This window comes from Mauremys mutica, chromosome 10 (assembly GCF_020497125.1).
Source record: "Mauremys mutica isolate MM-2020 ecotype Southern chromosome 10, ASM2049712v1, whole genome shotgun sequence".
Taxonomy (NCBI): domain Eukaryota; kingdom Metazoa; phylum Chordata; order Testudines; family Geoemydidae; genus Mauremys; species Mauremys mutica.
Window position 1 is genome coordinate 23,549,590 of NC_059081.1, and position 144,179 is coordinate 23,693,768.

The 144,179-nt window shown below is 39.7% G+C and overlaps 1 long non-coding RNA gene across 2 annotated transcripts; it reads left to right on the forward strand.

Annotated features, from left to right (window-relative positions):
* The first annotated feature begins 4,708 nt into the window (after positions 1 to 4,708).
* On the forward strand, positions 4,709 to 68,031 carry LOC123378669. Of its 2 annotated transcripts, none has more exons than XR_006582699.1 (4): positions 4,709 to 4,784; positions 41,262 to 41,330; positions 57,058 to 57,161; positions 67,258 to 68,031. It is a non-coding gene; the product is annotated as an uncharacterized LOC123378669 (long non-coding RNA). The 2 variants fall into 2 exon arrangements; XR_006582698.1 differs by lacking the exon at positions 4,709 to 4,784 and adding an exon at positions 40,755 to 40,890.
* Positions 68,032 to 144,179: the final 76,148 nt, after the last annotated feature.

Here is a 144,179-nt window from a genome sequence, read left to right on the forward strand (position 1 = left end):
AAATTACACAATCACATACTGGCATTCAGATAGAGTTCACCTTATTGTGCATCAATATTGGCTAGAAGAGCACTTGAAACAAGTATCTGACTGGTGCACTTACAGGTGAAATCTTTCCTCTCTTTTAACCGCTGGTAGATGGGTATAATCTATTCTTGTTTGAGGCATCAGCCGCTATAAAGGTGTTGCTGTTGTGAATGTTACCTCAGTCAGGGAGATAATGATGGGGGAAAATACTTCTTGTGCTTTTGACATTTTTAATAAATACAGTTATATACACAGAATCTCCATTTTATTTCTGTTGTGCTACACATAAATACACGTCAGATGTGTGGTAAACCAGAATGCTCCCAGGGGCTCGTCCTGAAAGAGGAAAGACAATGATTTAGAGTCTGCATCTGCAACTCTTGCAGCTGCTTCAGTTTCTACTGTTGGAGGAGAATTTGTTGCATCAACATCCTCTTGACAGTCCTGATGCAGAAGTATAAGGGAATTTAGTGGTATGGCTATCCTATAGGAAAGTAAAATAAAGCCACTCTTCAGTTGCAAGACATATAATTGCTTCTGCCACCAGCTGCCGCTCTGTGTTTTAGATATCTTGCTCCTGATCACTCAACTCTCAGTTTTCCTCAGTAGATGGGAGAGAATTCAAGACTAGATTCATCAATCCCCTAAAAAAGGGTAGCATTAAGATGGTGGAATATATCCATGTTTTATGAAGTGTGTCTTAAGCTTCAGAGACTTCCCAGATGAAATCCCAGACGAGCCCCTACTTGTAACTGTGACAGACCCAGGTCATCAGGTGGGATTGAACCTGGGACGTCGGGAGCTTAGTGCATGAGCCTCTACTGCATGAGCTAAAATCCAATAGCCTCGTAGCTAAGGCTGTAGAGATGACTCAATATCTCTAAGTGGTCTCAGTGCCGCTAGATGGGACAGAGCACCACACCCAGCAGGTGTGTGGGTTACACTGGCTTCAGTGACTAAAATGAATTTTTACTACTTTTTACTTCTTCTAACACAGCAGGGCTAACAGAGAGGGTACGTGCTCTAGTGGTTAGGGTACTAGCCTAGTACTTTGGAGACTGGAGTTTAATTCCTTGATTTTCCCTCCCACATACACAGATTTCCTGTGTGACCTTGGGCAAGTCATTTAGTCTCTCTGTGCTTCTGTTCCCCCACTGTAGAAAGGAAAGAATAGTTCTTTCCTACCTCACAGAGGTTTAAAATTGTGAGACACTCTGATTCTACAACAGTAGAACAATACAAGTCCTTCAGAGAGTGAGCTGTTTGTGAATCATCAGAATTATTTATTACGTTCCAGTTCAAGGTGCAATCAGTGACATCTTTGAAAATTTGTTGGAGGCAAAGAGATTGAACACCAAAGTTATAACCAAGCTCATAGTTTGTCGTCTTGAACTCGTATTACTAGTGATGATCTGTGAGAACGAGAGAACCCAGCTTGATTTTCAGAAAACAGACTGGATACATTTTCCCTTGTAAATTGAGTCTTTCCCACTCTCAGCATCTCAGCTTTCTGTGTGGAACTTATAGCCAGTATAAATGAATGATTCCACATTCCCTCAGGATAACATTTGCTCATGCAGAGCTCAAAATTAGAGGGAATACGAAGTGTTCTATTAATTGCATGAATGTTGATTGTTAAAATCATGTGCTAATTGGTAATATATGTGTGCAGTAGGTTCCCTCAATATGTGCTAGGTTACATTTACTATCTTTGTGTCTAAGATATCAGAAGTTAAGCTTTTGGTAGAATGGGTTTTAAATGTTGTGTAAATTGCTTCTATCGATTATCAATACAGAAAAATTACTAAAAGAAGGTATACAGGCTGTACAAAAAAGTGACCAGAGCTAGAGGTATAGAGATTAGTGCTGATCTATAAAAATGTACCTATACTCTTTTTTTCCAGAGTAATTTTCCCCCCAAATATTCATTAGGATAGTTTTTCTGATGCTGGTCTTCTGGTAATTCCATTGGGTTAGATAATAGTGAGTCATCACAAATAGGGCTAGCATGCTGCTTAAATAAGAATTCCCCAATATGTTTATTTGTTTTTCTTTAGCTAGGCCTTTCCATTTTTCTGTTTCCCCCAAGCTCCTGTCTAAGGGCCTCATCCCAGGCCTATTCAAGTTTAGTGAAAAAGTCCTTTGATAATGTTTCTAATTTTGCTCTGTCAGATCCTGTTTAGGTTCTTATCCCTCACCCATCAGCATGGCATTTGAGCACTGTGGTATTTAGCAATGTAATGCACATCCATCCCAGGTGGACTCTTCTCCATTCCTAGTCCCATGGGGAAATTGCATATGGATCTCGTTTGTTGTTTGTTGTTTGTTGTTTTTATTTTATGAAGTGCCACAAGCTTTTATTAGCAATGGCAAGGTTGAAGTAACTAGCCTTGTACTTGGAACAGAATGTGGTGAGGTCTGAAGTGGCTCTTAGAACCCGAAGTGCTGAGTTCCACCCTCTTGGACCAGTCCTCTGCATGAATGAGCTTTATCCTAGTGACAAACATTTCCATTGTGTGGAGATGACTCAGAGCGCTAGACAGTCTTTTAGGTATTAGGTTTGATAGGTGTGACAATCAGAGGCCAGACATCCAAAAAGGAAAGCAGGAGATCTGAATCCCAAAGAGTAAGCAATTGAATCAACTGGTTGTATACAATGTAATTGTGTATAAAATGCATTTGAGTAAGGACTTTTATGAAAGCTTGTAATGTTCTGAACTTGATAGTCATTATGAGCTATATATGGTTAGGAATCTATATATTTACATGTATCAAATTGTATTCTTATGACCTGAACTACAATTTCAAATATACCTCACAGCAGGGAGAGGCTCCTCCCAAATTAGATGTTTACACAGCATCAGACAGTTCATGGTACAACTCAGGAAAAGACAAATGATGGCCTTTTAGAGTTATTAGGAAGATACTGAGATGCCCCTGCTATCAAATTGAGAGGGAATTTTTCCCCTGCTCAGAATAATCATGAATAACTGTAGTATGAGAGAGAGGGGGAAAAATCTGGTTACAAGGGAAGGGGTTTGAAGTGAAAGGTGTTCAGAACTGAGAGACAGTCTCAAAGGCAGGGGGCTGTCTGTGAATGCTGGATCTCTTTTAGCGCTAGGAGGCATGATAGGAAATTGTTCAGAAGTAATAGGTAACTTGTATTAGAAAAGGGAATTTATCTAATAGAGCAGTGTAAAGCCTGAAGTTGCATCTTTATTTATTTTCTGTGTAACCTGTATGTGTTTGCTTGTCCTTACTATTTCATCTTCAAATATGTGACTTTTCTATTAAATACACTTTTTTGCTTATTTGTCCTCCAAGCAGATGTGCAAACTGTGTAGAGTGTGCCAAAGTGAACTGATAACTGGGTGCCGTTGTGTCACCATCAGGGTTGATGAACTAGAGGGGAAAAGTCCAAGCATCTAGTACTTAAGAACTCCGGGAGAACAGGTTTGGGGAGACTTAGGACTGAAAGATCTGTTGGTGTCACACTGCAAGAAGTAACTAGGCTGGTGGAAGCCAGGGTGAGACCTTTATGTATGTGGGCTGGCTACTGGTGTATGGGCTCAGAGCCATAACAGCATAGCATTAAGGCATCCAAAGTTACAGGGCAGGTGGTGACAGAACTCCATACTGCTCTGGGCGATCCCTGAAATGTCACAGTGGCTTAGTCATTGCAGGAGCTACACCTCGATATTGGTGAACTGAGGTTCACTCTCCAAACATTTGCATAGCAGACTTTACTGGATTCAAAAGTGAGGGTGCAAAGTACAAGCTGTGACACTAAGCATCCCTGCATTCATACCCTGCATGCTACTATAATAATTTTTGTACAAAATATGCCTCATGAGGTATTATTTGGAAATAAATAACTCACTAATCATTAATATTCTTGTGTGATGCATGAGAGTAGTAAGTATTAAGAGCTATGGACATATGCTCAAATGATAACTAAAATGTGTTCAAGCCAGGCATGTTGAGGGAGTCAGTAAACAGGTCTGCATAGACAAAGGAATGTTTGAATTTCTGACCAGCCCAATCTTCAGGCATAGACAATGAAGGTCCATTTTTACATACGAGGCAAACAAAACTATTAAGCTAACAAATGTGGGAAGAAAGCACAGAGCTTCCTTCATCACCAGATTTCATGTTGCCTTCCTCACAGCTTGAATAAACTTTACTTTGAGGGCTAAACCTCAGAAGAATCTGTTTCAAAGGTTTACTGGTCTATAAAGACAAGGGATCTGAACCACAAGGGATAAGCAATTGAATCAACTGATTGTGTTCAATATTACTGTATTATAAGGGTGTGCAAAGTGAGGTTCTTTTCTGAAAGCTAATGACACACTGGTGATTAATATCCTTGTGAAATGTATGTATTAACAATATATATGGAATTAGGGATACTTATTGATATTAGGCTGTAGAGTACAGTCTGCCCAGACAGAAGGGAATGTCACAGCTATCTACCTGTCTCCTAAGTAAATTAAGAAGGGTGGAATCAGAAACAATGGAAGCCCCATTTACACAGAAATCATACAGGGGGATGGGAAGCCTACAGGAAGGAAACAACAACATGAGGTCACCCTGCTCATGAAACAAGTTCATTGAACTTTGGGAGATATAAGCAAGGACAGAAGCCATCTTTAGACAGGCATCGCTAGACAGGCAGAAAAGAGAACAGAGCTGTTGTGAGCTGAGAAAATGGGGCCTTCACTCCAGGGGGGATTGAAGTCTCTGGGAACTGAATATAGGTGAGAAATTTGTTTATGTAAGGACTGTACTTTGTTGGATTAAGTTTTAAACTTTTAGAAGCATATTTTGTTTTGTTTTACATGTACCCCTCTATATACTTGAACTCACTTAGTCCGATGTATATTTTGTTAGTACATTTATTTCATTTTTACCATAAACAAACTCAGTGCTGTGTTTAAAGGGGAGGGTGTCTTTACCTCTAGTTAAGTTAATAAGCTATGATGTGTTTTTTTACAGAGCAGTTTACCTTCTTATTTCTCTAAGCTGTCGAGAAGAGGGCCGGACACTTCAGGGCACATAGTTTTGGGGAAATTCAGAACTGGGTTAGTGTCACCTTGCTGGTTGTAACCAAGGGTAGTGGAAGCCAGAGTGTGACTGGTGCGTTGCTGGCAGCCTGCTGGGGTCAGAACCACAGCTATACACAGGAACTCAGGGTGTGACCTGCAGGCTAGAAGGCTGGGTGTGAGCAGCCCAGGTTGGGAGCTACAAAAGCAAAGGATTATGATGAACCCAAGATTACAAGGCAGGCAGTGACACAATCCCTCACTGATCTGAATTTGCACCTCGAACTTCAAAGGGACTGTGACAGAAACTTATGGTTTATTATTTTCTGTTTGTTTCCTTTGGGTAAAGGAAATAGAACAAATTAAAACATAAGATGAATAAAGTAGCAGAAAAGGCAAATTAAGCAAAGAAGCTCACCAAGAAGCAGTTAGAAGAGCTGTATGCAGTGAGGTCTGTCAGCTGCTGATCAGAAGAAATCTGAGCTGGTGGCCATGATGCATTCATATGCTATGAGGCAGGATGGGGCACCCGCTCCGGACCGGAGGGTAAAAGGATATGGATGCTAGTCTATGATTTTCTTTGTTTGTTTGTTTCTTAGCTAAAAATCTCATACAGGCACTCACATTTATCCAAGTGGGACACACTAAGCTTCTCCTCCCTGACACCCACACTGCTCCCTAGAGTCCTTACAAAATGCTGCAGCTAAAATAATTTTCCTTGCCTATAATTCTAACCAGGTTACTCCTCTTCCTTCCTCACTTTGAATCCCTTCATTGACACTCCTTTCTCCAGTCAATCAATTTCAAACTTCTAGTCCCTGCACAAGTTAAAAGTCCCTGCTCATTTCTTATTGCATCAGTCCTGCCCACTCTGCTCAGCCAACAATACTGGCCTCAGCACACTTTGTTCACTTCTCCCGGGACCATCTCCATGTTTTCTCCCATGCTGCCCTTCCACGTGGAATGTGGTCCCTAAGTTCTCTGCTTCTTCAAACTTCTATTGAAGGACCATTTCTACTGCAGAGATGATATCAGAGATAGTTGATATTTATTTCATGACCAAACCATTTTACATCCAGCCTCTAAAACAACTTATTTATATAGAAGTGAAATAAGGAGCCCACCTTTACTACTCTGTGCAGGCTAGCTGGACCTTTGATCCAGGTGTGCAGTGCTGAGAGATGTTGTGTTCCTGTTTACTACTCACCCCAGAAAAAGTGAGGGGAGGAGCAGAGAGTGGATGGATGTAGGCGCCTCCCAAGGCACCAGCCAACAGAGATGAGCCAGCATACTGTGGCTGGAAATGTATTGTAGGCATAGGTCAATGATAAAATCTATCTCCCTGGAGCAAGGAGATAAAATAGAAGAGATTTTTGTCTCTCTAACCCACAATTCCTTCCTTGCATTGTTCCATTGGCTATGATTGGATCGGCTAGGCACAATGAATTTAGCATGTAGATCGTAAATTCTTTGGGGTAGGGACTTTTCTTCTACTACTTGAGCAATGTGTAGCACTTTCAGGTGCTCCCATAATACAAATAAGAAATAATAACCTTTAGAGAGTCAAATCCTACAGTCCTTATTCATGTAAAACTCATACTGAAGCCTGTGTCTGAGTAATGCCTGCAGAGAGTAGCCTATTTTTATTTTGGGAGAAGGAAGCAGTGGAACTTTACTTATGGCAAAATTAAGAAAAGGAAGAGAAGGTGAAAGAAAATAACAACAAAGAAACAGATTTCCAGGTTTGCAAAAGAGCCACTTAATATATTTTATGAATTACAGATGCAATTTTAAAATAAAATCGTTGTAAATGTAAGTAGCATAAGTTAATTCACTTTACTTAGAAGCAGTTTGATAATGAAGCAATGGATTAAAAGAGAATATTGTGAGGGCCAGTGGATGGATTTTTGTTATGTACAGAAGTGTTGAAAGTGCTTGAGCATAAATTTCAGGAGATTGTATTATCAAGGCTACTATTCTGCTATCTATTTATTTACTGATCTCAAAACAGCCAAATACCTTGGGTTAAAGAGCATAAGGTTTAGGAAATTGTTATGGAATTTAGAGAATCCAGCAGACTTCATCAATTGTCCCGAGAAATGCAACAGATCTAACAGGAAATCAGTTTTAGCCAGCATCCCAAATGTTGATTCTGAATCAAACAGTGCATAAACTATACTCACAGTTTAATTAAAAGAAAACCTGATAAATTACTAAGTTTCTGGTGTTCACAAGACGGTTATCTGTTATAGGAATTATTTTTTTAACGTGCTAGCTCTCACACATGAAATGGTCTCTGGATTTATTTTATCATAAATGGAAATGATGACATACATACTTAATCTTATTTCTTTAAAAAAATGTTTCCCCTTTCTCACCAGACAAACTAACTCAGATTCATTAAATGATGCATTAAACAGGGTGAACAAGTTTAGCAAATGCAGTGACCACTGGAAATATGTTGGAAAATTAACAATTAAAAAAATTAACCAGAAGGAAATTGCTTACTAATTTTTAAGAGACAAAGGTTAATCTAAAATGACTACCAGCCCTCAAAAGGTTAACTGTCAAATTAAATAACAGGGAGATACAGTGGTCATTGGCTACCTGGGGGAATAAACTGTTAAATTACTTACTTCAATTCACATAATTTACAAAGAGATTAGCTCCTCTGTCTCTTGCTAGCTTTTGCTAAGAAGGCCTTGCATTCCATAGAAGGTTTTTTAACCTAGCAAGCATGAGGTCCTGATTGGTCATGGGAGAATCTAGGCTAAATGGTATACATTTCCGATGATGTAAAAGTAAATGAGAGAACAGGGCAAGTTATTACACCAGAGAATGTGGGACTATAGGGAATAATAAAAATCAGGTTACTCTAATTTCCTTTGAACAACTAAATATATACAGGTCATTATTTCCTGTAATCCACAGGCCTCCCACTGCAGGTCCCAGCTCTGAATTAAAGCCTCTGAGACAAAAACAACAGAATACAGTGTAGAGAGCAGTGAAAGAGGCCATGAGTCTATTTAAATAATAGTGTAAGTGTAGTTTATAAATTCAGCATTCCTGTTCTCATTGGAATGCTAAATTTGATCATCTTAGTAAAGAAAATTGAGATTTATAAGAGCTATTTGCCAGTAGTACTGTGCAGAATTTTATCTTGTTTTGTGAAGAAGCTTTGAGGCCTGTTGCATCCGAGACCTGATTACCCTTTACCCACTATCTATACCAAGCATAAGACAAAAGGGCATTCAATTTATCCTGGTCAGTGGCTAATGGCACTAGCATTTTTATTGTGTTTTTTCTGTAGCAACAGTTTCTTCTTTCCATTTTTTGAAAATAAAATACACAGTTCTCAATTATTCACCATCTAGTCAAGAAGTGGCTTCTATCTGTGCCAGTAGACAATCTTTGCTCTTTGAGGGCCTGTAACTTGATCTACAGATTATGTATTAATTATATTGATTACTTAAGAATTTCCAGTTATCACTTTGAGGGTTGACAAGTCCTTGTCCCAACATCAGTGTTATTAAAATTACTATATAGTTGGGAATCCCGATGTGCACAGTTGAAGTACCCACAATATAGGAACTCTTCTATTTACAAAGAGTTGATTAATACATTTAGCAAAGTCACAAACACTCTAACTCAGTAAGGTAGATAGAGAGACTATGGAATGTATATTTGAACATCCATATATTCACACCATCTCTTGCAGGACAACCTGAAATGTTAGCCATTATCTTCCACATCACCATCACCTTCCTTCTCATCACAAGTAGCCATCATTCTGGCACCTCCCAAGGGCTATATCTCTCTCATCTACTGCCCATAGGCTAGGATGCAATTTTTATAATATGTTACACTGACGCCTATATATCTAATGCATATTCTGTAGGGGTTTTTCCCCTTTTCTTTATTTGTACTTCCTTATCCTACTAATGTTGAGGTCTCCTTCTTCTATAGGTTAGTATATTGATATGTGTAACTACCATTTCAGCTCATAATCATATCTGTCACTTCTTGCTTAAGCAGAGTGGCAGTTATTACTTCCATGTTCTTTGCGGTAGCACTTACTGGAACATTCTAACTCCTACAATTAAGCAAGTTCTCCTTAGTTTCTAAAAGCTAAAGGTAACCATTTCTATGCCAAGGGTTACAGCCTACACAACCACACTTCAGCTAACGTCTTACAGGATATAGGATTAATCATAGCTTATTGCTGCTGGAAGGGACCTGAGGAGGTCATCTAGTCCAACCCCCTGCTCAAACAAGGACCAATCCCCAACTAAATCATCCCAGCCAGGGCTTTGTCAAGTCTGACCTTAAAAAACCTCTAGGAGGGAGATTCCACCGCCTCCCTAGGTAACCCACTCCTGTGCTTCACCACCCTCCTATTGAAAAAGTTTTTCCTAATATTCACCCTAAACCTCCCCCACTGCAACTTGAGACCATTACTCCTTGTTCTGTCATCTGGTACCACTGAGAACAGTGTAGATCCATCCTCTTTGGGGCCCCCTTTCAGGTAGTTTAAAGCAGCTATCAAATCCCCCTTCATTCTTCTCTTCTGCAGACTAAATAATCCCAGTTCCCTCAGCCTCTCCTCATAAATCATGTGCTCCAGCCCCCTAATCATTTTTGTTGCCCTCTGCTGGACTCTTTCCAGTATTTTCACATCCTTCTTGTAGTGTGGGGCCCATAACTGGACACAGTACTCCAGATGAGGGCTCACCAGGGCCGAATAGAGGGGAATGATCACGTCCCTGACTCTGCTGGCAACGCTCCTACTTATACAGCCCAAAATGCCATTAGCCTTCTTGGCAACAAGGGCACACTGTCGACTCATATCCAGCTTCTCGTCCACTGTAACCCCTAGGTCCTTTTCTGCAGAACTGCTGCCTACCCATTCAGTCCCCAGTCTGCAGCAGTGCATGGGATTCTTCCATCATAAGTGCGGAACTCTGCACTTGTCCTTGTTGAACATCATCAGATGCTGTAGGTTTATTGCATTATGGCTGAATATAATGAAGGCAAGGTAGTGATATAGTAAAGGCAAGCTAGCCCTATGGGCTACAGGCCTGATCTAAAGTCAATTGAAGTCAGTGGAAAGGCTTCCATTGACTTCAGTGGGCTGTGGTTCAGGCCCCTGAAATGGGAGGAGGCAATAGTTTACACATTTAGCCTCTGGTCAATTCTTGTAAATGTTGTTTCCCAAAGCAACACCATTTAATCATAAGGGTATGTCTACACTTGCAGCTGTACAGCGCTTTGGGTTAAACCAGCCTTCGTACAGCTGAGTAGGGAAAGTGCTGCAGTCTGCCCACACTGACAGCTGACAGAGCACTGTCGTGGCCACATTTGCAGCATTTGCTGTGCATTGGGAGCGGTGCATTATGGGCAGCTATCCCAGCGTTCAAGTGGCTGCAACGTGCTTTTCAAAAGGGGATGGGGTGGGGTGGGGAGGAGTGTGACAGGGAGCGTGGGGGAGAGAGAGTGGATTTTTGGAGCCGACACTGTGTCAGCAGCTGCCTTGTAAGTTCCGACCCCCCCCCACCTCTCTCACTCACTGAAAGTAAACAGCAGCTGTTTGGTTTTTTCCTCACAGACTAGATAAGCAGCCACTCCCCAAAACGGACCCTTTCCCTCGCTCCCATGCGCTGGGCTGCTTCTCTCTTCAAGCAAACATTAGCTGTGGGCATTCCAAAGTGATCCCCCCTGCCTCTGCTCATTCACAGCAAACAGGAGCTGTGTTTGTTTTTTTGATAAGCAGCTCCCGGAGCCCGGAGTTCACAACAAAACAAAGAGAGGCATCACAACAAAACAAAGACAGTAATCTTTACTTAAAAGGATTATGGGAAGCTTCCGGAGGTCAGTCACTGCATACTAAGATTACTCCCCGTTTACACTGGCGCTGCAGTGCAGCAGCAGCAGCACTATACTCTCAGGGAGGTGGAGTACAAGCAGCGCTGTAGCCACGGAGATAAGGCGCTGTATGTGCCTTACCAGTGTGGACGGGGAGTGAGTTACAGTGCTGTGGGCAGCTTTATTGCACTGCAACTCTCAAGTGTAGCCAAGGCCCCAGACTTCCAAAGACCTCTTTGATTTGGAGAATTGGTATTGGGAGGAATGTATGCTTAGTTTGATAGTGACATTTCTGTGCAGTTAAAAAGATGGTAATAAATTACTAAGTAAAGCAAGTGTGCCCCTGTTAGCAAAAAAACCCAAATATCTATGGGCTAGCAGATTGCATCTTGTGATTACTGAATCCCCTGGCTCTGAGATATCACAGAGATGGGGGCTATATAAATACCTACATAGACAATCAGACAGGATCTCTTTAAAGTGTCATCTCCAGGATGCACTATTTTTACCAGAACAGAGTTACCTTCCACTACTTATTCTAGTGTAAATCTGGGAAATCAGTGAAGTAACACAAGTGTAAATTAGCTTTTGAATATATGATCCCAAAAGTCAGCTTCCCATTTCTTCCAGCTCTGGACTATATGTAGTACTCAAATGAGTTTATAATGCCCATTGCTGTCAATAGGAGTTCTTGTGCAGATCGAGGACTGAGTATGGCCAAGACTGTCAGAGCATGTGTTATGTCACTTCCAATTTAAATGCACATCTCCTGTGTAAAAGTGCTTTGCACTACCTGCCAGGTCATTAGATTGGCCAAAAATGTTCTCCCCCCCCCACCACCACCACTTAAGAGCTATACTCTTCCAAAGCATAATAAAAGCTAATCCAAAGCATAATAAAACTTAAATGTATATTGTGAATAATGCTAAGCTTACTTAAGCAAGATAGTTGCCTGTAATAATATGCTATAAAACAATCTAAAATGTTTATTGTATGCTCAAGAACTGCAGTTTTATTCCTTTCTAGAAGTTTTTGAATCTACAGAAGTCTTCCTCCTCCCTAACAGACCTGAATTTTCAGATTTTTTCCCCTATATATAATAACCTTGTTGTTTTATCAGTAATAGATTCTGCCACCAATAAATATATCTTCAGAATTCTTAGTTTCCGATGTCAGTAGAAAACTGATCATGTAAATCAATAGAAAGCCTTAATACAAAATGTTTTTAAAAGGCAGTCTGACAGCAACAAGTACAAATAGCACAGAGCAGAACCTCCTTCTTGACTGAAATCTCATATCAAAGAAGTTTGGGGGTGGCAAGAATGTTGCTGCAGGATATGGCTCCAAAGTCACAATGTGTATTTTATTGCCATGAATAAACTGTATCCAGGGAACGGAGCTAATGAAAACGTAAGGATAGAAGATATCTTATTTTTGTTGTTTGTTTCTAAAATGTCCACCCCCACATAGGTCACTTGGAATTCATTTGTCTACATCCTGGACTGCACGTAGAGGGGAAAAAATGCCTGGGATCTGAAAAAAGGAATGCGATAGGGCATGGGAATCACAGCATCACGGTGGTCACCAGAGCATATTTTGGCTTGTCTTAAAACAAGCAAGCACCGTTGGACCTCTGTAATACTAGCAAATTGGTCTAGCTATCAGGCTACCTATCAGAGACTGAATGCTTGAGAAAAAGTGTGTGGGTTTTAGACTGAGCCTGAGGCGTTGGAGGGCCCTCTGAGCTGCTGCTTGCCTCTTGACTTCCAGTACTATTCAGTGACCTCAGCAACAATCCAGTGTACGGTTACAGTTCATTTCAATAATTAAACAGTTCAGGGATGGCAGGGCTTTCTTGTTGTCAGTAGAAAATCAGTGCTGAAGATTTTTTTCTCCCCTGCACTGAAATCAGGAGTGGTTTTTTGTTTTTAATTATATTAGCTAGTGACTATTAATTAATTTCCCAATCAGAACAAGAAATGTTTGTAAGAGGAGCTGGCAACTGGTAAATGCAATTATTATTGCATCACCTTTTCAAGGAAAGATCCCAGCTCCAGCAAAGTCATATGTCTAAAATTTCAGTCATGTAATTCAGGCTCAAATGGCAGATTTACTCTGCAAAAAAAGAGAACTGCTCTCCCATCTGGAGCTACATGGACCCATTTGATACTAGCTGGAAAAAGCCCATCAGCCTTGTGATGCCAGCAACCCCCCCTCCAAAAAACCAAAACCCTGCTGTCTGTGAGCTGCTCCAAGTAATGGGTTGACATGCTGCTTTAAACTGCTATAAATATTGATGATTAGTACCAGCCGAAGTGTATTTTTGTACAACTGTCTCCACCCTTCGCCCCAAAATAGTCAGTGAAAATAGCGAGATTTACATTTTTGCTAAAATAGCAAATGATTCAACTTTCTGTCTGAGATGTTTTGAAAAAATTGCTTCAATTAATACATTTGTTTAGGAGCGTATTGTGCCCCTTTCATTACCCATCTGGCTCCTTCCCAGCTGTTCTGATGCTGATTCTGGTGCTGTTCTGCTGGTATAGTAGTCAGGTAGCCGCTGCCAATCTTACCTCTGCATGTTGCTATCTCTGCTGGTTCATAGAAGCTTAAGGCCACATTCTGCTCTTAGTTACACCGTTGCGAATGCTCAGGACCTCCGCTGATTTCAACTGAGTTGCTCCATACTTATACCGGTGTAACTGAGAACAAAAATTGACCTAAACAATTTAGGGGTGAAATAGCCAATTTAGGTCCTTTAAAGCTCAGTCTTGCCCAGCACTCTCAACAGCAATGCCTATACCCTTGCCAATTCTCAACATTTTTATTTCGACCACCACAGTGTTACATTCCTCATGTGATACAATTTTCACCTTGTCCACTTCCTACCCGGTGTTGTTTATATAAGAATTTGAAACCAAACTGCTTTCTCAAAGCCAGCATATGTCACCCCCTTCACAGTGAGCAGTACCTCATTGTTCAAATAGCCCCATTAATTTCAATGGGGTTTCTTGGACAGTAAAGTGCTACTCATTGTGAGTAAGGATATCAGTCCGGCCCGTATCGTTTACACTTCAAAGCACAAGAGTGTGATGTACCTCTCATGTAATAAACTGAAATGTTGTGGGGTGGAGAAAAATGGTAAAAAATACCCCCCTAAAAACATATGAAAGAAAGCCTCCCATAATATATGTCATCATCCATAAGGGGGTCAGGTTCTGATCTCATTTCTACTGCTGTAAATCCAGAGTAGCCACTCTGAAGTCAGCTGAGTTGCTGTAGATTTATACTGGTGTCAGGATGATCGAAATCTTGCCCTTTGACTATATTTCTAATCCAAAAGTTCTCCCCTGCTTGTCCTCTTTTTGCGGGGGAAGAGAAGCTTGCAAACTCAAAATGAAATATTGGAGTCTCTCATTCTTTCCAGGTGTATGCATGCCAAATCTCGCAATGATGTTGGCAAGCTCCCAAAGTTGCAAAATAATGAAGAAAATGTTGAGTTTAGGACTCTATGCCCATTTTAGGAACATTCCTTGTAACTGCAATTAAAGCTGCCACTGTCTTGACCCCAGGGAAAACAATGGGGTCAAGATGCAATGCAGAGATTAAAATAATGTAGAAAGTTTGCTGAAGCATCTGTATATACCTATAGCTCTGCTCTTAGAAAACTCTAAATAAGGAAGGTTTGAATAAAAAAAAAACTTTCTTGATGTTCAGACCCTGAGCCGAAGCTCTGGATAAGGATTATCCCTGTGTGCAAAGGGACATTTGAGCCACTAGGAAACTCTGCACTAGTCTGGTCCTTTGGTACAAATTAAAGCCGCCTGTTAACTGCTCTAACTTACACCAAACATAAAAGGCCCCCAGGGGTCCTTGTGGTAATCAGGCACCATTATAATACAGGGCCACCTCCATCCTTCCCTCTTTCTTCTGGTCACAACTCCTGCACCAGCCACAGCCAGTGGGAGCAGAATAGGAACCATTACCTCAGCTCTACAGCACCAATTTATTATTATTTATTATTTGTATTACTGTAGTGCCTAAGAGGACTAGTTATGGATCAGGACCCCATTGTGCTAGGCACTGTACAAATACTGAACAAAATGATGGTCCAAGACCCACAGGGCTTACAATCTAAGTAAAGATCCCCTTACTCTGAGATTATCAGCCACAGGAAGATAAGGTGGCGTTAAGACAGCTTCACACCAGTGTAGCAGTGCAGAAAGAGCTGCCCTAATGCAGGGGAAGACATTGGCCCACAGTCTTCTCCTAGAACTATGGCTGGGGGGATAGTATAATCATGTAGGGAGGCAGAAGAGTAGTGGCAGGTCACCTAAGAGTATGGTTATTCTAGAAATGATATAATGGCATAGCGGTAGTGCTATGGTGCTGTAGTGTAGACCCTTACAACAGCCACTGAAGGGGTTCTTCCATTGCTTTAGTAGATCCACCTTTGCAAGAGGCAGTAGCTAGGTCAACAGAAGAATTCTTCCATCAACCTATCACTGTCTACACTGAGAGTTAGGTCAGTTTAACTAACTCTCTGAGGGTGTGAATATTCACACATCCCAGCAACACAGCTAAATTAACCTAACTTTCTAGAGTAACTCAACCCTAAGTCCAGGTGTCACTTATTATTATCATTAGTAATGTATACTATTATTTTAAAAAGATGCCTCTGTTTATAAAACCACTTTTGTTGTGGGGTTTTTTGCCTGCTTTACTGTGTTTTTGCAAAAATTACAGATGACAGATACAATTATGCTGCCTCTGAAACTGGTGAAAATAAAACTGTTTATTCCCAAAGTTTCTGAAAAGGAAATAACTGAAAATTGTGCTCTTTCTCCAGCAAGACAAAACCAAACTGCCTGAGTTATTAATCTCAAGGATTCTACAAAATAAGAGACGCAGGCAGACTCAGAAAACAAGGTGTCATAGCTATCCTAAGGTGACAGCTCTGGCTTCCTGCACCTCACTCTGGGTGGAACCAAGCAGCTCAACCACTCTCAGACTAGATCTCTGGGCTCAGTCACCTGATTCCCAACTGTATTAATGACATGGGTCCAACTTGGTTTTGGTTCCTCTAATAGTTTCCCTTTGGGACCCTGTGACTGTATAAGTTTGCACTGGCACAGAAAGTGTCTCCAGAACAATTCTTTATTCATTCCTCACAGGTACAAGGTACAGAGAGCAAAACCCATAAAAAGCCTGCAAGCATAGTGCTTCCTTACACCTCAGCCTTTCCTTGACAGCTTTGGTAAGTTCCCCTCAGCCCAGCTAACTCCATTTCTGGCAGAGAAAAGCAGCAAGTCCTGCTGCAGCAGCTCCATGTCTCGGTCAGTCAGTCAGCTTTCACTGACATACTTTGGTTAGCCTCCAGCCACTCAACCCCTCCTTCCTTTTCTAACATCTCTTGGGGTCCCCTTTGAACTAATCTTGACTCAGCCTTGGGAAGGGTAAACCATTCAAGCCTGGATGCAGCTAGATGGGGGTATTCACCAGTCGGCAGCTCCACCCATTGTTATCTTTGCCATTGTTTTGTTTCCTGTGGATTTCCCTCTTTTCAGCCCCCTTTGATTTAATTTCTGCCATTCAGGCAGGTTAATATCAAACACATAACTTGAGGGGTATAAGATGTTTATCAAAAACACTAAACATAACTCCCTCATTTACCACACAAAGTAGAAGCTCTAGTGTTCAACACTGAGGCTTTCTGACCATGGGAATAAATGCAGCTGCATTATAAAGGCCTCCGGCAGATTGATTCCTTACCCTGATTCCTTGCAACACACAGAGCAAAGGAAGAGGTTTGCTCTTATGCCCTCATAGGCGACAGAATAAATAAAAATTTTAAAAGCCCTCTAAAAAGTTGATAATATATCAGCAGACAACACATATTCTGTCCATGCTGTTTTCTTATAAAAGATCACTCTGTGTTCCAGTGCTGTCCGTGGGACTGAGAATATCTCTTTGACCATCTGTTACATAAAATCCATTGCCTAGAAGTTCAGCCGCCTTATAAAATGCAATGGACATAGGGACTAAACCTATTCTCACTAGCTTCCAGAGGGAATAGGATCACACCCAGGAAGCTCTAATTACTCACCTTAAATTGATAGAGAGAGAACAGGGCTGAGAAATCTGAAACTATAGTTGGGTGATTACTACTTTTGGAGCCACAAATTAAAATCCTAGTAGCATGGTTACAGTACTGAAAAGTGATCTGAAATATTAAAATGGAGCATATTTACCAGGAGGACAGTTTTGTTTTGTTTTGTTGTAGAGTTAAGAAAATTAGGATATGCGGTTACAGTGTTTTTAACACATGACAATCGTTTAAGTATGTGAAGATTTTCAAACCGAGTGACTCATGACAGCAACAATTTAATTGTTTAGTTAAGCACCTCAGCAGATATGCACTGAAATGCTGGGGAAGATGTGGGATGCTACTCATTAATCAGAAATTTTAACTTTTCAGTGTTTCAGATTCATTGATGTTTTCCAGATTTTCAACTCTCCAGGCTGCTCCAACAAGCAGCATTCTTCCCACTCCCTCGCCCCTGCTCCCCCCACCAAGTGCTAGTAGGAAAGCAATGTGCTCAGTAAGGGTAAGGGAGCCAGATTTGATGGAACAATTACCTTCCAAAATGTGAATCCAAACCAAGGTTCACAAACATTTAGGTAACTTTTTCTTCCCGTTATTTTTCATTTTAACAAATTGCTGCCCTTTCGGCTTCTGGCGAGAATCAGGACCAGAATGCCTGGTTCTGACTCTAATCCTGAAGTATCTGTCTGGACAAAATATTCACTGATATCAAGGGGGCCTATGCCTGAATTAAGACAGAATGAAATAAGGAGCTCTGTTGTCCCTTCTGTTAAGGTAGCCACTTGAGTCTGTGTCCCTGTGACAGGGATATCAACCTTTGGAAACCTTGACCCATATCCGGCCAGATGCCAACAATAAAAAGAACAGTCTCATCCCAATAGTCCTGGGTGCCACACCTTCATTAACTTTCTACTTCTATAGGCAGAAGGGGTGAGAATTGGCAGAGCTAACAGGTGCAGCATGGTAAAAAGACTGAGTGCTATTTTCACAATAATGCCCCAGCTTGCATCCATTCATCCTTTGCACTGATCCAGCGGAAGGTCTTTTATGGGGGCTTGGAAGAGATCTGACCCCATGCTGTGGAATGAAGTGGCCCAGGGCATTTTATCTGCCCCCTTCCCAAAATCCAAGTGAGTTAAAGCTGATACTCAGTCAACTAATTTAATAGCTTTCCACCTCTGTGCTTTGGAATCTCTCATGATGTTCTGGGGGCATTGGGAAGCCCCCTACAGTACTACTTCTATAAAAACCATGGTGCAAGCTAGAGGCAAAAGTGGAGGCACATAATCTCTATGAATCCCCTGGCTCAAAGGCCAAAGGAAGGTAAAAAATTTGGAAAAGAGAAAAGATATTGGGGCAAATATTCTTCTGAGATAACTCCATTCACCTCAGTGGAGTTACACGAGCAGAGAATTCAGACTATTTTTTCATAATGGCATTGAATATTTGCTAATGAAACCATCTTCCAGATGCTTATTGCTCATGGTTTTCCTAGCCCCTAGGGGATCAGTTATGGTTCCTGAGAGCCTGAGCTTTGTTTGAGTATGGCAGGAATATTTTCCAACTAAGAGGAAAGATTAGTTAAATTGATTCTCAAAAAGTTAGTCTAAAAGTCACATGTTCAGTTGGTGAAAATGGGCATAGCCATGCTAATTTATGCCAGTTGAGGATTTGGCTTGTTCTGTCTCATTTGGTAGCTTTTTATGCTCACTTTGCACAGATTTAAATGACTAGAAGAAGTGAAAGTCAGTGGAGAATCAGTTCCAAAGGGCCTGATGCTGATCTCTCCCCAGTTTTACTTCAGTGTGACTATCAAATTCATTGGAGTCACTCTTGATTTACACTTGTGTAAATGAGATCAGCATCAGGTCCATAAAATTGACTGCAAATAGAGAAGCCAATAATAGTCACAGCTGATACTCCTCATTCTGCAGAAACACTAACTAGACAGGGGCAGTCTGCCTTTGATAAAGTTAAGATGCCTTTTTATTAATTGAGAGCTGGCTTTGAGTAGCATTAGAGAACATTGCTATTCAGTACCTTATGCCTGGACTTAATTACTGTCCCATACCACCAAGTGTTTACTCTCACCTCACCTTCTCAGCTGCCTAACGGGAATCACAAAACCTTTCCTGATTGAGTTTTTGTTTTATGCTTGTAACTTAATATTCAGATGCTAAGCCAGAAAGTGGAGGCATTGTTAGTGACAACTAGAGTATTAATTTCTTCCCATGGCTGCCAATGGGGAATCCTAGCAGGCCATGCACTTGATTACACTTGTGGGTATACTGCACGAACAGCAGTAACATATACAGTACTATACATGGCCTTTTGCTGTAGGGGGTAGGCCATCTCCACCAGATGATTTAATCCGTAGAGGGTTTAATGTGAATTTCAAGTCCTCATGTTTTCCTTCTTCTATTTCTGATCTTCCTGCCTTTCACTTATGTTTATCATATTAAAAATATTTCTTCTTCAGCAAGGAAAGTCAGTGTCTTCCCAGATAAGTTAAAACTCCCTGAGAACTATTGGTCTGCAGGAGAGGGAAAACACTGAAAGGAACCCCTTATGGATTTTTGCCAGAATTCTCCCTTCAAGAGTGGAGGTGGCAGAGCAGGTAGTATGGGTGCTAGGGAAATCTCCAACATCTAGGCCATTTGTGTAGAAGCTCTCTGTCTCTCTGTTAGCTCTGAGGACTTCTGCTCTCTTTATGGCTCTGGCTAAATGACAGCACAACTTTGTACTCTTTCCCATTGGGATCTCTGGAACTGCTAAAGGGACAGGGATCTCATTCAGCTGAACTCTTTTCTCCTATGAGTAGTCTTCTGTGGATCCAGATTTCTCACTCTCCCTTCACCAGGGCTGAAGAGGCTATTGCAGCTCTGGGCTTCAGTACTTTGGCAGAATGCTGAAGAGGACAAGTCTCTCTGACAACAAATAGACTTTCCCATCATTAAGAGGCCTTAGAACAATTGCTGCAGAATTAGACCCATTACATTCCCATTGTCTTTTTTGATGGATGTTCTGGGGACATAGATGATGTGTGAGTCCTACTGGTCCCACCCAGTTCATACCATCCTGAACCTGACCTGGTCCCTCCCCGAAGGCGGATTATAGATTGCACAGAGAGTTATCTTCAGAGTCTGGGAAAATGGGAGCCAGATCTAAGGTACAAACTGATTTTTTCTCTATAAAGAGTCCCTCTGTGTGCTGGGAAATATTGGGGGAATGATCAATCAGAGCCCAAAATTTGTTTTCCTGCTTTTTGTGATTTGTTTATAATTTTAAAATGGAAACATATTTGTCATGGAGCAGTATAGAATTTGCTACAGAATTTAGGTACTGAACAATCCCCAGTCCATATTCTTGAAAGTTAATATAGATCAAGTTGTCCACTGGAGTCTGATACCTGTGAAAAGTCTTATATGTGTATTTCGACCCCTGGATCTAGTTATTTACTGATAAGTCTCAGAAATGTCTGCTTTGTATGATTTTAGAAAGACAAAGAAAATCTTGGACGAAATTCTGTGATCTGTATTATACAGGAGGACAGATTAGATAATCTACTGCTTCTTGCCCTAAAAGCTCTGGAGGGTATCGGACACCAGGTTTCTGTCGAGAGACCAAAAACAGAAGTGTGTGTGGGAAGATCAACTGTGAAAATTACAACACTTCAGTTGTTGCAGATAATTTAAGTAAAAATGTAGTAATAAAGTTTAGTAAACTTAATGGCTTTCTTAAACATGAATTTACCTGGATCAAAGCATTAGGCATGGGCATTCATTACGAGCTGCAAGCTCATAAAAGATAGCAGGCATATGGCACTAATAATTATCTTGCTATACAAAGTTAAATTCATAGTAATAACGTCTGTGCCAAGTTTAGAGTCCAACAACTCGAGTAAGGTCAATATAGTGATGCAGATGCAAAGATTCTTGATATTCTCTAAATCTTAAATGACAAATGAAGAAGGTGTAAAAGAAACAACCAACTGTATTCTAGATTCTAATGGAAGACGAGCAACTTGAGGAGTGAATGTGAGTGCTCAGAAAACCTGTATTATGAAGAGAAGCATCATAGTCTAATGGATAGAGTCCTGGGCTGAGCGTGAGGAGAAATGGGTTCTATTCTTGAGTCTATCATGAAATTGCTGTGTGACCTTGGCAGGTAGTTTCATCTCTTGCTGAGGTTTTCAAGTTTTACCCCTCACACCTTTACAATCTAGATGGGTAAAACTCATCAGGGCAGGATTTGTCTCCGACTACACATTTGTACAGTACCCAGAACAATAGCATCATGATCTCAGCTGGGACTTCTAGGTGCTACTATAATGCACAAAATTAATAAGTATGTAGTGCACTTTGGAAGAGAATGTAAAAAAATAAAGTGGAAGGCCAGCAGCAGAAGTACTCCACTCAAACCAACTGCTTAAGAAAGTCATATAGAATCATAGAAGATTAGAGTTGGAAGAGACCTCAGGAGATCATCTAGTCCAATCCCCTGCTTAAAGCAGGACCATTCCCAACTAAATCATCCCAGCCAGGGCTTTGTCAAGCTGGCCTTAAAAACCTCTAAGGAAGGAGATTCCACTACCTCCCTAGGTAACCCATTCCAGTGCTTCACCACCCTCCTAGTGAAATAGTTTTCTCTAATATCCAACCTAGACCTCCCCCACTGCAACTTGAGACCACTGCTCCTTGTTCTGTCATCTGCCACCACTGAGAACAGCCGAGCTCCATCCTCTTTAGAACTCCCTTTCAGCTAGTTGAAGGCTGCTGTCAAATCCTCCCCTCACTCTTCTCTTCTTCAGACTAAATAAGCCCAGTTCCCTCAGCCTCTCCTCATAAGTCATGTACCCCAGCCCCCCAATCGTTTTCGTTGCCCTCTGCTGGACCATCTCCAATTTGTCCACATCCTTTCTGTAGTGGGGGGCCCAAAACTGCACGCAGTACTCTAGATGTGGCCTCATCAATGCCAAATAGAGGGGAATAACCACTTCCCTCAATCTGCTGGCAATGCTTCTACCAATGCAGCCCAATATGCCATTAGCCTTCTTGGCAACAAGGGCACACTGTTGACTCATATCCAGCTTCTCGTCCACTGTAATCCCCAGGTTCTTTTCTGCAGAACTGCTGCTTAGCCAGTCAGTCCCTAGCCTATAGCAGTGCATGAGATTCTTCTGTCGTAAGTGCAGGACTCTGCACTTATGATTGTTGAAGCTCATCAGATTTCTTTTGGCCCAATCCTCCAATTTGTCTAGGTCACTCTGAACCCTATCCCTACCCTCCAGCGTATCTACCTCTCCCCACAGCTTAGTGTCATCTGCAAACTTGCTGAGGGTGCAGTCCCTCCCATCATCCAGATCATTAATGAAGATGTTGAACAAAACCAGCCCCAGGACCGACCCCTGGGGCACTCTGCTTGATACCAGCTGCCAATTAGACATCGAGCCATTGATCACTGCCCATTGAGCCCAATGATCTAGCCAGCTTTCTATCCATATAGTGCATTCATCCAATCCATATTTTTTTTAACTTGCTGGCAAGAAAACTGTGGGATACTGTATCAAAAACTTTACTAAAGTCAAGATATATCATGTCCACTGCTTTCCCCATATCCAGAGCCAGTTATCTCATCATAGAAGGCAATCAGGTTAGTCGGGCATGACTTGCCCTTGGTGAATCCATGTTGACTGTTCCTTCCTCTCTCTCAAGTACTTCAAAATGCATTAGTTGAGAACCTGCCCCATGATTTTTCCAGGGACTGAGGTGAGTCTGTAGTTCAGCAGATTCTCCTTCTTCCCCTTTTTAAAGGTGAGCACTATATTTGCCTTTTTCCAACCATCCGGGACCTCCCCCAATTGCCACGAATTTTCAAAGATTATGGCCAATGGCTCTGCAATCACATCAGCCAATTCCCTCAGCACTCTCAGATGCATTAGATCTGGACCCACAGACTTGTGCACGTTCAGATTTTCTAAATAGTCCTTAACCTGTTCTTTCACCACTGAGGGCTGCTCACCTCCTTCCCATACTGTGCTGCCCAGTGCAGCAGTGTGGGAGCTCAGCTTGTCTGTGAGGACTGAGGCAAAAAGAAGCATTGAGTACTTCATCTTTTCTACATCATCTGTCACTAGGTTGCCTCCCCCATTCAATAAGGGTCCCACAATTTCCCTGATCATCTTCTTGTTGCTAACATACCTGTAGAAACCTTTCTTGTTACCCTTCACATCCCTTGCTAGCTGCAACTCCAATTGTGCTTTTGCCTTCCTGATTACACCCCTGCATGCTCAAGCAATATTTTTATACTCCTCCCTAGTCATCTGTCCAAGTTTCTACTTCTTGTAAGCTTCCTTTTTGTGTTTAAGCTCACCAAAGATTTCTCAGTTATGCCAAGCTGGTCACCTGCCATATTTGCTATTCTTTCTGCACATCGGGATGGTTTGTTCCTGTGCCCTCAATAAGACTTCTTTAAAATACAGCCAGCTCTCTTGTACTCCTTTCCCCCTCATATTAGCCTCCCACAGGATCCTGCCCATCAGTTCCCTGAGGGAGTCATAGTCTGCTCTTCTGAAGTTCCGGGTCCATATTTTGCTGCTTTCCTTTCTTCCTTGTGTCAGGATCCTGAACTCGACCATCTCGTGGTCACTACTTCCCAGGTTGGCACCCATTTCTACTTCCCCTACCAATTCTTCCCTGTTTGTGAGCAGGAGTTCAAGAGGAGCAGGGCCCCTAGTTGATTCCTCCAGCACTTGCACCAGGTAGTGCCCCCAACACTCTCCATAAACTTCCTGGATTGTCTGTGCACTGCTGTATTGCTCTCCCAGAAGATGTCAGGGTGATTGAAGTCCCCCATGAGAATCAGGGCCTGTGATCTGGAAACTTCTGTTAGTTGTTCAAAGAAAGCCTTGTCTACCTCATCCTCCTGGTCTGGTGGTCTATAGCAGATGCCCACCACGACATCACTCTTGTTGCTCTTGCCTATAAACTTAACCCAAAGACTCTCAACAGGCTTTTCTCGTTTCATACATGCACCCAGGGACACTAGAGTATCTTTCCAGTGACTTCAATGGGCTTTGGATCAAGTGCGTAACTCCCTTATTCAGTTGTTTTCCTCTTTATTGCTCACCTTCCCCACCCCTGAACATTATTCTGTAAACTCTTTCAGGCAAAGACCTTGCCTTCACATCTGTCTGTAAAGCTGCTAGTTGGGGCTATACTACTAGCAGCTCAGTCCAACCATCACTTCTTGCTTCAGGAATACCGTCCCCAACAGTCTCTCAGGCATATGTACAAATTTCTCTAGGACTTGCATCTCAGGATCAAGCATTTTTAAAGTGAGATGTCACTTTTCTACTTGTTCTAAACTGTGTGAGATCTTTTATTAATACAAATGGTTTTAAATGCTGCCTTCTGCAGAAATCAGAGAGGCAGCTTAAAGTCACATGAGCAGCTGTGAGTGATGCCATCAGTTATAACCATCCATGGCAGGTAAATATTTGGTGTAAAAGGCAGTTTTGAGTGAACTTGCGCTGATTTATGGCTTTGTGTTGAAGCCACGGGAAACTCACGGTTCTGACATGAATGATGGTGAAATTCAGCAGTTTGACAGGTGGAGTGGCACCAAACTGCAAATGAATCTAAGAGCTTGCAAACCCATATTACTTGAAAATGAAGAAAATATTCTCATGTAGTCCTGTTAGCTTAAATCTCTGAATTGTGCACAGTCCTACTGAGAAGCAGCCCTGCAGTCACTATCTACGATTGCAGGCTTCCATTTGGAACCTTTATTTAGTGTTTTGGTAAGTATGACCTCTCTGAAAGCAAGAGAGCCACTCCTCTTCCAGAAATGAGACATCTAGATATTGCTCTCCTACATTCTTGTGTTTTCCTGCCTTTTAAATGTTCCATGTGAATCTCTGGGGTTACTGCTCACACCTTTCACTATGATGCACATCTTTCAAGATTGCTGATGGAAAAAGTTTGTGAAACTGCACCACAGGATATAAAAGAGAGAACATTTTTCTGCTCATTTGTGAAATTTGAGACAAGGCAACTTGTGCTTGTTTTTACTCATGCAGTTAGGAAAACATGTGAATGAAGTGTGAACCATAAATTATTCTGAAAACAGACAAGAACAGCAATATTAAAAGAAAAGGGGCATTAGGGGACATTCAAATCCAGGACTCAACTGAGAGACAGCACAGAAAGCTGGGAGTAACAACAACAAATGAACAGGGAAAGGGTGTTATTTCAAAGGGAATAATCAATGAAAAATAGACCTAAACCATTTTTTTCAGTTCTGCAGAGCTAATTTGAAGTAAGACTTGAAGTTAAAGTATCACACCATTATTTTAAGCATGTTACAGAGCTATTTCTCAGTGGCCGAATTCTGCCTTCATATGTGTGTACCATGCATCCTGTTTGCTGACATCATTGCATGTGCAGCCAATAGCAGAATCTAGCTCTAAAACATTATATGCAGTAGCAGGAATAAGACTTTAGAGATGACCTCCTAAGGCAGGAAAAGCTAAGCAAGCCAAACTTATTCTACTGGCCAAAAATAAAACCTTTATGTGAACAATGGAAGCACAGTACTGAATGTCTTTAAACCAACGTATTTATCAACATCATTATTCCTGATGTTATCCTGTGGGGAAAGTATTTAAATTCTAAGGAGACACTAAATTGATGAGCCAGTGCAATGGTCCTTTAGATAGAAATGAGAATTTAGATTCACCTAGAATTAAATCCAGCTCAGGTAAAAATACAGAATAAAATTGATACGTAACCCACTTACATATCAGTGACTACATCCAGGCATGGTACCTAGCACTTGTGAGGTTGAGGTGCAATCTTTCAGACGAGATGTAAAATGAAGGCTCTTACAACTTATGACTAACAGAAATCCCAAGATATTTTTCATCAGAGTAGAGTTGTTTAATCATATTCTAACTTGAAATCGTAGTGTTCATCTTCACTACCTGCGCTAAATTGGGTAGTTTTTCCAAGAGCTGTTAATCAGTTTTTTTGCCTCAAAGGGGATGAATTTCAGCAGCAAATAAAGTTCTGCTTATATTTTTTGCCCATTCCATGAGTGGTTGTGAGGCTTACTTAGTTAATGTTTGGAAAATGCTTTTAAGGATCTCAAATAAAATGTGTCATAGTAAGTACAATGTATTAATGAACTGATCCTTTAATATGGTTCTCTGTGATTTCTTTCTCCATTGCTAATAAAAATATTTCTGCCAATGAAATTAGGTATCTCTTTAAAGCCTCCCTATCTTTTACTCAAGGGTTTTTTTTTTAACTGATATTTTTAAGGGAGTGAAACTAAATACCACATATAGGGCCAAATCTTAGCCCTGCAGTTATGCATGGTACAGAAATTCTTAGAGTTAGCTTTCTGATGAAGTCTAGCAACTGGAAATGGGAATCTTCCCTCCTGTGTCATTCCCTCCTCCGCCCCCAAGGACGTTGATTGCAGCAGTTCCATGGGGGCCAGTCTTCTTCCCTTGCCCAGGGAGCAGGACTTATGTCTCTACCTAGCACCTTAGGGATGTTGTTGAGGAAGTTCTGTGTGGGTGGGTGCGTGTATACATAGCCACCTTGACTCTGCACAGGGGAAGCTGGGTTATAATGACTAGCTGTCAGCAATGGAGGAAGATAAAGGCTCTGTGCATCCCAAAAAGTATTATCTGTAGTGCTCTGACAGTTCCCTGTCACATCAGGGCTTTAAAATCAAAGCAGCAGTACCAGCACTCCAAAACTACCTATTGTTTCTTCCCATGTGTCAACTTTCACAATTCATTTGTGGCTGCAACGCTTTATGGGATATGGCAAGTTATGGAATGATTTGGTGTCTGGGATCCAAAAGTTTAAGAACAAACCTTACATTTATTTTATTTTATTTTATTTTACTTTAAAATAGAAACCTGTTATGTGTTGGTGAGAAAAACACAAGCACTTTCCTGAGGCTGCCACCAGCTCCTAACACATGCCTTTATTTCTTTGAACAACTTAAGGACCCTATCCTGGTTCTCCTTTCTTTCCCTCTGGAATTCTTCAAGGTTATTGAAGGCCCTGGGCTGCAGCAGCCTTGGCAGGCTATGTGTGGGAGTCTGAGGTCAAGGATCCAGGGAGAGTTACTTATACTAGAGAGGAGCTCTACCTCTCCACCATTTCCTGCTGTTGAGCAGTTCCACGGATCCCAACATGGAGAGAGAAAATAGCCTGATAGCCTCTAGTCAGCATTACTGAGTGCACAAGAGAGTCTCTTCCAGAAGTTTGGTGGTTTGACATGGAGTGTTGAGAGTGAAAGTGAGACAAGGCAGGGTTGTGAATCATCAGAACTATGGCAGACAAAAAGGACCCCTGGGGGTGCTTTCTCTGTTTAATCGGATTTTTTTTCTTTGTTATTTCTGACAAGTAAATAAAATGTTCCAAATTTTGTATATTTAATAGACCATATAGTAAAAACTCAATGTCCTTTTCAGAAGAAGAATTCCTGGTTTCCATGCTATTCAAGAACAAACAAACAAACACTGAAACACACGTATATTGCCTTGAGCAGCATGGAAAACAGGCCTATTTTTCATTGCCGAATCCAACTCATAAGTTCTTTTGTTGCATGGTGAGTGAAAACTTGCTGTAACTAGAGCTTTATTCAACTATGAATCCTTGATCCAATAGAGTGTAATAACTCATAATAACTCCCTCTGGAAAAAGGGGTAAACAGTGAGGTGGCAAAATTTGGAAATCTCTCAGAACTGGGTGACTAGGTAACAAAATGTCAGATGAAGTTCAATGTTGATAAATGCAAAGTAATGCACACTGGAAAACATAATCCCAACTATACCTATAAAATGATGGGCTCTAAATTAGCTGTTACTGCTCAAGAAAGAGATCTTGGAGACATTGTGGATAGTTCGCTGAAAACATCCACTCAATGTTCAGCACAGTGAAAAAAGCAAACAGAATATTGGGAACCATTAAGAAAGGGATAGATAATAAGACAGAAAATATCTTATTGCCATATCATATGCCCACATTTTGAATACTGCATGCAGATGTGGTCACTCCATCTCAAAAAAGATATATTGGACTTGGAAAAGGTCCGGAAAAGGCCAACAAAAATTATTAGGGGTAAGGACTGGCTGCTGCATGAGGAGAGATTAATAAGACTGGGACTTTTTAGCTTGGAAAAGAGATGACTAAGGAGGGGATATGATAGAGGTCTATACAATCATGACTGGTGGGGAGAAAGTAAATAAGGAAGTGTTATTTACTCCTTCTCATAACACAAGAACTAGGGGCCACCAAATGAAATTAATAGGCAGCAGGTTTAAAACAAACAAAATGAAGTATTTTTTCACACAACGCACAGTCAACCTGTGGAACTCCTTGCCAGAGGATGTTGTGAAGGCCAAGATTATAACAGGGTTCAAAAAAGAATTAGATACATTTATGGAGGATAGATCCATCAATGGCTATTAGCCAGGATAGGCAGGGATGGTGTGCCTAGCCTCTGTTTGCCAGAAGCTGGGAATGGGTGACAGGGGATGGATCACTTGATGATTACCTGTTCTGTTCATTCCCTCGGGGGCACCTGGCATTGACCACTGTCGGTAGACAGGATACTGGGCTAGATGGACCTTTGGTCTGACCCAGTATGGACGTTCTTATCTTCTTCTTATGTTCTTTTATTTCACATAAGACCTATTTAATTATTTCACCATTGGCCCAATGATTCCTATTGTGACTTCTAGGCTATTAAGTCAGTGCAGGGTCATGTATAATCCACTTGTAAATCATTTATGACACTTTTGACCCCCAAACTATTATGCAGTCTGCAGCCTCTAAAATAAAACATATTGTGTTATTGTAATTAAAAATTAATCTACTGAAAACAATTATTAACTGACATGGTGGAAGAATGACTAGCAAGTTGCTATTTTTATAAATAAAGTCGGTTTTGAATTATCTGTAAACAAAATTCTCACATCTTTAAAAGCAACAGTTATTGATTTACAACCTTATAAATATGGCTATACAACCTTATACCTTAGAATGATAGATATATTTTTAATATATATATATTTGTTCCTGAGCTTAGTCCAGGCATGGCAGTAGTCAGCAGAGAAGGCCATTTTACGGAGGCATATAAACTGCAGAAAATAGGAATTTAGATTAGAAAGGCAAAGAAACCCTAGAACTATGTACTACCAAAACAATGCAGCTATAATTAAGGAATTACCCATTCCTGCCTCTAGTCTTTGAATTAAGCCTTCACTTATTTTAATTTGCTAGAATATAGAAAGCATATTCCCTAGAACAGGAATAGTCCTACAACGCATTCCCAGTAAAATAATGTTACAGTTCTACAGTACATTGAAGAAAAAAAGAAAAGTACCATTGAAAGTGTTATCCAATGGGCAGATGTTAACTTAAAGTGCACATTGTTTGGAAAAGGAGTTAATTAACAACTTATTAATTGGATAGAAAGTCTGAAACTGTTGTACTTCTAGCAAATACATAATTTTCTTCAAGTATTATTAAAGCATTTTTGTTGTACCTATTAAAGATTCTTGTCTCTAAGTTAATTTCATTATGCTAATAAGCTATCATCGTTACAGAACCTAAGCTTTGATCCATGTTAATTGTCGTGATCTTCAAAGACAAAGTCACCACTTACTTTAAATGAATTTTACATCTTTTTAAAGAATCACACGGAAATTAGGGGAAGTAATTAATTTTTTATTATGTGTCTCAATATTTTTAAGGGAGGAAGTCAATGGTATTGGCTAGAATTCATTTTAACATTTAACTAGGAAAAACAGCATGAGGCAAAAAAACGTTCAGATGCAAAAGATTAAAGAAAATTTGAAACTGGGACCTAATTTGTCTTGATAAACTTTGGTGTTTAATATGCTTCTTTTGTTCTCAGTGTGAAACTGCAGGGTTTTGATTTGTAAAAACTTTTTGAAGAATTAATTCTTTCTAATATTTATTCCTTTCTTTGCCTTTCCTTTACAGTAAGACAGAGAAGCTGACCTTCAAACCATAACACTTTTAACTATCTATGAACATACAAGGTTAAATCTATTAGTGGTCTGAGTTTATCTATTATACACTTACAAAGAGTGTATTTTCCGCAGCAAATTTAGCTTTTAGTACATGGTAACAAGCTTATATCAACCTCAAGAGTTCTAAACAAATAACAGCATATGTTTTATTAAAAATGTTTCATCCCTCTTCCCCTTGAGTGTTGGCTATATTAACCCTTTGATATCACTCAGAACTCTGTTCTGTATCAACAGAAAATATTGCTTTTTGGAATTTAGGGGACATTGTAACAATCCGTTGCAAACTCTGATCTGTACTGAAATTCTTCATAGTCTTCTTCAGATCTTTGTTGTCAAATACAACAGAACATCCTTTAAAAGGATTTTACCTCCAAAATGCAGAACTCCAAAAGGCTGTTTTCACGGCAGGTTGGAGCTGGTTGCCTGTCCTATAATAGAAACACAAGTATCTTGTTTATATTAGTGTTGCAGGGGAAAAGAATGCCTTAAAAAAGAAGAAAAAGACAGCACTTAGAGGAATTTAAGGATATTAGTAGTAACTGAAATAAAAAGCCAGATTACCTACTTCATTCTTCCTGTTTAGCAGCATGTAAGTACTGTAAACCCAAGTAAACATCAGGTTTAAACGGAACCTATACAAGTAGGATTTCTGCAACTCAGTAGACAGGTGGCGAGCTCATTGCAAGGATTTCTCAGTATTAATGCTGTACTCATTTAGACTAACACCAGGCTTGAGTGACCCTCATCTGGATTTAACCCATGACCTGTCAATCCAGAGACATACTTTGCAAACCACTGCACCATCATTTTTTTAAAGGAATTGATTACTTTAATCATTAAGCAGCTTTCATAACTGTAGCCTATATATGTAGTATACAGTGCTCTGTGTTTTGTAATCTAGATTTCTGTACATATAATCCAAAGGGTCTCAATGAGTTCATTTGAAGTTCTGAGTTCTTTGATTCTACATGTAGTGACTGGACATAGGACTGCACTGCTTATCTGTTTAGCTTCCCAAATATTTTTTAGTTCATTTTTTTAAAAATGCATAAGCATTATGTGATTTTTCCCACAGAGAAGTCTAGCAGCACTATATGCATACAGTTTGAAAACAAAATCTCACTTATGGCATTCTACCATCATCCAGGTGATCATATGGATTTGAGACAGTTATGAAAAGCCATTCCTTTCAAATGGAAACTGTGCACATATTCAAAGTTGGAATTTATAGCATGCAAGACTTTAACTGAAAGTTAGGCTCCTATATCTATATTTAGGCATCACAATAAAATAAAATAGAAATGGCCTGATTCTCTCAATCACTCAGAAATTGGGTGAAAGAAAGTTTCCTGTTCTGTTAGGGCTGAAATTCACTACTATGCAGATGGCTTGCAAAGCTCTGTTCATCACAGTGGCCTTCAAAATAGGGTTTAAGTGAGACTTAAGTGGTCCTCTGGAGGCTTATGGTCCTCTGGACAGCAATGAATGCTGTCCTTCAGTGCCTAATTTTGGCATCCAAGTCTGAGAATTTTGGTCCTAAAGATTTTCAAAGGAACGCCAGGGAATTAGTCCCCACATGCCGGCCTAACAATTTAGTAACTGCCCTTTGTGAGATCTCCCTGAGCAACAAAATAATGGCACGGGAGACAAGAACTTCTTGTTTTACACAATAGCTGCTCCCCAAACAGAGGTTTCACTGGGACCAATTGTGGGAATGTTATCTGACAACTATTAAAGTGCTAGCGAATGCTGGGAAGCAACAGTTTCCAGAAAAAAATTAATTAAAGCCTGGTTTTACCAGATTTCTTCTTGCAAGAGCGTTACCAGAATAATAAAACAAAGTCATTTGTCAGGTTTTCCTTCAGTGATTTGATCATCACCAATTCGATGTATTATTATTATTTAAAATGATTGTCATTGTAACAATAGAAGAGGTCCTCAGAACTAGAGCTGGCCAGCAAACAAGAAGGCTGTTTCACAAAAAGTGTTGAGGTTTTGTTTTCATTACACAGTGCCTCAGGCAGAGTAGGGGCTTGAACCTGTGTCCCCTCTATCCTGAGTGAGTTGAAGGACCCGACCACAAAACTATTGGCCATTCTTAAGTGAGGCTCTCTCTCTTTCTCTCCTTTTGACCAGAAATTCCATTATGACCTGGAAAAACCTCCTCAATGAAAATTTCAACAAATAATATGTTGAAAATTTTTTGGCATTTTCCAACAAAAACAAGATGGGTCAAAAATTTGTTACTCATCACTGTAGTACTTGGGAAATAAAGCTTCCAGAAATCTGACTAAATGATCACATGATATCTGAAATGTCCTCAAATCATCCATCCTCACCTGGCAATCTTTCCAAAGCCCCTTTTATTCTTTACTGTAAATGTGCTCATATAGAGACAAATGGAAAAGAAGGGGAAAAGGACATGGGACCAAAATTCCACTCCCACTCACTTAATTACAATCTCAGTAACTGTAGTCAAGTGATACAGATGTAAGAGACAGAAGGATACGTCATGTAGTGTGATTAAAAAAAAAGAGACAAGCATATGAGAACCAGGAAGCTCTTCTGTCATAACTAAAGACATTGAGGGTAAAATTTGCCCCTAACACAAGGCTGCAGAGCATAAGTGGTGACTGGCCTCATATCAGCTCTCTACATGACATTGACTGTCACCCTGTAAGAACAGGCAATGTATAGGGGATACTGTTTTGTTAAGGTCTTAAAAGACGGTGTGATAGGTGGAGAACTTTCTATGAATCTAGGATGAAACAAAAGTTAACCACGAGGTTGCTGTGAAAAATACCTTATTTTTCATATTTGTATGTAGGTGGCTCTCACACCCTTCTGTAGTCTGAAAGTGCTAAACTACTCTGAGTAGGAGACTATAAAATGTTGGGGTTAACGGTCAGATGTTTTACTCTTCTAAAGACCTTTGCTTTATAACTAAATGCTTGCTTATCTTTCTAATTTAACATAGCCCCACATTCTTCTTTGTAGTAATTTTGGGCTATCTGATAACATATAATGGAAAACATGTTTATGTCTTCCACCAGTTCTTGTTGCATATTTCAAATGCTTAGAACAACAATTTTCAGAAGCTTTCATTAAGGTTAATTTAAAAACTACATTAAATACAAACAGATTTTCCCACAAACAAAATGCAATGTGTACTTAACAGACTTCTGTATGTTATATTTGATAAAGTACCTCATATAAATGCAAATTTTGACTTTCTGCCAGAACCAGGTGGTATGGAAAATATTTCTATTAAACAAATAATGCTGGGAGAGCAAACTTCACGTTACATACGCTACATTAAAAAAGAGGATGCTTTCCCTGAGGTTAGAGGTATAGATTTTCTTTCAGGTAACCCTTTACTTTTACAAAATGAAATACACGGCAGAAGACACAATAATCCTCAGTGTGAAAAGACATTGAGATGCATGTATGTAAGGACAGTTCTGCTGTTTTAGTGACTCAAGCTGAAATACCCTCTAATGTTACACATGGTTCTTACAGACACCATTCTGTTTTGCTGCGTAACTGCCCGCACAAATTGCAATCTAAGAGCTAAGCTGAGAGACTGATTCAAAAGGGGCAAGAGAATGAAGGCCAACCCCCATTTTTTGTACCATAGGGTTTGATATGAACACAGATTTTCATTTGCTTTGTGTTGGGTGTCATCTTATCTTGATGGATGTAGAATTATATGCACACAACTCCTATTAATTCTTATGGAAGTTGTGATCATACGTCTTAGCTCATCAAAATGAGAATATATAGTGCACCTTTATGATGATATGGGTATATCTGTATGATTATTTTTGATTATTTTGACAATGATTATTGTCTCTGTAAATGTATAATGCACACACATGAAATTTTGTGAGGTACAACAGAAGTGAAAAAATGTGCCAGTGTGTTCCAAGATGCACCACTTCACAGCAACAGAACAGCAGTAGGATCATTCAGCCTCCCTGTGCTGGTGAGTAAGGGTAGTATATCAGTAGTAGAGTCCAGCCTGCACACAGTTTCAGGAAACTGGGCGTGACTAAAAGAAATGAAGGTGTATACAGGGGGAAGAGTCCATATGCTGCGACTCACAATGGGCATTTGGAAAAGGAAGGTGAAAATTCAAGCTGCCAGAGGCACCTCAGAAATGCATATTTTGGGAATAAATTACTTTACTACCTCTATTGCTAACATTATTGGTGGAATTTGGGATACCAGAAAGAGCCACTGCATACTGCTGTCCCTGTGTCTGGTGTGCATAGTTCAGTAGCTGGAAGCTAGATCTGCATTATTGCTCTGTCTTGATGGGAAGGCGATTCAGGTAGTCTGGTTTTGCTTCTCTATGGATTCTTCCAGTTTGTGTTACACATTGTCAGTAACAACAAGTCCTACTGCTTCACCATAATTCTGGTGTTGTCTTGCTTACACAGAGCTGTGGCGCGGTCTGTTTCCTGACATGGCCACTAACAGGATTGCTACGCTGTGAGCCTGTTGGGACAGTTCCTTAACATCCACTCTCCCTCATGAATGATGGGTATGGGTTTTCCCTGACTAAACTTTGCCAAGCAACAATCAGCTTCTCTGTTTCCCAGGACAGTTTCTGCCTTCAGCTGGTCTGTTATTGCCTTTGATTCAGTCATAGAAATAACTACATTCCTTTCTATGCACGTGATGTGCTCTGTGGAACTCCACACAATCCTGGACATGCATCAGTTATATGACAGGCTTTTCAGGGTGAGAATCGTGCTATTCACCTCCTCTTTTTCGGGAGTAATTTTGTACACAGCTTTTGTCTGTGCATTTTTCTGCAAGCACTGGTGTGATTGGGCCACTAGATAGAGCGATCCCTTCAACCACCATCAAATTGCAGCCATGCCTGGGGCAGAACACAGCAGTTCTTTGACAGTGCCATCAATACTATGCATATGACAGAGACAGAGATAATGAAAATTAATTAATCAGGCCTTGATTAGAAAAAGGGGAGCGGGGAGAATCCTACGGCTGTTATTCTACTATAAAATATATGAAACTGGTAAGATTTTAATTTGCTGTTACTTCTCAAAGATATTCCAGCACATTGACTGAGACATTTATAATCCACAACACTGGGAAGCCAGTGATTAGGTTAGCCACCCAAATCCACTGTTTGCAGGTTACAATGGATGTTTGGAACTTAAGGCACAGATTCTGCAGAATTAACTGTGCTTATCTTTAGGCAGTGTGAGGCTGATCCAAAACCCAGTGAAGTCATTGTAAAAGTTCCTTTACTTCAATGGCCTTTAGGTCAGAACTTGTATGCAGTCTCATCTAGCACTGGGACCTCAATGACCCTGAGGCACAATCCACCGACCCCAATCTTCCAAAGGGGCAATGCAGCTCTGTGCTCCCCACCCAAAAAACATAGCTATTGACTAAAATTGTCCCTTATGATAGGAACATGAACTACACAGTGTCAACATCTGGCCAGAATTACATCTTTTACAAGTATCTAAGTAGACTTGTATCATAACATCCTTGACGTTGGGCATAGCCATTTTCTATGGGGCATTGGAAGTACAATGAACTTTATAAAGATGATGGGGTTTAGGTTGAAATCAATAGTTGCAATATTAGCTGGGTAAGTGACGTTTTCTTAATTCTTTTTATTCTCCAAAAATGCAGTTTTGATGTGTATACAAATCCAAGGGCTGCCCAAATGCTAACATCCCATGAAACATTCTGTATAAGCTATGTTGAACTGGGCTAGATTTTAGTATTCCTGGAAGTAGACAGCGTAAAGAATTTCAGTTTTGGAGGTAAGAGCTGCCTAGTTGGATAATTAAATATCAATAAGTTCAAATTTAATACAATTATATTAAAAACTGTTTTCAATTTTAGAAAGAATAACACTGCTCTCCTGGGCAAATTTCAAATATGGGCCAAGTATGGAATTTTATGGATAGAGATTACATAATACAGGGACACAGGGTGTTTTGCATTATGTTGAAGAAACAGAGCATTGGATTTCATAGAAGAAAAAGTAGAACTGCCACATTGTTAGGTTTTGCAGTGGTTTGGTTGAGTTGGAAACCCTCAGTTCCAACTCACAAAATTACATTTCTTTTTTGCACCTCAGTGCTCAGAACACTCAAATTAGCACTTTTAGGCAGGCAAAAGCAATTCTTTCTTTCCTCCTTACCAAACTTTAAACCTACAAATTGCTTCTTACTCAACTTTAACTACAGTCCTCTGGGGAGGTGCAGAGAAAAGAAAAATGCAGAAGCATCCAAGACAGGTGTTCCCAGCTCAGTCATAGAGTTTATCTGTAATTACTTTGGGAAAACCTTCTAAAATACAGTTCTCATAAATGAATCCTACTCGGAGCATCTGTTAAAGCTGCAGCATCCCTTTAAAGACCATTCAGTGTAATCATTTTCCTGTACATAGACAGGTTCTCCAAAGGAAAGTACTCAATGTTTCTATTAATGATCAACACATGTTTGGTCTTCTGATTTTGGGGGTTTGGGTATAAATTAGGAGAATCAGGGGTATGTAATTTTAAAAGTGTGAATGGAAACTGATAGAACAGAATATCCAGTATCTTCTTCTCAAAGGAAAATAAATATGCTTTGGATTGCATCACAGATTTCACAATTGAATTTTTAGAGGTCATTACAGTGAGCCAGTTTCCTGAACAAGAGGTGGAGGATGTTGAAAAATGCCTCTATTCTCTCTAGTGCACATGTGAATGAGAAAGTCACAATGTAGCTTTGACTGGAATGAGAGTGCAAAGGACAGGGCTAGTGCTGTCCAGGGTGGGAAAATCCCCACCACGCCCAGTCAAAGGACAGAAAGTTCTGAGGGAGTACAGGGTAAGTCTTACTAAGGGCTAGATTGAGAGCTGAGTATGGAAGGTTGTAGCTCTGTGCTCCCCTCTGATCCTCCCTTCCCTTTTGAAGAGGCTAGTGCTCAGTGGAGCGCAGGGGCTGCTTTTGTGTCCAGACCCTGTTCAGGAACTTTATGGGACTACTTCCTTGTGACCCACAGTTTCGGATCCTAAAGAAATAACAATCTCTGCTCCTCCAGTGCCTCCATTTTCTGCTGAAGCACTAGAGGTGTTCCCCCTCACCTCACCCCACCCCACCAGTCAAGAGAGTCACTAGGTCAAAGCTCAGCCCTATAAATCATATTAGCTACATTCATTGCAGCAAGAACACAGGACATGCAATACTTTTATTAGGACCACTGCAAGGAGTGGAACTAATCGCAAATGCAGGAAAAGAAGTGGTTCATCTTTACGTTGATTACAAGATACAGTATGCCATCTGGACAGCCAGGCATTGGGTGATGGCAGCTGGGTTTCGTTATGCTGCAGTTATGTTAGTGGCCTAGGTATTTTGGTGGGGAGGAGGGGTGAATTGGGGGGCAGGATGTGAGCTTGCTATACTAAAATGAATGGCATTAAGCTGTCAGACTTAAAGCAGCTTCTTCACAAGAGCTTAGAACTATATTGCATTGGGCACTTCAGTACAACTCTTGCAGTTTGAAACATATATGTATTTTAACAGTGTACAATTTCCACACAACCCCTTCTACCTCTAAACAAAATATAGTACCTGAAGGGGCCCAATTAAAAAATATTATCAGCCAGCACAGCTTCTTCTAAACAATGAAGCTCACACATTTATATCAACTCCCAGTCATAGCCTCAGTACCTTGGCTTCAAATACTGCACAGTAGGCCACAGTAGTAACCAGATTCTGATGTGTAAAATATATCTGTGGTGTCAGCATCTGGCTTGACATAGAGTTTCAGTGGTACCTGGTGTAGTTGATATGGAGTAATACCTAAGATTTATACAGTATGTGATTAGATTTCATGGAGTTGCTTAAATTCCTGTGGTTGCCTTTTCCCTTTAAATAGCTTTCATTCTGAATCAGTTATGGACTTTTGCATATTTACAACCATTTTCTTACATTTCATTTGCTTATTGTTTCAGGCATTTGGGGGGAAGGGATAGCTCAGTGGTTTGAGTATGGGTTGCTAAACCCAGAGTTATGAGTTCAATCCTTAAGGGTCCACTTAGAGATCTGGGGCAAAAATCAGTACTTGGTTCTGCTAGTGAAGGCAGCAGACTGGACTCAATGACCTTTCAGAGTCTCTTCCAGCTCTATGAGATAGGTATATATTAATTTCAAACTATGGCATATGAATTGCAACCCCAGTACTATTCAGATTTCCAATCCATGCAGTGTTTTCATGCATTTTATTTGCAATGACCAGGCCTCTGTATAGCAAATTATTTCTTGTTTTCAGATTTCCCAGGATTAAACAGTATCAGAGTTCTGAAAGGATAATCCTCTGCAATCTGTGGTTGGTGTCTACCAATTATCACAAATTTTCTGTGTTATACACAGCTTTGTGGATCTAATTAATACACTGAAAAACCTTCAGCATGTGATGCAATGAAAAACAAACCATGACTTTTAATGAAATAATTTCCTTTATGCAACTAGATGGGAAATTCTAAAGTTGGAAACATTTGGACAATTTGAACAATTATTAGTGTATTTATTATTAAAGTGGTATTTTGCCACTTTGGTGTTGTATTCATATTTCTACTATTAAAACCTTATTTTCAGGGGATTGTGCCCTACTCTGGGATGAAACATGGCACCCAAGATCTGAGCATGAAAGAGATTTTAGTTTTATCAATTTAGTTGGCTAAAACTTGAAAAATAAGAGTCAGGATTGGATACTTTAACTTATACTGAGTTGGAACTTATCCTGTGCATAGTCCTATTGAGATACCCTAACTATCAATAAGTAATGTCTATGGAATAGACTATGATTTTGTGACTTCAGTGTGAGTATCAATGTATGGATCAGATGATAGTGTTCTTGTGTACAGAGATGACCGATGTAGTGCAGGAGATGTACAACGCAAAGCGGAGACGGGTGGGTCATGTAGTCTGCAAGCAAGACAATAGGTGGACAACCCGCATCAGTGACTGGATCCCCAGAGACCACAAGTGACCACTGGGCAGACCGAAAATGTGCTGGGATGATCCCAGGACAAAATTCTTTGACCAGAAATGGAAAGAATGTGCTCACAACAAAATGGACTGTGTGGCGTTGACTTGTGTTCGTGGAGGGACGGATGAGGACGAGTTGGCAAAGGTAACAATAATAATGATGATACTGCTAAATGCTAAAGATGGCTGGAAAATTGAAATTCCTTCCCACAAAAAAAATTTACCCCTTAAAAAAAATTGATCCAAAAGTGGGATGAAATATCAGAAAACATGAAATTTTTGATTGGAAGTTATTTCCAGAAAAATTCTGCTTCAGGGAGAATCAAAATGGAATTTTGCCTGTGGATTCACAGCTGGATCTCCCCCATCCCAGATAAGTGCCCTAAAAACTGGGCTAAAGTTTATAAAGGGGGATGGAATGACACACACACACACAGTTTGGTGACAAGTTGCAAACAGAACCAAACCAAATATTTGTTCTGATTTTTTGGTTTGCAGGCCAAATAAAAAAAATCAGTTATTTACCAACCTCTACTCAGAACTGACATATGCTCATCAGAGGAGGTCCCCCAATGCCAGTGAGGCACAAATGTCCATGGAAGCCCTCTGTGACTGTCCCACTGGCTTCTACCTAGAGCTGGCTGAAACATTTTTGATGGAACAGATTCACAGGAATGTACCTATTTCAACAGTAGTGGATTTCTTCCATAGTTTTCTGAAGTAATGACAAATCTTTGTTTCCCATTTGGCATATCCGCTCAGTAAATCAGCAAATAAAGAAAGATTTGCACTATGGACAATTGGTCTTCAAAGCTGCTACAGACTGTTGGGACAAAAGGAATTGCCATATCAGAAGAAAATAGTCAGTCTAGTTTGCTTTCCTCTCTATACTAGAGTTTTCAGAAAAAGGAAATTAGAAACTAATAATAATTAATACATCTGATCAAATGTGTGATACAATACTATCAATGTTGGGGACAGGGAGACATGAGGGAAGATTTCTTCATGACCTAAGATGATAATCAGTTAATGGATGAAAGTGAAACATGAGATGCAGGATTGAGCATTCTTGTAATTTTCCTTACTGTAACAGGAAATGCTATTCTGCTTCATGGGTCTCAGACCTCTCTCTGACTAAATTTGCTGCTATCCTGCAGCAGTGGGTTCCACAAGTTTATTATATGCTGCATAATGAAGGCGCAATATGGTTGACGGGGAAAATAATATTCACACCCAAATAAACATTGTTAAATAGAACATATTACTTAACTACATACATGATGCATAATGTTCTAGTCTAATTAATAAATTCACTGTTTAAAAGAAGCCAAAATTCATTGGCCAAACTCTGCCTCTAAATGCATGCATAACGTCCATGGAAGTAAGTGCATCTGAGAGCAGAATTTAGTCCGTTGTGTTTAATTCATTCTAATCATTATTATTAATTCATTATTACTATTTCCATTCAATTAGTTCTGCATTAGTCAAATTCCACTCTATGTAATTCATTTTGATCATTCAAAATTACAATTTCAGTATATTTTATACCGCTCAGTATTTGAAGATAGTCAAAGGGAAATTGCACTGTGAAAGAAGAGTTATTATAGAGTTATATATTGTCTGCATATATTACATGCCCCTATCAGTGATTAATACAAAAGATTATCTGTGGAAATTCTGTTCTCAGGGCAGTAACTGGAAGCCATTGGTTTGCACCTGAAGGCATCATTTGAATACTACCAGGTAATGTGGCCAAATAAGACTTTCCACAGCCGCACAATTGATCAGAATTGGGAATTCATTTATTCAAAGGGGTACAATGCTAGTGCAGTGCTGACTGCATTAGATGATACAGAGTCTCAGTTTGTACTATGACTAGAGCTGAGTAGAGGAGGCTGAGTTTAGAGTTTGGTTTGGCAAAATGTTGTTATGTCAAAAGCAGTTCAAATCTGCATCCCATTTTATCCAAACCAGCACATTTCAGGAGAGTGATTTCAAACAAGGGGTTTGAAGTCTTTGGCCCACCACCAATACAAATGCTGCAGAATAGTTGGTATTCTTGTATAGGACAAATATGGAAGACAGCCATAGTCATAGCCTTAATATTATTCCAGGTTGTTCAGCGTGGGACCTGATCCTGAAAGTTGCCGAGCACCTACCTCTGACAGTGGGAGATCAACGTGGTAAGTTGAGCATTTTGCAGAGTCAGACCCACAGTGATGAGACTTACGCTCACATGCCAAGAAGGAGAGACCCCATAATGTGTGTGAATTGACGATATTTGAATAGTTTTATTGAATTAGGTGTATAGTCTTCTAATTCAGCAGGCCCGTCCCAAAATTGTATATAGCTATAGAAAATCATTACAACCAAATCCCACATATTTTCCATATGCAGAGCTTTTATGAACTTCAACAAGAGTTATGTCTAGAAAAGGGCTGTAGATTAGAGCCCAAGAATGCTAAATGACATGTTTACAGCAAAATAAAGTGCTGTGAAGTATATAGACCTTAACATGTCCCTGATTTCTTCTGGAACAATATGAAAAATAATATATTTAGAAAACACTTTGGCTGCATGTTGCCTCCCTTTCAGAACTCTCCCCCCTTAAACTACATCTGCTCCCACTGCTTTCTTTCAACTTGAGGAAACAGGGACAATAACATCACCATACTCGTCTAATTAATGGGTAGCCTCATCTGAGTAAGAGTTATAGACTAGGGCCCCATACTTTACAAATACAAGTGGTAATTTCAGGTCAGCATATTTAATAAGGATTTCTGTTTGGTTATTTTCTTTATCATTATATTAAACCTAATGTTAGCTGAAACCAACACTAACAATAACACTGGAAGTTAAAGTCCATTGAGAGTCATGTAAGAGTCATAGGATTATTACATCTTCTGAAGATATTCATCCATCCTGTCTCCCTCTCCATTATGTTGCTTTCAGTACATCCCGTTAACTATTACCACCTTAACATTTTATTTCCGGTTTGGTCTATGTAATAATATCTATAGATATTGACAATTTCTAAATGTCAGGGGGAAAATACTGATAATTAAACTATTGGCTTAGAGGAATCTCAGTTGCTTTTGCACAGCACAGGGCTGTTTTACAGTTAGCTTGCTTATGCTGACTTCATAAAGCTTTTATAGAATTAAAACAACATGCTTGGTACCAAGATGCCTTCACTTCCTGTGCCTTAATGTTAAATCCTATAGTACTGTGGATCTTATAAATGACTGAGTTATTTTTAAACCACTGGATGTCTTCCAGTCACTCTATTTCACACTGGATTAATTATGTAAGAATACTGACTTGTTCATCACTAATGTTACAACTTTTAAAAACAACATGCTGTTTAAATTCAGGTTTGGCAACTGTTGCCTAAATCCCCTCAAATTTATGGCACCACACCCATAGCATAATAAAATCTTTAGTGGTCCTTTGTCTTTTAGCCTGCCTTCTATTTTTTCTCAAGGGTGTTTTATGCTGGAAGATGCATACAAAAGTTGTCCAGATGTTATTTGTATCAGAGCAGGGATTTCAGTCCAGCTATCTGTGGTTGCAAATGTTTATTTTAATGGGTTATTGTGCAATCCTTGCTGTGTGGACCTTAGTGGCCTTATATGTATGTTCTCAGCAATGCCAGTACATTGTTTTGAGATATATTATTTTAGTCCAATAGAACTGTTACTGGTCACTTGGGGAGCAAAAAATGTAACACCTGTAGTAACACAGAAAATATTTTTGCTAGTGTCCGCATGTTGACTTTGTACAAAATGCTTGATTACAAAACGGCAGCCAATCAGCTCTAGGTAAGAGTAAGGAAGGTGTGGCTAAAGCCCTAGCAACAGTCACAGTCCTCTGAGACAAAGTTACACTGTTGCAGTAAACATACCAAGGGTGATGAAAAAAAGTCCAGCTGCTGCACAATGTATTTTGATGGGCTAAAACAAAGAGCTTAACTCGGTCACCACAGTATGTGCTGGAAGTTTATTTTACCATTGCTATTGTAACAAACAGAGGGGTGGCTTTATTGTACATATTTGGAATTCTAATAAAATCTTAACTGATGTTTCCTTGATACTGAAGTAAATTGTTTACCCTGTATCTAAAAACACATAACATGTACACCAATTAGGAATGCGAATTTCAGCTCATTAAAATACATTTTAAATGTGTTTCATTTGGTGCAGTAAGGACTTTGAACAATTATAGGAAGAACAAAAATCAGCGGAGTTTGGAGTCACTATCCTATCCTGTTAATTGCACCAATAAAAAAGTACATATTTAGGTTAGATTTGAAGGGTCTGTTCTACCTTCTCAGGCCCCAACTCAGCAAAACAATTATGCATGGTGGTCAGCAATGCACTGACTTCAACAGTGTTGTGCTGAATTGGGGCCTTCATTAAGCATATTCTTCTCTGGAAATTAGATAAAGTCCTATAAAGCTGGATCCCCCATTAGTGTAAATTAGCATAGTTCCATTTAAATCAATGGAACTACACTGATTTAACTGTGCTCAGAAGCTAGGCATTCCCTCTGTTTTTGGGCACTTTCTATGGAATGTAATAGAAAATTAGATCATTGGTATATAATACTAGAGGGTAGTTAATAGAAGTTAATATACTTGCTGTTGGTATTTTAGAATAATTTCATAGATACATGCACATAATACACATTGCCAACCTCAAGTGTTCAAAAATCATGAGTCAAGCCTATCAAAAACCAAGCAAACAAAAACAACACCACCACAACATGAGATTGTCTTAAACATCATAAGATTTATTTTAAAATACATGTTGACTTCTTATTTTCCTTTCTGTTTTCAAGGTTTAGAGTCATCGTTTTATACTTTTCTCCCCAACAGTGAGGTCTAGAAACTTGCTTTTTTCTTTAAGTGAAAGCTGAGATTCTCAAGTTATCATAAGATTCCAGGGGCTGGAGCTTCAAGTAAACAACAACAACAACCAGGAGACTCTCAATAAAATCGCAACACTGTCACAACACTGTCACAACACTATTACATTTCTACAGACCCCAACTGGCTTTGCCATTGTTCAGTTCCAGAGGGCTTTTCCTTAAGGAAATCAACCTAGATAAAAATCTTATCTTCAAATTGAAGGTATCCTGTCAGTCATAAGTGACATCAATCCTGCACTGGAGATAGTTTAATTGGAAAATAGTGAAAGCAGTTAACAGATGGCCTTTTATAAATCTGGAGCAGGGATGGGCATTAAATATTTGTGTTCACGAGATCATGAGGGTTGAGGGATATATATGGTACCCTTTATACTGAAATTCCATAGGTCATACTTGCAATGTAGCTGTGCCTCCTACCCATGATCAAAGAAATCTCAATGGTGAGCTCAATAAATGTTTTAGATAAATATGGGTAAGTACAAAAATCCAGATAATTAGCACTATTAAAGGTAAAGTGAAAGGCTTTAATAATAAATACACTGTTTAAGAGTCCAAATCAATAGCTTAGCATAAGTGTAGCCCTAACTATTATGGCACAGGTACTCAGTCCGGCTGCATTGTCTTTGTACCAGCAGACTGGTACAAAGGAGTTTTAAAACCAATTCAGCTGGGAATTCACGCCTACAGGGGAAATCCTGGGTGGTTTGTAGCAACTTTATTCCTCATTCCTCTTGGCCCAGAGTGTAGAAAGCATGGCTCTAAAATTTGGGCCGGTTGGAGCCCCATTGCACTCCAACAATCCCTGTCTGACAGAATAGCCCCTTGGGACAATGCAATTTAATTAGATGCAATTTAGAGCATCCCTAAGACCCACCCCCCCACCTTACTTCAGAATCAGGGAGCCACAAAGATATAAAACTACCTTTGTCCTGTGCTGTCATATCCTGAAGTCTGATTGATCAGACTGGAGGATCCAGGTAAAATGCACTTTTAAAAAATAAAGCATATGAAACTCATTTTACCCTTTACATAGCTGCCAGGATCTGTGTTTATAATTTGTTGTCACTCATTCAGGGAGTAGCTGATAATATAGTGTCCACCTGAAACATCTCTCTCTCTCTGCAACAATGGTTGGGAAAAAATGAACCTTGAATGCTGGTCTTGGCAGACAACTAAAAGAGACATTGTTTTTCACTTATTTTCTTTAAAACGTAAATGTATTTGCAAATTTTAAAGCTGCTGCTGCCTTTCAGTCATAAGCTGCTTTGCTTTACAAAACCTTTGCAGTTTGGTTTTTATATTATGAAGTTTCACATGTATCCAACCTTCTCCACGTTTCAGGGACAATGTGTCTAGTTGCCTCTGTGACATATGGTAATGCTTAATGTGTGCTACATGGTCTGCAGCCATACCACTGCAGTCTGTATTTTCCTCAGCCCTCACAAGCTAAGCAGAATCAGGCCTAGTCAGTAGATAATGAGAGATTGCCACAAACAGAAGTATTGTCACTCCTTCTGAGCAATACTGAAATAGTGCTCCAATGTGGTACTAGATTGACACTGTGCTGTTGAAGGTACAATCTGTGGATGAGACAGATTATAAAACTTAGTCCCTGAGCACAAATATCCTATAAAAGATCTCATAGCACTTATACACAGGAGAACTGATAATCCCGTTTAAAAAGTCAGCCAAAAGTGGTGGTGTGGAACTGTGCCACCCTGAGAAGAACACCAGGAGTCTCCCCAGTAAACAGGAGGAGTTTTCCTGCTAGCAGCTGGTCCTGAAGATAATCCCTGACTTTAGCAAAGCTTTTGAAATGGGATGGATTTGCACCCTCAGCAAGTTCACGGATGACACTAACCTTGGGGGAGAGGTAGATATGCTGGAGGATAGGGATAGGGTCCAGAGTGACCTAGACAAATTGGAGGATTGGGCCAAAAGTCATCTGATAAGCTTCAACAAGGACAAGTGAAGTGTCCTGCACTTAGGATGGAAGAATCCCATGCACTGCTATAGGCTAGGGACTGACTGGCTAAGCGGCAGTTCTGCAGAAAAGGACATGGGGATTACAGTGGACGAGAAGCTGGATGAGAGTCAACAGAGTGCCCTTGTTGCCAAGAAGGCTAATGGCATATTGGGCTGCATTAGTAGGAGCATTGCCAGCAGATTGAGGGAAGTGGCACTAGAGTATTGCATCCAGTTATGGGCCCGCCACTACAGAAAGGATGTGGACAAATTGGAGAGAGTCCAGCGGAGGGCAACAAAAATGATTAGGGGGCTGGGGCACATGACTTAGGAGGAGAGGCTGTGGGAACTGGGCTTATTTAGTTTGAAGAAGAGAAGAGTGAGGCGGGATTTGATGGCAGCCATCCACTACCTGAAGAGAGGGTTCCAAAGAGGATGGAGCTCGACTGTTGTCAGTGGTGGCAGATGAGAGAACAAGGAGCAATGGTCTCAAGTTGCAGTAGGGGAGGTCTAGGTTGGATATTAGGAAAAACTATTTCACTAGAAGGGTGGTGAAGCACTGGAATGAGTTACCTAGGGAGGTGGTGGAATCTCCATCCTTGGAGGTTTTTACGGCCCAGCTTGACAAAGCCCTGGCTAGGATGATTTAGATGGGTTTGTTCCTGCTTTGAGCAGCAGGTTGGACTAGATGACTTCCTGATGTCTCTTCCAACCCTAATATTCTATGATTCATCTGTTCTGTGACTTTGGGAGACTCACTTACCTGCACTTTTTCTCAGGGTCAACCCTGTATGACAGTGGTGGGCAACCTGTGGCCCATCAGGGCAATCTGATTGCAAGCTGAGAGTCATTTTGCGGATGTTGACCAGCAATAGGCATGGCCCCCCCCCCCCCACAGCTCCCAGTGGCCACGGTTCACCATCCCCGGACAATGGGAGCTGGCTCGTCACTTCCCGCAGCTCCTGTTGGCTGGGAACGGCGAACCGCTGCCACTGGGAGTTGCGGGGGGGCTGTGCCTGAAGATGGTCAATGTCAGCAAAATGTCTCATGGCCCACAATGAGATTACCCTGATGGGCTGCAGGTTGCCCACCACTGCTGTAACAGGAGTCATAACAATACTTGGCTGCATTACGGCATTGCTGAAAGGCTTAATTAAATTAAATGTTTTGAGAACCTGGTATGAAAGATGTTATCCAAGTAAAAATCTGATTATGATAGTTCTTACTTATGAAGCCAAGACGTGAAATACTTACACAGTTTTTACTCAGTCCTTACTTAGACATCTGTTCCTCTGCATTTAAATATGCCATTGTCTCCCCAGTCCTGGGACAGCACCTCTTTGAACTGGAAGCATCAGGCCTTCTGATTACCACCACATCTTACTCCTTTTGCCATCTTACTTTTTGAGCATACTAGTGACTCCTACTATCCTCTCCACCAACTTGGTCCTGGATTCCTTACAGTTCCTTCTACTCCACCAAAGCTATCCTCACCAAAGTCACCGGTGGCAAAGTCTAAATGCTTTATGTACATGTTTCAAGTGGGCTGGAGTTTCTGATGGGGAAAGGAGCATGCAAGACCGCTCTGCGCTGCTTCTCTAATATGTGGTTCTGCTTTTCTAGCACAGTACACTCATCATCTCAGAGCTTTAGGGCCACAGAGATCCTAGGAGCTAGAGTCTTTCAATAAAAAGGAAGGATGGCCTTGTGGTTAAAGGCCTGGAGTAGGACTCAGACAATCTGGGTTCAATACATAGTTTGCTACAGACTTCCTGTGTGATCTCAGACTATGGTATAAAGTCTCTTTATACCATAGTTCCCCGGCTGTAAGATAATACTTCCTGTTTCTCACTTGTTCTCTGTCTACTCTATGTAAACAGTAAATGCTTTAGAACAGGGACTGTCACTTAGTCCGTGTGTACACAGTACCTCCCATAATGGGGCCCCAGTCTCAGTTGGGGCTTCTCAGGGTTACTGTCATGCTAATACTTCATTGTCATCATCATCATAATTTTAGCCCCACATGAATTTAGGGATGGTAATTTCAGACTTCCTGGAAGTTTATCTTGGGACCAGTCCGTGCAAAGAATAATTGTGTAAAACTATGCTAAATAATGTGGATTTATTTTCTCGTATAGAATACTTACTATCGCTGGAAGGAAAATGTGCATTAGAGTTAAGACCATCAGACTCATTTCACCTTTGTTATATTTAAACTAATTAGTCTCAGATTCCAGATAATCTTAAACAAAACACTTCACGCTGATTTTATTCCTCTTCTATCTGCACAGATTACACAAACCCAAAGTTAGTTTAATCTGTCAGGCTTTAAAAAAAATCATGCTGAAGCAAGTGAAAAAAAATCTGGTGGAAAGGTTTGCATTGCTATGAGTTTGCTCATCCTTAGTTTATCTTCTGCAAATGAGCATGTATAAAACAGTCCACCTACTGTTCTAGTAGCTACAATATAATGCAGTTCCACTGAATGATCCTGTTAACCTAACCTTCAATTTGCTGGGATTTGAACTCTGAATTACAGCTTAGTAACATAGTTTAACAGCTGGTACAAGGGCTTCTTTTGAATTTTTAATCACATGAATTAAAGATTGCTGGAGATGCTTTTCAGACCTCCACTAGCAGTGATCCAATGTACAGAAAGACAAGTATAGGTAGCCCCAAGAGAATTAAGACCACAAAGGTACTGTGGCTCATAAAGCTATGCTGCACTTTTTGCTTGCCAAATTAGGAATATGAGTGCAAATTATTCATAAGAAAATAAATTTATATTATGGCTTCAATAGGACCATAAGACATTTAGTTGTTACACATAAAAATACAATCAAAGAGGGATTTTAAACAAAATGCATATTGTACAGGACAGCTTTAATAATGAAGCCAGGTTCAGCAAAATGTTTCCTTTGTTCTGCATATATATGAGAGAGGGAGAGAAATATATAAATACAGTATACTTGATTGCAGTTGATATCTGGAATGCTGTGGGGGGAAAATACTTGACTGTCTGTGGATGTTTCAGTATGGATATCATTTGCCATTGTACAATTGACAGTATGCATGTGTTTACATTCTGTTGTTTTGGTTCTACCATTCGTTAGTCCAAGACAATCTTTTCTATTGAGGATATGTCTCAGGAAAGAACTGTAGTACAACTGGAAGCTTCGCTGTCGGATGAGTGCTGTGAGAACTTTGGAAAACATCTTCCACAATCCAAGTTTGCTAGCCCTGCAAGCCTAAAGATCACCATAGTTAAGTTGAGAGAGTTGTTTAAACAAAGTAAGAAGGGGGGAAAAATGAGGGCAGCAGGAACAAGAAAGCATGTTGCTTCTTAATTATGCTTGTTCTGTCTCTAATGGATTGGCCTCCCAACACACTCTAAGTAAAGCAACTGGCATGTGGCATCTTCTACAGATAGATGAGCAGTGGCAAGTGTACAGCTGTTCGTGCCGACACACAGGTGTTTCATTTTTGGTTTTGTTAGACAGATTCTTAAGGGTGTACAGGGGAATCATCCACAGTTGTTGCACACAAAGTGAGTTGTCCAAATACACTGGAGCTAATTATGATGTAAATCCCACTCCATATTCAAGGCTCAGCACTTGTCTCTCCTGCTCCCTGCCAGCTCTGGATCACTATCTGATTCTATTTCTATACCCTTTTTCATCAAATACTGTGTATGAGCTGACAATAGATGGGGAAATGTCAGAACAGAGAGGCATGGGGTCAAGTGACTAGGACAAGGAGTGGGAACTGGGAAGTAATGTTTTCCTGAAACTCCCCACCCTGTCACTAGGAATTGAGCCTCCTGAGAAGGAGTTTACTGGGCTGTGCTTACTCACCGAGACAGATGACTTGGTACCTCAACTAGATATTAGGGAGGCTGGAGTGGATCCCTGGTGTCAGAAAATCTAGAATGTGAGCTGAGCAGTTGTGAGGGAATAACCCTAGGAGCAGCCAGACCTGAGGGAAAGTTTACACTGAAGTATGTGGCATCAATGTTAATTTCTGTGTTAATAAAAACAATCCTTAGAAAAAGGAGATGAGTCTGAATGCTACATAGTATGTGGATTCTGTTTGAAAACAAGTCTGGAATGTCACCAGCTCACACCTAGTTTCTAATACTGACTGACAGTGTTTTGCTGTGTGTCCTTTGGCAAACCTCTTAAATTACTTGTGCTTCAGTTTCCTCAACCCTAAAGAACTTTGAGATCATCAAATGAAAAGTGTTATAAAAATGCAGAGTAGTGTTGCTGTATTTGCTGTAAGTTATTAATACTTGTAAGCCTTTTCATTTTTAATGGGTCATTCAGAGGTGGAAAACAAAACAGGAATCAGGAGGGACAGAGAGACTCTGATGCATCACTCTTTGAGGAAAGCAGTCAGAGGACTGCTTGGACCAAATTGTCCTCTAACTAACTTTGGGACCATTACAGAAACTTTGACAAAACCATATTCAATCAGTTCAGTCAAAATCAAACACTTCACAAAACTGGCTGATTTCACCGGGATTTTACTTAGACAAATAAAAAACCCAACATTCTGACAATGTTGAAACATCCTGTTTTGACATTTTCAGAATAGAAAGTATTGATTTTTTTCTTTTGAAATTACTATTTTGAAAGTTTTTATTTTTCATTATATTAGGTATTATAAAAAATGTAAAAAGTCAAAATCAAAACAAAACATTTTGAATGACCCAGAACAACTTTTTTGGTGGGGTGGAGGGAGAATTTTCCTTCATAGAAAAATATAAAATTTTTCAGTTTTCACTCAAGTTCAGAATGAAGCCAAATTTAGAAATCTTGAAATCCTTCATGAAACAGAACTTCCATCCTCCACACAACTGTAGGGGCCACCCCCATTGATTTCAAGCTTGGAACCAATTCACCTTAATGACAATCACTAAACCTTGTGCATTATCAGTATTTTGGGACCCTGCTCCCAGCTACTGCAGGCTCTTTGATTTCATTACTCAGTAAAAGGAACACTCCAATACCAGCTCTGCTGCCGCTTCTATTTTTCTGACTGTCCATGTAAGCAGTACCATTGTTTCAGTATTGGCTTTTAGACTCAGGAAAAAATCATCCTCAGAGCATTAGGTAGTAATGATGGTAACACTAGATTTCTGCTCCTTTCCCCTTCTCATGAACTACTAAATTATGGAAAGCTGTTGAAAGGACAAAGGTGTGTGAGGGGAGGACAGAGATTTGATCTTGCAGCACATACTATGTCATATAACAGTAATATCAGCAATTCAGGTATCAGCCTCAAGCTCTCTCTTCAAAATCACCTCTATATGCTAATGTTTTAAGAAAGTCCATATTTAAAATACTAAGCAATGCACAGGTAAAACAATCAAATTAGGAAAGAGCTTTTGTAGATGGTAAACTCTTTGAATCAGGGACTCTTTTTCATTTCAGAGCCTAGCATACTGGGACCCTGATTCTTAATGGTCAGGCACTATTACAATACATATAATACTAATAGATTACGCTCTGTCTCTAACAAAAGCACCCACAGGCCTTCTACAGTTGAGGTGCACATCTTTATATGGAAGATACATCCTTACTTATTTTTCCTGCCCCCAAAGAAGTTCTTTTATGCCTTGAACCCAGACTATATTCAAGTCCAAACTCTCCCCTTCTCTACAGCCGGGCCACCAACAGGGTTGCTGAAGTCTATGCCACTCTTTAAAAGACAGTGCCTAGATGGGCAGAGATTAAAAAAGCAGCAGCAGCAGCAGCAGAGGTAGTATTGGGGGTCTCCTCTGACTCAGGTCTGAGTGATGAAACTGAAGAATGTGCACCAGCTGTGTGAGGATCCCAGAATGCTGACAGTGGAGAAGCTGTGGATATTACATTTCTCTCCTGTGATTTCCTTTTTTCCCATACAGTCAATTCCAATCAATTTTCCTCCATTCAAATTCCTCCATCTTTTAAAGATGACGATTGAGAATAAACTAACTGCTTCTTTTCTTTTGTCTCAGTTTCCCAGGATTTTGGGAGGAGAGAAAAAAGACCTCAGCCCAGGCCCCTGCCACCCTTCACTCTTTCATTGGTCTACAAAGCCACATGCGCTCTCTCTCTCTCTTTCTCTCTCTCTCTCACACACACACACACACACACACACACACACACACACACACACACACACACACACACACACACTCCCCACTCCCCACTCAGAGCAACATCATTACACAGTTCTCTGTCCTATATATTACCTCACATCTCGGCAACTCTGATTCCAATGCTTACTAACATTTTAATTTCCTGCTGGCTCAATGAACAGTTTTCAGCTTGTGGTACATTATAGAGCTACTGGGTGAATGGGATTGAGCTTTCCAGTTTGGCTCGGAGTGTCTTATTCACCTGAGCTCACTGGCAGAATGAATAGTTTACCACAGCTCTAGTGCTAACCCCCTTTGTGAACTAGCAGTGAGCCATGTGCCATATGACAAAGGCCAACTGTTCCCTAGAAACTTAAATCCACTTCTTCGGTAGGCATGTAATATAACAACCGCCCCCCCTCTGTTGCAATAGAATCCAGACTCACCACTGATGATTAGGATTATATTCACACATCTAAAATTCAGTTGCTAGGTTTAACTACAGTAGTTTGCAAGATGTATTTATGTCAATGAATGCATTGTTTAAACAAAGATGACCATGGCAATCCCTTCTAACCCTGTGATTCTATGGTTCTATTAATCTGTGGGGAAATTCAAACCCGGGTAGAATTTAGGCAGTCCCAAATACACTTGAAAAATTGGTGCCAGCCTCTTTATTTTTAATATTGAAGAAAAGATGCAGATCTTTATGCAAGTTACATGCTACCTTATCTTTCCCCCTCAAAAACCTTTAAAAAGCCTAACATTGACACTGGATGGGAGCTCACGGAAGAATAGCTGTGCCATTGGATGGCACACCAATGTTGTTTTGGAGAAGAAAAAAATTAAACTTTTCCATGCCAGTCATTCATTCCCTGCCAGTTCTCATGCTTCTCCTCCATGGATGGTAGCCACATAGCTACTCAAAATACAGCAAATATTGAGGTAAGTGAAAAGAAATGGGTGAAACAGAAAACAGCAAAGTGAAAGTGATTGGATACAGGTTCACATCAGATTATTTAAGTATATCAGGAATGCTGACATCATTCATCATAGCATTTAGACCAATGTAGACCAATTTAGACCTATGTATTGTAGGGCATCATTTTGCTGAATGCAGAAGATATATCAGCAGTATCATTAGAGGTCAACAGTCTAGGGTTCAAATATACGAAAGAAAGGTCCCTACAAATGACTTTTAAACGCAACTGGGAAGAGTGAGGCTAGCCCGCTGCGCATATTGGGTAGTCGCTGGGGATGTGTGTTAGCATTATGCCACACTTTTCTACTCTCCCTCAGCCTCTGGAGTGGAGTAAGTGTTTTTCATTATTTATTTTTGTGTGTCATAAAAGCAGGAATAAATAGTGAAAAGGACTGAAAGTAACGTTCCATATTTTCTCCCACAGATCTGATGCATTGATAGTAAATCTTTTTTTAATTGCCTGTGTGGCAGAGCTACATGTATAGAAGTTTTAACGTGAAAATAAAGCTATGTGTTATCTTAGCTTTATGTTATCTATTTTGATTCAGTGGGCTGAGGGAGATCATTTAATAGATGTAGGACAATTGAAAAGGGAGAAAGTTTACCTCATCCAGAAAAGTCTTTGTGGAGAGAGAGAGAGAGAGAGAGAGAGGCAGCATGGTTACAATTATGAGGCTTTCTAGGATACAGTTAACCACAAGAGGAGAGCTCGAATGGATTGCAATCAACCCTCTCTCCTCCCCCACAAACTGAATGATAGAATGCTGTATTACTACACATCCTCTCCTTTAATGTTTTTTCTTTGAAAAGTCAATTAAAATACCACAAATCTGTTTGTTTTTTATGTTGTGACTGATGTGAGTCAGATCGCGCTAGATTGCTGCCTGTCCATTATGCACAGTGAGAAGGGAGGAAGAAGACGACTCTACTCTCTTTGTGGCCCATATCAGGTCTGGCAGAACTGCAGCACAGGGAATACTGCTTGGGGACACACATTGATCCAAGGAGGGAGAGTAAACAGAGCCATTGCTTTGATTCCCACCCTCCACTGGATTCAACCTCACTCCAAGGGAAGATTCTGCATTACTCCTTCAGAGGGTACACCATATGTTCCCCTAGTACTCTGGGCGGTTCAAGGGAGGCAGCTATATGTATGTTGTTTTAAATTGAATCACCTTGAAAACATTATGTCCTGTAACCACAGCCCTGCATAAGAGGCAATGTGGAGCCTCATTGCCTCAGAGGGAGCATGGAGACGATTGTCCCTCAGAAGCTCCCCTATGTGTGGGGGGGTGCATAAGATGCATCATCCTTTGCCCTAGTTGCACCTCTGTCTACTTCTTTTGTACATTCCTCAGAGTGCGCACAGAGGGAGCAGTCCCTGCATTCCTTTGAGTGTAAGGATTGATTGTCCTTGGCTCTTGTGTAGATGGCACAGACAGGTCAGAAGCATCCTTGCACCTTCTTCCCCGGTGCATGGGGGCAAAGACCAAGGACTCTCTGGCCTTATGGATTCAAATTACAGGGTTCTAAGCTCAAATGAGTTTTCTGAACCTGATAGTATGTTCAGCTATTCCCAGTTTTGTTTAATGTGGCTTTTACAAGTGGGAGTTTTCCCATTGACTTCAGTAAGAGCAGGAACAGGCCCAAATCCCACGGAGAACCCAGAACTTTCCCCTCTTGGGATTTGGCTGAGAGAAAAGGGTGATTAACATGAGAGATTTTTTTTCACTACTCATGTAAAACATGATACAAAAATACACCAAGGGATTATTTATTTAAACAACCCTGCAGGTTTAAAAACGGCCCTTTTCCATTGTTAAATATTTACAGCAATCCCCGCAAGGAAGAGAGGGGAGTGATTAGAAAAAAAAGGAAATTCAAGGAAGAGCAACCCAAGTGACTACATGGCTGGAGGGATTGAGGAGAGATTAAAAGAACTAAAACCATGAGCCAAATAATGCCCTTCCTCACAACCATGTACCCTCTTGGAAATCAATCAATACAGATTTGCTCAGTGAGGAGCAAAGGGATGCAATATGCATCTGCAGGTATCACGGGGTGTTGAACACCTAGCAGTAAAAGGAATTGGATTGGATTGTCCAAGGGGTAAGGTATTTGGGGATGAATTACAAGAAACATTATTCCCAACAGTTAGTGCTGTGGACTTTAGAATCACAAAGGACCTACTTGGATTTCCTCAGTTCACATTTAATGTTTATATAGACACACAAAGAAGATTCCAAGGAGCTAGAGATTAAGCCTCACCAGATTACAAAACTGCTTTCTTACCAGCTTCCAGACCATTCTCTTCTACAGCTGCAACAATAATTCATCTTCTCTCTGTCCCCACATACTTCTAGCCAGTAAGAACACAGCAGACACCTGGTGTTATAAATAATCCATGAGCAATAGACTCAGAGATAATTAACTTTTTAGTTACTAGATTAAGATGTTTTGAAAAGCACACATCTAACAGTGAACTGAAAAAGGATCCCAAGAGAAAGTGGTAGAGGCCCCATCGTTTAAAAGTGGCCTGGACAAAAGCAGTTGGGAAAATAATGTAAGGATGACATGGGACATGGACAAGATGATTTAATAGTCTTTTCCATCCCAAATTTCTATAGGCCCACCCACTTGCAATACTGGAGGGGACCAAAATAGGATGGAGGCATTAAAGTTTGGACTGGTGTCTTTGTGGCAAGCTCCAGCTTCTCCTTATAAAGGTATAGGACTCTGCACAGTCAAGGAAGCATAGTTCAGGAGCTCAGGACATTTCAGGAGTATGGCTAAGTAAGGCGAGGCTGGGATCTGGCTCTGCACCATCAAGTCATTCCAAAGCTACAGAGAATTGGCAGCAGCAGACTATGCTGAGTCTCTCAGTAGTACCTTGAGTCCTACTTTGCACAGTGAAAAGACTTCTTGGGGTTGGTTGGGGGAGTGACTCACAGGGGACACATGCCAAAGACATGCTGCCATGGGGGAAAAGCCAGGCGCTCCTGCCCTATGTGCTTATCCTGAGATCTGTGGGATTTCTCCATGAATTCTCAGGACTTCCACAGGTTTAGGAGGGTTCAGTCCTGTCCCTTGGCCAAACTGATCTAAAGCAGATATTGAGTTGAAAGTTGTGGGATTTCCTGGGTCTTCTCTCTCCCTTCCTTTCCTGCATGCATATCAGGAAAGAGATGGCCTCATTATCCATAATAAAAACACAGAAGGAAGGGAGGCTTATAATGGAGCCCCTTTTGAAGGTGTAGTTTACTCTGACCATTTTGTGAAGTATTATATGCAAGCAAATGGGGATGGTAGGACAAATGTACTCATTGTGAATACCTCATTTTTCTCTGTACCTGCACTTTTGTGGGGGATTGATACCCTCCACCCTCAGATCCCTACCTCAATCCCCTCACATATAGCATCCACTAATCACTTTATTGTTCACATGGGAATTTACCCAAGAAATGTAACTGAAGATTTCTCTTGTAACACCATAAAAACCACAGATCTCTCTTGGAGGGCAGGCCTGGTTCTAAAAGTATGAAAAAAAAATCAAATGTGCAAAGAACATAGAAATTTGAACATTTGGGGGCAAATTCTGACTTCAGATACACACACACACACACACAGTTTGCTGTAGTCAATGGGTTCACTGGTATAAACTGAGGGCAGAACTGATATTCAACCATTATCAAAGAAATGTACAATTTCTGCATCGAGATGATTTTATTCTGCAATGTAGTTCTTATGATAATTGACCTGTAGACTTCTATGGGGTGCAGAGCAAAATGATTTGAAAGAAAACTGGGAATCTGGTATGTACCACAGAAATGGAGAAAAGAAGATCTGATGAGTTAATGGAAGGTGGTTTAAAGTTGAAAATCCTCTCCTTCTCATTACTTCCCCACCCCAGATCCAGTTTGCAGCCTTCCTAACCTGTGAAGAAGAGGTAGACTTGTCAAGTTTTCAAAATGCAGTATACTGAAAAGGTCAGAGTAGAAGAGTCTGACAGAACATGTAAGTCATTATAATTCTGGTATCTCATTTGTAATGAGAATGAGAACTGCAGCAAATTATTGTAAAATATGCTCTAAAAACCTGGGAAAACATGATAGTTATATTGAAACCAAAGTTTTCATCACCTGCTATAATGACAAATAGATTCTGTGTATTTCTTCACAAATGTGCTCTGTAGCTCAGAGGGCTCTGAAATAAAAAGATTTGTGGCAATTTCCATGGTAACTAGTCATTTTTTTTCCCTAATGGCATAAAGAAAACAGACATTACTGCAGGGGTGGGAGAAACTGGAGCTAACCAGAGGATTTGGGGATTAGTCTGTTTTGTTTTTTTAAATTTAAATTTTGGCAAAACTCTGGCATTAATCCCTGGCATCTGAAAGTACCATGAAACTGGGGGTGAGAGATTCATGGGGAAACCTGGGCCTATTAAATTTATGAAACATAATGAAATACAAGTGTTTCACACTGCTTATAGATATCTCTGTGCTTGCTACTGTTGCATTATGTTGTTATACATGTCCCACTATCTCATACTGCATGTTTATTTGACAGAGAGGTCCTTCTGCTATCTCAGTCTGGATGATTATCCAGTTATAGAGGGATTAGGGCTCAAGAAGGCCTGAAGGGCCCAAAGAAAGAAGCCTCAGTCAAGGGGTTGCAACATTCGCAGTTTGGTGTTCCAGTCAGCAGGAGAGAGACTAAATCACTGGGAATTCAACTAAAAGAATCAGAAGAAGGATGACCACCTGGAGATACATCTGTTCAGCATAGGAAAGCCCTGAAGAATTTAGAATCATCATGTGAGAGAGGGTTCTGAACTCAAAGGGCATAATCCCTCAAGGGGCGTGCATATGTCTAAGAAGACTAGAACCCATCTAAACCAAAAAGGGTTACTGTGGCCAATACTTATAATTTGGTTAATGTCATAATCATATATACTGTTATTTAATGTTGCTTAGTCTAACTCCTTTATAGTCTCACTAACCTACACATTTTACCCTACTCTGCCAAACTAGGGCCTTATACACACACAAATGTTGCAGAAGTTTAGTCATTTTTTAGACTGATTTAGATAAACCAGAGCAAACACCTGCTTAAATTGGTTTACAACTGGTTAATATCAGTTTAGCTTTATTTGTTAATTGAGAGTGAAAGTTTTTAAAAAAATGAAATGAAGTTACACCAACCCTCTCAGAATATGTGTAATTTATACCAAGGAAAGAGGCATCATGAGCATTGGAGAGGACAGTTTAGGCCTGGGGCATGTGGTTTGAGCTTTTTTGTGTGTGTGCACTCTGTAGAAAAAGTGTATATGGCCTTCCAAAAATTGCAATTAGGAAAAGAACACTTTTCATAAGCTCCCAACTAAAAGTGGTGTTTAAAAAAGGAACTAAGGAGGCTTTCTTTACACTCCACATATGAGATTGCACCGGAGATTAGTACTGTTGTGGCATTATTGCTCATTGAGGATTCTGTGTGCTGTTTGGTGTATGCAACTGACTGTGTGGGTAATCTTTCCACCAGTCATCATACTATATTTGGCTCATGGGGGGTGTGCTAGAATTCCTCAAAGATGCTTAGCTGAGTTACTCTCTTGCTTTTTCAAACTCCCGCTGCCGTGTTCCAATACTCTATGGCTCTTCCCTAGCACCATTCATCATCAAATAATGCCTCAGACATGGCCAGTTTGAGACACTGCTTTGGGAAGTGCTGATTCAAGATGGAGTTTGATTCAAGAAGGGTTGTGAATGTTTAGCTCAACTCCGCTGTTTTGTTCCAGGCCCGACTCTAGTTTAGTGACTGTGAAAAACAGTATACAATTAGCCCCCAATCCTTCATGACTGTAGATGTGTGCTTAACTCTACTACTACATGCTTAAAGTGTAAACGCTTGTAAGTGTGGGCCTTGGTGGTTAGCTCTTCTTTTTCCTCTTTAATGTGGTAAGTGTGGTACACACAACAACAATGGGAATGTTATGTTATACCCACTGCAGTAATATGATTGTCTATGATTATTTTAGGCAAATACAAAAATGTATATACAGAAGTTGATAGATCCCTCAGCTTTCTAGTCAATCATGCTTCACATGAAAGCTGTAGACATAGAATAGCCTGCCCCTACACCAGTTAAAATAGGAGATTCCAGTCAGGTAGAATTCCTCTGTATTCTTAATTAAATTTGATTTTAGAGTTAGTGCAGCCAGACTGGACCTAGGCATGAGCAATGCAAGAGTGTCTTGCACTTTTGGGGAAGTCACAATTAATAGTGACTCAGAAAGTCATGGGCAAACACAAACTTACCTTGTAGCAATGTGAACAGAGGAGGCAACTCTACTAGATACTTGAATACCCACAAGAGATTCCTACCTAAGGAAATAAACAACATAGATCTTTTCTTATATCAAGTTCATGGACTTCAGAGAATAATGTTGAACTAAAGGTTCTGATATACAAAACTTCACTTATGATTATAAAGGTCTTCCTTACCCATTCGTTCAGCTAAGTAAGTAAGTATGTCAGATTGTCAGCCCAGCAGTATGTCAAATGCAGTGATGTAAATGGGAAGAACATGGTGGTGAGAGAGTTAATTGTAACTTCATTAGTTTTTCTGAGAAAGGAGCAAAGGAAAGAAACTAGGACCCAAATTCTGAATTCTGATTCCTGCTAAGCCTCACAAGGGTAGCCTGAATATTCTTTTTAAAAGGAAAAAACAATATGGTGCACCAATTATTCTTTTATTTTAGAAAATGTCAAACTCCATGTGATCCATTTAATTACTATGGGTGTTCCAAATGGGAGAGCTATCTAAATGCTCCTTTAATTGAGCAATATCCTGTGTAGCAAATATAGATTCAGATGTCCCTAAAACAAAGCAATCATAGACATAACATTCACACACAGAGAGCTTCAATTCAAAACCCTGATGTTTAGCGTTAAAAGTCTGTTTAACCTGTATTTATAACTATCAAACCCTTCTCATCTATTTTTGCTCAATCTGACTTATGAAAATGATGACTTTTTTCCCTTGTGTCTATAAGATCCTCATGTCATGATTGATCTGTGCTACACATTCGCCTCCCAGAGCTGGGAAAAGGTCACTGGCAGTTCAATCTCTCCTTAAAACTTGAGAAAGTAACTTGCCCTTTAATACTTAGGTTTAGGAGCCACGAGACATTAAAAACAATATTATCTTGACTTTTCAGAAAGTTGCTAAACAGTTGTCCTTCCATGTTTCTTATATATAGAACCATAAAAGGTTTCTAAAATAAGAATGTTGCAAACAAAACAACCCATTGCAATTTATCCACCAAAAAAATAGGGAGAGTGCACAGTTAAGAATGCACATCCTTATTTCTTCTCAGCAAGAATGTGGACTTTCTGTTTGCCATATTGTAGGCCTACCTATAGCAGTCAAAAGGTGAAATGTCTGAATATTAAGCCATAATCCATCATTGTACACACACTAATTACTTTCTGTCCTCCCATTCCCTTGTCATCATGGTCCAAAGCAGGTTTTTTGAGACTGAGTACATTCATCTGAGCTGTTAGCTTCTACGCTCCACCGCATCCTTGTATGATCTGCCTGGTCTCAGTCCCCCAGAGGAAATTTGTGCATGCATACTGTATGTGAACTTTAGATAAATAAATAAACACGAGAAACAGCTTCCAGATAATTGAAAGCGAATGAAGGAGGGAGTAAAAAGAAAACAATTTCTCAGGAGACAAGCTGGCTGAGGTGGCAGGTATGATTAAAATCCGTATGATTTATGAGTAGGTGCATTACTAACATGACAGCACTTTAGTGAGTGTTTGTTTTGGTGCATTTGACAATAAAGTTTTTTGGTTTTGTTTTCTTTCTTTCTTTTCTTTTTTCTTCTTGCTGCAGGTTTTGCTCAGGAGTTAGCCACTCAGGAATTCCTAGTGCCTGACTGAGCAGTAATTTAGCAAGCTCTCTTGTGCTCTTTTCCTGTCAGCATTAACATGTCAATTCATTTTAATAGTCTGGGCATGCTCAGTGGGCATGCATTTTCTCAGTAGGTATCCCATGAGCCCACCCTGTGGTGCAGAAATGTGTTATAGCTTGTCTCAGGCCACAGAGACTTCAGCAGGTTTATTTTCATTATGGCCAAGTGTATTTGTTAAGACAAAGCATGAAACAAGGAAAAAGAATACATGAAATCAAGATCTTAAAATATTAAATGGCTTATACACGTCTGATTGGTAATTTATGACTTGTGCACAAATAGGTTATAAAGCCTTTCTTTGCATGATATTATTACATGGCATAGTTTCAAAAAATGTGTGCTTCAGTTCCTCTGTTTTTTTTGGAATTTAATGATATCATGCCACACTGGGAATTATCTGAAATCATGATTAATAGTTGAAGTGGTTTTTATATTAAACCTGAATTTACTTGCCATCTTTCTCATTAAAGAGCTTTCAGATAGATTTGTATCTGATGTTTTGCCTCTCAAATATATAAAACCAGGAGACTATATAGTCCGTAAGTCTAGTCTTTGATTATGATGTCAAAGTTTTAAGTTAAAAATTCACCTGCATTTGCATACTTTAAAAGCTACAAGTAGAAAGTCTGGTTTTAAAAGAGCAAAGAAAGTGGGAAGGAGGAACCCTCAATAAGTACAGAAACTCTTGGCACTTTAAATGACATCTTTCCAGATTCAGATTAAATTAAATCAAGGTATTTTGGTTGTACAGTACCTTAGTGTAATTAAATATTTAAACACACTGAGCTGTGTTATCAACATCTTATAATAGTCTGAGCCCAGCTGGACATAACTACAACATCTAGATGACCTCAGAAAGGTAAAATCTTAATTTCTTTTTAAGGGGCCCACTTTATTAAAAGAAATATATTTTTGTGGTAAGCTCTGCATTTCTGCTTCTCTGTGGTGTAACTATCAATGCAGACTCATGAAAGATATAATGTACTAGAACTGTGTGGGAATGCTCTAGTGTTGGAGCATAATTACAGTAGAGTAGGAGGAGAATTATGCTTGGAATTTAAAGCTTGGCATGGGGATTCCCTTTCTGTTGGCCATATAAGGAATGAACTTATTTCTTTAAAAGTGGAATTTACAAAGTACCTTTTTAAGGAATAGCAATGGGCTATATTTGACACTGGTCAACAACAGATTTCCCGCATGTCTCTGGCACAAGCGTGGTATGATGTGACATAGCATTGTGACAGGGCTATATAAAAACAACACAGAACAGTCTTTTGAAACTGAATTATGTATGTCCACTGGTTAAACAGATACGCTTTCTGTGCCAAATAAGCAAACATAGTGATAAAGGAAATAAGGATTTCAAGAAGAAGATGCAGATTGTGAAGCAATGACACATCTGTTCAATACTCAAGTGGTGGTGTGGTTCATTGGTTGCAATGTCTGGAGAATAATGCAAAAAACTCAAAGCTAATAGCCGGTGGACTATTCCTGTATGAACAATAATGTAGTTCAGAACAGTCTGGATGAACTAAGCACCAAGATCATGTGTATGTTTCTTGCTGGCTAGTTGAAGAGAAATAATTGAAGTACGTAGTGAAATGTCAAAAATCATTTGCCTTGCGAAGTCAGACATTCAATCAGTGATTAATACCATAATGAACTGGGTAGTTTGTATGTATATCAGTAACGTCTACTGGATGGAACTGCTCAGCCTATACTGATGATGATGATGAGTCTCCTTTCAATCAAGTTGTTAGAAGTTATGCTTTCAGACATGTTCTATTCCTGGTGTTGCCCTGAATTTCTGAATTCCCATGGCTTGAAGCATACTGCCATATTAAAGTTCTTTGGCCAAGATTTTTCACCATACTGTGCTCAGCTTCCCACTTACTTTTCAGGGGGTATGTAACAATATTTTACCAATTTGTTGGTGTGGTGGCAACATGAGGTTAATGTAATTAGAGATGTGTTCTTTGTTTGCTGAAGGGTATTGCAAATATCTCTTTATTTCTTGATGGTTTTGTTACACCAAAAAGTTCCCTCCCGCAGAAGATAATTTTGTTTTGGGACAGGGGTTAATTGGGTCCTATTGAGTGAAATCCATGGGAAGAGGAAGAGAGATCTAAACCTGGAGTCTGGGCCTTGGTTTGACTTAAATTTGGTCCAGGTTTTCTGAAAAGTTCATGAACCCACAGCACAACCTTCAGTGGGCCAGGGATGAGCTTCAGCTTAATAACTTTGGGCTTCATTATGACAAGTTGCCCAGCTCCAGAATGTATGTACAAGTTTGGTGGAACTTGACTGAAAGTCAGAATTTTGTACTTTCTTTTCCCAACTTTGTCTCTAGCTTGTTATGTGAGTTTGGGAAAGTCATCATGCCACAAATTTTCAAAACTGACTCTAATTTTAGATGAGTTTTAGAGGTGCAGAGCACTGAAAGATATGTCATCAGTACCAGTGAAATAATAAATCACCTCTGATATACAGATCTCAAAGTCCTATACAAAAATTAATTAATTAAACCTCACAACTCTCTTATTGTAGGAAAATATAATTATACCAGTGCTACAGATGACTAAAATGGAGAAGATACACATTAATCTTGACATGTGCAGTAATAAGACACAGGACAATAGTATGTTAGGTAGAATTAATGTCCCAGTGTTATTAACTTAATAAACCAATAAAATTAAAAAGGTTAAATAATCTTCACAGCTATGACTCTAAACTAGTCCATAGTGGATTCATATCACTAGATCCTCATTCAGTGTACAAGGCCTCTATCAGTCACAAACTGGGAGAGGTTGCACAGTCACCCCTACAGAATCATAAGAGTAATGGATTTGACCCTTCAGCCTAATTCCCTTGTCATCTCTTTCTTCATGCAAGTGTTAGGAGCACAGACAATGGTGAACCTACATCTGTGCAAACCTTAGAGACCCACACTCTCCAAATCTTATTTCCAAACTGTCAAAGTTTAATTGGCTTGCAAATGGGGCCTGAACCATAATCCACATTGGACTCCAACAAAAGCTGGATAAAATCTCAACAAACATAAGAAGTTCATCTCCTGGTTACTTAGAGAAAAGAAAAAAAACCCAGATATGTCAATTTTGCTATGTGGGAAAAATGTTTTCCTAATTCCATAGAGCAATTGGAAAAAACCCTTGCTCTTCAAGAAGACAAGCAATACTCAAAAATGCAACAAGGGAAGTGGAGGAAGGGATGCTAAGCTTTGGGGTCAAACATCAATCAGAGCAGAGGAGCAAGGAAACACAGTTTGGAGGGGAGGGATGACCAACCATTGATGAGTCTCTGCATCATCTAACCACCACTCAGAAAACCAGACGAGACAGGCATTACTAGGGGAGCCCGCCCACATCTCATGCAGTCCTGAGGAGTTCGACTTCCCTTCACCAACACCAGAGCCACACCCAAGTAAAGTGGCAGCTCCTTCCCAACCTGACTAGCATGATCTCCTGCCTCAGCTGAATAATCTATTTGTGTTCCAAGCCCTGCTTAGAATCATAGAATCATAGAATATCAGTGTTGGAAGGGACCTCAGGAGGTCATCTAGTCCAACCACCTGCTCAAAGCAGGACCAATTCCCAACTAAATCATCCCAGCCAGGGCTTGTCTTTCTCCAACTGATGTTAAGGTGTCAATCCATAAATTATACAGATTGATGCACATATATCTAGACACAACAATAGATTAGATACAAACATATTCATCTTGCCTAATTTAGCCATCTGTAAAAGGGGTATACTGATACTTACCTAGCAAACAAGAGTGTTGAGGCTTAATTAATTAATCTTTGCAAAGCAATTGGATCAGAAGTGTTATAGAAGAGCTCAGTGTCATTATTATTCCTATAAATATAACCTAAAAAACTTAAAAACATTCTATTTATTGTTATATGTTTTCATACATTTGTGTGACAATATATATCAAGCACATTGCAAACATTTTAAAAATACACTTTTTCTTCACCTAAAAATGTCCCTATTACAGCCCTTCTGTCTGCACTGGAGTTTGCAATGCTGAAATGGCTAACAGGTGCTGCTGATACTGAATCTCAGAAATGTGTAATTGAGTCTCTTAAAGCATGTGATTTCTTTTTGTGGCATTATCCACTGTGTAATATTCATGTTCTCTGATTGATCAGGGTACATAGGTTTATGAATGGTGGCCCAAAGCCTTGACTGTAGTCTAAAAAATCTGCTTCTGGGTTCATTTCAGCTTGGTATGTAGATGCTTTGGCTAGAGTTTTCCAGATTTTTCATTTTCCCTAGTACTGCCATCATTCTTCTACTCTAAGGAAAAGGCTGGAGTTCATTTCAGTAGGCGTATATTAGATGTATATTTTAACTGTATTAGAAGTTCAAGGGTCAAAATGTAATACAGAAGCATTCTTTTAGTTTTTTAATGAGGTAAAACAGTAAAATCATTATTTCTTTCTGATTTCTATTTTTATTTATTTTATTTTTCTGAAATTTATTTATAGCTTCCCAGAATTACATTGAATCCCCTTACCAAAGAATGACTTTGAACAATAAAAGTTTACAAGCTCGCTTTCTGTGATTCATTAGGATATTATTTAGACTGAGTAAATTGTGTGCGAATGACAAGAGCATCTTTGTGGATCTTCTTAAATATAGATGAAATATGAGGTTTTTTTCCAAGGTACACAATGTCATTAAGGGCTCAGGTGGTTAAAATCAACATGAAAAATACATGCTGCATTTTCTCTCCTTAAATGCAGTAATGTAATCAGATTTCAAGTCATCTTACCTACCTCACTTACAGCTTTATGGAGATTAATTAGTTTTTAGCCCCCAGTCACATGATCTTTTCTGACTGCCATTTAGCTACATTTGCTATCTGACTTGAACCTGTAAACTGCCTCCAGCCCCAGAGGACAGATTAAATTTTAGTATTGGTTGCCTTCTTCCTTTGATTTAAAGGTAGATTGTTATAATCATAGTTCAGTTAGTCTTTGTTGTTAATTAGCTATGTGTTTTCATTGTTTCTTTGGAAAAGGTGAATGGCTGAATAAAGAGAAGAAAAATTGTTCAAAAGTAGGAAATAACTTCTCTGATGTTACATAGCTGCAAAGGCTTCTTCTTTTCAGGTGAATAGCTATGGGGCTGCTTTTAATTTACATCTGTACAAATGATCTCTCCATTGTCTAGGTATGTTTGTTTTTTATTCATTGCCAATCATCTTATCATTGCATATAGATGAAAACAGCAGAAAACTCAGAAAAAGAAAGTCCTTCTCCCTATCTCCTCAGAGCAGAGGAATGTGTTTTTGTATGTGCTTGTTTCTCTGGTCTTGTTTTGCTGGTTAAATGTATTTAATTGTAGCACAAACAAAAATGTCCAAATGATTCACCAGAATGTTGCCTATGAAATGTAATTCTGTCTTTCACCATGGCTCTGCTGAGTGCATTAGATATAGTAAATGTTCAGTGGCTAAACATGGACATCAGGCAAAATTCTGCTCTGCTTATTCCAGGTGTCCCATTGACTTCAGTGGAACTATTCTCCTGAGTAAGATAAGCAGGATTTGGCCCACACTTTGGACAGTCTGGAAAAAAAAAGACAAAAAAATCTTTAGGGAAAATACAAATATAGTACCTGCCTCTGTGTAGTTCACTATGTATTATTTACATACTTTTTGAATTATAAAGGAATATGACTGGTAGAGCTTGAGTTCTAAGTAAGGTGTGATGAGAGATTTGAAGTACAGTGAATGTAAGTATCTGCTTCATTCACATACCTAAATGAGGGAACACAACAATAACATATATAGCATAATTCCTGCTTTGTTGAGAACTAGGACTGAGTTAAGATAGTGAAATTGTTACCTTTTCATGGTGAGAGACTCTCAGAGACAAAGCCATTGAGGCATTGATATGGACATTACAGGTGGCTGTCTATTTGCCCCTTGTTGTATAGATTATCTGTAGTTTAGGTTAAATAGGACTCTGTTCAGCCATAGTCACTAAACCCTGGAATTTCCTGGCTCTGGCCATGATGGCTCCACAGGATTTTCATTGCTCAGGTGTTGCAGAATCTAATCCTTATTCAGGAACTAAAATTATCTTTTTCCTTGCCTGCAGAGCTTGGATGCCTGCCTTTGGCTGTAGCCCCAGACTCCTGAAGAAGATGAAGACATCCCTACATGCCTATATATGGAAAGAGGCCAACGTGGATGCCATCAGAAGGATTCAACTGAGCATATGCTGAGAAAATTGTGCCATCCATACTGCACATGGGAAAGGGCTGACTGAACACTCCAGTATATTGAAGTTTATGGCCCTGAAAAGGAAACATAGGTTTGTGGTAAATATCATTCAGGGATATGAGAACTGGTATTTCCTGGCTCTGGATCACAGTGCTTTCAACACATTCTGTTCATCTACCTCTGTTTCCTGCCTGACTGACTATGTGCAAAGTGGTATCTCTCCAGTGTTCTCACCTTCACTTGTTCCCTGAACAAGGCAAAGGTAAGAGAAACTCAGGCAGAGCTAAAAATGTCTTTCTGAGGGGGCACTGAGAGAAAAGGGACCATTTGGATTTTTACACCTTTTTATAGCTGTCCGGTGCCCACATCTTAGGAAAAGTGCATAACTTGTGTTTTTGAGCTCTGTTACTTTGACTGCATTATGACTGAACTGGTCCCGTGCTGCTGTTCTGCCATGGCATTTCATTTATACACATTGCTTTCAGACTTAGTGCCTACAGTATGTTTGCCACGTTATACAGGTTTCCCTAAGTACCTTCTGCAATAAGACTTATCTATTTGGTTGTCTGAATTCCTCACAGACTCTTCACCTCTCTCCATCCACTCTTCAGGTATTTTATTTCAGAACTCAAATGTCAATAAATGTGATCATGTGTAAAGAGATACAAGAACCCTGGTGGCATTGTTGTCTTTCTGTGGAAGAGATGACACTTGCAGCATTATGCAGGCTTCCCAACACAAAATCCATCTTTGGTTGACACTTGTGCCTTAGTTATACTGACATAGCATCTCTCCAACACAAGGCCATTAGTGAAGGGAGGTATACGGTCATGAATGCCTCAATTTTGGATGTAGAAGGCAGGATTCCAAATCAGTAGTGTAGACCTTGAGCTTTTGTTACAATGATAAAGGGGATATGTTATCTCTATTCCAGCTCAGAGCTATATAATGTGCCTATGAAAAGCAAGTTTCTATGTCTAGTGAATACGAATCATTGTTTCTGGGATAATGAGACTCCACTCCCTTTTGGCTCTCAATGAAAGACCACAGCACTGGCTAAGAAACAGTTCCATGAGTCCGCCAAGTGTCTGCTGAATACAGTGATGACAAGCATGATTTTCACAGCCATGGTTAAATGGCATGTGAGTGATTTTGTGCGCCATGTTACATCAACCAATGGTAAACAAGAAACTGGCTGCAACATCCCAATCTCCTACCAGTGGCCCTTTGCCACAATGTTATGTTTATTTAGTTAGTTATTTATAGATAGATTTTTTTTGTTATTTGCAAATATCAAAAAGGAAAGCAGACGAAATAGGGTATATAATTTTATTCATAAATACAAAAACACAAGCAAAATGTTGTTTACAATGAGTACCCATGTAATAATTGTTACAGGTAGATAACAGAATCAGGATAAATAAGGTTTTCATTAGTGCAGCAAAGGAGCAAAGATCAATAGGCTCCTAAATACATATTTAGTCACCCCAAAGTAGGCCTGATTTTTCAGAGGTTCTCAACATTCAGGGATCCAACTGAAATCCATGGCAGCTGGAGCACCTTTGAAAATCTAGCCACCTTTATTTGTGTGCTTAAATATGGATTTAAGCGCTCAGCTTTAGATCCCTATGTTTGGAAAATCTCAGCCAAACTGCTGAGGTCTCAGATTCAGCATGATTAAGAAACCAATAGATACTGGTCATTTTCAGCATGTTTCATTTTAGGAAGTTTTCCCCCCCATATGTTATAACAGTGGCTGTTCAGGGTTGGAATAGAGGTGGTATGCCACTAGGCCAGGCGTGGGCAAACTTTTTTGGCAAATATTTATCTGGGTATAAAAATTGTACTGCGGGCTATGAATGCTCATGAAATTGGAGGTTGGGGTGCCGGAGGGGGTGAGAGCTACGACTGAGGGTGGGGGCTTTGGAGTGGGGCCAGAAATGAGGAGTTCAGGATGTGGGAGGGGGCTCCAGGCTGGAGCAGGTGGATGGGGTGCGGCAGGGGTATGTGAGGGCTCTGGCTGGGGGTGCAGGCTCTGGGGTGGGGCTCAGAGTGAGGGGTTGGGGTGCAGGAGGGTGCTCTGGGCTGGGGCCGAGGGGTTCAGAGGGCAGGAGGGGGATCAGGGATGGGGCAGGGGTTGGGGCGTGTGTCGGGGGGGGGCCCTCAGAGGTGCAGTGTCGAGGCAGTGCTTACCTCAAGCAGCTCCCAGAAGCAGCGGCATTTCCCCCGTCTGGCTCCTATGTGGAGGTATGGGCAGGTGGCTCTGCGCACTGCCCCATCAGCAGGCGCCTCCCCCGCAGCTCTCAGAAGCAGTGACATGTCCCCCCTCTGGCTCCTATGTGGAGGTATGGGCAGGTGGCTCTGCGCACTGCCCCGTCCCCGGGTGCTGCCCCTGCAGCTCCCATTGGCTGCAATTCCTGGCCAATGGCAGCTGTCGGGGGTGGTGCTTGGGGCAGCGTGCAGAGAGCCCCCTGGCTGCCCCATGTGTAGGAGATGGAGGAGGGACATGCCGCTGCTTCTGGGAGCCGCGCAGCAAGCCCCCAACTCTGCTCCCCAGCTGGAGCGCTCGAACAGGACAAATCCCTGACCCTCCTCACTGGCGAGAGCTTGAGGGCCAGATTAAAAGGCCTGGTGGGCCGTAGTTTGCCCACACTTGCACTAGGCTGTTATAAGAAGTCTGGCAATGGCAGTGATAAGCAGAAAGCATAGAAGAGGGCCAGTGTTTCTTTTCGTATGCTCCTTGTCAGGCCCAGTAAAGCAAAGAAAACAGTCAAGTAAAACAACAGACATTAATTTGTATGGGAGAGCTTAAGACCAGTATCGTTTATCTCTTTTTCCCAAAATTCTGTAGCACCTATCACTGTGCCAGGTACATCCTTATTTAAGGACTGAATCTGTAAGGTACTTTCCCATTGGAAGGTGCTCCGTGCCTCCCCTGAGAGGCTTATGACCAGGTAGGATCAGACCCTGAGATGTTTAAAAACAAAATATTGGCCTTCATTTAAAATATGTGATGAGTGATATTGCGGGCTCTCTTTTTGGGTGCCAACTTGAGAAATCTTAGAGGGCCTGGTTTTTGGAGAGGAAGTGCTTGGAATTTTCTGAAAATCTGGTCCCTTTAAGGTTTCTCAAATTGGGCATCCAAAAATGGAGGCAGTCAAAATCACTAGTCTCTTTGAAAATTTTACATTTTTTTTCAGATGTAAAAAAAACCAGTAAGTTCACCCACAATTGGGGTAGCATTAAAAACCTCTCTCTACTTATCAGGAATAAAAACAAACAGAAACAAATATGAGAAAAGCCAAAAAAGTCAGGGAAACTTTACGCCAAATAAGCTTGCCTTCTTACATCATGCTCCAAATGTCACCAGACTTGCCCACAGTGAATGAATTCCTAAGGCAAGAGCTCTCATCCCTGTCATAGACTGTTTAACATCAGGAACCAAAGAACATCAATATAATGCAGGAGAAAATGCAAAGTAGCCCGTTCCATAAATGTCTAGATGCAGAAAGCCAGCAAGACATTCATGCTCGCTAGAGACTCCAGCTAGAAACCATTGCTCTTGAAGAGTGAATCGTTTGATACCTGTTATCTACTAATGCAGTCAAACTAAAGACCTAGGCATTAAAGCTGGACCCAGTTCACTAATATTTATTGCACTAAATCCAATCTATAATACAGTGTCAGCCCCATACCAAAGCAGGAGACAGTAGTATTTATGATTATTAATACAATATTGAATCATCCTGAACCAATTACTGATCCAATTACTGTGTCATTATTATCTTCTGAATAGGGCTTGATTTGTCTGTGATAAATATGATGCAATTAAACTACCTTTTTACATAATAAAACACTGCAGGTGTTTATTCTTAAGGGTTTACGGATACCAACAACCAATAGATTTAATTAAAAAAATCCTTGAAATAAATGTGAATTTCATTAAATTGTTCTGGCATTAGTGTACATTTAAAGTATATCTTATTAAAAGATACAATTGGACTCCATCTCCATATTATCCCTTAAAAGCTGTGCTAAATGACCAATCAAACACAATCACTCCAGCATCTTAATCGTCCAATAATTAATGAGATTTGGTCTGTAACCTTGTAACTTAACTGTGGAGACAAAAAAAAGTTCTGTGGGACTATTTTCTATTAAATTAATGTTATACTTATTTGGAAGGAACATGGATGTTGTTATATACAAAAAGATGGTACATGTTTAAATCAGAATTTCTATTCAATAAATTCAAATCCATTCTTATGTTTGTGGCATTGCAACTATAATAATAATATTTACATAAAATTAATTTGATATTAATACTATAGATTGAAAAGTATAGTGTTCTTTGCTTTAAAATTATTTCCCCCCCTCTCTTTTAGTATAATGTCAAACCAACATAGTCATGAATGTATATCTCGACATGGTAGATAGATGTAGGATGTAGAACAATAGACCAAATTCGTATTGAAGCCTAGGCATAGTTCAGGTGAATCTGACATCCCCTCCAAAATCATTTTATCGAGCCCTCCCAGATACCTGTCCCAATTTTCAACATGAAACCTCCCACATTCTGCCCCCAAATATTCTGAAATTTGCTAGGAGTTCAGTCATATAATAATATTATTGTTACCCTTGTCCTCAGTCCTCCTTTCTGTTCTACTCTTTATTGCACTCATGAATTGTGCCTTCTCTTTAATTTGATCTTAAACTCCTCAAGGAAGGGAACATGTTTACATATGTGTTTTTACAGCAACTAGCATGGGGTTCTGATTCTTATGGGGCTTATGGTTATAGTAATATAAATACTAAATAACAAGGCTATAGTAATATAAATACTAAATAACAAGGATCAGAGACTGTTGGAATAGGTCAAGTGTACAGTAGTGATAAATACGTTTGTGGTAGGGATAAGGGAAATAGTAGATGGTGGTTACCTGTTAAACTGGACGAGGTGGAAATCCTGAGATGCAACCCACCCAAGACCATGATATGCAGATATCCTGATTCCCTAGGGGATTCATATTATCACCCCAGAATTAAGGAAGCAGGAAGCAACTCATGCTCCACACTAAGCCACATTTGAGGAAGAGCTGTAAATATCACAATAACATTTACACCCCTCCCTGCTGTATTTGGGCCACATGACCTGGGGAATGCCCAGGGCTGCAAGTTTGGCAGCACTGTCTCAAGTTGGCCTTCTTGAAGGGCCTCCCTGTTGGCATAAGGATCTACAATGGTGCATTTATTTGCAGAGGATTTACTTTGTACGCCTAATTTGTACCTGATTATCATCACCTATACACCCTTTCTCTTACTTCAGTTTAATAAATTATTTAAAAAAATACTTGGAAAAGGGTGGTTAGTGCTAAAGAAAAATGAGTTTGGTTTTTAATTTCCCTTTGGGCACCGAAAAGAAGATGTTTATTAGAGCCAGTTGGATGACATTCTTTACTTCTTGTGCAACCAATATCCAGGCTGATTAGGTTAGAAAATTCTGATGATGGAGTCAATTAGATAGCTAGGTTCAGATCCTCAGATGGTGTAAATCAGTGTAGCTCCACTCACTTCAATGGAGGTGTTCCAATTTATACCAGCTGAGGATTTGGGCTGTAGTATGGGTCAATTTGACACTGAAACTGACTGAAAGGAGATCTCATAAATTATATACGAGAAGGACATACAAATGAAATAAATTTGGAAATGTCAATTCATTCCTGGAGCATCATGGACAGCTAATTCAGTTACCTATTTGACCTGTCTCATGAACTTCTTATGCAGCCAATAAAATTGGGATTCTACTACTATCAGCATGTCCCTAGCTCCATAAAATACTTAAGCATGTTCTTAAGTCCCTGAATGAGGGTGCTTTCCTGCATTGGGGACAATACTAGCACTCCTCATCAGCTTTTGAGATGCATTATGTGTACAATATAGCACAGCATGTCTCAAAGAAAGGTTATCAATGAAGGATAATTGCTCATCTTGTAAAAGTTCACTAGGCATTCGAGTTTTATCCATTGTCACAAACAAATCCGCACTGAAATAACGTAGGAAGTGTCATTGTTTCCATAAAAAAAGTGATCTTGCAAATTGCAGTTCTCTTTTGCTGAATGGTGCTTAGTAGGAAAGCGTTCCCATTTTTATTACCAGAACTTCAACAACAATGGGTGTACATTTGCTGGGATTGATTGATAATTAAGAACACATGACGTCAATATTCCATTTTCTCTATATATTTTAAAAGCAGAAAATAAATCCAATTCCATAGTGGTCAGATTAAGGAAAAAACTATTTTGATTTTCCATCTGTAAGCAGGCTTATTTCTTGCTTGCATAAAGGGATATTAATGATTAAAAAGAGCATTTTCTATATCGCAGAATAAAAAGTAGTGTTGTAACCATAGATATTTTATATAAATTAAGAGCTTATAAAAAAATTGAAAATGCAAATTTGATTCCAGATAATATTTAATTTAAATTAAGTGTTAAAATAAAAGCAATAACAGTGAGAATAAATTAATGAACTACAATTAACTATCTTTACAATAAGTGGTTTGGTTGGAAACACCTATTCCCTACACTGATAAAATAAAACCTGCATCCTGCAAAAGCTAAAATAAGTTAAATGAAGATGCTTTTAACAAGGTTATTACTTAAGCAGTGACAGGTTTACAGATTTTAGCACCACTGGATTTTCACAGGAGCTACCGCAAGTGCTAAAATAACACACACCTTCAGGTTCATTAAATTCACCAGTGTGATGAAATAACTGATATTTTGCTATATTACTATAGTGCCTCAAAGAACTAACTATAAATAAGATACACTAATAACAACTGTTTGTAGTGCTAAAACAATAAAATAATTCTTCCTGGCTTATCTGCTAAAGAAAAAAAAATAGCGTATAAGCAGGACTGTTAGCATACTTATAACTGGTGGGACTGATTTGGTTAGTACAATATTTTATCATTTGTTATGGTGGGAGAGAAATTTGTTAAAAGGATAATTGACAGATTCCCATCCCAAAATATTTATTTTATAATCTGATGCTTACCAGAGCGTTTTATGTAGAATAGTTTATGTAAAGAACTGATTTTAAAAAGAGCATTTCAGATCATGATAAATCATATGATTATAGTCTGTTTTGGAAGAACCAAAGCTGAAAAAGCAGATTTCTAATAAATCAATATAGAGTATGGCCTGTGGAGACCTAGGAGACATATGGACAGTAATAGAGTATCTCAGGTTGTCTCGTGAATGATTCCATCTGGATGCGGGCTTGGTGTTATTCACAGCCTTCTTCTCCCCTAAAACACCTTCAATCTTATCCACAGCCTCTATCTCAAATGTCAGACCACCTGGGATATGCAGCTGTCAGGCTGAAAGGGGAGCTGCCTGGGACTGGCCCTGGCCTGCTCATCAAGAAGATACTGTCACTGACAAGCAAGCAATGCTAGGTGCAAGGGGGTGACAGGAGTATCAAGGGCAGGGAAAAGTGCATGACTTTGGATTTCAGATGCTCTGAAAAAAATAAGGAACTAAGCTTGAACTGTATGGTTTTCTGTGACACAACCACAGCTTATAAAATATTTAGTGCTTCGTTCAACCCATAACGTATGTAAACTTGCAAAAATATTTCTTAATGCCTGACTTGTCAATGCCAGTGTTTATTCCTGTACAAAGGACCTGATTTTCCTCTCACTGACACTGGTGTAAACCAGGAGCACTGATATCAGCAGGATGTAAAATCAGAGAACAATCAAGCCCAGAATATTTCAGTCTTGTCTAATTTTTTCTCGAATAATCTTCCCCTCTGGATGATTTATAGTTTTTCTCTACATTGGCTTGAGAAGTAAACTTTCTTTCAGGAATATGTGTAGTGCTAGGTAGATTGAGCTTAACTGAACAATTTCTTTTCCTGGCTCTGAGGCAGGACTTAGATAATGGTATATCATGTAGCAGTCTGGGAGACCTAGGCATAAAATTCACCCTATCCCACTGTGAAACGGATGGTGGGTTGAAGGGGGGTCACAGGTGCTGGGAAACATGCCAAGTTTCCAAATAATCATTCCCTCAGGTGTCCAGGGTTTTGGAGGATGAGGAAAGGACAGGGTGTTAGTCATTCCAATATCCCATGGCCCTGGAGATGTGTAAGAAAGAGATGCCTGAAGCGTTCAAATGCAGAGGCATCCAAAAGGAGAGCTGGTCCTTTCACACTGCTCCAGTGCTCCCCCAGCACCACACCATTGGCTGAATCATCTCACAGCTGTACAGTGGCAGCTGCAGGAGTAGGGTGACCAGACAACAAATGTGAAAAATCGGGACGGGGGTAATAGGAGCCTATATAAGAAAAATACTCAAAAATCGGGACTGTCCCTATAAAATTGGGACATCTGGTCACCCTATGATTATCTCGCAGCAGGAGGCCCAGCAGGAGTTAATTGTGCTTCAAGGATTTTAAGCTCTCAATCAGCTCTAATTTCAAATATTTGTGTGGTCAACCCAGGATATTGGAGCAGAGAACAGCAGGTCCCCTGCTCCACCCTTCCTGACTTAGCTTCTGCATCCAAAATAACACAGAAAGAGGACTCTCTGCAGCTCCAGCAGTCAGAGGAACATTTTCAGGTTCCCTAGGAGTGGAGGTGAGGCTATGGGGTAGTGGCTCCCTTCTTCCTTGCTCCACAAAAGCAGAGGGAACAATCTAAGCCACAGGCTGTATTATGCAATGAGAAACCACTTATGGCCTCTTTGGACAAAGATACCCCTTGGTGCACATCTCACGTTGGTGGTATTGTAATAAAACTGTGCAGAAAACACCTTTCATCAAATTTCTCAAAGCACTTTATAAACCTCTTGCAGCAGCTGTATGAGGTAGGTAAGCACAATTGTCACAGTTCAGGACAACTTCACCTATATTCCCCCCCTCAGGGTCCCCCAAGGGCACCCACTCTAGGCTTCCAGCTTCTCAGCAGAATTTCCTCTCCCAACCAGCTCAGGGTCCTTTACATTTGCACAGACCATCAGTCAGTCAGAGAATGTGGGAAGAAGTTCTCCTCCTTCCTAGTTGTAGTTACCTTTTTCATCTCCCAAGCAGCTATCATATGCTTTACTTAGTCATTTCCCACCCTTGGGTGGGAGTCGTAGATATGGCAGTGAACTGCAGCTGCCTTGGCTCGAGACATTGTCATCACTATGCTCTGTACTGCCTTGGGTTCCCTGGTAAGGTAAGCAAAGAGCTTACCGTATTTCCCTGGGTTGGGCTTTAGAGAACTTTCTTTCAGTAGTTCTCATCATCCCCCTGTAGCGCACACACACACATGTATTTGTTTGCATACCAGTGGTAAGGTATGGAATGTCTGAGAGTACACCCTGCACCAGTGCCCCTGACCTTTTCTGGGACTGTATAGAAATCTATGCTGCAGGCAGAGTGAAGGCCTTTACTCCAGGAACTTTAAACCAGATTTCACACCCTGGGCGCATTTGATGACATAGGGTTTCATGACATAGGGCTTAGGTATAGTCTTAGCAGGCTCAGTATCTTGCTATCCAATGAATGTCTCCCCATTAACTACCACCTTCCTCTCCCACTAGTGATCCAGTGGATCTGCACCCAGGAGGGTGCAGCATGACATGTGGGTGGTGGTTTGAGGTGTGAATGGCTCAGCTTGGACATTATATAACATTGGCAGACTAGCTGTGCAATTCCTGCCTCTAGCAAGTCAGTCACACAGTTAACTCTGCGAGGTAGAGGTGCAGCTGGCTTCTCCAGCACTGCCCTGGGCCTCAGTGGACGATCCCGAGGAAAGCCACCCCAGATGGAACACTGTTATACCAATATAATAAAAACCAGCAGGATCTTATTAAGAGGGATAAGGCAAAGATGCCACATTTATTGTAAATATAATAATAAAGCAAAAGATAAAAGCAAACAACATTGTTTTACTACTTATTCCTATCACTACTTATTCCTTATACACACATACACACACATATATATATATATATTCATTCACACAATCATTCATTCGGGTTCTGTATAGGTGTTATAGTTACCAGCCTAGAAGTTGCTCATGCCAAGTTACTGGCCAGGTATCTTGGTCATGAGGATGGAGCCGAGTCTGTGTCAGATGCACCTGATGTTCCTGGAGGTTGGCAGCAGAACCAGGAACTCATAGTCCTCAGTTTTTAGAGTCCATTTTTATAGGAATTAATTCCTATGTTAGTCTATGGGAATCGTTTCATCCTGCTGTTGTTGGCTCAATTAGCAGATGGCACATTCCTGGTGGCTCCACACTGTCTAAAGTGGCACATTCCTTCTAGGTGTTTGGGGTGGATCCCAGTTTACCCTCCGGGGGTTGTCTGGTGGTCCACTTGACACATTCTTCGGCCGATGGATCCTTTCCAGGCTGGCACCTCCCTAACCATTCACGTACATCAAACATTCATCAACATACATTTCATATCTTAACCATATTTTAATTTACTGTCTCCACCACTTTTGGGGTGTGTGTTAATTCCTATGAGATTCCTGGCCCTGTAATCACAGAGGGTGGGAGTCTGTTTGTTTACATTGTATCAATTACAGCTTAAGGCTAGCATAGTGTTTACTTCAAGAACAAAATCAATTAACTTGTTTGTAAGTTTTACATAGTAATAGAGTATCTTTCACAGGACAGATACAATCAGTGTTTTCTGCAGACAGGAGCCCACAAGCCCCAACAGAAGAACTAAAAGACCTCTGCACTTGGTGAAACTGGGGGGGGGGGTCACTGTCACTTGGGGGAATCACTGTTAGTACCCTCTTTAATATCCCTACAACACCATTTTTCCTCATACATACCAGGGTTTCTCTGAGGTGGTTTCCCTCTCTGCTGGGCATGGGTTTTTGCTTGGGCCAAATCCCTGTTCTCTGATTCCTTTCCATCCTCCTCCCCTCCCCCCCAACCCAAACCCAGGTGACTATCCACATAATGGTGAGTCAACTTCCCAGCTATAGTATCAGAGGGGTAGCCGTGTTAGTCTGGTTCTGTAAAAGCAGCAAAGAATCCTGTGGCACCTTATAGACTAACAGACGTTTTGCAGCATGAGCTTTCGTGGGTGAATACCCACTTCTTCAGATGCCAGCTATAGTTACATCTCTAGGATCTTTGTCTATTAATCATGATTTTAAGTTGGGGTACCAGAGATTATAGAATTGGTTTCAGTCCAGTAATTTGTAGGCCTCTGACCATGGCAGCCCCGCCCCCACCAACCAGTTCCCCATTTTCTTATGTAACTCCTAAATTGAATTGAAACCCCAACATAAGTCAGCTGCTCTTTTTTCTGAACTCCTTGAACCCATCTTTTATACACTTCAGTGGTCAGTTTATTTATAGCCTCCCTCCATGTAGTTGACTCCAAGATTTCCCTAGCCCTCTGGGCTCTCTGCCAGCGGGCTGCATGTTCCCTGTGAAGCTAGACCATCATTTCTCTTCTGGTCATCAGAATACAGCATGTAAGCCAGCTGTACCTTTGTCCTCTCCTCAGTGTTGAGCTGCCTTTCTCTGGATAGCTAAAGCAGCCAACGTTTCTTCAGCTGTTCATAACTAATTTTTCTCTTTCTCTCTTTTTGCTATTGCTTTCCCCAAAAGACTGATACTTTTCTTCCTGCTTTTCCCTACTATTGTACTTGCTTGCATTGATGTTGGCACTTATGGCAATTCACTCCGATAGATCTCATGCAGGCTGACACCATATCACCTGTATGAAGCATTATACCAATTGTATTATACTGAGTCACAGAGATACTAAGTGACTTACCCAAACCCAAAGTCTTATAGCACATCATGGTTGGAACTGTTTTACAATTGAGGAGACTGCTAGCAGGACATTATTTTATTAAAGGTCCTTAACTCTGGAACTCACTCCTCCATTGGTTCAATACAGCCCAAATTTACTAACCATCACGGATGACTGCAAAACTAAGCTCTTTCCTTAGACTCTTGTTTAGCAGTGATTTGGGGAATGTTGTGTACTGATTGTGATGGTGATCTGGAGTCTGCCAATAATTTGTATTTCATGTCAAGGAGAAACTGATAAGAAGGATTAAAAAGAGGCCAATATTTGGTACCTCTGTGATCAGCTAAGATAGAAACTGGATACATTCCTCATGAGAGTGTGCTCTAAAATTTATAGCTGAAAACAATGGACACACCAATCATAAGTCAATCACCACCACAGTTGAGGAATGTCTAGCAAAAGAGAGATTAAGGTGGATGATAAAATCCTAGACCTGAAGACAGGAAGGTGGGGGAAGCTCCCAGAGGAAATAAAGGGACAATAGTTCCTTCCATGGGGGACAACGGCTTCAGCATTTCCTCCAGTTAGCACTCCTGATCAAACAGTCCTTTGCAAAACTGTTGATGTAGCCTCACCCCAATATAATAATGAACTCTAGTGCCTGGACTTGTTACGCAGCTAAGGTGAGGGATGGAGAGAGACTTCTTTGGACACTGCTGGGGGGTGGGTGTATTGAGGCTGACCAGAAGGAACTGATTTCTAGAAATGTAAGATTTTCTTTTATCTGTAACTAAGCTTAGGGAAGCTTTGAAAAGTGTTCAGATACATTATGCTCTTTATTTTGAGATACGTTATGCTCTTTATTTTGTTCTACTGCTATTTTCTATATATATTTAATAAATCTTGTTTTTTATGGTGACTACTGTTATACAGAAAATTTCACACTAACAGACGCAAAGAGTCAAGAATTCTTCAACCTTTAAGGAAAGGTGCTGAAGGAGAAGGAGTTTTTGGAGCCTAAATCTCCACTTTTGTTCTTGGTCAGACATAGCCTGAATAGAGGTGAACTCTCCCACTAAGGTGTATTGCAAAACGGCTGTGACTGATGAACACACAAGTGAAGCTTACAGATGAAAGTGGATATGTGAAGTAAGGTGGAGTAAGTAACAGTGAGTTCAGGAAAGTGTTATTTTGATGAATGACATATTTTGGGACTTGTGTTTGGTTTTAATGGGCGAAACATCATTTGTTTGGATTTTTATCTCTGGTTTGTGTGTATTTTAAATAGCTGCACATGAATAAACTCATAAATGAATGTAACAAATATTCCTTGCTTATGAAGCTGTGAAATAATACAATATAATATAATTAATTATAATTAATATGGTAATTTTCTTATTTCTTAATAGACATAGTAGCTCAGTAGATCAATTTCTGTCATATTCTATTCATTTCAGGTTCTTTTACTATGCCCATCATTGTGGCATCCAAGCACCTGTTACACTGATGTAAATCCAGAATTAATCCATTAAATTTTCCAATTTTGATTTGTGCTACTCTTGTATGTAAATTACGATATACTTATTACATTTGTACAAAGAAAACAAGAAAACAATCTCACACTGAGAAATACAGTACAATTAATTATTTAGGTATACTGAGGCAGAATAATTGAATTAGTTTGTTTATGTAAATGCTTTTTTATGTTTTGGTATACAGAATTTACGTTAATCATGTGTCATGGAGACTATCATTATTACATGCTTTATTACTTATATATTTCCAATGTATCATTCAGTTGCAAAGAGACTGTCTCCAGCAGCACTGCCAAATCACTCATCACTATATTCCAGCTATCTTAGAGGGATTTCCATTCCTCTGTAATCAGTTTCTTTGTGACCATTGCTGCCCTGAGTAACCATTTCCCTTTATCATACTGCAGATTATTTAACAGAGGGGGGAAATGACCTAATAATGCTTTGCACTTATTTAGTGCTATTCATCTGAGCAATACAAAGCATTTTACAAATATTAATTAAACTTCATAACATCTCTGAGAGGTAGCTATCATTATGGTCATTTTATAGATGGGCAAACAGACTATACATGAGCTATATATCTTGTTTCTAATACCACATCCATCTCCATGGTGTCTGAATACCATATGCATGTATTCATGTGCACACAAGACAACCTCGGTATTTCTCGCTTCCCTTTTCTCATTCTATAGACCCTTTTTAAAAATGTGTGATTCTGGTGGAGTTATTAAAAAAAATTACATCAAAGAAGTGCATTTTAGATGATCTCATGACCTTTCTGAATCTGATCTTTTCAGGTGTTATTTCTGCAGTCATCGACTGGTGGTTGAGAAAGCTCTCACACGTAGTAGCTTCACTCTTGAAGTTGACAGTTTATTTGTTCCATTCATGTGGACCAGAGCTGTTGTGGGAGGGCATGGTCGTGCAGAGTGAGGCAATTCCTCAGGTGATCTGAGCCAATCCCATGATGGTGTGTTGTGGCACAAAGGATTTTGTTGGCATGAGTCTGACATATTCATAATACACAGGGATTTGTGGCATGGCAAACCACTGGATTCAAACCCAGCCCTATGTTCTAACCACCGCAAACTACTCTGTTCTTCCTCCCTCTGTTCTGAACTTAATGCATCCTGTGTCTTTCAGTTCTGTCTGCAAACAGTTATGCACATGAGTAGTCCACTAGATAGATACATCCTGGGCAGAAATAGGGGAAATTACACTTCAAATTGTCGTGTCTTCGTCTTTTCAGCCCTTGGCCTCTCTGCTAAGACTGCTAACAATGGTGCCAAATGTTTTAAATTATTTATTTATTTATTTAATGTGACCACCTACCTGCCAATAACTGGACTAAGATCACCAACTCATCTCACACTGGCCTCCCAACAATCATCAGATAGAACCAGCACAAAGGTACTTTTTGCTGTTGTTGATTAATTGTCTGTTAATTCGGAGTATTTCTTTCATACACATTTAGTTCTGTCTGCAGATTTCTGAGACTGAAATTTCTGTAAAGTAACTAAAGAAAGGCCCCTCTTCTGCAATGGGTATTGAGTGGGTGGACTCCAGTGCCCTCATGGAATCCCATTGAAATCAGTGGGTCTCCACACAGGTGCAGCGATTGGTCTATGTGGATCTGTGGTTCATTTACATGGATCTTATTGAATGGTCACGAACAATCTTTATTACTCTTTACAGTGATTATGGAACAGGCGCTATATTTACCTGGTTTTCAGATTCCGTTAAATTGCATGTCAGTGACTATTAGAAAAAAAACACTCCCAAGAAATCCGTTCTGTTTCAAAGGTTTGTATCATCCCCCTTGCATGAGTATGTTATCTATATACACATACCTTGCTTTCAAATGATCCTTGGGGTGGAATTGCAGCCCTCCCCCCAACATCTAGTGACTTCCAGACTGCTAAAAACAAACCAGTGATCTCTCCTAGATATCGTATTCTAGCAGAAAATGTCTACTTATGAAAAAAGTGGATTGAGTGAGAATCTGTGCAATGAAAGGCTAAGAAAGAAGAACTGTACTTTCAGTTGGCATCACTCCGCATAGCAGTTAAACTGACAGCTTTACACATCTTATAGGCTGCTTCAAGCCTTTGCAGTTTGTAAAGTGGAAAAAGGAATTGAAGAAGCAAAAATAAATATTAAAGCACATAAGAATTAAATATTACCTATTTAAATAGCAATTATGCCGTTCAAAACAAGATTGTCACACCTGTACAAGAAAAGACATGCAAGCCCAAAACATCTGTTTGGATCCACCTGCCAAGCACCTGTTTCTCTATTTCAATGCCATTTGATTGCTGGAGATGTAGAGGCTCTTGTGAGGTAATGAGTGATTTTACATTATGCATGATTGAAAACAGGTGTTCTAACGCTGTACAATTCTATGCATGAATAATTCAGTTTGTTTAGAGCAAGATCTTTAAAAGAAGTATGGGCTTTATTTTTTTATTTTTTAAAATAAATATTAAGGTTATTCTTTAAAATGCATGGCAGTTGTTCCTTTCAGCAGGCTCACTGATGACCATTTTTGTATAATTTTATGGCTGGAGAATAATACTGTGAAAGGTAAAAAAATAAGCACACCTAAAGAATGTAAGGAGTGAAATTGAAAGGTTTGTTAGCAAAGGGAAAAACAGTCAGTGTTTTAAGAGGAAAAAAGCAGATGACTTTCAGTAATGCCTGCTTTACAGCACTAACAAAACAGCCCGAGAGCTTAATTATAGAGGGGTGAACTGACTCAGGGAAAAGTAAGAACTAGTCCATATCTTGGCCTGAATACCAGCTGAGTCTGAATTTGTTTAAAGATTTTGTTTGTTTCCTTTCTCTCTGTCTTTCTCATGATTACCAAAGGGTTTGCGTGTGTGTACACATTTAGTGCTCATGAAAGTTGCTGCATTTATAACCCTGGCAACTGAAATTCTTTCATTATCCACAGAACAGTTGCGGCATGGACAGTGGTGGCAAACCTCCACACATTGAATCTTATCAATAACATGGAGGGATTACTTTCATGGGTGTGAGGATAGTTTTTTGCTGTACCCTGCAGATAGATAAGATTCACAATTCTTATGTAAAGCTCATGGCCATAGACAGACCCTAATGTTCTGCCTGGCTCTGTAGCTCCAAAGTTAAATAAACACAGCCTTTGCAGCCAAGCACCACCACACAGGATTGCTCTAAGTGCCATATATGGACTAAACAGCCACAGATTGTGCTGTCTGCACTATATATCCATTCATTCCTTGTTCCCGCTGCTGAAATTGCCAGCAAGGTTTGCAATTAGTGCCAGGTGTGGTGGTGGGTTTTGTGATGTGAATAGTCATCGATTGGAAATTTGATTGGGATCTCCAAATGCCTTTTCTATAGATATATTTCGGGTTTTGCTGATTTCCAACAACATCCATTGCAGCATATTGGGAGGTCTGTTAGCTTCTGTGCAGCTGACATAATATGTTTTAGGCAACAAGTCTTCTCCAAGTCAACAGTGATGTGCCACTGAGTGTTTTTACACCTCTGATGCCAGGTACTGCAACTCCCAGAGCACACAAGGTTTGCACACAATGGCTGTCAAAGAAGAGGCTGACAGACTTACTAAGACTCTGTAGTGGCCTAAGCAGAATATCAGCAAATATGACTGGAGTGGAGAAAGGAAGAGGGAACCAAGTCTCATCCAGTGGAGTCAACCAGACAGCTGACTGTCCTTAGATGAAAGAAGGAGAGAGAAGGACTAAGGCGAAAAAAAGGATGGAGTCAGAGGAAGAGGGAATTAATTTGATTGGTTTTGGCAGAGGGATGGACAAGGACAGAGAGAAGTGAACGTTTATAAAAACCCACTACATGGTGTTCTATGAAAGATTCCATCCTGTGTAGCCCCTCCCCTGAGGCATGGCTCAAGCTTTGCTGCTTGCTAATCAGAGTAGCTTCTACCTGCTTCTCACATGGGCTGGATCCTGGGTTCTTTATTTTGGCAGCTAGTCCATCCACTCAAGGTGACTCCTCACTGTGCCTGGGACACAACCAATGCTGTCCCTTGGGAAAATAATTAATGCTCCTACTCTATTTACAAGGAATATACCCCAGTACACAAACAACACAATATGTTAATACAAACCCAACCAATGAAATGCTCCGGACAGAAAGCATGTCATAACACTGGGTACTTCACTGGCAACAGGCAACAAAGGCACTGGGGAAGTAACAGATTAAGATGAACTAAAATAGTGAAACACTAACAATATAACAAATTCCGCACCTCCCTGCATCCACCACTGTACACAAACCTCCAGCTCCCTCCCTCGTACAGTTTCAAGATAAATGGGATGCTGAGGATAAGTCTCAAACAGCCCAAAAGTTAAAGCAAAGCTATTCCTTTGTCTCTCAGGGTATGTCTATACTACCTGCCAGATCGGCGAGCAGCGATCAATCCAGCGGGGGTCAATTTATCGCATCTAATCTAATCCACCATGAGAGGTGCAGGCGGAGTCAACGGGGGAGCGGCAGCACTTCCCACTGGGTGGGCTGAGCCATCCTGGCTCCTCATTGGCCCAGCAAACTGTCTATCTAAATCACTTTATCAGAAGCTCCCCATTAGCTTTTGTAGACATTTCCAGTCTATTCTGTCTCTGCCTCAGACCTTAACCAGGGGAATAGTGTCTGGAGACTCTGTAGTCCAGCGGGTATAACTCCTAGAGGCTCAGTTCAGTGTTCCAGGAGCTAGCAAACTCCAAAGGTGGTTACACCACTGTAAAGTTATTACAGTATTTGGGATCATTACTGCAGAATACTGTGACAGTATGCAGTAAGGGATTGATCCAATGCCCCACGGAGGTTAATGGAAAGGCTCTCATTAACTTCAGTGGGTACTGGATCAGGAGTTAAAAATGGAAGAATTTCAAAGCTTTGGATAAGTAACTGAATTCAATTTACAGCCTATTTCGGTGAACACGTGGTGGGTGAAATTCCAGTGTAGATTATAAATTAGAGAATTTTGCAGAAAGATAGGGGACTTTTCCTTAGCACTCTTTGGTTACTGTTCAGCATAGGTGAAAGAATGTTTCAGCATGCTTTACTGAAACAAAGTGCAGGTGTTACAGTAGATGTAGGAGCTCCAGGCCTTAGGGTAAACGCTGCTTGCTGCAACTCATTTGAATTGATGCCCACATAATCAACAGCATGAATAATCATAACAGTGAGTTGGAGATGTGAGAATGGGGAAATCTCTCAAGAAGGGCAAAGAGCCCAGTGAGAAATACTGTAAAAATATTAAAATGTGAGAAATCAATATGCAATTCATGATTTTTCCTACTCATTTTTCTTTAGTGATTAGAAGAAAAATTAGCAATGGTCTGATCCTTTATTTTTTAAGAAGGGAAGTGGCGCTCATGAACTCTACCTTTATTATATAGTTTTTGGCTACAAATCAAAGGAGCTGCAGGAGTTACATAAATGATGGAGATAGGCAATCCTCTTCCAGATCACAGACTTCCAACATGGCCATTATCCCTCCTCTACTCATGCATATCTTCAGTATAGGTACTGGCTTCCTCATTCAGCCCCCACTTTTCAATTAGCCCTTCACTCTCTGTGGTCATACAATGTGTCCCACATCCTCCTCCTTTCTCCATTAGGCGTATGGCTCCCTAAGTCTGTGCAAACCCTGCAGGACTAGTGTTCTCATATCTTCATAAATGCCAGCAGGATTTGGTCCACAGGGACCAGAAACAAATTGACCTCTGTATGTTCACTTAAATATTCATGTTTGATAAACTGAATCTCTGGGAACCCAGGAGCCCCTCTGTAATTCCCTATCTAGCCCCCATACAAGCCCCAAGACTCCTTCTACTTACTTTAGATGTCTTACCTTGTCTCACCACCTAATTTGTACTGAAGTAAGGTAGTTCCCTGTCTCCTGGGTCTTCAGAGCTGCCAGGTGGCCATTTAGGCTGTTTGGGGACATGAATTCCAAAATTCATAATAGTCTCAAAGAAAAAGGGGCAGTGAATGTGCCCCTACTCCTGTATAAGGCACCTAGAGTGAGGTGTTACACTCTCAGCTACTAGTCCACTCTGTAAATAAGTACATAGGAAATTATGTCCGATAATCAAAACATGGTAGCTATTTTGCATATAATATTTCTGGTTTATTAAATAGCTGCTTTCCCCATCTTCTTATCTATTCACTTATCCTGTCTTTGCTTTCTCTTCCATAGAACACACTCTGTATGACCAGGACCTGAGTATCGTAGAGGACAATTGTTTGGGGACAAATTTCTTTGCTGACCTAGAGATCCAAGAACCTGATATCTTCCTTCACACCACAAAGGGGTCTCAATGAGCTACTTTCTCCTGATACCAGTAGTCTCATTTCCTAAAGCAGTAGTACACTCCTTTGTTATTCACAGTTGTAATCGTGTTGAAACTGTCAAGTGTTGTCTCCACATCTTCAATTTTCTTCTGAAACTAAATCCTTCACTTCTTTGTATGCAGAGACTGCTGTGGCCTGGATCTCATCTAGTCTTTTAGTAACATCTTCCAGATTTGTTTTAAACTGATTAGACACCACTCAAGAATCAAATTCTCTCCCCCGGATAGTACAAAGCCAAGTGTTGACAGAGCTGGCTCTTGGCCATCAGCTACGTGATGACGCAGCACTGGATCTTTTGACAGCCCTAATTTTGTCTTGGGCATTTTGAAAAGCTCACACACCCTGACAAATTAAAATAAAATAAACTGCAGTGTGACAGGATGGTGCAATTAAAAATGAAAAAAATGCCAGCTTGACCAGAGTGCTACTTTAATTAAAAGACTGCTTTGTTACACTGGTTGCATGGAATCTACAAAACGCTTACGTCCTTATCATGTATGTACTTGTGGTCTCTGAATTCTGATTTTACAAAGGGCCAGAACTAAGGTGTGATGGGTGTTTATTATTACAGAGGTCCTGAGATAAATATTGGGGATGAATGGAATGAATATAAAATTTACCAAAAAGCAGGATCACTGGTAATTTTTTCCCAGCCAAACTGAAAAGAATAGTTTCTAGTTGAATTTAGATGTAGGGACATTTGAGTCCCATACCTCTGCTGTTGCTGGTACAACCACATTTGTTGTCATCAGCCGGATTCCTTGTTGAGTCAATATTCCCTGCTTCCTAGCCATACAGGGTGGGGTAAGGTTAGCAGGCCCCTTCTCTTGGTTTCATGGCAAGGGGGTAGCCATAGCCAGTGTCTCCAATTTCTTGGCCTCAAGCTGACTTGAAGAAAAGACTCCACGTACAACCTGTGAACTAGAAATGAACAATGCATTGCCTTTCCTGTCTTTGTGAGTAGGACAATTTGCCTAGGCCATTCCTCTTCATCACATAGGTCTTTTCCTTTGCATAGTGGATCCTTATTGTCCTGAAATACACTAGGCTGACCTGCTATCAAGTTTGTGGCAATCCCTGCTTCTAGTCACAGCAGGTGTATCTAAACAGCAGTCCTTGTCATGACATTCTGGCATTTCTGCTTCTCATGCTTGCTGTCACAAGAAGGGCAGAAGTAATGAAAAATGAAAAAATAAAAGTTCTGTGAACTTTTCTAACTGTGACTAAATATTTGAACTTTGTGAGGATCTAGCTTGCTCTTTATTCCAATACATCCCAGTTTGCCAAGCCCTATACTTTATCCCAACCAAATACAATTTCTGAGGTTCACCCATCAGTAAGGAATTTTGAGGTTCACCCATCGGTAAGGAAACTCACATTAAAACAATGATGCAGGGCTAGCTTTAGGAGTTGGAGTCTTCCATATAACAGAGCGCTAGGCAGTGTTTTACAGTGTGGGAAGGATTCAGAAATTATAGTTCTTTATATATTTATCTATTTTTGGGTGCTCATCACCATAGTAGCTAAGCACAAATGCCTGTTTTGTAAGTATGTTTGTGTAATATATACATATAATATATGGTCTGTTTTAAGGGTATCCTATTAGTATACCAGCTCCCACAATGAGGATACAAAATTGATGTTTTAAGCAAATATCTCTTGCTAATTTTTCTCCCACTGAATTCTGACCATGCTTACTTGAAACTGTGTTTTATTTACAGTCTGGTAAACTCTGTGCTTCCATACATTTCTTTCAGCCTTTACCAGGAAGGGCAAACCTCCTAGTGTGAGAGATAATTTGGTCTTTATGAAGTATTGTACTGCAGCATGTGTGGAATTTTTGAAATGGTGTAACTCAGCAATGTATCACTGCACTCCCAGCCAATAATAAGGAGAAGACTGGAGGGGAAAAAGTGACATTTTTGTCTATTGTAAATGACACAGGAACACATACTATACACCTGGGGCATGTATCTGCAACTGTTACTCATATTGTGGAACACTTACGCAAGTAGTCCCATTGAACTCAATTTGTCTAAGTAGGTTCTTATAATACTCCCAAGGCTTTTGTATCTGCATGCCACACACAGTTATAAAGTGTACACAGTTCTCTGAGATCTCAAGTATATGAAGAATCGAACAGGGTTAACTATTCAAAGCTGGCAATTTATCTAACAAATGTCTCCTCTATTTCTATTTGTAAATATCCACAAACAGACCTAATTTTTTATTAATTTGTTCATTACCAGAAGTTATTTGAGTGGTCTATGCAAACATGTCTCAGCCTCTGGATTGCTCATAAACTATTTGCTAGCATTATTGCTTTGATTATATGCTATTTGTAATTCACTTTTTATATAATTGACTGGTCAGTTAATTCCCATTGTATTGTTTCTGCTTACTGATTAGAAGCCATCCAACCTTACAAACATCTTTCACTGAATTAACTGTGCACACTTTATAGTTTTGTGAGGTGCTTGGGTATATGTACAGTGTTGGATGTGATAGACTGACAGAGAGAACTATCAGATACTATACTTCTTTGCCTCAAGAAGCTAGTGCCACAAACCCTGTCAGGAATAAAGGCCTGCAGCAGAGCCAGTCTCTGGGCAACCTAATGAGCGCAGTTGGTCTGTAGCAGGTTGCCTGATTGGCTACACCACCTGATTAGTGGGAAGAGTCTGCAGACCAGTTCTTAAAAACAAGCAGCAGCAGCAGCAGTTCAGTGGCTACTCAAAGCATTTGTCTGCTGCTGTGATCGCTTTTGCATTTGCTTGTTCCCAGCCTTATTTCAGCCCTGTTCCTGCCTTTGACCCAGCTGTGCTTCTCCCTTGCCTCACTCCAGGTAACCCAACTCAGACTCCTGGCTCCCATCCTGACTTCAGCTCTGGTAACTTGTCTCTGACTCCAGCTCTGACCCTGGTCTCCTATTCCTGGCTAACAACTCCTGCTCTAGCCACTGGGCCTGACAGGCCTCATCCCAGACTCTGAAAAACTCTAAAGACAATCTTACAATTATGGCCAATAAGTAAATAGACCTGGAAAGAAAGCCACCTCCTCCCGCAAGAAAGATGCAGTGTAGTGAGTCTGCACCTCAGCCTGATAACCAGGAACACCTGAGTTCTAATCATGACCAGATCACTGACTCCATCTGTGGTTTGTTGCAAGTCAGTTAATTTCCCTATCTGTAAATATAGATACAGTAATACTTATAACTTACCTCAAAGAGGCTTTGGGAGCTAACGTCTTAAAGAGCCTTGAAAGTAGCATGTACAACTTTTGAGGCAAAATTGAACCTAAAATGAAAACAAATCCCAAGAGACTATACATATTTCTGTTATCAGAGTATGAACATTCACTCATCATTAGACGAGAAGAGCATAAGGATAACTAAGATTTCATAGAAGTATAAATCTAGAGTGATTAGTACGTTTTTAGTTTTTTCAAAGTGGCCTACTGGAATAAGTAGGCCCCCAAGGTATTTCTTCTGGAATATGCAATCATTTTCACTGAGAGTATTTATAAAAGTTATTCTTGAATAGTCCAGAGGTTTTTCTGCTTTTCATTATCTAAATTTTTTTATCAAGGGCCAGAACTGTGTTCATGATTTTCTGTGATATAGTCACAAGGGATGTATTTTTGAACTGGCCAAGGACACAGTTTACAAGAAGTCCTGTCAGGCATCCAAGTGCCTTTACTAAAGCCTCCATTTCAGATGACCCCACAGAATGTGGGAACATTTGGTATTAGAGGTATGGCATCTTCTAGCAGTACTGATACTCAGAACGCCTGCTGTTCTTAAACAGATTCTTAGGTGCCCTGTATTAATTAAAGCAAAGAGTGCAGGTAGGAATTATGTATCATTGTTTCCCCAAGAAGAAATCCAATTTAGAACTCAAACTTCAGTACAACCTTTTTTCCCATGTGCACCTTTGAGGTAAACTGAATTTTAAATGCAGAGAATAGGAAGTTTTGGCTTCCAATTCTAAGGCTAAATCAAAAGAATTTGGGTCATCTTCTCTTGACTTAACTCTAGTTAATGGCATTGGGAACACTCATCCCTTTGAATACAAATGGTCTTCAAATTTGGAAGGGGTGAGGGCAACGTTTATTATTTTGGGTGGAAACCATGTGAAAGTCAGTGGTTTCATCAGAGATTTGTTTTAAATTTTTTGGATTTGTTCAAACTTAAAAGTCAAAGTGAAACTCAAGGGATGTGAACCCACTTGAATCAAAACCAAACAAGTGATGCGTCAAACTTCCCAGGAACTAAAACCTCTGGGTTTCTCACAGTTCTAATCCAAACAAAAGTACACAAATATAAATCAAATACTGAACCAAATAACCTTTTTTGCTCTTTTTAGCTTCCAGTAGAAGTAATGCAGTATATTAAAATGATCTGCTCATCAGTTTCACAGCAGCAACTATCAAAATATCCTGTGATCATTTGATAGTTGGCAGTTAATATCCTGATCTATTCTCTTTAGTTAGCAATCCAGTCCTTTCAAAGTAGCACTGTATGTTGTATGCACATCATAACCCCTTAGCATCTTCCTTGACTACATAATTTTGCAAGGAAGACTCTGCATACAATTTAGAGTCCTTTACAGTCTTAACTAGAACAGCCAGGAGAGAGAGAGAGGAGATGGAGTTGCAATTACAAGAAAACTGCATACAGTGTGATCAGTACAAAGAAAAGACACTTAGCCTGATAACACAGGCTAGACTACTGAGAAAATATTTTTATGACTTTTTTTGCATAGTTTACCTTGTTTGCGAACCTATTATAGCTCTGAAACGGGGGACAAAAAAAATCAATTTTCGCAGTTCCATCACTCATCACATCCCAAACAGGTTTTAAAGCCATAAAAAAGTGCTAGTCATAGAGGAACTGTGGAGGCTTCATTTGTAACTAAGACACACTTGTTTATAATAACATGTGTGCTTTTAAATGTGGCCAAGTTGCTGAGAATATCTATACTACATAAGATCTTTAAATATGTAAGTGTTAAAAAAACAAGGTAATGTACAAGAACTATTAAAAAAATAGTTTGATCTTATGGTTAAAACCCAGCCAGACCAAAGAAAACCTGTTTATGACCTTTTTATGCTAAAAGCTAAAAATGTCAATTTTTTTTCATGAGATTAATTACCATCACTTTGGGAGTAGTGAGTTGGACATTACTATATGATGTCAATTAATGATTTAAAAAAAGGTGGTTTGCAACCACAGTCCCAAGTGCATTACATCATTTCTGGAAAGATCTTAACACGTGATAAGCAAAGAACATTTTAACCTAGAAGTCTGAGTGTTTCAACCCTCCCTTTTCTTGTAACACCCTAAGCACGTCTCATGATCCATCTTTTGGCCTTGAAGTTACTTGCAGTAATATCAAGGGATCAAAATAATTTTTAAAACACAAGGTAACATAGCTGTTTTATTGTACAAAAGTTAACCCAAGAAGGTCATTTGCTATATGCATTTCAGGGCCTTTTGCCTGCCCATGTGCAGTGTTCTCAATGAGATTCACCATAAAAGCTAGATATTTAACTGTCATGTGGCTCATATGATCTCGGTATTATTAACTGTATAGTAGTACAGTTGTCTCTGTGAGAATGACTTGCAATTCCCACGCACTGATCTAAGGCCACGTCTACACTACCCGCTGAATCGGCGGGTAGTAATTGATCTATCGGGGATTGATTTATCGCGTCTTGTCTGGAAGTGATAAATCGATCCCCAAATCGACACCCGTACTCCACCTCGGCAGGCGGAGTAAGTGGAGTCGCTGGGGGAGCTGCGGTGGTCGACTTGCCGCTGGGAGGATGGCCAGGTAAGTCGAAGTAAAATACTTCGACTTCAACTACGCGAATAGTGTAGCTGAAGCTGCATACCTTAGATCAATTCCCCCCACCCCACTCCAGTGTAGACCAGCCCTGAGTTACTACCCTACTTGTCTAAGCTGTTATTTCCATATGGGGTGACAGTGATCACTTTATGATCCTTCTTGAACTCACTGAAATATTCAGAAGGATTTCATCCATACTTTACATCTCCTTATGATGTAGCTGCTTTCTGAAATATATATATATATTGCCCCAAACAATACCCAACCTGACCCAATTTCCTGGGATATCTTTTCCCTTCTTGATATTAAAAAAAACACACCCCCTCCAAAAAAAGCTATAGAATTTCATGTTTAAATTAATACTATGCATTTAAAAATAACTTTGTAATAATAAATACCACATGAACATATGTATCAAACAAAGAATTACAATTTTTGATGACACTTCTTTCTCAAGAACAGACATTCTAAAGGGAGGTGGAGGGAATGTTGCCAGCCCTGAATTGATTGACATTTGTTTACTTAACTCTCTCTTCCTGAAAGTCTGCACACCTATTTCAACCTTGAACAGTTTCCAACTGTGGTATACTGGAACATTTTTTCATTTATTAAGTTCAGTGTTGCCAACCCAAACAAAGAGTAATCAGTGATGATCCAAGCAGACCAAGCTGTCTAGCACCATACAATGTATCTGCATACTAATTTTCAAATTCCCTCACATTTCCAGAGAACTAATGGGATCATTTTTATTCTGTTACAGCAACTCAACAGTTACTGAATCACCATCTGTGTTTTCGTTAACCTGAATCAGATATGAATTCTGTTATTGCAAGGTAGAGCAGCTTGTTTAATGATTCTTAATCTTTTCTTTAATTAAATCATGCAGCCAACCTGAAAAATCTATCTTAATGCAAATTAGGAGCTTTTTTGGCATTCACTTACAGTAATGCACTAATAAGGTTAATTTATGAAGGTTCTCTTCCAGTCTGTACAGATGATATTTGTTCACTGCATATTTTTAGCATATTGTCCCTTTTTGTAATTTTTTTTTAAATAATAAAAACCTAGTTATTTTTCTCTCACAAAGGAGGGAGGCTGTGAACATGCTTATTGTTAGAAAAAACATAGAGCATAGAAAATGAAAAACATTTCTTTTTTCCCCCTTCTGAAAGTATGTCTACTCTGGGTGCATAGTCACAATTCCAGGCCTATAGAATTAAATGGCCCATTGCAAGCATGCTCCTCTTAGGCTGAGGGACAAATCATGACTGCAGTGAGATAATCAGCTGACGTTGCCACAGTAGGTAAGGAGTTTCCCTGGAGTTTTTCCTTGTGGGCATAAATTAGTATTTTAAAAAGGAAATTCTGAAGTCCATTATGAAATAATTCTTCTGAATTCATCTCTTACATAATTGCCAGAGCTCTGAGTTCTGATGATCTCAGTCACAAATATCTCTCTGAACATTCCACCCAACTGTAAAATAAGTTCTCATTGCTGAATAAACAGTAAACTTTTTTAAAGCATTATTTTAAAGCAACCACAAGTAAATCTATTCTTGGTAAGGATGGAGACTCTCAGAATGTTGGCATTTGGACTCTACCATTTAATTTAAAAATGGGTTCTCTCACGCTAATATAAACAAATCAAAATAAAAAGTAACCGTTTTAATTGCTGTTATGCTTAAGGACATTTACAAACTATTTTTTGAGATACGCTTCATGCTTCTACAACCTAAGAATATGCAGCAGGAGAAATATAACCATAAGACCATGAATCTATGATCTCATAAGTCAGAACCATCTCTACATATCATTTATAATGAGAATCTAAGAAATGAAACAAGGGACTATTTCCAGAACTTCCTTGGGATGAAGTTATTCAAATATTAGGTTGACCTACATGGTTGTTCCCCCCTGCCATTTTATCATGTTGCTAAAAACAAGTGTAATAGACATAAAGAGTTCAGTACCCAAGACCACTTGGTCCCTTCAGCAGTAAAAGAAAAATAATTCTGTGTGTGTGTGTGTGTGCTGTCTCTTGCAAGCTGCTGAGTCTTTTTCTTCCACTAACTTTACTGTTAGTTAAGAGTACTTAGTACTTAAAAAGAAATTTCACAGGAGGTGCTCAGCACCTCTAAGTGTCAGACCCATACTACACTGACAGTCAATGCTCTGCTAATATTGCAAAAATCAATTTTTAGTGCTTCCTCAAACATTAGAGTGCAAAACCTCCATGGCTTTAATTGTGGGTGAAGATCCTCCCCCACCCCCCCAGCATAATTTAAAGTAATCTGAAGGCTACATAGGGTGGATGGAGAACAGGGAGTAATAGAGCCCTTCTGCTTCTCCAGGGCATTTTTTTCTGGTCACTTTATGCTGGTTTACACACACAAAGCAGTTAAAACAGGGGCCAAGGATCAAGACTTGAGTCCAAGGATCACCTGCTGATTTGGGTAATAACCTCAATATCAATTCTATTATTTCTACAGATGGACATGAACTAAAACACAAACCCAAATTCTGCCAGTCTTTAGGATAATTTAAAGACTGATCCAATTGTAAGTCAGGCCTATCTCTAAACATTAGCTATGTTGAACCAATCATGTCTAGGAGGACATATTTGCTTTGGGGTTATTTAGGATTTGATCCTTGCACGGGGCAGGTGTGGAGGTTTTCATGTAAAGTTCAAGATAAAAAGTAATGGGCAAGACAGGGCAAAGAACTTGTGTTAAGTGGTAAAGGCAAGGAGGGGTGCATGTAGCTATTTGATTCACTTAGATACTGCAGATTTAGGGTTGCCAACCCTCCTGGTTTCACCAGGAGTCTCCCAGAATCAGAATCTATCTCCTTGAGGCTACTGAAGCCAAATTGGGAGATTTTAGGCCGCTAAAAATCCGTCAGCGCAGTGGGGCTAAGAATAGAATATCAGGGTTGGAAGGGACCTCAGGAGGTCATCTAGTCCAACTCCCTGCTCAGAGCAGGACCAATCCCCAGGCAGATTTTTACCTCAGTTCCCTAAATGGTGGCCTCAAGGATTGAACTCTCAACACCGGGTTTAGCAGACTAATGCTCAAACCACTGAACCCTGGCTCTGCGCTGCACCTGGAAGTGGCTGGCATGTCCCTGTGGCCCCTAAGAGGGGACAGAGGGAGTCTCCGTGCGCAACCCCCATCCTGAGCACCGACTCTGCATCTCCCATTGGTCAGGAACTGCAGCCAATGGGCTCTGCAGGGGCAGTGCCTGCAGGCAGGGGCAGTGCATAGAACCCCCTGCCCAGGGGCTTCAAGGATGGGCTGGCTGCTTCTGGGACCCCAAACCCCATCCCACACTGCTGCCCCAGCCCTGAGTCCTCTCCTGCACCCAAACACCCTCCCAGAGCCCTCACCCCCTCTCATACTCCTGCCCCAGCCTGAGCCCCCTCCAGCACCCAAATTCCCTCCCAGAACTTGCACCCAGAACCCATCCCCTGCATCCCAACCCCCTGTCCCAGGCTCAGCCCAGAGCCCCATCCCACAGTCTGAACCCCTCAGCCCCAGCCTAGAGCCCACTCATCCCAACCTCTTGCCCCAGCTGGTGAAAGTGAGTGGGGGGAAAGCAAGCAAGGGAGGGAGGGGGGATGGAGTGAGCAGGACAGGGCCTTGGGGAAGGGGCAGGGCCTTGGGGAAGAGTCAGGGCAGTGGGTCATGCAAGAGTGTTTGGATTTGTGTGATTAAACTAATGTTCCCTCACTCGTGCCTATTCTTTGCCCACATCCTACTCCTTTCCCCCCTGCATACTTGAGAGTAACACAGTGAGGATGCAAGGGATTTGAGGCCTAGTCCCATTCAGGGTGGAGCACTATTCCTAGCCCTTAATCATATTGGTACCGGGGGCCGGATTTCCAGTTAGGCACATGCCTAAGGGTGCTGGCATTCTAGGGGTGCCTTACCTCTCTAAAACTATGTGCAACAGGAAGGTCAGTTCTAGGTGGGAGGTGGGAAGGATGCTGAAGGGGCTGTGCCAAGGGGCGCGTAAGGTGTAAATCTGGCCCTGTTTGTACCCACAAGTTGCCATTCCATTCACACTTGAGCTGGAAAATAACTTTACACTTTGTTTGGTGCACTTCACAATGATTTACTGTATAATTCACTCAGAACTTTATAGAGTAGCAGTACTGGTGATTAGACTGTGTGAAGACTTTGGGTATAAGCTTTCATGGGTAAAAAACCCACCTATGCCCAAATAAATCTGTTAGTCTTTAAGGTGCTACTGGACTCCTTGTTGTTTTTGTGGATACAGACTAACAGGTCTACTCCCCTGATACTTGAAGACTTTAGTGTGTGTGTGTGTGTGTGTGTGTGTGTGTGTGTGTGTGTGTGTGTGTGTGTGTGTGTGTGTGTGTGTGTGTGTGTGTGTGTGTGTGTGTGTGTGTGGCTGTCCACAGTATACATACTGGTGCAGATTTATCCCTTGGGTGCCTCAGTTTCAAGGGGGCAGGGTGTCTGAAATTTGGTAAAACAAGTTTGCCAAGCCTATGCCCCCACTCCCCCCAGCTAAGTACAAATTATTTTGATGTGTTTGCTAAATGCAGGGAGAGATGGAGTGAGATAGTGAGATAGATGGATAGATGCACCCTATGGCCCAAAACAACAAAGTCCCAAACATCTGACAGCATCAGGATTCCCACAAAGGGCAGGTGGTATGTGAGCACAGGATAAAGTTCAGACAGAGAGCTAAAGAAGGCAGCTTTGAATATAGTCAAAATCCACTTTGTTAAGGGTTTTAAAAGCAAGCAGTGTCAACTTAAAGGTCACCACTTATAAGTGGCCAAGCATACTTAGGTAGCTATACTATAGTCATTGTCACTCTAGCCAGTAAGTAAATATTATTCTGGGTTCTGAGAAAGATGTTAATGATGGAGGTGCTCTGGAATCCAAAAGAGGGAATTAAGCCTTAGAGTCAAGAAGATATTTGTTACTGTTGCAAGGTCACCATGAGATAAATAAGGGTGAAACCTGCATGAACTATGGCTACAGTATGTCCAGCACCCGGACGGGGAAGGGGATTTCTATGGAAAGGAGATGATCAAAACTAATGCCAAGATTCTGAGCTAGGCTGATTACCTCTGAATGAATCCATTCAATAAACAGTGAAATGAAGGCAGTGAATGCGTCCTCATAGTGACACTCCTTACCACCCAGCAAGACTTCAAGTTGGTCCAGGGCTGAAGACAATTTAGCTCTGAGATATTCAGTGAGCAATATCATGCAGGCATTTTCTCCAGAACTCAGATCAAATTTTTAGGATCCACAGGGCAAGAGATATATAGCTGGAATGCAGTAGGTCACTATTAAAATATTTACAGCATTACTGGGCTACTGCTGAAATGGCACAGTTGGCCTGAAGTAGCAGTGTCTTGGCATCTGTGTGTGGTTCATGTTCTACCCAGACCACACAGGCCAAAGTGTCCTGATGGTGTTGTATAGTAAATTGTTAACTTTGCATGGTTGGTTTTTTTTCATTTGGCAGTAACTCTAAAGTGGAGAATTATAACGTTACAGCAAAGCTGCTATTCTGAGAATTTTAAACCATTATTGACTTCTGTCAAATCAGTTTCCAGATTTATTGACTCAAGAAGTAAATATAGACTAAGGGAAAGTGAGGTCAGGTCAATATTTATCTTGCAGATCAATACATTTTGATACCAACCAAAAATTAAGCTCAATAAATGCATATATTGTATACAGTAGGGACAGGAGAGATCCATTCAGAAAATGTGTCGGTTTTAAATTTCCCTATGGAATTTGTCCTTTAAGATTAAATTTCTATTAGAAATTCTGTCCCTTTAAGGCTGGTTGAGTGACGGTTATCACAGTCCCCAGCCAGCCAATCAGATTTTAATAGGATTGTCAAGGGAAAAGAAAACAAACCCTAGATGGAGATGGAAGGATATGTGTGAGGAGAGTGTTTGGGGAAGGAGAGGGCGGGAGGATAGAGTGTGATATAAATATGGAAGAAAATGGAGCCCCAGGTAGAGTCTGTTCAACAGTGACAGTTCTACATTTACCAATAGTTACTACACCGTGATATGTGAGATACAGTGCCAGTGTATGTCAGTGATGGCCTATGAGCCTGGGCTTATCTGCCTAAGCATCATATTTGTTTGTAGACTGTCAGCACATTATACAGGAATTATTGAAACTACAGTATGTTGTTCTGTTTGTATGGCCCCTGTCTCACCTCATTGCTTGTTTGGATGCACCAGTCATGTCATAAATACAGTCTTTTTGTATGTCTTACCTAACACGGTACCATTGGTTACTCTCATGTTGCACTGGTGACCTTTTGAATATTTTTTTTTACAGTGCAAATATTTATAATAAAAATAAATATAAAGTGAGCACTGTACACTTGGTATTCTGTGTTGTAACTGAAATCAATATATTTGAAAATGTAGAAAACATCTAAAAATATTTATATAAATGGTATTCTATTGTTGTTTAACTGTGCAATTAATCACGCGATCAATCACGATTAATTTTTTAATCACACGATTAATCGCAATTCATTTCTTTAATCACTTGACAGCACTAATTTATAATACCTTACATCATCAATACAATCTGAGATTCTCTACTTGCACTTAGGCTCACTCTGGGTATTCTATCGACAAATGAAATAAAACATTTAGTTGTACTTCATAACCAGTTGTTTCAGCATCCACACTACTGAGCACCTACACGACTTCAAATAAGAAAGAAAATAAAACTTGACAATTATTCTAGCTGTTAGGCTCACGTGCTGTCTCCGGTTCAATGATGTAGTCGTAGTTGGCAATCCCTTGGAATTGAGGATGATTGTCGTCTTTGCTAGTGGATCTGCTGATGGCTAATACGATCAATCTGGATTCCACAGATCTTACCGCAGTCCCTTACAGGGTCCCTTTCCATTTTTGTTGGTTGCGGGTGTGGATTGCCCATAGGTTTATGTCTTATGTCCCATAAGTTTATTGCACTTCATATTGGCTTTGAGGATGTCTCTGAAGAACTGTTCCCCCTTCTCCCCCCACCCTTACCCGTTGGCCTGGGCTCAGTTGTGAGAACATGGTTTGCTTCAAGAGTTGATTGTCTGGTATTAGATTAATGTGTCCAGCCCAACGGAGTTAGTGGCAGATGATCATAGCTTTAATGCTGGAGGTTTTGGCTGGATACAAAATGCTGATGTTGGTGACTTGGTCATTCCATTTAATTCAGAATATCTTATAGAGGCACTTTTGATGCTACTGTTCTAGAGTCTTAAGGTGTCCACTGTATGTGATCCAGGTTTCAGCACCATACAGGAGAGCAGATCTGACAGCCTGGTATACGAGAAGCTTGGTTTGGTTCTTAATGTCATGATCTTCAAAGATACATTTCCTGGTGCATTGGAAGAGGTGTTGAATCTCCTCATCAATGTTGCCTTTCTGTGGCAGATAACTGCCAAGGTAGGGGAAATGCTCAATGTTCTCCAGTGTCTCTTTGTTGATATAATCAGGATTCTGATGGTTTGGTGCCTGCTGGTGGAGCACATTAGGGTTTTTTTGGTGTTGAGTGTGAGTGTTGTGGTGTTGAGTTGTAGGCCTCAGAAAAGATGTATACTGTTTTCTGGAGCTCTCCTTCTGAGTGGGTGCACAGAGCACAGTTGTCCACATATTGAAGTTCAATGACTGATTTAGTTATAGTCTTTTCTTGGATCGGTGGCAATTGAGGTAGGAGGGCTTGCCATCCATTCTGTATTAAATGTCAAGTGTGGCCGCTTGTCAGCAATGAGAAGAAGGATGACAGCAAGGAAGATAGAGAATGGTTTGGTGTGATGGCACAGCCTTGTTTGACACCTGTCTTGACAAGGAAAGGGTATGTTTCAGATCCATTGCTGACGATTGTCATATTGTTGTGGAAGAGTTGGAAGATGGCAACAAATTTTGGTCGGCACTCAAATTTCAGAATTCTTCAGAGTTTCATGGTTGATATAATCAAATGCTTTTGTGAGGTTGGTATTGTTCTCAGCACTTTTCCTGAAGTTGGCAGGCAGTGAAGATCATACTGGTGGTACCTCGAGGTGGTCTGAATCCGCATTGTGATTCTCGGAGGATTTTCTCTGCAAGGGAGAGCAGCCAGTGAAGGAAAATTCTGTCTAATCCAATTTTTCTCCTTTCTTGAAGATAGTCACAATCATGACATTCCAAAAGTCAACTGGGATTTTTTATGAATTCCTGATCTTGAAGATTCTTTATTTGAAAATTTCAGCAGAGATTCCATCAGGTCCAGATACCTTATCATTATCTGATCTCTAGTTCATTTATGTAGTGCATTTCCTGAAGACATTTGACCTCCAGTCTGCAATTGCTCCTTTATGGTGTTTTTCCGAGTCTCAATTCCACTGACTTCACCTCCAGGAGGGTTAGCACATAATGCCCTTTGCAGAGAGCTAGTTCTGCTTATTGCAGGTGGGTGGATCTTGCCTACTTTGTGTCCTTTCTGATGCCTTTGAGAAAGGATAGTGCCTGCAGGCACTAGCATCTGTAACTAGTCCTTGCACTCAGGGGAACACAAGAGGTTCAACTGTAGTTGGCCATTGCACAGTGGGGGGGGGGGGGAGACAAGCAATGGGAAGGTTCTTTGTTTAACATCCTTGTCCACACACCTGCCCAGGATGAGACAATCTGGCTCTAACTGTATAGTTCTGACACGCTTTCTCTTTTGAGGACATTTTACTATACATCTTTTTAAACTGTCCTTTTATCCTTTTGAGGGAGACACATGTTCAAGTGAAGTGAATTCTGGATGCGTGTCATGATACACGTGAAATATTTGCTTGAGATATTTTGTAAATGTCTGAATATTGAATTGGATGCAATTGCACTCTAGCTAATGACCTTCCAGTCATAAAAAGAGTTTTTTGCCTCCAAATGATCTCCAAGTGCTTTGCAAACTTAAAATGAGATGCACTCTATACAAACAGGAATCAATTCACCTAGCACTGGACCACAGCCAACCCCTGTGAAGAGAAGTGCAGCACCTGATTAACAGCACATACAACACTACACAACAATTTAGGGCAGAGAGTGAAGAATATCTTTGCAAATTAAACTACAGGAGGAATTTAGGTAGGCTGAATGTAATTACCCAAGTTGGAATTTGGCCAGGACACTGCAGGTATGGTGAATATATTCCCTGGAAAGGATTGTAGTGTGATTTCAGAAGGAAAAGTTATGAATGTTATTTCATGTACAACTCTGTTCTCTGTGTATTATGGTTTCTATGGAAAAAATGTGTTGGGAAAATAAACACCTATGTTGATCTCTAGAAACCCTACTTACAGATTACTAATTAGAATATCATTGTATCATTTTCACTCAAATTAGAGTTAACTATGATTTTATTTGAAATAAAGTGGAGAAACTTGCCAAACATAGCTCCCCACAATGCAGCAAAGTATATTTCTCATCTAGCATTAAAAGGTACAATTTGTTTGATATTAGTGTGTGGAATTATTAATTTTATCACAGCTAAGATGACAGCTAATATTAGAACATTGAATTATTAATTTTGAAATGTGGAAATAAAAAGGAGAATAAACATAAATTGAGACACGTTTTAGGTAAGATTTGCCTTTCTTACATATTCTGTTTAAGAAAACAAAACATAAGAGGCAAAGAAAAGATTAAAATGTTGCCAGCTGATTTTTTACCACCACCGATAACATTTCTTGTCTACTCTACTGAACTCTGATTATTACATATTGTACATATGCAGTGTCAAAATAGAATCTCCATGTAATTTACTTGGCTGTGGAGTGATTTTTGGGGTACCTGGGCCAATGAATAAAAAAGAAGCATTTGCAACCGTAATAAATTAGTCATCTCTGTATTCCAAATGAACCAGTTGAAAAATGCAGGTTATTCTTAGGGTATAGTAGGTACATTACCTTTTTAACCCTTGTTTTCCTTCCTCGTTTTTCATTCTTGCTTACTTCATGGCTTAAGGTACATAAACACTACATGGCCTGTATTCCTTAAACATGTGTTTGTTTGTTTTTTTTGAGGTTTCAGTCATAAGAGCCAGTGCAGTATTTTTCTGGTTCTGCTGCTGCCCTACAGGCTAATACTGATTTTTTTTCCTGTCAGATGTCTCCTTTGCAACCATTCCTTGTCCTCCATTCTCCAGATGAGGATGGTAGTTTCAAAACCTTCCTTACTCCATAATAAAACAAGCAAGGTTCCCAAGTGTCATATGTACTTCTTTGAAAAAGTGTCATACATGAATATGTTGGGCATAACTTAGGTAAAGATGGGATGCAGAACAATATATATCTATTTTTGAGAGCAATACTCCTAGCCAAAAGAAGAGAAACAGCTGTCCATCCCCAAGCTTCATTGGAATTAATCCAGCTCAAAGCTGGATTAACTTCTATTTAAAAAAAAAAACTGTATTCCCAGCCACATATGGCGATTATTTAGTGTACAAGCATTAGGCAGGGCTAGCTGTGTAGGGTACTAGAGAGGCATATTTCAGTCACATACTTTATTCCACTTACAAACTAGTGCAGGGAGAAAAGGCTTCTGCTGCCCTTATGAGTTTAGAGAGAGAACTATTCCATGTGGAAGGGTCAATAATTAATTCAAAGCCATCTCCCACCGCTGAGGAGTTCAAACTGTGGTGCAATTACAAACATTATGTACCATAATAAAAGGAAAAATCATGTGGCATTATTTCATTGTTGTAGAAGAGCCGGGGGTGTAAGGTGTGATCCTGCAATGTGCCTTGGTCCTTGGCGGTGCTCAACATCAACTTCCATTTGTAGGAAAGCTGTCGATCACCTCCAGGAATTGCGCAACATCTTACAGAATTGAGCCTTCAGTTGCATATTCAACCAGGTTCTTACACATGTGCTTAACTTTAAACCAGTGAGTAGTCTCACTGATCTCAATGGGGCTACTCATGTACTTGAAGCTGGGCATGTGGTTCAGTAGCTTCCTGAATCAGGACCTATGATAGAAAGATGGGCTGAGAGAGCTGTCCAAAATAAGAAATCTCCATAACATTAAGAGAAACCCATTTGCCTGCTACCCTTGTAAATGAAGTCAATGGTCTTACTCACATGCTCAAAGTTAACCATGTGTTTAAGTACCTTGCTGAATCGGAGTCAGAAAGCAGACTTCCATCAAGAGAAGGCTCAGGAGGGAGGTCAGTAATGAAAGTATAATAGGGAAAACCCCTAGCACTGCATGAGCTCATTCTGTGCTAACAGCTTTGGAAGTTTGGATGAATGTTCAATTAATCTTACCTCATTTTATAGATAATGCAGTGACGAGTGCATTATAAATACTTGTATGTGCCACAGTTGCAGTTATTACCCATATTACAGGTGTGATGTGAGTGAAATATAGTCTGCTAGAGGTGTGTGAAATGTTCAGACCAGGTGATTTGGATTTTGATGTGAGTTTTTGTTACAAACTCAGATCTAGAGGAGGAGTAAGCTGTTAATGAGAGGCCCAATGTGCAGGGACACTGTTGCATCTTCTCTTGGAGACATTGTTGATGTACAGCCGTTCTCTGAGTGGAAAACAGAACATCTGTAGCACAAAAGGTAGGCGCTGCGCTGTTTTTTCTGCTCTGCTGGAAGTCCCAGAAGTGGCTTCTTCCCTTCATTGGGGTCCAAGAGAACACTATCTTCTCTCTCCATCCCTCATCTTGAGAATTAAGAAGGGGCTGGTAATAGCTTCTTCTCACCCTTTCCATACAGTGACTCTATGCTAGTAGTTCCCTTTAAATCTCAGTGAGAGTCCCAGGAGTGGCTCCTCTGACCACATGAGGAGATCTCTGATGACAGTATATACTCTTCTTCCCCCTGTATGTGTATATACATCAGGGTGAATTTGTTTTCCCTTGTGGGGAATTCAGAGATGGTTTAGCTAAAGTGAAAGTGGGTCATATCACACAGAATCACAAGCTACACGTTGTCTAGTCAGATACTTATAAACAGTGCTGTGGTGCTCTGATGCACTGTGTGGTATCACCTAGACTTCCTCTCAGCACCCCAAGCTTTGTATCAATTGTTCCCATTAAGGGGGAGCAGGAGGAGTGCAAGTGACATAAAATCATTTTAAAAAATTGACCCGCCCTAATAGCAAATGTTAAAAAATTACAAGATTACTCTAGCCACCCTTTAAGGTGATTCTTATCAAACAATGTGTTTTTGAATTTCTCTGGTTTCACACATTCCTGGTTATGGTACACACTTTCTCCCTGTAGTATTTTATTTTGACACATCTCAAATGAAAATGCAGCTCATTATATTATACAGAATTCAAATACACTGTCACCTGTTTTTTATGCATTCAAATATGTTTCATTGGCTGTACATATCTGCATTCTCCCTCTCCCCCCCCAAAATACACTTGTAAGATAATCTTTTTATGCGGAGATTTTGTCAATCTAAAGATGAGGATAACTGTAGGCTTTGCCTTTCTTTTCCTTGAATATTTCCTTAGGCTCTGGATATAGTTGGAGTCTTACCCTGTTCTATCTTCTGTTTTTATATTGGTGGTTGGGGAGGGGATCCCAAGAGAAACCTTTGAGCTATTGTCATGGTGTTATTTTTTCCTGAAAAATAGTTAACATTGTTTATATGAGTTTTACATTTTTCTTCTACATAAAAAAATTACCTTATTCTACACCTGTGTTGAAGGGCTGCCCCGTTAAGAGTAGGCTGGACTGGAAACCCTCTCCAGGATATAATATAAGAGTTACCAGAAGGAAAGCCAATCTGCGGGAGGTTCTAGTGAAGGAAAGACATATAGGCCCTGCAGTTATGAACCTAGGGCTTAGTAAGGAAATCCAACTATTAGGTTTGTGTGGTCTGATTGTCTTTACTTTTCTTTCCTTTTTCTTCTGTTGCTATTAAACTGGGAGTTTGCCTTGTATCCCTGTCAATATGTTTGCATTATGTGAAATTTTGGTCAAAATGGGTGGCAATCTTATGAGTTCTCAACCACAATAGATTTAAAATGATGGAAACCTACAGGTATCAATTGTCCTTTCAAGGTTTCACAAGAATGTCATTTCTTGCAAGATTTCAGCCATTTCTGACCCAGTGCTCAGAACCAAGTCCATTTGAGTTTCTAATCCACCCAGAATCAGAACTGGAGAAGTGTCTTCAGATCTGCAGATTTGAACCTAAACCTTTGTAAAATTCTATGGAGTCTGGATCTAAGAGTTGAGTTTTGTCTGACTTAGAGTAAAAATGGAAGATCTGGTGAGCTTTGAGTTTATTGATTCTCCAGGGAACCTGACACACAAATCTATTCTATGAATGTTCAAGGGACACAGCTAAATCCAGCAGCTAAATTAGTTCCAGATATCAGAGAGCATGTACTTAGGCCTCTAAGTTTATTTCCCATTCTCTTCTAACATTATGAAGTAAAATAACATTTTTGCATGAAGCAATCCAGATAACTAATTACATTATTTATTTTAATGAACATCATCCCCAGAGGAAATCCTAACCTCACACACGTTTGTAAAGGAAAACAAAGTTTCAAAAATGACCCTCCCCCCGCCAGTCATCTTGGTACTGTAGTCTCACAGTAATGTGTTGTGCTGCCATGTGGGAGTCCTGAGTTTGGGGATAATCTCTAGGCTCTTAGTCTGGACCTGATGCAGATGGTCTCTGGTTGCAGAGAGGTTGAGAGGGAGAAGAGCCGAGTGTGCTGACCTCATCTCAGAATGAACACATCAGAAGATCTTTGGAGCAACATTAATGGTGACTTTCACAGAATTATGGTTGGAAAGGATCTCATTAGTCTTGCCCCATATACTGTGGAGGGCAGTTCCCCATCCTTTCCTACAGTCTTATCTAAAATATACCTATTTGTTTGTTTGTATTGTAGCCGTGTTGGTCCCAGGATATGAGAGAGATGAGGTAGGTGAGGTAATATCTTTTATTAACAGAAGTTGGACCAATGAAAGATATTACCTCACCTACGTTCTCTCTCTAAAATATACAAGCATTTTCAAGGTCTTGAATAAATACAGCAGAATAAATGTGTTCCTGTATAAAATGAATTATGCAATGATTCTAAATATGGTGTGAGAATGAGGTGTATATTAACTGCTGAGAGAAAGAGAAAGAGGGAAGAGTGTTGAGGAATATGTGTAGCCTCATGTGTGCCTGCTGCTGCATTTGTAAGAGAGGGGAGGCTGAAAATGGAAAAAAAAATGTGAGGGTCACGTGAAAGGGGAGTGTGTGTCCTGCTCCATGAGCATCCTAGTTTTTGTGGGTCATTAATGCTATCATAATATGGAGCCTTAGTACAGTGCAAACTCATGTAACAGTCTGTGAGGAATTATCTCCAGTGTAGCCTGTCAATTTTTGATCAGACCAGAGGATGTGGATTTGATACCTCAAAGTTCATTTTTGATTCTTCTCCCAAAGGAAGGATTTTGCCCCTCCTAGCCATCAAATTTACCTTTTACCTAGAGTCAGATTAAGATTTCATACCATTTGAATGAGCTCTTCACTCCAATCCCCTTTTTGTCTTGCCCTTTCCCTCCCCTCCCTTCCCTTCCCTTCCTATACCCATGTACTGAACCTTTCATACAGACTATATCACTGAATGTTCTACTGTACTGTGTACAGCCCCCATCACTATGTGAAGTGTTACTAAAACATGAGATCATACTGGTTTTACCTCCAAGTTCTACATGCCTTCCACGATGACAGAAGAGCTTACTGTTTATGTTCTCAGCCTGTGCAATTCTTACCATATAACACTCATAGTGTTTGATGTCTTAGAATGTTTTCTTTCTCCTTCCCTGCATCCCAACCCCAGTTCATCTATTCTTTATCACTGGTAATGTTCTGGATATTCTGCATGTCTACCACTGCCCTCTGCTAACTAGAATGTCTGATCATTCCACTTCTTTGTGTCTGGCCTATAGGATTATAGAAACCCCTCTACTACTGATAACAAAGAATTTCCATTAGTTTAAGCAGCAGAGGTTTTTGTTTCTGGAACTGAAGGTTGAGTCCTACCTTCACTGATGATAGTGAAGGACACGTGGTCATGATGTATAGAATACCTTGCAACCTTGACATCTATCAGGCTATTATATCACATTGTATGGCATGATACTGAATTACCTCCATGGCATCAATGAATAAGAAAAACACACTATTGATATGTTGTTCGATCAGCTCTGTAAGATGAATGAATAATGAGGAATATGTGTTAAATAGCTCAACATTTGTCAAATTGTTCTAGTAGTGATTAAAACCCTCCACCTGTCTACTCCCTCTCAATGACAGAGTCCAAGTTCCCAATAGCATAAGACTACCTTAAATAAAACTATTTAACCAGTTCTGTCCTTTCACCTCATAGTTACAATATAGTCTTAGGGTATATCTACATAGCAAAACCAAGAAACCCTGCGGCAGCTAGTCTCAGAGCCGGGTCTACAGACTTGGGCTTGCACGAGTAGTAAACATAGTCAGGTAGACACTTGGACTCAAGATAAGGCTCAGGCTCTGAAACCCCGGGAGCAGGCGGGATCCAGGGCCTTAGTTCCAGCCCAAGCTCACATGTCTATACAGCTATTTTTAGCACCATACCAAAAGCCCAAGACTGTAGATCTGGGCTCTGAGACTTGCTGCCACAGTTTTATTTTTCTGTGTAGAAATCCCTTAGAGCCCTCATCCATGCTGGCAGATATATATTGGGAACTTGGACTCTGTCACTGATAGACAGCTGACAAATTTGAGGATTTTAATCACTACTAGAATAATTTATTAGAGACATTTTATGGTATTTAATAAGTTATTTCATAAATTTCCCCATTATTTATTCATTTTACAGAGCTAATCAAACTAGTCAACATATTAGTCAAATTTATTCCATTACTTCTGTAATTTTTTAAAATAAATTATTTCATTAACAATTTTAGCTGTTTGTCCTGTCCTGTCCTGTCCTGTCCAGTCCAGCCATTCTCAGGCTTGCTGAACCTGGCACCTCCAAGTCAGCCAGGGTTTCTTCTTGTGAGTCACTTCTTGTGTTCATATCCCATAAGCTTCGATTGTCATGGCAAGGAAGATGGTTTTGATGTTGTTGGGGGAGACATGCTGGTGAAGGGTCTTGGTGCTGCTGGGCATAGGCTTAATGGGGTGGGCCTATGTCTTCCTCTCTCTCTCCCTCATCTACCCTGTACTCTAGTTCCAGAGGAGCACTGCTTAGATATGATAAGTAGCTGACTGAATGCTGGGAGTAGGGACGATGTTTCCCAGTGTGATGCCAATCACTGTAGCATCTAACCAAGGAGCTCTAATCTGCCCATCTCTAATTACCATTCTTAAGGGCTAGGAATTCGTATCTAGTCCTAGTACTCTAGGATCGCTTTCTCCATTGGGGGGCAAAGGCAAAGGATCAACTGGCCATGCTCAGTTAGCCAATGGAAACAATCCCACTTGCCAGAGGAAACAGCCTTCCCATCCAAAGCCTTTTTCCAACAAGAACAGTTTATTTCCAATTCTGGGCAAGGTTTCTGGCTCTGAGCCAACTTTCCTCACTGACCCTCAAATGCTACTTCCTGGTGCTCCCAAATTGACCTTACAGAGTGCCTTAGGAATCAAACTTTACTGAATAGCAAAATCAAAATATGAAAATCAACCTCGTATTACTACACATGCAACCATGAAAACAGAATTCCTAAGCTGTTGCCTGTCCTTAACTTCCTGTACTGAGTGTTTGTCTTTTATATAGCTGTTCATCTGAAGCACCCAGTGATGGCACTGAAGCAGGAAGAGAGTTTAGTCTGAAGACTTTCTTTCACATTCTCCATGTAATAGTTTGATATTTCTCCTCCAGATTTTGCATTTATTATTTGGATGTCTTCACTTCAGATGCCTCCTTCAGCCTCTTCAGTCCACTTCAGTTCTATTTTAGTTTGAGAAGCTTGTGCTAGTGGGATGGATGTAAGGCGTGTGTGCCGGAAGCCAACTGTTTCCTAAAATATTAGGGGTCTCTGGCTGAAAAATAAATGTTGAAGCTATATGATGCAGAACAGTGAGCTGAATCCTCAAAGAGGTAATAGCTAGTATAAATTATATAAATATACACACTTTCAGTTATATTGCATCTTCCTATAACAAGTTGGTGAATTACTTTGGGGGCACAAGCATTTTGGTGAATGGAAGGGTGTTCAATGAGGTGATATGCACACTATGAGAATGTTTTGCATAACTTTGCAGTTGTTTGAATGTTGAGTTTATTCATAGTTTCTAGAAAACAGCAATATTTTTGTTATAAAACTTTTGAATATGCAAGTATTTGCATTTTTTTTATTTTAAAAAAACTCTTGTCTTTATCCAAAATAGGGGCCTAGTTTTGCTTGGAAATGATGTTTGTTCACAAAACACATGTAATTTGCAGTCCTCATTTAAAGAGAAGGAAGAGAATGTTCTTTTCAGAGTATATAATGCAATAGTTCCAGGGTGGTTGAAAGCAGAGATGATACTGAACCCCACCCCCAAATCCAAACAACCTTTTTTTTCTTGAATTTTGGGAAAATTCAGACCTAGACACCTCTGTTTATAATAGGTATGAACTGGAAAGTCCAATCTGAACGTAGAAGTTCAGCTTCAGATCAGGATTCACACTTCATCTTCATCTCCCAATAAAAGGTATTCGCTGTTCTTAGGGAATTATTTAAATTATGAAGTCTAAAATATTTTTTCTTGATAAAGTAATACCATTTGTTAAAGGAAAAAGCTATTTTGGAATGTAATTATAAAAATTAAGATAACTATGTGGCTCAGAGAATGGCGATGGGGCATAGTGTCTTTAACCTCCTAGGTTCCCTGTTCAAAACTGACCCTGGTCTCTCATATCCAAAACTCAGGATGGCTGTGTGGTGGTCTGTGTGAAATGAGTTGATGCTGTCACTCTAATTCTTAAGTGGCAGGCATCCTCAATGCTAAAAAATACCCTCACTCTGAGTGCATTCTTATTGACAGTCTGAAGATCCCTGCCACTTCAGAAATGGACTGAGAGCACCAAATCACTTCTGACAGCACTGCACAGCCTCCTGAGTTTTGGTCATGAGAGACCGGGGCCAGCTTTGAACAAGGAACCTAGAACTGGCATTGTTGGTATGGAGGCCAAGAACTGGTAAGTCAGGGAGATAGAGCTGTTCTCTCCACCACAAAAGTGTTCTCACCAGAGCAGGAGTGGGACAGTTTGAGGAATACTATGCTGCTGCTATCTTGCTGTACAGTTCTGTGGGAAAAAGGGCTGTCGGCCCATCACCTTGCAATAGCCTTAAATTTATACATGAAATATGATCACAGAGTGAGAGCAGCCTTAAAATATATATGATCCTCTTTTACTAAAATTGTATAATTTGTGTCTCACATTGTAATTACCCAGCAACATTTCCTATTGAGTCTTTTGGATATAATAATTCGCTTTTATCATAATGCTTGACATATAATTGTTGCACCTCTCCTAGGACACACCACAGGTTTTATTCTCCTCTTGCTGTCTATGGGAGCTACACATATAAATCCCCATGCATTGAGAGCAGACTAGACCTCATATGCCCAGTAACTTCTAGTGATTTCCAGGCTATTATCCCAAAATCCTAATTAACAATTATTAAAAATAAAGTGGTCTTTCTACAAGGTGAGATATAGCAACATGATAAGATATGATGAGAAAGTCCCAAATATCATATAATGTAATTTCACTGTTTCACTTTTCTCACTTTATTAAGGATTTCTTAACATAATACTGCATTTTCATTCAAAGTGTCAGAGAGTCAGTGGTATACATTTTGCAAACTGCCAGAGCAGAGTCATTGGATTTAGCTCTCAAATAATCATACAACTATATAACATGCCTTTACATGTCAGAAACTGAAGAAAGCAAATTTACACACAACAATGTGTATTTGGGGATGGTGATAAGCCACCCAAATCTAATTTAATCAAATATTTAAAGAGGTAATAATTAATTTTTAAAGAATTGAAGTGAACCATAACTAGGAAGAAATGTTATTGTTTATTTTAATGCCAGAACAGTATTTCTGATTCAATTTTAATATTTCATTATGCCAGTTACTTTCATATTATATTTTGTCAGATTTTTATGTTCTTGCTGATACTTTTCTTCCTGAAGACAGTTGGAATTTTATCGCCAACCTTAGAATCACACATTTCCTTCACTTTTTGGGGTCTGCTGTAACTAATGAAATAGGTTAGGATTGTTTTTCAAAACAAGCTAAAATATTACACAGTGTGCTTCTAAGCATATCCTCTCCTTTTAACGTGTCCCCTTGTTGCAGTTTTGTTTGTAATTTTGTTGTTTTGCTATTGTCATTCCTAATTTTTAAGCTACTAAACTACTGATTAGCAGTGAGGATTTTGCAGTGCACCACTCCTCATGCCTTTTAAATATAAATTTGATTCTGCCTTTGTCCTTTTGTTTTGTTTTTGTTTTTTGATGAATTGTCTCTCACATTTTGAGCCTTTCATACTTGAAACTGTGGAAGCCTGTTTATTGCACTCCGTCTTCAGCCCTAGTTAAAGGTGCGAACTACCAAAATGGAAGGGGGCACATGCACATTAACACTGCAGTGGAAAACATCACTTGGCAGATGGATGCATGTTAAATGGATGTTTGAAGAAAGGTGTTTGCAATAAAGATCTTGAGTATGGCATCAGAGGAGACCACACAAGTTTCCAGTTTTATGTTTGTAATATATATGGGTCAGGCTTGTTCTAGTTTCTACTCTTATAACCATTGTGTACTTTTTTCTGTTCTTCTTTAAAAATCTTTGATAAGAAGATAAGGTGTCAGAGTTCTTATGCCTCATATCTATCCTGCCACATACTATGACTATTTTCAGGTGCTCAGTCATTATATTTGCTAGCTATGAACATTCTACTTTATTTACTGTGGACCAAATCCTGATGTCTTTACATGTTTTTTACTCAGGCCTTACTCAGCCAAAGCGCCTATTCAGTTTTGCCTGAATGAAATCTTTAGGATTTGTGGTAAAATCATGTCCCTATGAAGTCTATGGCAGTTTTTCCACTGAATTTGGTGGGGCCAGGATTTCACTCTTAGATTTCAGGATTTGACCTACGATCTGAGAAACAACAATATAATGGTCAGTTAACTGAACTAAATAATATAAAAAAGAAACACAGTAATGTAGGATTTGCCCATTTGGGCCAGTACGGTTGAGTCCAGTTACCTTTCCATTATCAGGTACTTGTGGTAGACAATGTCACCAATAACTGTCACCTCAGAAGGAGGTGAAATCCCTAACAATTCCATGATGAGTTTACCCAATTGTGAAATTGATTACTGTATTGGCAGAAAGGCATTTGGTAAAGCACCCCCAGTTTACAGTCGGAAGCATGAGGTTTGATAACCTCTGTCTTACTAGATGTAACAACTAAAATGATAAATTCTTAGTACAGATTAATATCCAGCACAGGAGCTGATCCAATGTTGTGAAAACAGCATTCATGGATTTTGTTCACATCTATTTGTCTTGATCATGGTTTTTGTTACTCTGGAACATTTGTGCCAATGGTTTTATTCCATTCTACAAATACCCATATTTATATGCCTAGGTTGTCAGGTACACTGTCTGCCACAAGTACCCAGATGGTGGGGTGGGCGGGGGGGAGAATCCTACCAATCCCTACTATGGAACTTCCATAGAGCACTTGGGTGTCCTCCGTACTGAGTGGCTGTACAGTGATGGGCCTGCTACTTGCACAGAGGTTGCATTTCATATGCTAAAATATGTTCACATAGAGTTAGAAAGAGTTTGCAAAAGTCAAAGTATGTTGTGGAAGAATTTGTAAGCAGAAAAGAACAACTACGTTTCTCACGTAATTTATTCACAATAATTAATCTGACCAGTTATACTAAGCAACTTTTTCTATTTTATTCCTCTGATATGACAAAGAAAGTAATAGGTTCTTAAAATGCCATGAATTGATGGAAATAAGGGCTGGCACATTTCTTTTAAAACACTGCTTGACTCTGGTAAAAATCATTTGAATGGAGAGTGACTGTATTAGAATTGTACATATTCAAGCTCACCGTACTAAGAGTTCAAGATGAGTTCTGTCAATTCTGTAGAGCCCAGATCCTGCAAGCATTTAAAGCATATGTTTAACTTTATGTACATGAGTAATACTATTGATGTTAATGGAATTACTCACATAGGTAAAATTAATGATGCGCATAACTTTGCAAGACTGGGGACTAACTCTGCTACTGTGCTTTGAGATCTTCAGATGAATATAACAACTAGATATTATTATTACAGCTGTATGCTGCTCAACATTTGATCAAATCACAGATTGTTTTCTAAATGTGTCTAGGGTTGAACCTTAAGAACTTAAGTGAAGTTATTTTAAAGGTTTAGGTGTCAGATTCTCCGCTGATCTAAATCAGCATAGTTCCTTTGAAATCAGTGGTGTTATACCAATTTATACTAGCTGAGGATCTGGCCCATGTTGTCTTTAAGACAGAGTCTCCAGATACTACACAAGTATTTATGGATATCACAGTATATTACAGAAAATGGAGGTATATTTGGTAGTGAAAACTACAAAACTCGCAAGATATTTCATGTTTATATATTACAGTATTCCCAAATCTTGATTCACAAGACAACTCCATTTAGAGATCTTTTTGATCTGCTCTGTGCAAAGCATACTGTTTTAAAATGCAAAAAGCCATGGTTTCTGCATAGATGGAAAAATGATTGTTCTCTGTAACCAAAAACAGTATTTTCAAGTGTGAGAAAAGAAATATGCATAAAAATGAATGCATGTAAACTCACATGCACTGCACGAGCATTTTAGCAATAAGAACTTAGAAAACTGTTGAAAGTTGCTTCTGACTTGGATAATTTACTTTTAATTTAGAAATTTTGCAGCCAAGATTTTTTTTTAAATATTTAAGACAAGTAACCATCTGTCATAAATGATAGAAATTGAATATAAATAAAATAGTGCTTGGAGAATTCAGAGGGAAATTGCATGCCAAACCTATCCATGGTCTAGGCAGCAGCGACACTTTTAGATGTGAGGAACACAAAGCAGTTATTTTGGCCAGGGCTTATTTTGCTGTGCATGGTATGACTTGTTGGCGGGCCTGATCTAGGACATTATTAAGCAATTTGGGCTGGAGCATCATTATGCTCTATGAAGAATTTAAGGAAGATCTTGACTTGAGCCTATTGCAAGAGGAGTCATGCTGTGCCATTCGGTATGAACATATAATCAGTCTTATGCCACTGGCAGATTCAAACACCTAGCGGGATAAACTGGGCATTCGTGTTCAAGGTTTTATATAAGGTAACAGCTGCTTTGGTCAGGCAGTTAATTAAATATGTTAATTTTCCATGCAACCAACAGTAGTGACAACAGATCAAAGAGGGATTTTATGACATTTCAGGGTTCCCTAATGTACTCAGGACAATAGATTGCACCCACACCATCTTTCATGTCCCTTCACAGAATGAAGCTGTCTTTCCCCTTTGGAAATAGCTTCATTCTTTGACTCTGCAAATATTGTACATGCTATGGTAGCACTTACTGAATACTGCCAGTTGTCCCCTCTCCAGTGTTGAAAGGCTATTTGGGTTTAGTCCTGTAGTGATGTTGGATTAGTCAGAATATACAACAACTCATTTACAAGGAAAATATTTTTGTTTTTTATCTCCCCTCATGCAGTTCTTGCTAGAAATCTTTACTTACTGGATTGGTGGGGTTGAAACTGTATACTCAACATCAACAAATATTCCATTCTTCAGATTTAGAGCCACGGAAGACCTTGATTGCCTGGTATGCAGGGGCGGCTCTAGGAATGTTGCCGCCCCAAGCACGGCGGCACGCCACGGGGGGCGCTCTGGCGGTCGCCGGTCCCGCGGCTCCGGTGGACCTCCTGCAGACGTGCCTGTGGAGGGTCCACCGGAGCCGCCTGCCGCCCTCCCGGTGACAGGCAGAGCGCCCCCCGCGGCATGCCGCCCCAAGCACGCGCTTCGCGCGCTGGGGTCTGGAGCCGGCCCTGCTGGTATGTTGCATAATAGTCACAAGAAAGCAAAATAAATATATTCTGTGCATTGTGTTTTTTACAATATGATAATATCCCAAATGTGCCTTGAAGGAGGAGGCTACCTAGACAAGATACATGAAAAGATACAACGCTCATGCTTAGATATAATACTATTACAGCTACAATAGTTTGAGTAACGTAACTGAACATATTTTTTCCCAAATGGTCCATAAAAGTTTCTGTAGAAGAAATCTAAACTTCATGTTAAACATATAAGGACTGGATGAATAATTATTCATACACCCACACAATTGGCTTACAATTTGTAATTATTTTTTTTTGGTTGGATAGCCACTAAAAGTTTATACTAGTCTTTGCTTGAATTTGATGTGTCACTTTTTTTGATGAGTGGCAATGATGTTGTGACATATGTCATATTGTGTCACGTCACTTAAAATACATCAAGTCATGTTGTGTCTCATCACATTTACATGCAAAATGATGCTCTTTAACATGACATGACGTGAAAAGAGGTAATACAACTGAACAGCTAAAAACTAAAGGGAAACTTTTATAGAACTCTTGTAGGTTCTGACATGGGTTTCAAAATTGCCATTGCAAGGAGCCAAGGAAATAACTACTGAGAAGTTTTCAAATGTTCCTGACACATTAGATATATTACTTCAGGAAATATGTGCCTCTACTCGGTGCAGGACCTACCTACAGAAAAATTAAACATTGGCTCCAGGATATGGTAAGCAATAACATTGTTTTTTTCTCAGGCTGGCATTCAAAAGTAACCCATAATTGTCCTAGAGAAGATATTCTTTGGGTTATGCCATGCATGAAAAAACTACCAGAGGAAGAAGCACTCAACTTTAATTGAGGTTGGAGTCATTTTGAAGAAACTATAGATCCTGCAGGAGTAGGGTGTCCTACTAGTGCCTGTGGATAGCTCCAACTCCCTAATATCTTCCCCCCACCCCTCAGCTTTTTCATTAGATTTCAGTCTTGAGTATTAATTCAGACTCAGAATATAGAGCCTTTGTCTTCTTTAAAATAAATAGTAAATTCTTCTATCATTTTCCCATCCAGTATAATTTTAAGCATTTAGGTAAATATTACAGCCATAATTGGAGTTTATCCTTGTGGTTAATGCCACAAATCAGTTATTTAGGAAAAGACTTGCTGGGAAAGGTAAATCTTACATTGTGCCTGGTATGCGACAAGATTGAAGATCAGACTTATCTGAAAGCATCTGTCTATATGCCATTGTGTGTTGGATCAATTGCAATTTCCAGAAAGACTGAAAGGTCTGTCCCAAGTAGAATACATTCTAGTAGACGGCCTCTCTCTGAGAAGTGTGATCTCCTGAGTGACCTAGAATAGCCTGGAGTGTGTGTATGTGATCTCTGTTCTACCTCCTGCCCAATAGAATATCTTATTTTCTGCCTGTTTTGGTGATCAGGAGTTCAGAGTTTGTGTCATGCAGCATGACATGAATGTGATGATATTATTGATCTCTTGATGTAAAAAGGATGTCTTGGTGAGAATAAAAAAACCCCAAACCTTAAACCAACGTCTTTCTATGCTATAAAACATAGAGTGCTCTACTTCTGAGGAAGAAAAAAATGCACAAACTTTGAGCTAGATCCTCAACTGTGTGAACTGGTCTACCTGTATTGACTCAATGGAGGAATGACTATTTACACTATCTGAGGACCTAGCCTTTTATTTTAAGAGTATTTTCCTAAACAAAAAACCCCCATGATTTAAATTCCATCTAACTTTTCAAAATGGTGTAACATAATTTAAAATCTGAACACCTTAATGTTCTTCAATCTTCACTAAATATGTCTAGAAATTCTATAAATTTAAATTTCATCAAACTTGTGGAAAATCCCTGTTGCAAGTTAGGTGTGAAAAACTTGGCTGTACTATGCAAAGTAAGAAATGCATATGTAGCAGCCTAAACGTCAATGCATCATTGCCGCTGTAAAACAGAGACAACTGCTTTGGTGACATTCACTGTTACTGTACGTTGACAAGTGCTCATTTAATTTACTACATATGGTCCTATGTTTCCATAGCTACTCTTATGAATTCATTATTCATTAAATAAGTGATGAATTTACTCAAATATTGCAGCCACATGGCCGACACAAATGCATTCTAATATTATTAACACGTTGCCAACTTGCAACTCTTCGAAGTCTGAGTAAATGTTTTGACAAGAAGAAGCAGCAAGAACAAATAAGTAGTAGCAGTCTAGATGAAGTTCAGCCATAGTTCTAACAGCTTTAAAGTCTTAACAGTGTTTTCACTGGGGCAGTACCAGATAAATTGCTCTTATGTGTGCATACAAGAGACTAAAATTCCTTTGAAAGTTTATAATTTCTCATGGGAAAACACAACATAAAAGTTACTTTTACTCATAGAAAAACACCACCATATTTTCCTGTCAACCTTTGCTTTTGGGAATTTCAAAGTTTTTGCATTTTTTCCCTGTGATTCTTTGTCAACCCATGGGACAGGCGTTTACAACATAATTTACTTTCAACGTGTCTCTGTAAATCATTGCAATACTCTCCTTTGCTAGTGGGGGAAAAAAAACACTCATGTCAGACTGACAACCCTCTTTTACTAGCCCTTCATAGCAAAACAAAACAAACCAAGAACCTCAATTTTAGAAGGGTAGAACTGAAAATTAGATATGCACAAAAGAAATTATAAAAGGATTTTACATTAATATTTATATTTAGATGCTTTCTCAGAAAAATGTTATTTACATTTTATTTAAAATAAACTATATAGAATGCATAGAGAGTAAAATATGTGTGAATGGCAGGCTCTGCACTGCTAGGAAAAGGCAAAAAAGTTCTTTTTTTGAGGTGCTATCATTTTTTCTTAGTGGTTTAAAGGTTGTTGTTGCCACTGTCATTCACACAAAACTGTGTTGTCTTGGATTAGGCTACATTTAAATCGCCTTTCATACAATGTCTAGGAACTTGTAGAATCATGCAGCCTCCTTTTTTTGAGACTGCTGCTAATATTAAGGCTCATTCAATTTTGCATTAGAATGTGATGACTTGCACATTGGTTGAACCTTCACCTTTTACAACCTTAATGGGGATTTATTAGCTATTTCACAGTGTGTAAATTTGAATCTAGGTCAGATGAGGAAGAAAAATAGGGCAAATCTGGGCCTTAAGTATAACCTGCAAATAATATATCAGACTAAAAAAAAGGTGCAAAATTAAACAGATGATTAAAAGTGTCTAGAGCAGTCTGAGGTTTGAAAAAAGAGCTTGATAAATTAGGGGTGTGTGTCGTCCATTTGAGTTCAAACTCAGGTGACTGGTGAAAGTCTGGTTTCCACACAAATTCAGCAGATTAAGGAGTTAAAATAGCTTGTTAACCTGTATCTTCTAACTGTCCACAAAAGGAAATGTAACACAGGTGTGTTTGAACACAAGATTAAAGCTTTTGTCTACCATCAAATGGTCACCACATTAAAGCCATTTTAATGAGGTCTTGGAAGATAATGAATGTAAGTCTTTAATTCACTACAGAAGAGACAGCCTGACCCTGTTTTGACCTCTTTGCAGCCAGGTATCTAAAACAACATATTAGTCACACTTAAACCAAAAGATGTGAGAAAAATGAAATACCCCATACCTGCTTCTATCATCATCCACTAAAAAAAATGTATCTGGTTCAGGTTTGCAAACCTTGCTGATCAATACCCATGAAAATTGGTGAGAGATGGTCACTGCTTGAACATAAGCATCACATAACAACATTTCTAGTAAGCATTCCAAAAGACAACTAACAAAGTAGTCTGGGAGGAGGAGGTAGAGAACAGGGAATAAAAATGAGTAAATCTTACAAATTATGGGACCAGTTCAATTCCTTATTCTATGTGCTAATTAGGGACATTTAGAAACTCAAAGGGGGTAGTGAATAAAAGTGTCTGAGTCCTGTTCAGGTTCATACAATTGTGCATTCAATCTTCTATGCATCTGCACTATTGCTAACTTCATGTAGATTGTCTGTTTAGTTGTACTAAATATAATAATCTCAAATAAAAATAAAATAAAGATCCTGAAAGGTTCTTCAAGCCAGATTTATTTTGGCATGCATATGCAGGAAACTATGTACTGTAGCTAGTTTTAAATACTGTATTTGGACACTAATTCTCAACTGCCGTCATCAGTTTGCTGACAGCCATCTGCTTGGACCCTGCTCCTTCCTCCCATCCTGCACCATTAAAGTACAATATTGACAGAAACAACTTCTGCAGCAAAAGTGGAAAAGTTAATAATGTAATTTAAGTCATGCAGATTTTTGCTCAAATGTTCTGGCACTCCCCAGCAATTTAGTTTTACTCATGTGTTAATTTCAAAGTGCCTCTCCCTCATAAAACAGGAGAGGATGCAGCCAGCTTTCTTTAGACAGGAAGGAAAAACCTATAGATATAATGTACCAAGCAGGCAGATTGCGTAACCTAATTCTAATGGGCAGTATGTGTACTCCCCAGAGAAACTGGATAGATTGGAATGTGTGTTGTCAGTTGGTACAGGAGAAAGGAGGCTGCCATGTCATTGTGGGTGTAGGCTACAATGGCACATGTAACAAATCGCTACAGTTCAAATTTATCTGAACAAGCATCTAGAGAAGTGAATATAGAAAACTTGAATGATCTCCATATAGTGTTAACTGCAGTAGGTTGCTTAACAGTTTGGGAAAGTACAATGGGGAACTGGGGAAGCCTGCAGCCTTGCTTCCATTCTGCTAAAATCTCAAGCCTTATTAAGCATCTTGGATTTTGATTTTTCCCATATTGCTCAGAACGTAGCTTGTAATGTTAAATTAGTAAGTGGGAGAGACTGAAGTATAGTGCAAAGCAGCAATACATTCAGGTCGTCTCATAAAATGCCATTCAAACTCTTACACAGGTCATGGGGCAATGCACAATAGATGACATCACCACTAGTTATTAAAAAAGTGAATACACACATATATATCCCTACGTATAATTTATTTATCATACATATTTATAATACATGAATCTTTTATATTTTCTGGAGGTACTGTAGCTGTTCCTAGATTCACCTCTGTTATTAAATTTCCTGCTCAACAAAATATAATACTTCAGAGAGACACAACATCCCACCTGGACCAACTGTCTGCAATAACCCTTTTAGAACTGAGCCATTATATCCCACAAATTACGTTTTTTGTTGATGATTTTGTGGCACAAAGTGAGATCATCTGTCTCATGAGGAACAACACAATAGCTTTTTGCTGTACTCTGTAGGATATAGGTCTATGGTCCTGAACTTACAAACACTCATACAAGAGTGAAGTCAATAGAATTACCAGCATATGTGTAAATTTTTGCAGGATTAGGGCCTTAAGCAAGAAAACAACAAACAAATTCAATACAAAATACTATAGTAGGACTGGCCAAAAAAATCCATCTAAATGGTTTTTCACATAAAATTGTTTTTTTCTGCTCAATGCATATTTTGTGAAAAGCATCTGCAGAAAATTTTGAGTTTTCATCAAAAAAATCAAACTGCCAAAAATGGAATATTTCAGCTTACAGCTGAAATTTTCAGTATTCAGGTCTCAATTTTTGCACGGAAACATACAAATGTATGTCTTTGGACACTGCACCCTGACAGACCTATTCTGTCCCACAGAATGAGTGATGGTTATGTAAGCATGATTTATTTAAAGCGATTTTACATCATATATAACTGAGTGCAGGTGTTCTTTTATTACATATATATCAATATCCATATGTATTTACTCACTCAAAACTTCACTATTCTGGGAATAACTTGGATTATACAATATTGAAATCAAACAGAAACGAACAATAACAGGACAGAGGCAGGTGGGGATAGTTGATAATGATACTACTCTAAAAACACAGTGAGAAAATGTGTGCCAAATTCCCGATGATAACCTGATCAGTTTGCTCACATAGCATCTCTCTTTCCCGCATCCTTATTCAGTTGCTTGTTATTTGATGGCAAGTAATCCAGGTCAGGGACTGTCTTCCTAGATATATCTACAGCAGCACCTAGCACACTTTGGGCACTCAAATCTGTGACAAGAACCAGTTATTGTAGATAATTGAAATAATAACCACTAAAGAGATTAATGCTGATGTATTTCAGTTGCTAAATTCCTCAGTTAGTAAATTTTTCTCTTTACCACGGGCTGAGTCTGATATTTTGGGCTTTTTTAATCCCCACAACAATTTTCCAAGGACATAAAGAAAGAGAATAGTGTGTATTGTACTATATTGTGAATAAAATGAAATAATCAAATACTATTTCTTGAAGTTGAAAAATGATTTCTCAACTTTTACATATTTTTTCCTGATCCACAGTGTAAATGGTTCTTCAGGATGCATGGAAACAGCAGGCCAAATTTAGGCCATGAACTTTCCAACGCTCCCTGAGGGTAGACACTTGTGCCTATGCAGTGTCCCATTAACATCAATGGGACACGGAACAGATGTAGGATCTTCCTATGGGGCACAGCTGGTGGGTTTAGGGCTTGAGATCTCTGCAGGCAGGCACAACTATACAGTAGAGTTCCATTCACTTATGTCAGGTTTGAAATTAGCACCAAAAATGTAGGTTTTTTTAATCTCATTTCTTTCTCGATTACAATATTTTTATCCCTGCCTGTTCATCACCTTAATCATCCAAACTGGTTATGAGTAGAGTGTAAAGCAATTACACTCAGAAACAGAGTAACCTCAGGTTTGGAGATCATTTATTTTCAAACCAAATCATCCATAGCACATTAAAATTAAGTTACTATTGCAACAGCCAAAATTCTATCTTCAGAGACACACAAGAACGTCTACTGTTGACTTTCTAGTGGTTGACTAATGATGGTCAGGTACTGAAATACACGCCTTGACTCCCAGATACACTAAAGCCCCTTTTCACCATGCTGGGCATGATAAAGGGATTTTAAAGTGTGTGAAGATGTAATTTACTCCTGTTATAAGGCTTCCTTATGCTGTCAAGTTATATAAAGGTGCTTTAGAGTAAATGAGACTCAAGCCCTCAACATTTAACTGTTAAGTGAAAATGTTTGGGCATGTTCATATCATTACCTAACACTGAAAGCGAGACAGGGAAGAATATACCCTGCATTCTGCTCTGTGCACTAGAAAAGCAATAAAAGAAAAAAAAAGCCACGAGGACCCCCTTCCTTCCCAATTTAAGCTCAAGGGAGACTAACTGTGTCCCAAAAGCTTGTGGTCTCCCAGCTTTGGAGCATGACCAGGCACGTAGCCAGGTGGCATGTATCTTGCCATCTGCAGAACATTACACCTGGAAGCAATACTGTGCACACCACCCCTGATGTGGCGCCTCGCAGTGCTCACAAAATTTCACCCAGAGAACTGTGCTAACTAAACACACTGCCACATCTGTGGTGAGCATGGTTTACCACCCTTATCGGGCCACCTCATAGTATCTTGTTAATGCTTCTCTTTTATGATCTGTAACTGTAGGTTCTGAAGCATTCTCAATTAAGCCACAGACATAAACCACGAGGAGATAAATTGTGAACAAGAGAAGTATGAAGAAGTTTCCCTTTCTATAATACTTCACATTCATCTTAAGGTGCAGCGATATGCATTTTTTTTACTTATTAAGATCCCTGTGTTTTCACTAGTATCTTTAGTAATAATTGGGCAGGTGACCAGCTATATCAAAAAGGGTACAACTGCAGACCAAGAACAGGGAAAAAGTAAACACGTGGCTCTGAGGAATAACTCAGTGGTGGGTGAAAAGCGCTCAGCATGAGTAAAAATGGTAAGGCGTATGGCGATTTATATTGTATTCTAAACGAATGAATTTAGAGTGTTTTTAACTGTATCACACTGTGTTGGGTTTTGAAACTAGTCCAAACTGTCTGTCTGATTGGTTACAAACTATGTGTTCAATTTGATATGATGTGCCTAATCCTGCAGTCATAACTTGGCTCTTGGGATCTTATTCTTCCACCGAGCACCGAGGACTCAGATCACACTGCAACCAGTATGGTTCCATTTGTAGGAACAAGTTTTGGGGACCCCATCCTGAGGCTCTTAAATTATTATAACCCTCCTCCCATAGAAGGGAAGCTCAACAGCCACAGGATGGCTTCATTATGATTCTACAATTCATAGGGAGGATTTAATCTGTAGTGGACCCCTCTTCGGTGCAAAGCCTGATTATTCAGGCTGTACACCAGGGAAAAGTTTGACACTCACTGTACTCGGATAAAACACCCGTTAGGTTAAATACTGCAGTTTTTGCCTCACATATGGATTTGTGTATATTTTCCCGAGCAGCTATGCTCATCTTTGCTGGCTACGTTTGTATATTTTTTCTGGGAGTGAGTGTGTATTAACTTACTTACACTGTGGCTTGATTCCCTTTTTACTAGCAAATACATCTCTCAGAGACTTTAGAATAAGCTTACATTTTTGTACCTGAAGTAGCAATAGCATGGAATGAAAGAAGTAGAGGAAAACTATGGGGAAATTTTGAAATGCCATGTACATTATGCTCCAACCTTAACACTAGCTTATTTCAGCTAGCTAAATAAATAAAAAATGCACTAGTGACAAACACATTGTAGAAGTGTGTAAGTCACACTACATATTATATCACCTTTCCAACATATGATGAAGACTAAATATCCCTTAGACTGCAAGCTTGTGACATACAGCATGTCATCATATTAGTCGGTTACAACACCTTGCAGAATAGGGCCACAAGCCTAATTTAGGTCTCAAGGTGGTAATGGAATATAAGACATTTTGGATAGTGAAAAAACAATTTACAAAGGCCCTATGAATATCTTCTTTTCATGAAAAACCATCTTACCTACTTAGGTGTGTTGCCTTGTTAGATTCAAACCTTTCTCCACCTTTAAAACCTGATCACTAGAGGTATAATACATGAATCACCACAGTGAATCTTAGCAAGCTCCCAATTGGCACATGACACTGCTAGCAGACTGCTCATGTCAGAGCCATAGCAAAACTACAGCATGTCAGATCCATGCAACACCAGCTCTCTGGTGGAAAAAGACATTCGTCAATGTCTTATTGCAACTGATGCCTGCCTTGGGAATGTCTCACTGTAAAATTGTGGCCACAGGTCCAATCAAAAATCTGCAAAAGTTAAAAAAAAAAGTCAACACAGATCTTTATTATTATTATTTTATTTTATTTATTATTCTCACTGAAGAGTAATATCTTAATACAAGCTGTGGTTTTGGTGTAACATCTTAGATGCCAGCACTCAAGTCACATAAATCTGCAAAGCTGATGATTGACATTGCTGGAGAACCTACTTTAGTGGAAGGCTGCTAAATATGGTAAAAGTAGATTGTGTGTTTTCCAATGAATTGGCTTATTCTGTGAAGTGCAAATAGTATAAATGTGGAAGTTTCTTGACATGGGCTTAGCTAATTGTAAGGTCACATCTTTCTTTAATGAGTTTCCTCAAAGTTTATAGTAAGTTTTCCCCTTCACACAGGTATGTTGCATTCAACTTCAGCTGGGGCTGTCATTATAAGAGGATGGAGTTCCAGTTTCTGATTAATGAAAATAATAATTATGCACTGATAAGAGGGAGAGAGAGAGAGAGAGAGAAGCTGCCATGTTACTTTAAACAAGTGAAGAGTTAAGGCCTTATCTTAACTAGGCATTGGCACTGCAATGCGAAATGGTCATGCAAAATTAATTTTTAATGTGTTCAATTTATATTAAAAATTTCTGCAAGTGTGTGAATTTTTTTTCCAAGGCTAGAGTGCTACTTCATTTACAATATTCCCTGAAGGTGTGTTTTTTTTTTAAAGAGACTCTTAAACTGAAGCCATTTTAAGGGTTTTATGAGACATTATGTGAGCTTTCATATGCAAGTTAGTCGTTAAGTACCAGATATTATATTCTGTAATATGCTTAAGTGATATTAGAGGCTGTATATAGCCTGCAGTAATGGCTATTGCTGCTTTTTTAATTTATCAAGAAAATGTTGCTTAAATAAGGAGCAAATCAATGCTGTGGTGGAGAAAATATAAAGGTAAAGGAAGTAACGTTATATATATTTTTTGTGCTTTCAGCTTCATTGAAAAGTTAATCCGGTGTCTACTTTGTCCTTCCGTTGACACAAAGGGCAAATGCCAGATATTGAGAGCTAGAGGTATGCAAAAAAGACAAAATTTACAATGAATACCCCTGAACAATGGGTAACCGTTGCTCCTCAATACTTCATGATGTGTATAAGGATGAATATTGTGCCTCCGATAGCTTGGCATACAAACAAAGTAGCATCTCACATTTTGACTTAAACCAGTGAAGTCTTTGAGTTTTCAGCCTACAAAGGGAAATATTTTTGTTAAGCTGGATTCATTGGTCAAGCTATGAAATCCTGGATTTAAAAAGAAAAACCAAACACATGGTGAGCAACTTGCTCTTTCTTTTTTTAATCAAGGCAAAGGGGGGAAAAAAACCCTCTTTAAGCTGACAAGCTTGTAAAAAAAATGTAAAAAATAGTCACTTGACATTATTTTAAAATGTGCTGCATTTTCTGACTGCATGAAAAGAGACTCTCCTGTTTGTTCAGCGGGGAAGAGTGAAGCAAGCATTTGCACACTGACAGAGCTAAAAACAACACAACCCAATTTCAACTACAGAATCACTCTACCCTCCCACGTATTCCACTCCCAGGCCTGAGTCCCCATAAACCCAGATATAATGCAAAGTTAAAATAGTCCTTTTCCTCTAGCCACCACCACCTCTTCTCTGCCCAGCTGCAGCTTCCTACTTCCCGCATATTCTCCATGCAGTTATGATTTAACAAATATATTTTTAAGTGTTCCATTTCCCCCTCCTCTTCCTGAATGCTCATTCCTATCCTGATTCCTTCTTTGGAGCTGTGATTAATACAAATATGGTTGTTGTTGTTTTTTTTCATTTTTAAAATCATCTTCTCTCTACCTCCTTTGCCTCTTCCCAGCTGCAGATTTTTACAACCAGCCCCATTCTCAATCCCCAGCACAGTGAAATGTTTCAGAGAAAAATAATCCAACCTTACCCGGTGCCTGTTTCAAAGTATCAAATACTCCTCTGCCCTAGTTTTAACTGATAACCTCTGAGTGGAGCCAGGCCATAGCGATGCTCTGAGCAGCCTCTTTGTTGAACCCAGTTGAAGTGAATGTAAAATTTTGCATCAAAATGGCAGGGTACATCTCATTCAAGCCAAATCTAGGAATTAAAAAATCCTTACTTGAATGGCACCTCTTCATATGCCCAGATTAGGGTGACCAGATGTCCTGATTTTATAGGGACAGTCCCAATTTGGGGGTCTTTTTCTCATATAGGCTTTTCTCGTATTACCCCCCAATCCCCTATCCTGATTTTTCACATTTGCTGTCTGGTCAGACAGAGTAACAAGCCTTGTGGATGGGGGGAAGCAGCAGATGTGATATATGTTGACTTTAGTAAGGCTTTTGATAGTGTCTCATATGACCTTCTCATAAGCAGACTAGGGAAATTTTGCCTAGACAAACCTACTTTAAGGTGTCTGTACAACTGATTGGAAAACCATACTCAGAAGGTAATTATCAATAGTTCACAGTCAAACTGGTAAGGCATATTCAGTAGAGTCCTACAGGGCTGTGTCCTGGATCTGGTTCTATTCAGTATCTTCATAAATGATTTGGATAATGACATACAGACTACACTTGTAAAGTTGTGGATGATACAAAGCTGCGGAGGTGGGGAGGTTGCAAGTGCTTTTGGAGGACAGGATTTGAATTAAAAATGATCTTGACAAACTGGAAAAATGGCCTGAAATAAATAGCATGAATTTCAATAAGGACAAATGCAAAGTACTACACTTAGGAAGGAAAATCAATTGAACAACTACAAACTGGGAAATGACTGCCTAGGAAAGAGTCTTGCAGAGAAAAGGATCTGGGGATTATAGCGGATCCCAAACTAAACATCAATCAACAATTTAATACTGTTGCTAAAAAAAAAGAATAACATTCTGGGATGCATTAGCAGGAATGTTGTAAGCAAGACACAAGAAGAAATTCTTCCACTCTACTTGGTACTCTGCTGGAGTATTGTGTCCAGTTCTGACCACCACACTTCAGGAAAATTGTGGACAAACTGGCGAAAGTTCAAAGGAGAGCAACAAAAATGATAAAGGTCTAGAAAATATGACCCAAAGATTGAAAAAAATGGGTTTGTTTAGCCTGGAGAAGAAAGCACTGAGGGGGGACATGACAACAGTCTTCAAATAAGTAAAAGGTTGTTAAAAATAGGATGGTGATAAATTGTTCTCTTTATTCATGGAGCACAGGACAAGCAGTATTGGTCTTCAATTGTAACAAAGAAGATTTAGGTTAGACATTGGGAAAAACCTCCTAACTATAAAGGTAGTTATGCTCTGGAATAAATTACCTAGGGAGTTTGTGGAATCTCTGTCATTGGAGGTGTTTATGAACAGGTTAGACAAGCACCTGTCATGGATAGTTTAGATAATACTTAGTCTGGCCTCAGTACAAGTGAATGGACTAGATAAACTGTTGAGGTCCCTTCCAGTCCTACATTTCTATGATTCTATTACTCCTCTTATTGTCCAAGAGACTATTAGGATTATCTACAGTCATTAACCCAGAGCTTACTAAAACTGATTTAACCCCGAACAAGCAACATAATCCAGCAAACCCAAAGATTTAATCTACATAATCTAACATTCCTAAAATTAACACAATCTCCCATGTTCTTCACATGAGTGCATGTATATATACGTATTTTTGTGTGTGGTGAATGTATGAACACACACTGTCTATATTGTGTATATATATGGAATCTATATTACAATACTTTTTAAATCAATACAGCAATATAAATCTGAAAAAAGTACAGTTAAATGACAGTTTAAAAGAAACATTCTGGAAAAAATAAGCAAATAAACTTTTTTGGCAGAGAGTTTATTTATTTAACAACATGGATGCAGTTGCTTACACTTTCTACAAATGTTTTATCTCTTCTTCCTCCGCACCTGTCCCTGAGTGAATAGAGCCACATCTGTCTCATCTTGGCATAACAAGTACACATCTACATCTGTGAAAGATGATTCCATTTTTGAAGGAAACAGTGTATACTTTTACACTCCTGCAGTCTGCTAGAAAATATTACACAATGGATTTTGTGTCTTGCATGAAGGCTTCTAAATAGTGAATAGAAACCTTGGAACTGTTACAACAAAGCTAAATTCCTAGCTAAACAGGTTTTTTTTAAACTTTAAGTTTTAGAGATGGCAGTAAAATTTTATCGTAAGTCTCACATCCTAATGCTACCCTACTTTTACTGCTAACTGTATTCTTGGATCCTGATTTAAAACAGCAGGATATGGGGGGTGGGATGGGATGGGGGCCCGGTGGATGACTATAGAAATGGTGAAAAAGAGTACAAAAGATGGCACCTGAAGATCACTATTTCAAATCCAGCACAGGTTGACAATGGCTGGAAATAATCTGATGGTTGTTTAGTAGCCTATATGAACTAGGACAACAGCCTCAATTAGGGCAACCGTGCACACTACTTTATAAAAAAGACTGCTCCAATATTATTTGTGGTGGCAGTCCACAGGAAGGTCAAGGAGTGAAGTGATATAGAAAATGAACTACACTGTGTGATGTACCTTTAAGGGCTGAGCATCTCAGCCAATGGGAAACAATGGTCTCAAAAAGAATAGGTGTCACCAGAGTTTCACTGAGGTCATATGAGGTTGTCACCCCAGATGAACACATAATACGGATGAATAGGCAAAGCTTTCCCCAAATCCTAGAAGGGAGGGAGTGAAGTTGCACTGAGTCTGTTGTTTTGCCTGAGATGGTTTCAGTCAATAACCACAGCAGGTTGAGACAGATGAGCCCCAAGACATAGCAGAGCCAGAACAAGTGGACTTGCCGCCTCCTGACAGCAGTAGTGCTGATATTCCAGGGGAGTCCTGCAGGTCCAACCAACAGCACTGGGCACCTCAAAGCCTAAATGAACACTGGTAGCAAGTTGAGGTATTATGTTGGTTATAAATATTTGTAATTGTGTATGTTATATTAACAATTTTTTTAAAGTGGTATTGTTCTTAAATTACGGCTTGGAAGGGAAGATGTGATATAGGAGACAGTGCCTTTAAGGGCTGACCTTCCCAGACAGAGAGCTTGGGAATGGTGCTATGAAACTCTTGTTATGAACAGCCAGTTGGAACCTGACACAGAATAATGCAGATGTCCAGCACGCACTGTAACCACTAAGCAATCACTGATTGAGCCACATTGACTGGGGCAGCATAGGGAAGTTTGCAATGCCAGGATCTCACTGTACATGTTCTCTGGGTAGACAGCTTTAATCTCCAACTGTCAACCCAGAAGTGCCCTCAGCTCCAATGAAGTATCGAAGGCTTATGCTGAGACAGCCTGGGGTTTGGAACAGTCCATGCTTCTTTTTCAGCTTGTAGCATCCCTAAATGAATGGACAGTGGAGAACTCTGGAGCTCACCAAAGCTGAGGTTTTAGTTTAGGTGTTAGTTAGCAAAATATGTAATGGCCCCCAAAAGGTCAGTAACTACTGCTCTAATAAAAATGATCTGAAGAATGGCAGTGCTGTTATATTCCTTCTCTACCACAGAAATGGCTAGTAAAGCAGAAGAACCTGTAAGTGCAGGGTACAGAATCGTCAGCTTTCTCTTCCATAGTCTAATCTTTGGTATTGTGTTTGCCTACTGAGACTGGGCCTGGTTACAAAATATGTTCATGCTGCAGCAGTGGTTGGGAAACTTTACTGGAAACTAGAGTTAGCTGGAAAATGGGAATTTTTCCTGTGGGACTTTTTGTGGGGAAAATTCCTGTTAAAAATTTTCCTATTGGGAGCTAATGGTTTTCCTGCAGGAAAATTCAGACAATTAAGCTAGTGTGGGAAAGCCTACTTTCCCTCACTTTTTTGCCAGGAGGAAATCAGTAGCAAAGTGTGAAAAGCCATCCCGACTTTCTCTCATTTTCAGACTGTTTTCCAACTGGAAAAAGAGAAAATTAAAAAGTGAAAGAAAATCTTTTAAAAGTGATAATGAAAGTGTTACTTTTTCTTTTCAACTTTTAAAAAAGTATTTATTACCTTTTCTCCAGTTTTCTAGGACAAAAAAAGTTAATTAAAAGAAAGCGTGGGTATGTCCCCCAACATTTCAAAATAAAACATTTAGAATTTTCCATTTGTTCCTCCCTAGTGTTTTGTTTCAAATATTTTAAAGCTATTTTTAATTAATTTAATTTTCAACAAAACCCCGTTTTTCATCCAAAAATTTCAAACAGGTATACTGAAAACATACATGAAGACTAAATGCATGAAAAAATTATGATCCTGAACAATGCTAAGACCCCTTTGTATCTTTGATGGCACAAAGGGTCACTAAAGCTGACTTAGATGGCTAGTTGAGGATTCCTGGTAGAGAGCATACTGGAAGGGAAGTGTGTGATCTGCAGCCAGCATAATGGATTCTCTCTATTGGTAGAGGGATAATCTGTTGTGCTTTGTTGCCAAACTTCTTTCCCCTCCTCTGCCATGTCTCATGTACTATCTTCGGGAGTCTTAAAATTAAGTGCATGATTTACTCATTCACCCTGGGTGACTGTCTTCCTTTTTTTCTCTTCTTCTGCCACATCTTTCCAACTCCCATCTGCTCTCCTAAGCACCCCAGGCCCTCATGATCTTGATATATGCACAAATGTGAACACGTGCACCCCAGAAATGTGTTAGAAATATGCAATGCTTCCTACAATCTGAAACATGTACACTAACTTCAAATCTCCTGGCTTTTATTGGTAACGAGCATATATGTGGGGTTTTTTTCTTTGCATTTGTTTTTTACTTTAAAGAAAAAAAATCATTGATATTGGGTTATATAATACGTATTATTTACTTGAGAACCGTTCTGGTCTATTGAGTAAATATATAGTCAGGCAGTTTTTAAAAAACACGTATTACGTACCCAAGAGACCAGAGAGGCTCTGAAGGAGTTGTTCCAGTCTATTGGGTAAATATGTATTTAGGCAATTTTTCAAAATACATTACAGCTCCTTCAGTGCCATTCTGGTCAATTGGTTAAATATGTATTTAGGCTTTTTTTTAAATGTCTTTTATGTAGCTGATAGACTGAAGGAGCTACAGCTGCTAAATATGTTTTTATGATTTTGGAATATGTGTATTATTTACAATTATTCCATAAATTTCAGAGCTGTTCTCTGCCATGGTGTATCTAACTGTTAAAACCAAAAGCTATGCATCTGAACAATGTGTGTGGATAATCATGGCTAAAATGTTTCCACAAACATGCACATGAGTAATGTTAAACATGTAAACAGCACTTCTGAGTTTCCGATGGCTACTCACTCATGTAGAGTTTGCAGTGTTTGAATCTATATTAGTAGAGTGACTGATTTTATTACTGTTTATTTGTATTATTGTAGCACCTAAGAGCCCCATTCATGGACCTGGACCCCATTTTGCGAGGTGCTGTACACACACAGAACAATTGTAATATACTGGACATTATAATCCAGAGGCTCTCAACCTTTACAGACCACTGTGCCAGTTTCAGGAGTCTGACTGGTCTTGCTTACCCCCAAGTTTCACCTCACTTAAAATCTACTTGCTTACAAAATCAGACATAAAAATATAAAAGTGTCATAGCACACTATTACTGAAAAATTGCATACTTCCTTATTTTTACCATATAATTATAAAATAAATCAATTGGAATATAAATATTGTGTTTACATTCCAGTGTATAGTATATAGAACACTATAAACAAGTCATTATATGAAATGTTAGTTTGTACTGACTTCGCTAGTGCTTTTTATGGAGTAAAACTAGACAACTATCTAGATGAGTTGATGTACCCCCGAAAGACCTCTGTGTACCCGCAGGGGTACGTGTGCCCCTGGTTGAGAACCACTGTTCTAATCAACGTTTTAAATCCAACATAATTTTTATGCTTGAGAGGTACAAAATAGCATTCCATCAACTTCATTGCGGCTATTCATGTGAGTAAAGTTCAGCAAATGCTTAAGTATTTGTAGAATTAGGGCCCAAATCAGTAACATATGGAGTTCTTAGCAAGCATGTCTCTTAAAAATGCAAACATATTCTTTTCATATTTCATTAATTTATTTTTTTAATTCCTCCAAATTGAAATTCATGGTGGCTAAGTCCATAAATGGCTATTAGCCAGGATGGGTATAAATGGTGTCCTTAGCCTCTGTTCGTCAGAGGATGGAGATGGATGGCAGGAGAGAGATCACTTGATCATTGCCTGTTAGGTTCACTCCCTCTGGGGCACCTGGCATTGGCCACTGTCGGTAGACAGATACTGGGCTAGATGGACCTTTGGTCTGACCCGGTACGGCCATTCTTATGTTCTTATGTTCTAAATCTTTTTATGTATCAAGTGTCATATCAGAGCCAAGTTTGATGGATGAGTTATAACATAAATCCTTGAAAATATGATTGTAAAGCAGATCGATTGCTATCCTGGAATTCATAACACACCTGTTATATTTTAATTTAATATGCATATTTACATATAGTGCTTTCTTAGAGAACTCAAGTGCAAACATATACAGTGGTGGACCCATGGACCCAGGCTGTGTAGCAACTAAAGGAAAGAAAGCAAATTATGGGTCTTTTCCCACTCAGCTATGACAACCAGGACATCTTCCCCATGGTCTTCTGCCAGCCCCGGGCCTACATCTATGAACCCAAGATGCTATGCTTAAACTGCCACTGAACTTCTGCAATAAACTAACTAGAATTTTAGTATGTGAAAGAGACAAAAACAGAGCTGAGGTTAGAATGCAAAATATCTCTTCTTCCCCGGCATCTGTGAATTGACCAAATCTGTTTTATTGCTGTTTTGTTCCCTAGTAATATATTAGTTACTCCCCATGTAACACTAGTAATGTACAGTATGCACTGAACTGTTCAGAAGTACAGTATGTTCATTTGTCTGGGCTGTTAATTAGTTTAGGAATGCCAGGTATTTGCGCCAGCTTTCTCCATGTGGGTCCTCTCCTTTTGCTGCAGTCTAAATTGATGTCATTTAAATGTCTAGTAGAGTAAATGTTAGCAATTGAAGTCCACCTTTTCTTTTGTTTCAGACTAGGTCATGCTACTTTGTAAACACAACTTAACGTTGTATATATAGCCACATTGTTTTAGTCAAATTATTTTAACCAGTATGGTTCACCAACTCTTTGGACTGACCTGACCTTTGATGTTTTGCATGACAGCTACTATTAAAGCTATGCAAACAATGGATATTTTGGTTTGTTCTGTCCTTTTTGACAGTGCATTCAAATATCCTTATGTGTAACTTAAACTCTTCCTTCCTTAGTTTCAGGCCAGTATTCCTTGTCATGCTTAAAATTAAGCATGTGTAAGTCTTTGCAGAATTGGTGCCTAGCAAGAATTGATGTTGCTCCATTGCAGTCAGTCAAGCTACAATGATTTACTCTAGCTGAAGTCCTAACCCTTCATGTGTTTATTAGACCTGGTCAAACAATGGAAAAATATTTTTGATAATCATTTGTTGGGAACTTATTTCCAAATTCACAATAAATATTAATCCTCATGAATTATCTGACCAGCTCTTCTTATAATAGAGAGCATGGTGCATTTAAAGTATTATTATGCTAATCATTGATCTCTATAAACAAAGATCAAATCCCACCAGAAAACCATCTTCTTATCTGTCAAACAATATGAGATCCTCTCCAGATTCGTCAGTGCACCCGTGCCATTATATCACTCAGCAATATTTAAACTAGACTCAGGCTTCTTTCTTTTCAAATTATTGTGCTTGACTTTGAGATATGCTCTCAATAGGAATCGTTTCTGTGTAATACATTTAGGGTTGAAATGTTATTCAATTCTTGTAATACAAAGATCCTCGGGTGGATTGGAATATAAATGCTTAGTAGTGTGTCTAGATCAGGGTGTCGAACTCATTTCATAGAAAGGGCCAAATTCCATTTTGTCGTATATTTCAGCTACTTGGAGTTGGCCTGAGGCTGAGGATTTATCACTAATTTATTTCATAGTTTATGATCAGGTTTTCTTTTCAAAGGGTATTCGCGTAAGTGAATGGCTAGTAGACCTGCCAGGCAAGGTGTGGGTAAATTCCTGATGTAGCTCTGCCAATCGACTTCACTTCTGTCTCTGTTATTCCAGTTATGGGTCTCTTCTGAGTTTTTAATACCACTTAACCTATGGAATTTACTGCCACAAGGTATCATAGAATCCAAGAGCTTAGCAGAATTCAAATACAGGTTTAGACATTTATACATGTATAATAAGGACATCCACACTTAAAGCAGATAGAGTAAAATATTTAAGGGATGTAAACTCTAATGCTTCAGGGCATAATTACTAACTTCTTGGAGTTAGGAAGGAACATTCCCTTATCAGCAGATTATTTCATAATTGCAGGGATTCTTCACTTTCCTTAGAAGTATTTGTTACTAACCACTGTGATAGACAGAATGCCTGGCTAATGGACAGATCACTGGTCTAATGTGATATGGCAATTGCTGTGCTCCTAAGAATCTTCTAATTGTAACAAACTGTATGGCAGTATTGTTATGGGGACAAATGGGTGATAAGCTCAGACCACCAAAGTCTCAAATTAAACAATGTGACATTTTCAGTATTCAAAAAATATTTCGAGACACCATCCAGAGTTATCAGATTCCAACATCTCGTAGTCTCTACTATGACCATTTTGTTACCTCAGCACTGATCTACTAGGGAATTGAAAATTGAAATGGGAAAGATCTTCAAATATGTATGTTTGTACTGTATTGTCAAGCTACAACTGGCAGCCAGCAACTCATTACTACAGCCTAAGTGAACCCTGGTCCTCAGGCCTTATTCAAACTCCATGGAAGTTAAAGCAAAGACTCTCACTGATTTTGTTAGGCTTTAGATTAGACCCAAATTTCAGATACTGCTTCCAAAACTGCACACACATGAATTTTCCTCATGCACTTATTTTCTTTTGCAATAAGAGGTTGTTGTCTTTGTAGATTAGCTATATGCAAAATGTACCCGCTAGGTTTGAATGTGCAAGTGCCCTTTTATCAAAGCAGCTGTAGTTTCTGCATACACAAATAGGTGCAAGAGCATATGTATGTTGAGTACAACATGGTGGTGAATGGAGCACTGACATAGCAATAGATTTTAGGGAGCAGGCTACAAATATATTAACTTAATAATGGGGAGGGACACTACCTACTCACTTCCACATACCAGACATTTAACTGAATTCAGTGTGGCGTTAAATGTTCTCACATAATATAAGCAATAAATCAGTCTCAACTCTTTTTAACCTAGCTCCTAGGACTTTTCCCACCTCTGAATCCTCTTGCCTTCCCCCACAAAGTGGACTGAGTTTTCTATGGGGTACCTCAATTTTCATGACATAATGTATCCCCTTTTCCATACAGGCAAAAAGGTCCACCAACCATATCCCAGGTCTCATTTATGTCTGGGAGCTGGCCCTTTTAGTCTTTGTCTTCACTGATGTGATGGGGTGTACCTACCCTACACTGGTTCAGCGGGGGTTAATCACACTGTGTGGGCTAAGGAGGCCACTCCCCCTCACCCTTGCTGGGCATGCTCCAGCTGGAACCAGTGAATAAAAGAGATTAGCTCAATTCAGTCTGGGCTGGCTGCTGATGGGAGCAGACATGTGTTGCAGACCCCTGCAGAGAGACTGCTGGAGCTCCAGGCTGTGGAATCCAGCCAGGCTGAAGATCCAACCACCCCCCAGTTGCCTGTGCACCACTGCTGACAGAGGAGAGACAGCGAAAGACTGGAAACTACCAGCCCTGGAAGGCTGGGTAAGTAGTAGCCTGGGGAACTAGATATTGCTCTGGTTGTAGAATCAGGGATAGACTCAGTAAGTTTCAGGAGGATTGCTGCTGAGTCTGTGGACGATAGCCCTGCTGCAGATGGGGCCCTGGGCTGGTACCCAGTGGAGTAGGGAGGGCCCAGGTCCCCCTACCCTGGCTGCTGCCCACCCTTGGATGGTGGCCTACCTCTGTCTAGCCTCTGGGCTCTACTAAGAAGGGTAGTCTTATTGACTTGGGCCCTGCACAGGCTCGGATCATTGGGTCATGCCGTCCAGCACCAAAGGGCACCTGCATTAACTCTGACCATTGGACCATGATGGCCTAGGAGCTAGGGCTGCTGTGGTGACTTGGGAGATTAGGCTCCTTGGGCCACCCAACGTCAACTTTAATTCCCCCACAACCTGATGCCCCATAGTGGGTGTTACCTATCCCATGGCAACTGGTCACAAATTGCAATGGTCTTAATATATCTATATGCTTCCTAGCATTAGAATTCTTTTTCTTACTCCTTTTAAACTTAAACTGTGCTTCCACAATGTATGAAGAAGGCAAAAACCCTCCAGTTGACTGCCAATTTGGCCCACCAGGAAAAATTCCTTTCTGATCCCAAAGAAGGTGATAAATCAGATCCTCAGCATTCTGGAAATGAATCTCAATATACCTTAACCAGAGGGAGGGAGAGCTGAGCAGCAATAGCAGGAATATGGCCTCTGCATACGCAGAGGCGGTTTAAATAGAGGAGAGTCCTATGAAAGCCAATTGGTTCCCCATACCTCTGGTCAGACAAAGGGAGGCAGAGAAATTCCTCCCCGTCCATGAGGCACACTGCCATGTAAAGTTTGCAGGACAAGGAGGGCCTAGGTTCGAGCACATCTGAGCATAAGCCCTGTCCCTCTAGGAGTTGGTCAGCCCTATGCCACTCCAGAGACATGGGATGAAGCATTTGCAGTTTTGAATGTTGGTTTGTGTCAGAAGCACAGCTGGCTCCCAACCTGCTTACTAGGCAACATATCAAACTCCGTTGAGACTGGTGAGCCTTCTACAAATGGTTGTGCTTCCTGATCGGGCAGGAGAGGCTATGGTCTGCTACTTGAGCCTTGCAGCAGCAGCAACAGCACAGCAGTTGCTCAATGTGTACCACAGCTGCAGGTGCACTTGCACTGCTCCAGCCTTGACTCCTGCCCCCTCCCACCCCCCAGTCTAGTCCCTGCCTCCCTGCCTTGCAATTCTGACTCCGATTCTGACCTTTGATTTGGCTTCTCAACCCTTCTCAACTCCAGCTTCACCATCTGCCTGGTACATGACTACTGGATATATACTTGCCACTATTCTGAACTGCCACCTCATCCATCAGACAAGGTTCTACTCCATGCACTAGGTAAGCTGCCCATGCCCTAGCAACTCAGAGTTTGAAAATGTGGCAATTGTTGACCCTCTTGATTTTCCCTATATATGTTCTAATGCTATTTAAGTGAAGAATTTAGAAAAGAAAGGCATCTCCTCAAAAGAAAATGATGATGTATTATTCAGAGTTAAAAATCCATAAGGGTTAAAAATGAGTGGCTATTTTACTTTAGACTGTACTGTCTTGAAGCCATTTTGATGTGAAATGGGGACAATAGCATAGACAACAGGACTTTAATAAAGCAATTCGCTCTGTTAGTGGACATATATCTGTGTGAAATATATAATCAAATTAATACTAATTGAAAGAAATTGGGTGATTTTCTTTTAAAACCTTTCAGACATTTATTTCATTTTTTGCAGTATAATCACTAGGGAAAAAGTAACAAGCATGTTTATTTAGTAAATCCAAATTTAAGTACGTATATCTCTAAAATATGAGTTTACTTGTTTGTGAGAAATTTCCTTACTGGGAATTTTTCCAAAAACCCTTGAATGTAGCTTCATGGAATTTTCTCAACTGCTGTATTTGTTCCTTCTCCACACCTCTTCCCTAGTGCATAGAAGCACATCTGTCTATTTTCTGCCTTATCAAGCAAACATCTACATCTGTGAGGAAAACTCCACTTCCTTAGCTAAAAACCTGTATCTGATTGTGGTAATAAAGCTCTACTTCCTCAGTTCAAAACGTACATCAGACAAAACCAATTACTTCAAATGACTCATAGCAACAGGCAAAGCAATAGTCATCTTTTTCAAAGTCTTTGAACTTCTACCGCTTCAAAGGTGTACTAAAACATGGTTATGAGGCGATTGTCTAAAATTGCCAAATTACCAGTTTCCAAGCTTTGACATTTGTTATTTTGAGCAACTAGACAAAGGCAAGCAACTAGTTCACCCACTGAGAAGAAAAGAGTAAAACAAAAAGATATTTCCTAGGTAAGGAGAGTTCTTAATATGATTCATTCTTGAACAAGAAACAGAAAAATACTTGGTTTCAGAGCAGCAGCCGTGTTAGTCTGTATCCGCAAAAAGAAGAGGAGTCCTTGTGGCACCTTAGAGACTAACGAATTTATTTGAGCATAAGCTAAGTGGGCTGTAGCCCACAAAAGCTTATGCTCAGATAAATTTGTTAGTCTCTAAGGTGCCACAGGGACTCCTGTTCTTTTTTTGAGAAAAATACTTGGGCTTTAGTGAATCTAGTGATGTAATTAGGTTATCAAACCATATGCAACAATACAAAATGCAAACAATATGATCCAAGGCTACTGAATGACTTTAACAGTCCTTTAATCACGACTTGGGGTCATAGCATTATTAATGGGATACAAAGCTTCTCCCTTTTAGGTCACAGTCTGAATCTGGCTCAGGTTGGCTGAGACTGAACATTGTTAGCATCTGGTAGTAATTGGACAGGTTATGTGAAATGAGCCTGTGGGCTCAACCCAGCTCTTTTAGAGAATAGGTGACCACAGAAACTGTAACCTGGTTTTGCACTATTTGGCACCCTTATTGGGCCACCTCAGCCAACGACTAGTGGTTATGTGGACGTAGGCCTGAACCAGCAAAGTTCTTAGGGACATGCGTTACCTTAGGCACATGAGTCCCATTGACTTCAATGGGGCTATGCATGTATTTAAAGTTACATGTGTGCTTTGCTGGACCGGGGCATTAGTTATGCATCACCCCTGGGATTAACAGCTCCCTGCCCAGACTCGGTGCCTGAGAAGCTTAACCCAAAAAGGCACAGACCCTAATAGCGATGGTCCACTCTGAACAATCCGATTTGGAGAAATATGCCTTATTGTAGCTATTCTATGGATGGGCTGATTCAGACTCCAGGGCTGTCAATCTAGCACCTTTCATAAGAACTATATTCACTTAAAAACTCAGTAAATAGCTATTGCATATTGGCACAAAGACTTATAGGTCTTTTTTATGCAATTGCAGTTTTAGCATCACCAGTAATCTTTCAACATAAACCAACCAGTGAAATAAATGACTCATTCACTAAATATTACTGCTTGCTTTCTTTTCTTATTAAACCCTTCAGTCTTATTTAGACACTGGGTCAAACTAATTTCAGTAGAGTTGCACCTTCTTATACCACGGCTGAAGTTGGAATCAACAAATCAGATTTCTGCTTGACTTTACTAGGCCACAGAAGCTTTATCTACCATGTTCCGTGGATGCCTTTGATCAAGACCAATAAGGGTAGGGAAGAGGCTCCATTCTCACACTTCCATTTGATTTATGTATGGCAGAAAATAGTCCAATGTAGCCTCTGCTCTTCTTTTGGGGGGATGGTAAGAAAGTTAATGTTAAACTCTTTCATGAGGAACAACTGGTGCAATCTTTGTCACAGAATATGGTCTTAAACAGTTCACACACAAATGTCTACAGTCATATCACCTCAGGGTCTAATCTTATCAGATCATCACACATGCTGAGCATAGTTGAGCCTGTCAGTATTTGAATAGCATGGGTGATTCAGGATGCACCACTCTTTCCTCCGAGTCCATTTTGAACCAATGCTACAGAATAGTGGGATGGGTACACTTATTTCCAGATGAGGTGTAAAACCACGGCCATGGGCAGAGCTGTGTGAATTATTCTGATGAATTGTTAATTCAGTTTTCTGTCCAGGAGCAGAGTGTGACCTTCTCATATTGATTCATTATTTGAAATATTTTTCAAGTAATTCTCCAGCTGGGGATTGTTCACAAGCAGCTTGTTGTAAGAATTCAATACCTGAAATTCAAGGTGGCTTGGTTAAATTGCATTGGACACAGAGGTCACATGATACACTTTTGTTCCCTGACTAGAGTAGTTCTTTCAAATCAATTTTCTGGTGTAAATACACATATTTATTAATTCAGCATTTACTTTTCCTGAATGTTTCTGATACCTGCTTAAAATCCATTGTTTCCATGCAGATCCTTGCCAGTAATTTACTTAATATGAATATTCACAAATGCAAAAAGACATAGACTTAGACAAAGCAAATTCACTTTAAAATTCTAGTGAACATTCACAGTAAATATCGCCCCAGGTTTAGTAATGACTGCTGCTTTTGCTAGTTAGAAACTCCAGAATAAATTTGTATGAACATGTTGTTGTTTTTTTGAATGGGCCCAGCTTACTAAGTGATTCATTTTGCCCTCTGTTACTGCCCAGGCCTCATTATTTGCCACTCCACCATCTTTGTCATCCACATTTTATCCGCAAAGATTTTTATATTTACTTCCAGTTCATTTATGACAATGTTGAATAGCATCACGCCTAGTAACAATGGCTGGTGAACTCCACAAGAATTATCCCCAATGAAAGATGATTCCTCATTCAGAACTACTTATTGAGATGTCAGTTACCTAGTTCTAACCAATTTAACATGTGCTTTATTGATACTATGACTGAAACCATGTTGACTGGCATTAATTATATTCCTATTCTTTAATGTATCAATTGAAACTCATATCAGCTTTTCCATTATTTTGACAGAGACTGATGTCAGGCTAACTGACGTACAATTATCCAGGTAATCCCACTTGCCCTTAAATATTGGGCCAGATTTTAAAAGGGACCTAAGCACCTACAGATGCAAGTAGGGGAGGGGTCCACTGCCTCCGATGCATCCTCTTGTGGACAGGAGTGCCTCTGCAGTGCCCCACTAATAATTCCCTCAAAGAACTTAAACTCCACACAGGCTTCTCTTATCCATTCAGCACCCCTTCTCAGAGGTGCAAGTTGATTCACATAAATAAAGTTCCAAAAGAAAACAGTCCATCAATTTTACTCTCTTGTCAGGTCACTCCTGGGCTTTTCCTACCTATAGTCTCATTAGGGAAAACCCACATCCCACATAGGTCTCTCTGCTAGAACTGGGTTACTCCCAGCAGTCTCCCTTTCACCCTACTCCCAGGTTTTCCTGCATGGGGCTTTCTCTACTTGGCAGGCCACTCCCAGGCCCTATCTGCCTGAAGCCTTAGGTTTCTCTCTTGCTTCCAAACCCCCTGGTATCAGGGTCTTCTTTTCAGGGGTCTTTTTTACTTCCTGCAGTTTCTTGAGCTTCCCCCCTTCACTTTAGCTACCTGCTGCCCTTTGTAGGGAATTACCTGACCCACCCATGTGTCCCTCTTTAGTAATCAGGCTTGGCTAGCCCCAGGCCCTCCAGCCTTTCAGGGGCAGGTCCCTTGACACAATTTACATAGGTGCTTTTGAAAATCCAACTAGGTGCCAAAGTGTATAATTGTCATTGATTTCAATCTGCATCCTTAGACACCTAAATACCTTTACAAAAATGGCCCATTGGCACAACATTAACACTCTCTTCCAGTCTTGTGGAATTTCCTGGTATTCTAAGATTTTATTAAAAACAAACATCAGGCCAAAGATCTTCTCAACCAACTTTTTAAGGACTCTTGGATACAAGTTATCTGAGCCTGCTGATTAAGAAATCTTAGTTACTTACTAATGGCCTGGAAAGTATTTCATCATCCTCATATGATATCAGTACATCATCCTGACTCTTTCCAAATACTGAACAAAAATATTTCTTGAACACTTCTGTCTTTTCTGAACCATTAACAACATTTTTATCATCTCCATTTAGTAATGGGTCTGTACCATTGCTAGGATTTCTTTTGTTCTCAATATATTTTTAAAACTCCTTCCTATTGTCCTTAGCCCTGCCAACTATGGATTTTTCCCTGATGTCTTTGGCTTCCTTTATCAATTTTCTACACTCCATAAGTTCTAATTTATATTGATTGCTATCATTTTCCACTTTTGTTTTCAATTGCAATATATTACTTTTTATTTCTAGTTGCTGCCTTCACTTTGCCACTGACTGAGAATAGGCTTTTTAGCCAAAGCTGTCCTTTTTCTTGATTGTAGAATAATGGCATTTTGGTTTATCTAATAAACTTCTTAAAGTACACACCTTTGAGAAATTAATCTTTTGTGAAGCACCAAATGTATACATTACTGGTCTGGTCTGTCTTCTGTTCACTCAAACTGAATTGTAATCAGGACATGATCAAAGGTCCCTAGGCATAATGAGGTCCCCTAGTTACCTCTTATCAGGTATAATACCTTTTGTGTTAAACAATTATAATTTTTAGAAACTGCAAAGATATTTTACTACTGGCTTCATGAAACCTCCAACATGACTCCCAATTTAAAGTCTCCTCATAACACAATTTTTCTATTCACATATTATAGACATATTCTTAAGGCGTGACTCTTCCTGTCCTCTGTTTTGATATGTTGGTCTGTAACAGACCTTCACTAGTATCCCCATTCAGGCACTGTTAATGACCACATTGATCTGTATATATTCAAGGTCCTGTGATTCTGAGTTACCAGTAGCTCTAAAATACATATTGCTGTGTTTAATGTAGAATGCAATCCCTCTCCTCTTTTAGACAATTTATCCATCCTAAACAGGTTATAATCAGTTTTTTTTTAACAATCATCTCACCGGGTTTTAGCAATGCCAATTGTATCACATTTCTTCTCATCAATGAGAATTTCAAATTCATCTTGCTTGTTAACTCCTCCTAACACAGGTATATAAGCAGCTGGAAATTTTTTTCTCTTTATATTTTCTGTCACGAGTTCAGTTTGCTCATAACCTACAGAGTTTGTGTATTGTGCATTTGCCTCCTTAGCATCCTCCCATCATGTTGTTAATTTAATACCTTCTTGGCTGCTCCAGATAGTCTCCAGA